The following is a 114,453-nucleotide window of genomic DNA, read 5'->3' as shown; positions in this document are numbered from 1 at the left end:
CCTCAGCACTCGCTGTAGCTCAGGAGCTCGAAACGAGTCGCATGCGACATAACTTTGCTCGAGCATTCGCTGTAGGTAACTCGACAATACCCCAGCTTAACCCGATTCTTCGCCAAAATCAGCATAGCACACACAATTTTCAAAATATCAACAGTAGACCAACACCAATGGAAATCGATCACAATACCTCCAATTACCACAGACGCCCCTCTCCACAAATGCAATACAACCCCCACTGCCACCTAAATAAGCTTAGATTTTAACCACACAACTAAGCTATTTAGGCGGTCATAATTGGATTTCAGAAAGGTGTCACAACTACAAAAAAAAGCACACCCACAACTTGAAAATAGACCGAGGAACAATAATTCAACCTCCTCCGGTCAATCCCATACTTTGCATTAGCTGTCAGTTAATCAAAACATATTTCAGTATTTCTGAGCAAAGATTGAAGACTTATTTGGCCAGCTTAAGAGCTAAAACGCCAACTCCAAGTGTAAGTTTTCTTTTGTTTCCAGTTAAAGTTTGACTTGTGTCATCTGTTTTATAGGTTTACTTGAATGTCTTTAAGGAAGTTAGTGATGGTATTGTAGTGGGTTATGTTGGTGTTTCGATAGAATTCGATTATTGATGAGTTATTATTGATAGGTGGGTACTTGTTAGTAGCAGTAGGAGAAGGGCAGCAGCGCAGTTCTTGTGTATGGTGCGTTGACAGTGGCGCGACGTCGCATATGTGTATTGACAAAAGTTTATTCTTCAGAATAAAAGCGCATAGTGAAAAAATTGAGTTAGCGGGAAAATATTACGTAGAAGCGAAAGGTATTGGCGACGTTGTGATCAAATCAGCGAAAATGAATTTCAAATTAACGGATTGCTTGTACGTACCAGATTTGCATATGAATTTTATTTCAATTCCGAAAATTGATGAAAAAGGTTTTCTGACAACATTTGATAATGGTTGTGTAGAAGTGAAAGACAAGGTGGATAAATCTATTGTTTTTAAAGCTTTTAAAGAAAACAATTTATATGTAATAAAAGAAGATGTACAATGGTGTAATTTATCGCGAGCTCAAAACACAATAAATTGGCATAACAAATTTGGGCGTATTAATTTTCAGAGCCTAAGTGAACTTTCAAATAAAAACCTTGTGAGTGGAATAGATTCAATACTAAATTTTAATGATATCGTTTATACATACGGGTAGCTAGTTCTTACGCAGAAACTGACTTGCAAAGCCTTATCGATAAGACAATTATGCCCTTATCAATGTATTTAGAGGAGGTGCTCCTCACTCTAAGCGAGGACGAAATACATTCTCTTACAATAATATGCAAGTGGGGATGCGATGGTTCCCAGCAAGCAAAATATAAACAAAAAATTGAGGATACTTATGGTTCGGATGCCAACATTTTTCTTAGCTCTTTTGTGCCACTACAAATCACCTGTGGAAACGAAAACAGAAAAATTGTTTGGCAAAACCCTTCTCCGTCATCTCCTAGATTCTGTAGACCGATAAGATTTAGGTTTATCAAAGAAAGTATAGACGTCACGAAAGAAGAAATAAATTTTGTTTAATTCTCAGTAAACAACTTAGTTGCTTCTGAAATAGAGCTGAAAGGAAATAAATTTGTTAAAAATAAAAATTGTGAAAAAAATTAACTTTGGTGTTTTAATTTAAGTCCAAAGACTTAAAACTCATTAGTCGTGCGATCCTAAATTCATCAAAACAAAAACATCAAGTTTCCTTATTGTGTCAAACTCGTTAAGTCAATCGAAGATGCAACAGTGGGGCGTGTATCAAATATCAACACTAATATTATTATTCAAATTTCTTTGTTATCACGGACAAGAAGTCTTATATACTATATATTGAAATAAACTAAGTTTGTTAAAGCGTTTCGCTTGCTTAATACAGTATAAAATAATCCAGTTTTATTGGTATAGAGCAGCAGTGCTCTTAAAATTAGTCTAGTTGTAACACTTAAGGGGTTAGGGGAAGTCAGAATTAAAAAAAAAAAAAATGGACTTTTTTTTGTTTTTTTCTTAAAGTATAATATCTTAAAAATATTTTGTGAAAATTTACTTAACAAAGGGCGCTCCGGAGCGTTCGCAAAACTTTAAATGCGTTTTTATCAAAACTACAATATGTTTTTTTGAACTGGTGATCACTGTAACTTAAAAACCGCTTGGTGGATTTCGATAAAATGTATACTGCTTTTGAAAAACATAAAAGACTCGTGCCTAACGAAGGATTTTTTTTTTGGAAAAAATTTCGATTTTTTTTTTTTAACAATTAACAATATATGTATTGTTAATTTTAAAAAACAAAAAGCTTCGATCAGGCACAAGATTAACTTTTAATAAAACTAATTTCTCTTGTCCGACTGATTTTAGATGAATCTCCAAGGACTTGTGATGATGACCCCTAACCCCTTCACTTAATTTAAATGTATTTTGTTCTAAATATGAGAATACTGCACTTATGAAATATTCAAATGCTTGGTAAAACCATAAGCAAATATAATACAACAAATATGGCTTGTAAAAATATTCATAATATAAAGTAGTATAAGTACGCAAGAGCTCAAACTTATATGGAAGAACAAAATTTCGTTTTATAATTTTACTTCGAAAGCTTTTAGCTACTTCGTATTCTCCATTATTATTCTTCTGCCATTTCTAACTGTTAATGCACCTACCTTGTGGTGTTTATGTTACCATATATATATACATTTTTTTAATTTTTAACTTGCTGCCTTAACTGCTTCCTCGTTACTGCGCACACCCATCAGCTCCTGCACAATTTTGTACTCGTGGCATTGTGCACACACCAAACGCCCATTGGATTTGTTCGCCCGTTGCGTTTTATCATGACAAACGATATGCACTAATTTCAAATTTTTCAATGAAAATATTTCTAAAAAGTATTCCAATACTGAGATGTCAATGACGCACTTATTATGCAATGTGCACTTTCGTTGTGGTTGCTCTACCAGCACCCGTACATTCTCAATTAACGCCGGCAGTATAGAACGTGACAACTCAATTTGATGATCCAAATTCCACACTTGGAAGAGTATCAAATTCTCACGTGACGCATAAGGATTGATCGTATGCTTTAGCGCACAACAGTTACCATTATCCGAATAGCTACCCTGGCAATAAAAATCTCCCAGCTCGGTGCAGAGTGACACTGACCATTCGTCTAATATCTTGTGCCGTGCTGTGTACTCTTTGATGACCTGACGCAGACGTTTATTTGGCAACATTGCACTGGCGTCCGTTTCATCATCGAGATGCTGCTGCAAGATTTCATGCTTTTTCGGACATTTACGATCGAATAACATCGAGAAGTAATCGCAACCAATGAGAAGGTAACGAAATTGTTCTAGTACAGCATCGATTACGTGACGTGCTTTAAGATTTTGCCGATATAGTTTATTGCGTGTAAGTTCCTCTTTTGTTTTATAGTAGTAACTGCGCATGCGGTCTTGTGCACGACGCGCCATTGCCTCTTCTTTGGAATGGCAGCGTTCTTCTTGACCCTCGAACCATTCACTATGTTGAGTGCGCAGACTAAGCTGAGTTTTGCTGTGGTACGCTTGTTTATTGTCGAGCGCTTCTTGGCGACAAATCTTACGATTTTCATAGTCTGTAATCATTTTACGGAATTGCTCCGGGTTTTGTTCGATAAATTCATAAATAATATCGGCAACACGAAGCAAAGGCGATGTTTTGCGTAGCTTCTCGAATTCAAAGTCGGCATCTGGAAATCAGTGGGAATTTTCTTTTTCAAATTGAACTTAAAATGTGCAGTAAAATTGAGAAATCAAGTTGCCGATAATATAAATAGAATTAAAACGCTGAGCGAACTTCATTATTATCAGTTGCTATCCAAGGTTAATTGAGTATGGCATCCCATTCGCCATTGGTTGCTAGCGCGCCGGCTTTGGCCGCAAAGTGGCGAAACAAATATTTGCCAATATTGTCTACTTCTCGCTTTCGTCTTAATTTGAGTCCATAAGAGAAATTCGTCATTTTCTTAAAATTTAGCGGCTGATTTTCGTGGCAGCATTTCGATCAGTTGAACAACACCAAAACGAAATTTGTATCGAAAGCGAAAAGATAGCAAAGTTCGTTTGACGAGCTGGTTGTGTGCAATCTCATATACAACAGAGGGTTTTAATTTGGACAGCGAACTGTTTTCCGACGAAGTTCGCTCAACAAATTCATTCTGTGTATGCTTTGAAGTGCTTAAAATGTTTTTTTTTCTTGACTGTCTCTGTTCAAAATTAAAACGAATATTTCCATGTACCTGTTGTTATGATTTCATCCGGTCCAGCGATAATGAAAAGAGTTTGTGGCGCTAAGGTCTGAAAGTAATCATCATCAGATACTTCAAAGCCATCAGTGGACAGATACATCCTTAAATCTTTAATCTGTAAAGTAAGAATTTTGCATCAAGTTCAATACCGTCAAGGTTATTTAAACATTACAACAAAATTTAGAAGTGTCAAGCGCGCAACTGAAGGACATGACCTACACTTTGTTTGCATTGCGGCCCTGACCGAGATAAATATGCTGCATTGCAATTGTTACAACACTAAACAAGATCGTAGCAGAAGGGGATGCGCATCGAGTGTGTGAATCAAAATAATAAAGTTTATTGGCCTTGAACAAGGGGGGGGGTGCAGAGTTGCCTATTATATTTACAAAGCTATCAAGGACTCGAAAATGTTCGAAGGAAAATAGTGTTGTAGTTTAAGAGTTTTACAAACGGAGGAGCCAGACCATATGACTGGCATCACTAAGCGCATACGCACAAGGGCAACATCGTATCAGCTATGAATGAATGTGTGCTTGCAGAATGCGTCCTTCATAGTATTCCCACACTACGCGACTCAATTCAGCAATTGTGGCAGCAACAGGTTGTCATAGGTTTGCCGTCGTGTTGTTGGTTTTTTGTGCGCCCGGTATCAGGTCATGCGCACAACGCCTTGACATTGAATTCGACAATCGAAAATGGAATGTAGCATACATCGTACTTATGAAGGCACCCGATTATGGCGTTTTGGTTCTCGTTTGGTGCAAAAATAAAAATAATAAATATTTCTATCATTTTGCATGCTTGCAATATCTAGATAAAATGAAGGCCCAGCTTTCTAGCTTTGCTGACGCTGCATATACGAACGCCCTCAATGAACCTGCATTAGCCTACGAAAAGCAGTGGCCATGACAATGAAAATTTATTGGTTGTTGTTGGGATGGGTAGTCGATTGTTTGCGACGCAATTACAACTTATTAAAGATAGCCATTTTGACACTTTTCACATTTTCAATATATCGAATACTCACAGGAAACTTCAATTTCGCCTTGTCCTTGAGCATTTGGCACGAATTTGCACCAATGCCGTATTTTTTAGAGCGTTCGTTGTCTGTGACTTTGTAGCCCTTCATTTGTGGAGGAGGCTTAGATTCATTCACACTATTTGCAGTAGTTTTTATTTTGGTACAAATGCCGCCATCTTTATTGTCTTCGGACTTTGTGCTGCGCGTTGTTGGAGCCATTACGTCTTTGATGAAATTTAACATACTGAAAATTTCAATTAAAACCCAGTATATCAGCAAAATTTTAAAACATTTACTAAACTAGCTTACCTTGCAGCTTCCTTTGTTGGCTTCTGCCAAACCCGATTGCTTTGTGCTCTATGAAGTCCACTGACACATTCAATGCAACATTCCTTCTTGGCTTTTATCAAGCTTTTACTGAATGCACGCACGCCAGAGAACAAACTGTACACTTTTGGCAATTCGCAGTGGTGAACAGTTATGTTCTTGGCAGTATTGCCAGCTTTTGAATTTGAAGAGGCACCAACTACAAGCACAACATTTTTTTACCGCCAAGAATAACGCTAAGAATTTCTGCATAAGAGCTTGTCATTAACAGAAGCTATTGAATAACATTAGCTTTATAACGATTCTTAAACAATTCTTACGAAATATACAAGGTATACCGCAAATTTCTCGAAATATATTACCTCATAATATGAAACTTCTGGCCCAAAAATTGACCCTTGGTAGTTTTTAGGAATTTTGATAAATCTGTTCACTATTGTTTTTTAATTGCTTTTTCAAGTGAGGTAGCGCAATTAATGAAAGAAAGAACAAATGCTTGGAGTATTTCTTTAAAAGGTGTTGATTCCGCTGAAAATGCTATTAACTTCTGAATTTTCTTTTTACGTTTTAATTTTCAAAGTGCACTAAATCTGTAGTTAAGCACGTTCCCTTTGTTGCTGTTAATGAGGAAGTGCCATTTCTAGGCAGCGCTGTCATGCTAAGAAGAAGAGAAGTGTACCGTTTTGGTACACGGTAGCCACCAAGGCGAATTTATTATTAAATTCACCTTGGTAGCCACCTTATTATTAGTTTTATAAGAACCTATTTTGTTATTGTTCTTGAAGGAATATATTATATAATATTTTCATAATTAGTTGTAGTAGTAGTAATTCTTTATTTATAAATATTTCATCTTACATTTCAATAATTTTTACAATAATTCGTTTAAATATATAAATACATAAAGACAGAAATAATAAATTTGTGGCAATAACAATGTTGTCTGTCCCAGCTTAAAAATAAATCAAAAATTAAACTCTGCAATAAGAAAATGTCTATAGCGTAAAGCTGAGTATATAAAGCAAGTAAGCCTTTTCCAATTATGGCCATTAAGTATATCTATTACTTCTGCTTTATTTAGCTTCGCTGCGTTTAGATATTTTGTTCAAATCTTTTCAGTACTGGAAATCTTCCTATGAAGTGCTGCATATCTTCTTCCTCGTTTAAATTACAGAGGGTGCATATTTTCTGAGCATTTCCATACATACGTAGTTGCATTTAGCTTCAGTAAACCACTTCTTGCTTTGAAAATTGTCGTAATATCTGAGTAATCTAAATGTTTATAAATTCGCGTCGCGCTTGACTGTGCTTTTTGCGTTGGTTTCGTTAATCTATTTTGCTTTCTGACATGGTAGGTGATTAGCCTGCCGCTACCAGTCCTAAGTAGTGGGAATGCCCATCTGTCATTGCTTAGGAACAACGCCTTCTTACTGCTTTGGAGCGTCATCTTTGTGCGTCGGCGCTATTACCGCGGTTGCACGCTTCCTCTTGCTGGCGCCGCTGATGCAATGTGTAACTGTGTGCTTTCTTTGTTTTTTGCTTGTTTTAGCAGCCACAATGCAAATAATGCGCTGACTATTATGCGGGAGTAAGGATAGAAAGGATACGTTTTTAGGGGTGAGGAATGATATTTTTTTTGCGTTTTTTTTTAGAAACGGGGAAAGTAGGTAGGTTTGGAAAAGTGCGAGGGCCGTGCTTTACGTGGCATTCGAATCCACAACCTCTTGGATGGCAGGCTACTGCACTGACGCTAGACCACCGAGGCCGCACACATCATTACGTCACGTGAAACAATGCTAACACATACCAAGTTTTAAACGGAAACCTTCAAAATTTATGAATTCAGCTCGGCGTACAAATAATAATGATCACAAAAAACGTTAACAGGAACATGCCAAAACACCAAGGTGGCAACTATAGCACATGAGCGCGAACGATTTGTGCGCTCTACTATGAGCAGGCATATCTATACGCCTTGGATATGAGAGAAAAACGGTTGTTTGTTTACATTGTTATTGTTGCAAAATGTTTAAATCGAAATTTTGTGAGATACGAGAGCAAAGCTCCGGCGTTGCAGAGTTGTATCTAAAATACATTTCATGTCTTGAGCAAAACGTAAATTATTAATGTGTATGATAATACGAGACAAATAGTTCCGCACTATACACAACAAAAATAATGGATTGGCATAAATATTTTAACCAAAACTTTCTGTAAATTTTTTATTCTATCAGTGAATACATAATTCTCTTACTTTTTTTCAGTATTCTTGCTATTGTTTTACAACACTACAGACGAAAAAGGTGTACAGAGTGTACAGTGAAAAGGTGTAAAAATCAGCTGTTTATTAATTTGACATTCGCGAATTGGGTAAATGCTAACACGACCAATTAAACGAAAGCAAAAGAAATGCGTCCGTATAAATAGTAAGCTTGCATTAAATTAGAGAAAACTCTTTAAAAATGACAAAACTACCACTGAAATGATATTAACGCGATTAAGTCAAATAATGAAAACTCCGTGGCAACTGATAAGTTTGTAGGAACTGTATGTAAAATGTAAGAAAATTGAGTATGAATAAAGGTTTCGCTACATATTCGCGACGATTGAAGTAATTGCGTGCGTAAATGAAATTTCTTAAATCACGAATGTGGATTGCAAATGGCACATTAAAATAACTACTCAAAGTAATGATATTTGGAAGATAATATTATCGCGAGCAAAAGCAAAAATTGGAAAAATATAACTTATGTGGAATTCTCAGTTAATCAGTAGATCATCTAACGCTGTAATAATTGAACGGAATCATAACTAAGACTAGAATAATTTCATACAGTTACTTCCCAACTTGCTTTTAACCGTGATAAATGAAAAGAAATGAAATAATTGCAAGTTAAACCCAATGCTTGCTTGGCTTGTGTATCTGCTGTGAGTAATTTATGGTTGGGTGCCTTTGAAATGGTAAAAAGTGTTACGTTGCAAATTTTGATTTTAAGAGCTAAGCTTTGAGTAGTTACTAAAAATGCAAAAACAAATAATGCACTGAGCAAATATTAATATATTCAAAACCAAAACCGGGTATATTCTCTGGATGACACACAAGTTTGTGCCAATAACGCAAATAATTTAAGGTAATTATCTACTTCGTGGTTTATATGGAAATATTGCGCGATTTTTTATTCCATATTTGTGCTATATTCAATTATTCTATGCACCATCGCATCGACCATTACCCCTTTTTGACTGCTACAACAACAAACATACAATACTGCTACAACAACAACCATTTTTGTCCATTTTTTTTATATGCACTTCGAAGTAAATAATTACCTAATTTAATATGCATAGAAACAAAACTCATTTAAATGAAAAAATAGTTCTTCGACAAAGTGCAAAATATATTGCTTAATATATAAAGAAAGTTTTTGACTTAAAAATGTGTGCAAATATATTCAAATGTTAGTTAAAATATTTGACGTTTTCAAAAATAAAACGAATTTTCCCGGTATATAGAATTAATTGGTTTGGTTTTTGCCATTTGAATTCGGAAGCCGAATTGAATCTTCGATAAATAAAAATGACGTAAACTGAAAGTCGTTTAAGTTATGCAGAAGTAGTTAATTGTTCCCGCAATTGTATGCATGAAGGCATTCCTATGTTTTTGTGTTGTTGTAACAGCACAAACATTCTCCATAAATGTTTGGGAAATGCAGCTGTTGCGGCAGTCCTTGGCCAAATAGAAATCCGGGTTGTATGAGTAGAGTAGAAACAACTGACGTGGGAATGTTGAGCGAATATCCTAAATTCAAGCAAGAATTTTTTTAAATTAAAATTTTCACTGCTGCTCCGTTAATTCGTATGTGAGCCTATAACTGTATATTCGAACATGCAGTGCCTAGAAAAAAAATTTAGTTATTTAATTTTAAAAACTTGCATCATTTAGATAGAAACGGAAATAAGATCGCTTGAAGTGAAAAATAAAAGAGTACTGCTTTTGGTAAGATGCATAGCAATAAACGAAATTCGTTGTTTTATACTCGTTTTTCACATTCATAAGTATATATAGTATGCACCCTGCAAGAACGTTGACACTCATTTGAGCGATCATATCATCGACACTGTTGAGATGTGATATTCAGCAATGCTCGGAACAAAATTTCCAGCCAATTCTTTATGCCAATGTGAAAAAGTTGATAAACAAGAAAATATTACGTGTATTGTATACATGTGATTTTGCAACAACTTTGAAGGGGTTAGGGGTAGTCAGAATTTTCAAAAAATTGGATTTTTTTGTTTTTGCATTTTCTTAAAAATATTGTGTGAAAATTCGAAGTGAATCCGACAAATACTTTTCGAGTTATTCAACAATTAACAAAGCGCGCTCGGGCGCTCCAGAGCGTTTGCAAAACTTTAAATGCGTTTTTCTCAAAACTATGTTTTTTTTGAACTGGCTGGTGATCACTGTAACTTAAAAACCGCTTGGTAGATTTCTTATTTTACAAATAATTATTTTATATTTGTAGTATTAATCACTTGGTTTATTTTGGTTGCGCAATCTTGCAACACAGATTTGAAAAATTCATTAAATTTTCTTGTGAATAGACAAGCATAAAGGTACCCAATACTTACATAAATTTCCAATGCTGCGGGCACCGGCGCGCTCTTAGCTTACAAAAAAAATATCAAATTTGAGAAGTGCAACTCTGACGAATGCATAACTAAACAAAAACGAGCTCCATTGTGCAGATCCATGAGTAAAAATACTGTCAGCTGTTTGTCAAAAAATGCCCACAGCTGAGATCACCCGATTCCACCCGTAACATGGTTGCTTAAAAAATAATTAAATTTCATAGAAAATCCTATCAAAAAGTCTTCAAAATCACGTAAAAATTCAGATATTTCTCAATGAAAATTATTATTATTGCTAAGAAATATAATATGTATATTAAAAATATTTGTTATTATAAATTTTCCAAGTCAAAGATATTATTTTGTATTTTTTTTTGTGTGCGTCGATTCGTCTATCGTTTTTAAGGTTACCATAAAAATTTTTATTTGGCATGGCAATCCCGCCAATAGGTTCTAACAAAAAGAACAAACATTCACAGCATGACACACTTGACTGCCTGTCAAACTCACACCAAGGGTGCCTGTCAAAAAATAGGAAGAAGAAGAGTGTGTTTACTTGTATCTTGTTCGATGGTAAAGTCCGAGCGGCCGTCGTAACGAAATGAGTTGGTCCGTGACTACCATTCGGGAGTGCGTAGGTTCGAATCTCCGTGCATGAAAGTGTAAAATGACAGAACAGGTTTTTCTGATAGCAATCGCCACTTGGCAGGCAATGGCAAATCTCTGCGTGTATTTCTGCCTTGAAAAAGCTCCGCATAGAAACCATTTGCCGTTCCGAGTCGGTTTAAATCTTTAGGTCCCTCCATTTGTGGAACAGTATCAAGACGCACACCACAAATAGGAAAAGGAGCTAGGCAAAACACCCAAAACATGGTGTAAGCGCCAATTATATGTACATATATAACAGGTCGCGCTAAAGTAATCCTCCTATCAGAAAATGCTATAAATTTTGCGATTGGCCCCTAATGTCAGTTCTGTTTTGACATTTGTGTAGTAAACACATGCAAAATACACGTAATAAACAATGTTACGCTACACTGCTCCAGAACGCGGAATATTGCTGACTATTTATTTGACCAATAATTGGTTGGTGACTTTGGCACAACGCGAATTTCGTCGCAGCTTTCCTCGCCGTCCAACGCCTACTGGTGAAAAACTGCGACGTTTAGCCGCTCGCCTCGAAGAGACTGGCACAACACGAGATGCTGCCAGGCGTGGCAGACCCCGGAGTAGCCGTTCTGCAGAGAATATTGCTGCTGTAGCTAAGGATGTCATGGAAGCGCCGTCGACATCGACAAGACGACGTGCCACGCAAATGGGTATCAGTCGACGGTCTTTACAGCGAGTTTTGGTGCAAGATTTAAATATGTTTCCGTACAAAGTCCAGACGGTGCATCAGCTGTTAGCTGCTGACCGCCAATTGCGTCTAATATACGCTCAAGCCATCCTTAATCACCACCAAGAAGATGATTTTAATCAAAAATAATCATGAGTGATGAGGCCCATTTCCATCTTAGCGGGTATGTAAATAAGCAAAATTTACGCTTCTGGGGCACTGAAAATCCGCGTGTAACCCACGAAGAGCCATTACACCCGCTCAAAGTCACTGTATGGTGTGCTGTTTTCGCTGGAGGAGTCATCGGACCTTTTTTCTTCGAAGACGTCGCGGGCCAAACGGTTACTGTGAATGGTGAGCGCTATAGAGCAATGAGCAACGAGTTCTTTTTGCCACAACTTGATGAATTGGGAATGGAAAACATGTGGTTCCAACAGGACGGTGCAACGGCATACACTGCACAAGCCACAACCGATATGCTGATGGACGCATTTCCCGGGCGTCTAATCTCCCGTTTTGGCAATTTGCACTGGCCAGCAAGATCGCCTGATTTGACCGCTCCAGACTTCTTTTTGTGAGGCTTTTTGAAGTCGCGGGCTTATGTCAACAAGCCTCAGACTCGTGCAGCTCTTAAAGACAATATCCGTCAATAATGTGAGGACCTATCGCCGGAAGTTTTGGCAAAAGTGATGGAAAATGCCATAAAAAGGGCTCAGATGGCAATCAACTGTGGCGGCGGCCATTTACATGACATCATATTCTCGACTTGATGTAAAAAAAATTAAAAGACCAAATAAAAATAATCCACAAGAAGAATCCAAGTTTTTAATTTTTTTTTTAATTACAGCCAAAAAACATCGCAAGGTTACTTTTGCGCCACCTTGTATAAAGATGGAATCCATGAGGCTATCCTGGACATAGGGCAGCCACTTTGCAATTCGGTTATGGTGGTGGTCATTTGCCTCATGTTTTTTCTCACTATTAACGGCATACCTTACTCTTTATAATGAAATAAACATCCGATCATTTGTATTAAAAAATAGCATTTTTTCTTTGAATATCAAAATGACACGTCTTATTGGAAAACCCTTTACTTATATATTAGTAAGAAAATTTTATATATTGTATATTAGTTTCCATCTTCCAATTCTTGCAGGGTAGTGTCTGCTCTGGCGCAGCATAAGTTTGTAGGTTTTAAAAACCAATTTCTAATATAATTCTTAAATGAATAAATAAATTAAATTAAATATCAAAATTTATTTATGTAAAATTATTTATTAATTACGTAAGTGTTTTTTTTTTGCAGATAACAAAGTTAAAACGCAAACTTGGCAAATAATTTCGCTATTCAACGAGGTCCATAGTGCTAATACATACATAGTATGGGACATTTTTCCGGCATTTTTGTGCAATGAAATTTTTCATCAGTTACCTGTATTTTAAAATGCTCAATAAAAGCTTTGAAAGCTGCGCATAGTAAAAACCAACGTTAAGGCAACTTACGCATTTACGAATGCAAAATTTAAAGGTTCACATACAAACCGAAAAGCAATAAACACAAATATAAAACAACATAAAATAAAAATAATAATAAAAAAAAAAATAATAATAAAATAAAAAAATAATAAAATAAAAAAAAAATAATAAAAAAATAAATAATAAAAAAAAAAAAAAAAATTAAAAAAAATTAAATGTATGGAAACGAAACCCCTTCAACAACACTCATAAATAAATCAATCAACTCAAATTCTTTTATACACCGTCTTCCGTACAAGCGAGTGCAAATTTCAAAGAGGAGTGAGAAAAGAAAAGCACATCATCAGCGCTGACATCAGCAGCTTCCAACTCATCAATGCCACTAGCAGTGAGGACTCAAAGCAAAGCAACAACAATCGTCTGCTAGCAATTGGCATAAATTACTTAAGCAAATAAAATGTGTTGTGTGTAGCAAAGCAATAACCGAAACGGCGACGTCGTTAAAACGCGGAACATTGGCTGGTGCACATTTGAATTGCTTGGCAAAGTTAAAAGACACCACTTGAAATTAAATGCATACAGCTCTTGAGCGTCACAGCAGCGGTAGCAGGCAGTCAACAGCCGTGCGCCAACGGCAAATAGCAAAAAGTGAAGGAGTAAAGAAGAACAGCAGGCAACAGCAATAGTGAAATGTCAAGTGTTGGCAACACGGCTAATTCGTGGTGTTGTCATTAGAAATATATATAACACTTTAGCAAAAGAAAAAGAAAAAAACTCATTTAAAAGTAAAAGTAACTAAAATAGCAGTAAACAACAAAAACAACCACTTGCATGCACAGATATCGAATAAACACAAATCAAATCGCATTAGCATTGTAACGCGCTCTCTAGGTAACCAAACAAGTGGAATTCTCGTCGCGCGTGCTCAAAAACCAGAAGAAAAACGCGCTTTGACGCCAACGTTGCGCTGCTCTCTATCTTCTTAGCCACTATTCAAATTGTATTGACGCTCTTTGCCTCCAGTTTGCTCTCTATTTTCGGTGGTTTCGCATTTTTTTTGTTTTTCGTATTTTGTTGTATTAATTTTTCTTTATTTTTTTGTTTGTTTGCGTTTCGTGCGTTCTTCTTTGAATGCTCAACCACACTGCCATGGTGGCCGATAGTGAATTACAGTTACGCGATTTCGATGGCGAAACCGAAGACTCTGACTCTGAGACTGAATTACTCATACGCCACAGTGGACGCGGCCAACAAGCGAAACGCGGGAGCATTGCCACCTCGCGCTACTATCTCCATGATTACTCAACATCTCAGCCGACGTCAGCGGCGACATCATCGTCTACCAGCAGCAAAACGACGACGGGCTTCCTCAGCCATTTGTTTGGCAACACAACGAACAGTCTTGGCCGCGCTGCCGGGCAAGTACGTCTCAGAAATGAACGTAGTCGCGAGCGCGATAAATACGCAAGAACGAAACAGCAACAACAACAGCAAGCAAGAACAACGGGACATAGTTTTGGCGGTTTCGATACGGGATTGGGTACGTCTGCGAAACTGGCGAAATTGGCGCAGACAACGCAAACGTCGTATCGCGGTAGCGGCGGTGCGACAAGTGGGGTGGACGGTGTGTCCGGACACGGTGTCACAGAGTCTGTAGCACTTGGTGTGCGTAGCCAAAGTGGTGGTGGTGGTACTCATAAACGTTTTGAGGCGACAGGCGCCACTGTCGCTGCAAGTGAAAGTGCTAGCGGGGGTGGCGGTATTGGTGGTGGGGCGGGTGTTGTGCTACAGCAAACAGTATTGGATGCTGAAAACGGTTCTACAACCGTCTATTACCAGAAGAATCGACGACGCAGTAAACGCAGATCTTTGGCGAATCTCTGCAAAATGTGCCTGTGCGGGTGAGTACTACGAAATAAGAAATATGTACATACATACATACATACATATGTGCATATGTCTGTAAATAAATACTTTGTGGAAAAATACAAACAAAGGAAAATCTATTATTTTACTTTCCCCCGAAATTATTTATGCGTACGTCAGCTGGATGCTGCTACTACTCGTAGAACTGTGTGATATAAATGATACGATATTATAATTTTTTATAGCCCATAAAGCAAGCATTAGTGAGTGAGCAGAAAGAGCTATAAAAATCGTAGTAACAAAAAAGGGGACGCTGTTCATTAACGTCTGCAGCAACAGTGTGAGAATTTGTAGTTAAAAAGTTATGCAAATAAAAATAAGATAATTTGTGTGCTACTTTCGAGTGGGTCAACAAAAAAGAAAAATGTGCGTTCAACAGCAACAACACGTTAAGACTGAAATATCTTATTCACACGCAAAATGTGCTACAAATGAAAAATATACAAAAATTATGAGCAGCAAAAATGCTGAAAATACGAAAACAAATAAAAAAAGGATGTTTATCAATGCTGAAGAAAATGAGAAAAAATGTTTAGTGTTGTGCGAAAAAGTCACTTTGTATAAGAAATTAGTAAAGCAGAAATTTTTTAACACTTTAATGGTGGGAATTACACAGTTTTTTATGCAGTAACTGCTATGCAAGCGGAAATTATTATGTGACGAAAATTTGGATGTCAAAAAATCTCAAAGCATGCATATTCAGGTCAACAAAGTTAATTAAATATTGCACCTGAATGCATGCATACATACATATATTTAATACAATAGCTAGAGCAACGTTGACAATGCGCAAAAGTTTTAGAATATTAATAAAGATTTGAGACAAACAAATTTTTATTAAGAAAAAAACGAAAATTGGCAAAAAGGAATCATTTTCCAATTTATGTAATATTTGAAAGTCTAGCGTTAATTTCACAAATATGTGTGTGTATGTGTACATAAGTCATAAAAAGCTTCCAGGTGTTAGATGTGGAAGAAAATTGAAAATTTCTTTTTGAGTTTTCACAAATAAAAAAACTCGAATGGCTAATTTTTTTGCCGCATTTGTGTGGTATTTAGAAACAAGCGTGCCCTTTTGTGTGTTCTCGAAATTAAGTGATAAGAAAATTTACTAGAACAGCTAAAAAAAATAAATAGTCAATAAAAAGTCTCAAGATTTGAGTCAAAAAGTGTGAAAAAGCCATAAAATGGCTGTGATTCTTCGAAAATGTGATTTGAAGTGACTAAATAAATTTGCTATAAAATTATAGCAGAAAAAAATGTGCATGAATTTGCTAAAAAGTGCCGAATAATGATCATGCATTTCTCCAAAAAGTGCGAACTTATTAGTATTTTTATCATTTCGAATGAGTTAAAAGTTTGCTATAAATTTATAGCAAATAAAAAATGCTTAACATATCTTGCTGCATCCAAAGGTGCTCCAAAATTTATTTATAACCGTAAATAACATATAATTTATAAAAAAAAAATTAAATTTATTAGAAATGAGTGCTTGAAGTACCTGCTATAATTTACAAATATCGCATAAAAAGCTGGAAGCATTTTTAACAAACTTCTTAAGTGCTTAAAATTATTGAGTGATATGTATACTATGAATTGAAATGTTTTAAAAATTTGCTAATATATAATTTTATAGCAACTGAGAAATACTCGAAAAAGTGCTTGAGATGTGCACTGTTATATTTTATGTTGTCTATACAATGAATTTAAATGTTCTAAAAATTAACTATAATTTTATAGCAACTGAGAAATACTCGAAATAGTGTTTGCAATGTGCACTGTTATAATTTATGTTGTGTATACTATGAATTGAAATATTTTAAAAATTTGCTATAATTTTATAGCTACTGAGAAACACTTGAAAAAGTGCTTGAGATGTGCACTGTTATATTTTATTTTGTGTATACTATGATATGAAATGTTTTAAAAATAATTATAATTTTATAGCAACTGAGAAATACGCGAAATACTGTTTGAGATGTTTACTATTATGTTTTATGTTGTGCATACTATGAATTTAAATGTTCTACAAATTTACTATAATTTTATAGTAACTGAGAAATACGCGAAATACTGTTTGAGATGTTTACTATTATGTTTTATGTTGTGCATACTATGAATTTAAATGTTCTACAAATTTACTATAATTTTATAGTAACTGAGAAGTACTCGAAATAGTGTTTGAAATGTGTAGTGTTAAACTTTTTTTTATAAAAAAATGCTTGTAGCACTTGGTAGCTGTGTTGACACTTCTGTTCGCGAGGTTCATAGACCATTGGCGGCATCATTTTGCCAGATTATAAAAAAAAATCATTCCAACAATATTTCTGTTTTGTATTACAATTTCAAGTTCTCCAGCTCTTACAAAAACACCCGAAATAATTGTATAGCAAATGTGTATAATTGTTTTTAATGCAGTTCCAGACGGCCAGGCTTGCTAGTATTACTAAATTTGCACAGCTCAAGCGCATGCTCCGTTCATTAACAATTATTTAAGATTTTTTCTTAAAAAGTAAAAAAAAAGACTTAGCAAACAAGTTTTCGTAATAATTCTTTCGAAAAAATAATACAATCTTTGTGTAAATTTTGTTTACGAGTGCTTATGGCGATTCAACATTGAATGCGGGAATATTGAAATAGTTTTCAGCGTTAAGCCAATGTTTATTGCATTCAGCGCCGAAATTTCGATAGCAATAAAATTAAATATAAAAATAAATGTGACCTGGTGATTAAATTGCCCTAAAATATATATGTATATATATATATATATTTTTTTTTTTTGGTGTTTATGCTGTCTCGATTCTCATTGTGTTTTATTTTTAAATACTGTTTCCAACGCGCCTCTGAATCTGAATTTGTTGATTGCGAGCCGCGCATGCTGGAAATCCAGTTTGGCCTGTTTAGCGTGGCAATGAATTTTTTATTATGCTTACGTTTTCGGTGTTCCTTCTAATGAATTGAAATTGTTTTTTTTTTCATTTTGTTAAATGTTATTTTATTTGAAATCTCGAATTTATTTCCATTTTCAAGGTCAACCCAATACTTTGTTATGTGGCTCGAGCGCAGCCGACCTGTGTTGTGTATACGGCAATAAGCTTATCATAATTTTATGCTTTCTGCTGCTTATTTGTGAATTTGTATTTCACTGCATTTATAAAAAAAATTAAACACAACTAACAGTGGTGCTACCGCTACTATCGGCCTCCATTTCCTTCCAGTGATGAGCTAAATTTGAAAGCACTTTGAAATTATTTCAAGTTACGAGGCATTGCAAATAAACTGTAAAAATGTTCACTAATAAAAAATGAAGAAAACAGAAAATAACGAAATTAGCATTCGCTAATGTTTTATGATTTATAATCTTCGCTTTAGTTTCTGCATTTGTGCCGCAGCCTAAAGTTTTGCCCATTTTCTGCCTACCTTCGGCTTGGTACATTCTAATCATTGGCGCGAATCGTCAAGTTTCGTTTGGTTGTTGTTACGGTGTGTTTCGGTGCGTTTCGGTGCTTAAACATGGCCTAATAATAAAAAATAAAAAAAAGCTACGTAACAAAAAAACTATGCGCCACGAAGCGTACAAATAACATTAGCTACAAAAACAACCACAACGCAAACTTTACAATAGTCGCATTTTGTGTTAAGCAACATTTTTTTTCAGTCCACCGTTCAGCTGCAGAAATTGTAGAAATCGAAATGTGAAGATAAAGAATGCTGTGAATGACAAAAAAGACTAAAAACTACAAAAAAAAAAGTCCAAATGTTTCGCTGACGTCGGCGCGTCTGAAGCGCGACTTGAGTAAGACGACTATTGGCGTCGTTGCGTGTCACAGTGTTTCGTATGTCGCTAAATATTGTACTTACTTAGTCCACCCCATTAGTTCGTTATAGATATGCAAGTACAGGGTGGGCCCAATAAGACCTACTAATGACTAGCAGTATGCGCAGTTGCTCCGTCTTGTTGAAACCACAAATTAGAATACTGCTCCGCCATTACCCGCAAAAAGCTTTCAATCAATGTTCTTTAAGAAGCTCCTGAAATCGATTCCGGCGTTTCATCCTCATTTTCGTAGAAATATGGACCGATAACTCTAACCAAACAGTACATTTAGATGGGTGCAACTGATGTTGGTATGTTGCCTTTGGATTTTCAGAGCCACACAATCTACAGTTTTGTTTGTTGACATAACCATTTAAATGGAAATGCGCTTCATCCGACATCAAAACATTATTTAAAAAATCAATTTGTGTGGCTAATTGTGTAAGAATAGAAAAACACTATAATTTTAAAGCGTTGTGTTCCATAATAAATTTCCAACAATTCAATTATAACCTACAAAAAGAGAAAAATAAATATGTATGTCAAAAAATAAAAATGTTAATATATCGCACCCTAAATACAAAAGGGTCACAAATCAAAATGTACTTCAGCTCAAATATGAACGAGACGTTATCAATAAAACGGTCCGCGGATGACATATGGCAAAAATAAATTTTTTGTTTTTTGGTAGGACTGTTATAAGCTTACATGGCAAATTTCATCGTGATATGTCACATAGTTTGTTTTCTGTGCTACTGTAAACAAGTCAAGCTCGAGTGTGGAAAATTTTGAGTTGTGACCCTTTTGTATTTAGGGTGCGATATGTATAATACTTTTTTTTATGAAGTTACTTTTATTTATTCATGAAAATATTAAAAAAAAATTTTTTTTTTAATTTTCGTTCGAAGTGGCCACCATTTGCTTTTACACAACCGATATCCATGGATACAGACGTCGTTGCTCGCACCAAAAATTGTTTGAGACTTTCCAACTTTTTGTGAGGTCTTCGATGGGCCATGTTCTCCAATTCTGACCACAAACTGTAATCCAATGGTTTCAGATCTGGGCTTCCAGGCGGCCAATCTTTTGCGGCTATGAACCCAGGAATATTGATTTTTAGCCACAGCTGGGTGGTTTTTGCCTTATGAGCCGGATCGGAAATTTACTGGAAGATCCACTAAGACATCCTCTTGGTACACTTTTACCACGGCCTTAGCCCTTTTTCGCAGAAATGAAGAGATGTAACGCCATTACAAAACATTGCTCACCAAACCATTACGGAGGCTGGAAGGTGGCCACGCCGAACCCTTGGAACAACATTTTATGCATCTTTAGAAGTTTCAGCATAGATTTTGTCGATTTGATTATTAAAAACTTCTCCAACAGTGAAGATTTGCTCATCTGGGAAAAGAATATTTCCATGGCCGTTGATCGCGTGCCACCGAAGAAGCTGTTTGCATCTTTCGAGTCTAATTTTCTTCAAGTGCGTTATCAAAGGATGACCATTTGAGCGAAGGAAGGCTTGCATATTTCACTCAGATTAACCAAAATATTAAATATGTGATCAAGATGAGGGATTTTGTCGCATTGAAAGGAAATTATTATTATTATTTTATAATAATAAAATAGTATAAATAATATATTATAAAATAATAATAATTTCCTCTCAATGCGACAAAATCCCGCCTCTTGGCCATCGAAGACAACGGCTAAAGATGCTGGTCCGCTATGGGGTGCAAGTTTGGCTTATCTCCTCTAGTATGTTGCGCCAAATGATATCCCCGATGGATTTCATCAAGCCAACGGCTACTACCTAATTTCGAGTATCTAAGAAAGTTGTTTTCACATATTGAGGTCTGCTCTCACACATTGCGGGACAGTAAGAGAGAGAGAGATGAAAAGTTGTTTCTTCCTCCACGTAATTCTTGCAGTGCTCCTTCTCTACATTTTTACGCTGCCTCCGTACGACAAATGCTTTTAATGAGGTACTTTTTCATGAAATACTCTCGAATGCTTGCCATTGCCTGTCGCGCAGTGCCCGCTATTAGAAAGAACTTTTTCTATCACTTAGTGTTCCTTGACCGTAGTTGCTAGCCCGGGCACCAATCCATGCTCAAAGGTACTCCATTTTTCATCTAAGAATATATTCTTGAATTTTGTATTAATCATTCCTAAGATGTTTTAAGATTTTGAGTGATATTTTAACTGCAACGCAACACTGTGCACCACCTCGCGTCAATGCTAACCAGTGAATGAAATTATGCAACAAAAAAGCAAAAATAAATACTAATAGAAAGAGAATTAAACCCTGAATAACAAAAAAGGTTATTGCATAGCAACTACATACACGCATACAAACACACATATATGCAAACACACAGACATACATATATATGTATGTATAAGCCACAAAAGTTCATGAGTTCTTGGGCTGGCTCATTTCAAAATCATCAAATGGGTGACTTAGAATTAGACTCGTTTTACGTAAATATTTTTTAAATTGAAATCCATTACTAAGGTGAATTCGAAAAGCATTGACCATATTTATATGCATAAAAAATCCATGTAATAGGAAAAAAGAACTCGGCATGCGTTCGTGTTTATTACTAAAAACGGATTATCCGGCAAAAGTTTTGACAGCATGCGGCTGGAGCCGTGATAAGAGTAGCATATTTTCTTAATCAGAGTTGGGTGTATAAAGCTTTAACAAATTATAGCAAACCTATACTTTACTTGGAACATTTAACTTAAAAACTTGGCATATCAATTGAAAACGACCGTTTCGCAAGTCACAGAAATACTATTTTTATATAAATTATTCCATAATATTTATAGAACACACATAATTTATATTTAAACTTGCTATAATTTTATAGCAAGTCTAAAGTTCATTGTTTTTTCTTGCTCATTGCTATTTCTTGTACAATAAACCATTTTCAGTACAAAACATTATATTTTAATTTGCTATAATTTTATAGCAAGTTTGAAGCTCATGCTTACAGCTCCAATAAGACATTTTCTTTATACACATCTATCAATTCGTTTGCTATAATTTTATAGGAAGCTCAAAATTTGACTGCAAATGCTTATAAAGCAATGGTGAACATTTTTTCTATCATTCAGTTTGCTATAATTTTATAGGAAGTTTAAAATTTCTCTTGAAATGATTATAAAACATCGTGAATATTTTTTATTGTAAGATTTTAATGGAATCTGTCCTTACTCTTCGAATTTCGCGAAACCAACTCTGACAATCATTTATCAAAGCTTCAAGTACATATTATTTATTCCATAATGTTTTTAGCAAGCAACATTTTGCATTTTCTTTCGAAGTCATTTTCATTACAAAAATTTGTATTGTAATGTGCAATAATTTTATAGCAAGTCTAAAGCTTACTGCTATTTCTTGCTTACAGCTCCAATAAGTCATTTTCAGTACAAAAATTTATATTTTTATGCGCTATAATTTTATAGGAAGTTATAAATTTTACTGAAAATGTCTAAAGCTCACTGCTGTTTCTTGCTTACAGCTCCAATAAGTCATTTTCTGTATACGCAGCTATCATTTAGTTTGCTATAATTTTATAGGAAGTTCAAAATTTGACTGCAAATGATTATAAAATAATGGTGAATATTTTTTATGTCATTCAGTTTGTTAAAATTTTATAGGAAGCTCAAAATTTGTCTTCAAATGATCGTAACATAATGGTAAACATTTTTTATTGTAAGATTTTCATGGAATCTGTCCTTACTCTTCGAATTTCGCAGAACCAACGCTGAGAATCATTTATCAAAGCTTCTTCAATTACATATTATTTTATCCATAATTTTTTCAGCAAGCAACATTTTGCATTTTCTTTCGAAACCATTTTCAGTAAAAAATTTAAAGTTAAAAATGTAAAATTAAAAAAAAATTTTTAATAAAAATTTAAAAAAGTTTAAAAATAAAAATTTTAAAATATATGTCTAAAATTCCTATAATTTTATGGCAAGCCACAAATTTGATTACAAAAGACTATGGAAAGCGTTTTTCATTAAAATCGAAAATACACTACCATATTTTCTTTGCTTTCTTTCCAACCTCTAATTTCTATTTCAAGATTTTCCACTTGTCCCAAATACTTTTGTTGTCTTCTATTTTTGTAAAAGTTTCGTCATTGACGCCTCCGCTTCTTGCAACCATCGCTTTCAAAAATATTTTTAAGTTGTTTCAGTATCTTTTACAACAAAAAAGCATTTTTTTCATTACATTAAAAAATCAGCATCAGCATCCGTTACAGTTCACAGTTGCCACAAAAACTACAGTAACTAACAAAAGCCATGGTGCAAAACACACAAAAAAAAAATATATAATGCTGCAATAAGTTTCGTGGAACCTTGACGTACATAAATATTATCAGACCACTTATGTACATACATATGTATGTATGTACATATGTACACCTCTTTGTGTGTTGAGCGCATAATGATTCAAGTATAAAAGCTTTGCCTGAAAAAACTTCTTCACTCCAACACCAAATTTAGACAAAAAATACAGATACTTTAAAGAGTTTGATGGCAATAACGCGGTGTGGGCCTGGGAGTGTTCGAGTGCACATAATGTGTGAGTGATTGTGTATGTTTGTACAATAGATAAACAACATACATACCTAATATGTAAGTATGTACTTGTACAAGCTGTTACAATGCCGGTCGAAATCAGAAGTAAAAAGTCAGCAGTGAAAAACATGACTTTGAAGGTTCCCCGGACTTTATTGCTTTGCGGTAATATTGCAAAAATATGACTCACTAAAACTTGTTGGAACGAGGTATTTTCTTACTAAACATTTGCTGAGCTGAATTGTTGTGTATAAATGTGTATCTGTGTGCATATGTGAAAAGGTGGCCAAGGCACGAAAAATGCCAAAAATGTTGGAGCAGAAATATGCGCTCGAACTAGGTTGGCTGCGAATATTGGTGGTGAGAAAACCAAAATTAGGGAATACGACTTTTTTAAGTAGGCAAATTTGATTTGAGTTCACAAAAAAAAATATACGAAAAAAGCGAATTTGAAGCATTCGAGCTAAATTCATAGTAGTGAGAAACCGCCTAGCTCTTCAATGAGCTTTTTTTATTAGCATTTTTTATATATAAGTTGGTATACATTTTCCTATAATTTTATAGCAAGTCTAAATTTTCCGCCTGGTACACCGGTGAGCCATTTTCATTATAAAAATTTATATTTCGGTTGGTTTAAGTTTTCCTATAATATTATGGCAACTCCAAAATTTCATGTAAACCACCCTGCTCTTCAATGAGCTCTTTTTTTATGAAAAAACTTCATATTTTTGTTGGTTTAAGTTTTCCTATAATTTTATGGCAGTTCCAAAATTTTATGTAAACCACCCTGCTCTTCAATGAGCTTTTTTTATGTTTTCCTATAATTTTATGGCAACTCTAAAATTTTAATTAAATCGCCGCACTCTCCAATGAGCTTTTTTATAAAAGAGTTTATATACATACATATATGGCGGTTTAATTTTTTCTACAATTTCATGGCAAGTCTAAATTTTCATGTAAACCTCCCTACGCTCCAATGACCAATTTTCGTTGCAAAAGTTTGTATTTGGTTGGCTTAAAGTTTCCTATAATTTTTATGGCAACTCCAAAATGTAATGTAAATCGCCCTGCTCCTCTATGAGCCATTTTCAAAACAATAGTTTATATTTATGTTGGTTTCAGTTTTCCTATAATTTTATAGCATGCCCAAAATTTCATATAAATCTCAAGTGGCCCATTTTCATTACAAATGTTTATATTTATGTTGGTCTAAATTGTCAAATAATATTACGGCCAGTCCAAATTTTCATGTGAACCTCCCAAACCTCCAATGACCAATTTTCATTGCAAAAGTTTATATTTGGTTGGCTTAAAATTTCCTATAATTTTATAGCAAGTCCGAAATTTCATATAAAATCCTCAGCTCTCCGATAAGCTTTCTTTTATTTAAACAGTTTATTTTTATGTTGTTTCAAGTTTTCCTATAATTTTATGGCAAGTCCAAAATTTCATGTGAACTGTATATTTAAAACCCTCAGGTAGGGATGTCGGAATGTGGCAAAAAAGATCCCATTTATCACAATATCTGTGGCCACAAGCAATTACTGCCTAGTCGACTTACGAAGCTATTGAGTCTACACACAATAACAAAAGTATGAGCACATAGCATATTTACGTGAGACCTCTACTTTTCTACAATAATTTATAAAAAAAATTGATTCGGACATTATTTTCGATGTAGGCGGTTATTGCCTGCGTTCATAGGTATTTAAGATGCTCGAATAATAAATAGAAAGCAATTTGCGGAATTATGTTTATAATTTTCCTTTCCTGCCTTTCCACTTCATATAAATTTGCAGCAGCAAATTATTGCTTGCTTGAAACATTTGTGAAGTCAAAAATTAATGTCTACATTAACTTTTCATTGAAGTACTCATTCAATAATCATTAACAAATTTATTAAATTATTAAGCGAAGTTGTTGGCTTTCGAAAATTCGATTGCTTATTTGTAATAATTAATAAGTTGTATGAAATATTCTTGCTTTTTGTTTCCATTATAACAGCAAATGTGTGCATGTGTGATTAGGCTAAAAGTTATTTACTTACAAAACAAATACAGCCAAAGGGCAAATAAAGGAGAAATAACATTTAAATGCCATTTGGCTAATTTAAATCAACTGGGAAGTCGACAGTTTGCCATGACGACACTGCCTGCCCGCATATATTGACTATGACTTTGACTGAAATGAGTAAAATAAACAGACATCCGCAATGCAAAATACAGCGATCAATAGTTGCGAGTTTTATTTTAGGCTTTACAATTCTAGAATATACCACATTGCTTGTGGTGATACAGGAAAAGAAAAGTTTACAGAAAAATATAACCAAAAAAATGAATGCAGCCGACAATAGAAATTCATTAGTTGTGAGGAGCGCACATGCCGGCCGGTGTGTTGTATTGATGAAACGAACATATGGTGGTAGCTTAGTGATGGATTTACATACACAGATGCATATTTACATACATACTTATATTATACAATATATGTATGTACTACTTTATTTCTGTATTTTTTGCCAGCTGCTTTGACCTTTCATTCTGAAGTATTTTCTTATGCCCCTTCCAATTGGCCGCTTATTACCGCGTTCGAACTAAAAGTGACGCTGTAAATATTTTTACAATACACCACTCTTTTAAGTACGTATGAGTGCCTGTGTATATGTATGTAGATAATATTTACAACCAGACACAATCCATAAAACTTATTTTCTAAATCCTCATAACTTTTACTGCCCGAAAATAATTTAATAGCTCACTGCGACTATAAACAAATGTGCATGTGCAATTGTGTATAATGTATGTATGTATGAACAAGGTGAAGTCCAAAATAAACAAGATTTAGCTCAGTCAGTTGGGTAGTCGAAAAAGTCTTTTCGTATTTCTAACCAAACTTCAACTCATTTTTTTATATTTATAATGAACTTTATTAAACCAAATATGTACCATTTTGGTCGACCACCTTTTGCCATTTTTCTTCTAGAGACATTATTCCATCAGTGTAAAACTTTTGTGGTTTCTCGGCGAAAAACTGCGACAAGTAATTTTCACAGGCTTCTCTTGAAGCCAACTTTACTCCATTAAGGGAGTTCTGCATTGACCGAAACAAATGGTAGTCCGATGGTGCAAGGTCAAGGCTATACGGTGGATGCATCAAAACTTCACAACCAAGCTCTCCCAGTTTTTGCCGAGTCATCAAAGATGTGTGTGGCCCCTTTCTGCTGATCAGTTCTGGCCGTTTTTTTTTCAATTGCTTGCTTCAATCTCATCAGTTGTTGACAGTAAAGTGTAGAATCAATCGTTCGAGCAGGCTGGAGCAGCTCATAGTGGATGATTCCTTTCCAATCCCACCAAACACACAGCCTAACCTTTCGAGGCGTCAATCCTGGCTTTGCGACCATTTGTTGAGCTTCACCACCCTTGCACCATGATCTTTTTCGCACATTATTGTCGTATTTGATCCACTTTTCGTCTCCTGTTACCATTCGCATCAGAAATGGTTCGATTTCATTTCGTTTCAGCAAAGAATCGCAGATGTTAATTCGGTCCATTAAATTTTTCACAGACAATTCATTTGGTACCCAAACATCGAGCTTCTTTTTGTAACCAGCCTTTTTTAAATGATTCAAAACCGTTTGATGATGAATGTTTAGTGCCTTGGCGATGTCATGGCAGCTTATGTGAAGGTCCTGGTCAATCTTTTCCATAATTTCATCGACTTTTCAACGATAGGTCGACCGGAGAGAGGTGCATCTTTCACATCGAAGTTTCCAGAACGGAAGCGAGCGAACCATTGTTGTGCTACACGAACTGATACAGCATCGTCTCCGTAAACTTCACAAATTTCATTGGTGGCTTGCGTGGCATTCTTCCCTTTTTTATACAAAAATTTCAAAATATAGCGAATTTCTTCATTATTTTCACTCATTTTTGAACTCCAACGACATCTATTGACAAAATACGAAAAGACTTTTTCGACTACCCAATACTCGTACAAACGACAAGAGCTTTGTTCTGAGTTGTTCTTCGAATTTATTTATTCAAAATGATCCACTCTGGCCTCGATACACTGTTTTGCGCGTTCTAAAAGCTTTTCGAAAGAGTGTTTCAGGTCATTGACCGGAATGATCTTCAGAATGTCGGTACAAGCCTTTTGGATGGTCTCTACGGACGCAAAACGTTTTCCTTACATGGCCAAATGCAATTTTCCGTATAGGTAGAAATCACAGGGTGCCATATCAGGCGAATGCGGTGAGTGATTGATGGTTAAAATGCGATTTCTAGTCAAAAAATCAGTCACAAGAGTGGATCGATTGGACGGTGCATTATCATACAATAAGCGCCAGCTTCCTGCTTTGCGGTATTCAGGGCGAATTCGACGAATGCGATGCAACAAACGCTTCAAAACGCCAAGATAGAAAATTGCATTGACGGTTTGGCCCGTTGGCACGAACTCCCTTGGAATCGTAAAACCAAATGAGCATCGACTTGATTTTTGACTTCTCTAAACGTGATGTTGTGGGTGGTGGCTCGTCTGGTGCCTTTCATTCGACACTTTGGCGCTTAGATTCATGTTGGAAACACCTCTTTTCATCACCAGTTACAATTTTGTAAAGGAAGTTCTCGTTTCTCGCCTCTTTGATGAGGTCTTTCGAATGTTGAATTCAGAGCAATTTTTGATCCTCAGTTAAGAACAAATGATCAGTTAAAATGCAAAAAGCGATGTTGAACTACCGATTCCATGAACTACAACGATGATTTCGGTTCATTTTTGATTAATTTACGAACAATTTCGATGGAGTTTTCGGTGATTACTGATTTTGGGCGGCCCGTATGTTAATTTTCATCCATCTCTGAAGCGTGTAAACCATCCATGAACTCCGGCACGAGATAGACAATCATCGCTATAAACTATTTTCATCAATTCAAATGTTTGAAATAAACGTTTTACGGATTTTAAAGCAAAATTTGATATTAGCTCTTTGTTCGAAACTCAGTTTCGTACCACTGACACAACCATACTGACACTTTAGACGCAATAACTTCACTTGCACTGAATCGAATGCCAAGTCAGCTGGGAATGTAACTTTAAACGCACTCACACATTAAAAAGATGGCGCCAAGGAAAACATTTTTATCACCCCAGTCTTGTTTATTTTGGAATTCACCTTTTAATGTACAGTCGGGTTCGTATTAAAATCAGTGCTATACTGATAAAGAAAAATATCGGCCCTTTATATTATATATACTATATATGTAATTGGAGCGTACACCCTTTTTAGGAGTTTGGCCGAGCTCCTCCTCCTATTTGTGGCGTGCGTCTTGATGTTGTTCCGTACAGTTTCAAGCCGACTCCGACGGCAGATATTTTTTATGAGAAGCTTTTTCATGGCAGAAATACATTCGGAGGTTTGCCATTGCCTGCCGAGGGGCGACCGCTATAAGAAAAATGTTTTTCTTAATTTTGGTGTTTCACCGAGATTCGAACCTACGTTCTCTCTTTGAATCCCGAATGTCACGCACCAACCCACTCAGCTACGGCGGCCGCCAATTTGACCTTTATATAAGTTTGGAGAAAAATAATAATTCATTGCTTTTGGTCGGCTGCGGCTTCTGCTTCCGCGAGGACTCCAATTTAGAGCCATTCTTGTGATGTTGTGGGGCGGTTTTCTAAGAGGCCTATCCAACTTCATTTCCGCGTGTTATTTTTTATGTTGGGCGAGAATATTCTGTATTCATATCTTCAAGCATTTGTTGATGAAGCATTGACAACCTAACCTAATTGACACTTTTTGTTATGCACTAAAATTAATAACTTTCGAGCAATGGGTCGAGTTTAATGCGATGCTATTATTATGAACAGCACTGTATATCTAATAGTATCTCCGAAATTTTCGCTATCGATCCTTTCATTCGTTAAATGCATATTCCACCCTTTTAGTGAACTTCGTTGACTATTTATCAAATTGTTGCATGACAAGTTTAGCATTTTTTAAGCTAAGAATAATAAAATTCAACCAAAAGCGACATTTCGCGTGTAGAAAAATATATTTTTTTTTATAATTTTTTTATTATTTATTTTATTGCCAGCAGCGCCAGTTGCCGGAAGTGCCCAGGCGAGAAAACAAAGCGAGTGAAAAGATTCAGGCTTCGAATTTTTAACACCCAATGCAAATGTCTTATAAATTAATGCTAAAAGCGTGTTTACATGGAGTCACTGGTTGAACATTTTTGAATTTTTGTTTCATTTAATGGAAAGCGTTATGATTTATGGTACAAATAATTGAGAAATGGTTTTATGGGAGCATTGAAATTTTAGTTTCTGCCCTCATAAAAATCAGCTTGTGCTTACCTTGGTTATGACTATAATGAAGTGCCTATGCGGATCCTTAGCTCTGTTGAGAGATAAATTCATAGAAAAGTCCTTTATAAAAACCAGAACTCAATCAGTTGACGTAAAGCGTCACTTGGCGGTTATTCCGGGAACTTACTGATCAAAGTATTGAAGTTAACAGAATAATGAGATGATTTACATTTTATATTCCTTTTGGGTTCAAAGCACTTTCTGGTTTGCGGTTGCACATTTTGCTATATAATTTTGCGAATCTTTCGATTCGAGCATTCTATGCAGTCTGTGTGTGGTTCCACAGCGAATGATACGGAGTTTTTACTTCACGGCTCGCCATGTAGCTTTGTAGAGCCTTTCAAAAGGAGTGCCGAGCTACCTTAACTCACATGCGCGATAATTCATATATTTTCATCCTCCACTAAATATTTCTGTCCTGCCAGCTTTTACAATCCAAACAAAGTTGATTAAACAATTTAGAATTCGGTTGACTTAATTTTAATACCTACATATGTATGTATGTCATCGGTATCCCCAGAGATGAGGTCAATTTTAGGTGAGTAATGGATCCAAATGCCAATCTTGGTATAGGTTAGGTTAGGTTGAAGCGGTTGTCCTGTGGGACACACTCAGGCTCATAGCCCATTGTGATGCCGCGTGGGGAGCTTTCACTATTTCTCCTGAAACTATTGTGTCCGGAACTGAGATCTTCCAATTCGTTAAAAAATTATCTGCCTAGAATAGCAAATCTCCGTCTGGATAGAGCAGGACAATAGCAAATCTCCATCTGGATAGAGCAGGACAATGGCACAGAAGGTGTAAGATTGTCTCTTCCTCTTCGACTTCTACAGAAGTCGTGTGCTTGCACACCCATCCTTTGGGCGTGCCTACCTATTAGGCAATGTCCCGTTATGACTGAAATCAGTGTGCTAAGACTGTGTTTATTTTGGCTTAGCAGAGACTCTGTGCGTTTAGCACTAAGAGTCGGCCACAGTTGATGGGCGATTTTGCAGGTGGCTTCATGACACCATCTTTCGTTTGCTTTCCTTACGATTTCTTTAAGGATAAGTAGCTTACATATTTGTTTGTCAGTCCAAGCAGATTTTTACCATGGAACAGTACACGCCAGGCGAGCGCTCCCAAATTGTTGAAATTTACATTCAACAGAAGAAGCCAATTGTGAAGACTCAACGTGCGTATAAAAAATTAAATAATGTGAAAAGTGCGCCTTCTAAGAACACCATTAAACGTTTGTACGAAAGGTTTTCGACTGGTGATACTCTTTCTAATCCAAAGAGGCTAAATTAAAACCGACCAAGGCGATCGGATGAGAATATTGCTCTTGTACGGGCCAGTGTTGAGACGACGCCAAGGACATCCCAAAATCGCTGTTCTCAGCAGTTAGGCATTGCTCGGACAACTTTACAACGAATTATCCGCATTGATTTGCATTGATTCCCGTATAAGATTAAATTAACGCAAAGATTGTTGCCTGCGGACAAGCCTCGTCGATTGGAATGGGCCTAAAGAGTCATCGAAATCCGTCGGGTCCATCGAATATGGACAACCCAGTATATCGAATTTTATTGCACTCACTCTGATATTGTATTTTGAAGCACATATAAAAGTTGGTTGATTGGTTGATGTGGCAAGTGTTTGCAGCCAAAAACGCGTCCAATACGTGCATTATAACCTAAAAGAAGAAAGCTTCGAAAGCGTGAAATCTGAAGTGGGAAACGTCTATTTCCATTATATCTAACCCTCGGAGTTTTCAACCCGATTTACATCCTGAGCAGTCACATTTGACTCATAGTTCCCATGACTAACCACCACAACAACAACAACAACAACAACATACTCCGGTGCTACAAACCTTAAATAAAATCAGTTCAAAACCTCGGCGCACAAAAAATAACCCTATAAGAATTATTTATAGTTCTTTTACTAGTAAATAAATAAAAATAGCCACAAGTCTAAACAAATGCAAAAAATTGTATGCAAATCAATACCCATCTTTCATATTAACTTCTCCTTACATTTGGCCCCCTTGACATTAAGTTATGCTAAGCTGCTTCGTGATGGAAGTGCGAAACGGCAGTGAGTTTTTTTCAAACCAGTCGCTTAGAAAGTAATGGGCTTGGTGGTTCCATTGAGTCTATCTCAACGCTGTGTGTGTTCTTCTTTTTATTTTGCTCTTTTTAAGGAACTTCTCTCTTAACTTATTGGGCTCGCATGCTTAGCATTCATAAAACCATATCGATTTTGTCACTTCTAGTATGAAATAATTCCACACGCTCGTATTGCAAGAAAATACAGACTGCCATAAGTATTAAATTTTATTGCAACATTGAATGGTAATGATCCGCCTGATCTAAGCGCATATGAATGTATGCATGCACGAGTATGACTACTTCTATGTGTCACATACCGCTCCTACTTTAGTAGAGCTCATTTGAAAATTACAGCTGTACATACGAGGGGTCGTAAAAAAGTTCGGTAAGTCGATGGTATTTTTTATATTTTTGAAAAATTCTAAAGTGCCATTAGCTTTGCTAATGTCTTAGGATGTTTCATTAAAAATTACAGAAAAATTGGTTGGAATAGAGACGAGAAAACGTAAAATAAGTGATGCAATGCCAGTAGAAATTCCGCCACCGACGCAACAGGAAATTTGTTACTCAATGCTTTACGGCTTTCGACGTCAACTCAGGCCTGTAGAAATTGTCAATGAGTTCGAAACTGCATATAAAACGAACACTCGATCTTCTAAGACTATTTTTCAGTGGTACCAAAGCTTCCGCACTGGACATTTTTCTGTGGAGGATGAGCCTCAAGAAGGACGGCCGAAATCGTCGACCGACGAGATCAATGTGGCCCTGCTGAAGCGAAAAATTGGCGGATATCCACTAATGGCGCAGGAAATGATATGTAGTGAATTGTGCTTGAATGAATTGAATATTGCATACTGATTTGCAATGCACAAAGAAATGGGGTTCCACGAATTTTGGATCAGAGCCAAAAAGAAGTTAGAGTAGATTTTGCTCAATATTTTGTAAGAAAATTCTAAAGCAGAGAGTCTTGCAGCTCTAATATGATTCTAATAGGTGTCCCAGCTTGGGTTTTTAAGTATGACCTTAAGAAACCAAATAACAGTCCATGGTATGGAGACCTAGAGGAGCACATCCTTCTATGGAAGTCAGCAACAAAAATAATGAAGTAATTTCTAGATCTGGCAGCTCGTATCTTCAGGCGAGTTCTGTTGTTTTAGCAGCTAATTTAACCGCGTCTGTGCGATGTGGTAACCTGTCGTCCTTGTCTAAATCTGGTTTTCGTTTTGCCATTTTTTTCGCCATTGTTGTCAGTCGGTTCGTGAAACTTTGCCATTGCCAACACTGCCCTCCATTTAAGTCTGATCGTCCCGATTTGACACCAAATCTTTTGATCCAAATGGAACTTGGTTAATTTGGTTTACTTCACCACATCAAAAATACAGAGTCCGGCACTCGAAGTGTTACCAAGTTCAGACCGCTCGCGCAGCTGATGCCACGGGTTTCAGCTGTCTGTTACTTGGCTAAATAACAGTCCAGACCATTGTTGACAAGCGCGCGGAAGCATTTCGCCGAAAGTAAAAAAGAAAATCAGTAATGGATTTCAAACGTAATAGTGTGATTGCATTATATTTGGCTGGAAAATCACAGTCAGCGATTGTTCGTGAGCTCGAGCAGCTTAAAGTAAATAAAGTTTTTGTTTATCGCAGCATTAATCGTTACCATGATACAGGTAGCATCGCGAAACGTCATGGAGTTGGTCATCAAAAGAGTGAAGAAGCGACTTGAGCGAAATCCCCGACGAAGTGCCAATCAAATGGCGAAAGAACTGAAAATATCTGACCGTAGCATCCGCCTCATACTGAAAAATGATCTCAAAGTCAAGCCTTACAAGATCCAAAAGGCGCAAGATCTCACTCCACAGCAGCAACAAGTTAGACTTGATAGAACGAAGGAGTTGCTTCGCTTGGCTGTAAGCGGTCAATTTCCGAATATTGAGTTCTCTGGCGAGAATATTTTTCAAATTGAGCAATTCGTAAACTCCCAAAACGATAGGGTTTATTTGATCGACCGTTCATACGAGTATTTGAGTCGTCGATTGACCACCAATAGACAGCACCCGCCACAGGTGATGGTTGGGCCGCTGTGTAACCGCATATGGGCGCTCTCCAATCGTTTTCATCGAGCCTAGCGTCAAGGTAAATGCGAAATATTATCGAGAAAGTATTCTGGAGGTTGATTTGAAGTCGACAAACATTTCGGTGGCAGACCATGAACGTTTCAACAGGACTCGGCACCGTCTCACAAAGCTCGAGTGAACCAAGATTGGCTAAAAAAAACACGTTCCGAACTTCTAAACGTCCACACAATGGCACTCAAATTCACCAGACGCGAATCCGATGGATTATTCTCTTTAGGCCATTCTGGAGATCAAGGTCCGAACTAATAGATTCACCAGTCTCGAGACACTGAAAAAAGCCATTGTTCGCGAGTGGGCCAAAATACCCGCAAGTCACATTCGGGCAGCTTGCGATTCATTTCTGAACCGTAGCAAGGCCATAGTCAAGGCAAAAGGTGGTCATATCGAGCAAAAGTAAATTGATTCTTAATTTTGTATTATTTTGACACATTTTTGCTTTGAATTGAATCAAAGTAATTTTCCAATTTTTTTTTGTGGCTTTTTTAATTGGTTACACTACAGGGTTCGACACTCTGGTTAGATTCTTCTCAGACAGTAACTGCCAAATGATATACTGAAAACTGCTTACCAAAAGTCTTAAAAAATTTACTTGAAAATAGCAAAAACGAGGAACTGCGTTGCTACTTCTTACACCACGATAATGCGCCAGCTCATACTGCTGAAATCATAAGTAACTTCACTGCGCTTTTTGGCACTGAAGAAATTCCTCCATCGGCATATTCTCCAGATCTGGTGTAGCTTCTGGTTATTGCCAAAAATTAAAAAAAATGTGAGAAGAATGATCTTTGGTAGCAGTGAAGAGATAATAAATGCGGTTAATGCTGAACTTAAGAAGCTGCAAAAACGCGATTTTGGGGACTGTTTTCAACAGTGGATTTACGGATTATAAAAAAGTATTGAACTTAAGCGTGATTATGTGGAGAAGATAAAAAATAACGAAGGTTAAAAATAAAGAAAAATATATCCTTTTTTTCAATTCAGTGTACCGAACTTTTGCCAGTCCCCTCGTATATGCAGATTTATTAATTTTTGCTCATTGTGTCCAACCTTAAAATCGAAAAAAAAAAATAAAATGATATATAATTTTTTCAATTTTTTTTTATTATTTTGGTATTTTAGTTTAATGCGCTTCATTTTAGTCACCGTCTCGTTTGAAGCCAGCTCTTTGCATTATTTTTACCAAATCCCCATTGTAAGCAGCTTTGTGAGCCATCTTCGCATGTTCCATGGTAACTAAAAAGTATTTATTGCCGACTTTTCTCGATACACACTTGTCTGTTGGTGGCGTCACGACGCTGTCAGTTGGGCGCCTAATTGAATTTTCCACTTGCTTTATGCCTCACTTAACTGAGAATTTCCATGCAAAGTCGCGATTTTTCTTGTCACTTTCTTTTGTTTGGTTTTTTTTTCTTACATTTTTTTTTTTGCCATTTATTTTATTAGTATTCATTTATGCGACTGGTTTTGTTTTCCACAAACAATCGATGTTTTTGCTCCTGTGCTCTTGTTGCTTTTCAATGGCTGCTGCAAAAAAGAGGAGGTTATGTAACGTCGAAGTGCAAACCTCAACTTTATTCTATTCTCTTCTAATCTAAATACATACTCACGAGTCACCGGACCGTTGTTGACCAGGCACGAATGGTCGCATAATAATTTCGAAAGGAGTTCTAGTGGTGAGGAATAGACACAGTCTCGTGGGCGCACTCGATTCACCCAATATATTCCGAATAAGCCGGCAAAATATGGCATGAAAGTGTGGTGGATTTGTGACTCTGTTTCAAACTACCCTTTGAAAGGTATACTTTATACCGGAAAACCACCAGGTGGCCAGCGAGAAACGAATCAAGGTGAGCGTGTCTTCATGAAATTGATGGAAAATTATATGGACAGCGGTAATTATATGGCAGAAATGTTGATGGATCGTAGAGTGGCTTTCGTCGGTACCGTAAGAAAAAATAAGACCTTCATTCCTCATGAATTGCTTAACCCGAAGAGTGATGTTAAAAGCAATTTATTTTGTTATCACAATAATAATATCGCTCTGTGCTCGTATATGGCAAAGCCGAAAAGCCAGTAATTATGTTATCCACTGCCCATTACCGTCAAAGCACCGATCCATTGAAAGGATTCAAGCCAGGTCAAATTTTGGACTACAATAAATTTAAAGCGGGGGTAGATACAATGGATCAAATGTTGACTGGCTATTCGTGCAAACGCTCGACAAACCGTTGGCCACTGGCAATGTTTTATAATAGTACTTTTTGCGGCGAATGGACTGATAGGATTCGCCAAACGATCGAAATGGTTCAAGAGTTCGTAGGGATAGACAGATTTAGTAAAATGCTGATGAGGAATGTAGCTCATTCGACTGAATCGTATACTTTTGGCGTGAAATCTGAATGCCTACTAGAGTATGAGATACGCACGATGTATAAAATTGTGGCCAACATCAAATCGTAAATTGGCTCTCATCGAATTTAAAGGCATCAGCTGCTTTGCTGACGTAGTAAGAGATATGGCAGCGGATTGTTTACAACAGAGGTCGTCGAAAAGTGAGATTGTGTCGCTGAAATACGAAAAAATCAACACAGCCACTGCTTATGTTAATTCTCTGTTGGACACCTTTTTAAAAAACCTTCCGTTGGGCATCCGGGTCTGCCCTTTGGCCCTGTTCGAGGATGCTTTTTAAAAGGTTATATCCATAAATCGATAGAAAATTAAATTTTAGGAAGTTACCTGGAAGCGTCGAAGACGTTGAGCTTTTCTTTGTCGGTGAGCTGAATTTTTCTCTCTAAATGACATAAGTCTAATTCGTCTAATCCTCGCCGAAAAGTGAGGGATGCTTGGCTAATTATTTCGTTGTCGAACGTTAGTATTTTGGTGAGATCGATGAGTTCTCCCAAGCTGATGTATGCTTTTCGACACCCTTACTTGGAGGCATACTTTTGACTATGTGGCTAAGTGAGGGTTTAAGGTTTATATATCCTTAGTTCGGTGAAAAGTTTTTTCCCTGCTTACAGAGACAGAGAGGGCGAGAGAGAGAGAGAGAGAGAGATCAGACGTTTTATCCTCCCTTGATTGACGGTTTTTCAGATATTTCAGTAGAGAGCCCACAATTTTCGACTTCCGAGAGCTGGGACTCCGAGATGACTTAATTTTAAGTTGAAAATTTGAAAACTTTGTCTCGACGTTGGCCTGTCCGATTTGGCTTCCAAAATCTCATCTATGTTCACTGTTTTCCGATTGGACAGCCTTGAGAAGACAACGCCACCACTCTCCCGAGTGTAATGGATGATCCACGTTCAGAAGAAACTGTCTGCACTTCGGTGATGCTATTCTAAAATGGAAATTACTTTATTCTGATATTATGAAGTAATAAAATCCTCTCTCGAGGCTCCCATCATGCCCTTCCCAACGTATGGCGCAGAAGCTTGGACGATGACAACATCTGATGAGGCGGCCCTTTGAGTGTTTGAGCGAAAGATTCTGCGGAAGATTTTTGGACCTTTGCACCTTGGTGACGGCAAGTATCTCCGGCGATGGAACAATGAGCTGTATGAGCTTTACGATAACATACGCATAGGGCAGCAAATAAAGAGCCAGTAGCTTCGTTGGCTGGGTCATGTCATCCGAAGACATCCTCTGAGTTAGAAATATCAGGTGGAGAAGGACTTGGCATCACTTGGTGTGTCCAATTGGCGCCGGTTAGCTTTGTTAAACTCGGCAAAAATCGCATAAGCGGTTATCGCGCCAATCAAGAAGAAGAAGAAGATATTAGGTACACAGTGATTTTGCCATTTACCAGAGTCAAATGTTTAACTGAATTTATATTGGAGTTTTATCGTTCTTGAAGGCGATTGATTTATTTGGGTTAAAAGGTTTTTGCTTCTGTTGCAATTTTAATACTTTCCAGCTTTTGTGTGTTGTTGGTAATTTTTCTTGATACATCTGTATGTGTGCATATCGGTAAGAAAACACAAAATGTCAAGGCAGGAGTGCACAAGCACTTAAACGCCAACCACTCTCCCACACATAACGCACACGCACACACACACACACACATTCTCATAGCTATGCACATTCTCTCGTCCGTAGACTTGTTTGTATGCATGGATGTTATTTTCGTCAACATTAACAACCTCCACCCACCCGCGTAGGTGCATATTTTGTGTGCTAATGAGCGACGCCATGACTAAATACAAATTTTATTTTATTTTTCTCTCAGTTTTAATTGCAACAATAACAACGGCTACTAAGTGACTAGCTTGTCAGTTAGTAAGGGCAAACACAATGTGGTTTACTTTAGTCGTATCTCACACCATTCCCCTTTGTCAGTCGCTGCCATTGTTGCGCTGATGGCCTCTTGTATGTTGCACCATTCACAGCTGCCACTCGGCCAATGTGTCTGTAGGTCTCCATACCAACTAACTGTTTACCTATGCAGATATCTCACTTAGTTGAGTGCATTATACGCTCACCGCACGCCGAACTACTACCTTCAACCGCAGATATTTTTACTATACGTGTAGGAACGCATGTGTGTGCATGTGCTGGCTATGTAAGTGTGTATGTGTGTAAGTACTTGCATCACTCGCAATGAATAGTCGGTGCGCTGACAAGTGGCCACCTTATTTAATATTTTTTTTATCAACACGTAACTAAAAGTACTTCTCGCAGGTTGCCCTTTGGCCTTTTAAGTTAGTATCCCTTTTAGTGCATTGCTCCATACATACATATGTATGTATGCACATACAAATATTGCCCAAAGAGTTTTATGCGGAAAAGGTAATTAAAATTAATTGTGCATATCTTTTCTGACATTCTGATGCGGATTTTTGAAGCTGATCCGCTAAAAAAAAATTCAAAAATCTGAAATCAAAACTTCGATCTGGGAACACTAATCGAAAAAAGTATTCATATAAAATATTAGTAATTTAATGCTAGAAAAATAAAATATTAAGTGCATATGTATGTTAAAATTATTATGAGTGCATTCTCGCAATTTACAATTAAATATTATGAATTAGAATTTTGTCTATTCACAAATTTGTTTTACATAAAGCTTCTATTCGTCTCTGTTTTTTGCTAGCTATTTTAATTGACTCATTGATTTATTAGTTTCGCTTATCATAAAGGGTTTACCCAATAAGAGGTGTTATTTTGATATTCAAAGAATGGTTTCGTTGCTTGTGTGGCACGTTGCGCCGTCTTGTTGAAAATAAACGTTGTCCAGATCAATGCCATCCAATTCCGGCCATAAAAAATCGTTAATCATTTCTCGATAGCGCAGTCCATTCACCGCAACTGTTGCTCCAGCTTCATTTTCGAAAAAGTAAGGCCCAATGAACCATGAGTGCATTTAGGTTAAACGAAGCGGGTCGCTGGAAAGAAAAAACTTATGGTCATGCCAGTCTACTATTGCGACAAACTCAGTTAACCTCGGTGAGGACTGACTACATCGTCTCGACGGTAACATTCAATAGAAATTTCCCCACTCTCTTTCCATCTAAGGAGGAATGGAATAAGGGATTCTCACTAAATAACTTCGACACTACAGCCTACACAGATGGTTCTAAAATGGATTGTGGTGTTGGAGCTGGAATATATTCTCATAGACTTAAAATTGAAAAATCTGTGCGTCTCCCCAATGCCTGCAGTGTCTGCCAGGCGGAAGTACTGGCAATTGGGGAAGCTTGTAGGTTACTAATCGCAGATTTCTCTTTTAAGGGCAATATCGCTATTCTTTCGGATAGCCAAGCTGCAATCCAGGCACTGGACGAGGCTATAACAACCTCTAAAGTGGTGGAGCAAAATAGAAATAGGCTCACCAACTTGAGTGAAAACCATAAAGTAACCTTAATTTAGGTCCCGGGACACCGGAACATAGAAGGTAACGAAAAAGCTGATGATCTGCCAAGAAGGGGATCTGCCCTGAATAGCGTTCTTGCAGTACCAGTATTCACACCATTAGGTGCGGTCAAGAATGCGATTTCCCTAAAATACCTTCGAATCGCAGATTGTAGATGGAGAGACCAGACGAAATGCAAAATCAGCAGGGCGTTATGGCCCACCTACAACCTCAAGCAATCGTCGACATTGATAAACATGAAACGAAGGGACGCCTGTTGACTAACGGCAGTCATAACTGGCTTTTGGTCTATCGGAAAACAAGTAGCCAAAATGGGCATCCCGTACAACACATACTGCCACTGTTGTAAACAACCGGAGGAAAAGGAAACAATGTTCCACTTCCTCTGTGAATGTCCTGCCCTATGGAAGGACAGCTCAGATGTTAACAACGTAATAAGGTTCTTAAACCGCACAGACTGGATATAGTCATGCCTTAAGTAATTGGTAAACAAGTTGGTAACTAGGATGTGGCAAAAAAATGGTGCGGAAGCGCTAGTTGGATTCTGAAAGATTCACCACTCAAACCAACCAACCAAGGTCCAATGACTCCACCGGACCATAAACCGCATCAAACAGTCACTCGTTGAGGATAGAGAGGTTTTTCAACAATAACTCTTGGATTTTCTGAGCCTGTTGACGAAGCCACCGAGGTGGAAATGGGCCTCATCACTCAAGATGATTTTTCCATGGAATTTCGGATCATTTTCATGCATTTCATGGACCCAATCAGCAAAGACACGACGTTGTTGATGATCGGCCGGCTTGAGTTCTTGTGTTAACTGAACTTTATAAGCCTTAAGATCCAAGTCTTTATGCAAAATAAGGTGTAATGATGTTTGTGGAATGCTTAAATCCAAGGAACGACGAGGAATGGACAAGCCTGGGGTTTCTTCAACACTTTCGGCTACAACACCAATATTTTCGGCTGTTCCTGAGCGACGAGCACGGGTTTTATACTTCACATCACTAACTTGTCCCAACAGCTCGAATTGGTTCACCAATTTCTGTATTGCGGTCCGATAAGGTGCTTGACGATGACCCAAAAATGCTCGAGTTTCACGAACCGTCTCTGCCAAATTTTCACCCTTTTTATTGAGAATTTTAATAATTTCAATGCGTTGCTTAAGGGTGTATCGTTCCATTTTTATTAAAGGCGAAGTTTCTACTTGTCAAATATCAAAAAATGACAGTTTCAAAAGTGACATCTACCGAAATAGCTGGCTATTCAAAATAACACCTGTTATTGGAAAACCCTGTAGTTCTTCGCCAGGTTGTATTGGTCGCTGTCTGTGACACCACATCAGTCCTTTTTTTTAATGTATGACCCAGCCACCCATACTTTCCCTATTTGATTTCTGTCTCCACCGGCATTTCCTGAGTGCGCTCCCATAGGTGTTCATTTGAGATCCTCGTGGGCCATCATATTCGCAGAATATTCCTGAGGCATCTATTAACAAAAGTTTGTAGCTTCCTGCAGTTTTCCTTTGTGATTGATCAGGTCGCGCACCCGCACAACAAAATTGATTTAACGCAAGCATTTAAAACCTGGATTTTTGTGGGCAAGAGTACTGAGTTTGATCTACACAGTTTACATAGTTGCGCATATATTCACGTTTCCGAAATTGTAACATTCATCTTTGATGCTACTTCAAGAACAGACTTTATTTCTTAACATAATAAACATACGAACAACAACTACATATTTATTATTTACTATGTTCTAGTATTTATACTTTAACCTTACATTTAACTATTTATGTACACTTAACAGTTTAACTTCTCTTACCATTATGTACGAGTATTTAGATAACATATTGTGAGCACGAGGTTTACAATTAGCAGAGGCTCTCACTAAATATGTACATCTCTATATACGTTTTTGGCCTTTCTGAGATGGAGTTCAATATCGACGGTGCTTCCTCGATAATCAAAGTTCTCTTTCTCTTCTAGAACATTGTCCCCTATTCACAGGCTGGTTTCATTGCTTGCATTTACTCTAATTGTTTTTGTCTTCGCTCTGTTAATGTTTAGGTTACTTAGGTGAGTAGACTTTTCTTGCTTCTGCACTAAGTTTGTCTGCACCAAATTATGTATAACAGATAAAAGCTTGCCAATATACATATATGCATATTTTGAGAATTTTTTGAAGGCATCTGTTTTCAAAAACTTGTAATGAACTTGTGTCAGCTGACGTCGCATTCCACGTTTCACAACAATAAAGTAAAGTCGCTTTTACATTGGAGTTAAAAATTCGTACAAAAAATGTACGATTTTTTTTATATGGAAGAAAATGCGTTTGGTAAATATATTTAATGATTTATACGAAAATCAACTCCGTGTTTTTTAATATAAATTAATTTATATTACTAATTTTTTCCACAGCATGACCACTTCTCACAGAGCGTCAATTTTGGTAATACCATTTTACAATTTGTGAACGTTGTAGAGGCGTAAGTATTTCAATGATGAAATATCAATGAATACTGAAAAAATTATGTTTTTAATTTGACAGTAGTCACGCGTGATCTATCAAAAAAAACTCCTACTGGAAAAAGTATCTCCAATCTGATCACCCTTTATGACCACTGCTACTTTAATGTTAATCCTGAATTTCTATCTTTTGTTACAAAAAGTTTTGCATTTCGGTATAGAATTGATTTAAATAGATATTTGTTCAGTTAAATAATAGAAATTTATTTCAAAATAATAATAAAAACTTTCTAATCACGTTATATATTAAAATTTTTTTGAAAAAATCGAATAATTTTTTGGTACTGCTATTTTCGTGCTCGCAACTGTACATACATATGCGCAATAATAAAAATTTTTTTGGGAAAATGGCTTTTACTTAATTCTAATAAAAAAATGTTTTCGTTTGTTTTTGTAATTTTTCCTCTTTTCTTTGCTTCTTTTCTTGTTTATTTTTCTTATTTTGTTTTCACTTTTGTATTTGGATACTTTTTTTTATTTTTATGTTAAAAATAAACAAACTGGTGCATACACACAAATATATATGTAATATAATGAAGCCTGTGAGTAGATATCTTCATATGTACATTAGGGTGACCAGAAACAAAGACAGAGACAAACTAAAGTGTCTCTTGAATTACTTTAATCGTTCAAAGTACTTTAAATCGTTGTTGTTGTAGCAGCATAAACATTCCCATACATGTACGGGGAATGCTGCTGGAGTGGCAGTCCTTGGCCGGGTATAAATCCGGGTCGTTCCGGTAACGTAGAACCGACTGTCGGGGGAACGCACTTCAAATCGTATTTCTGTCAGATGAAATGAATCCCCTCTGGATTGGCTATGTGAGTTAATTTTTTTAGGCGCATCCAAACCTAGGATGTGACTTCAAAGTTGAAGTTTTTTTGCTAATTTCACGGCATTATGCCCTTGGAATACCCTTTGTGGATTTTTATTCTCAAATTAGCGACGATGTCTTTAAACTTTAGTTGTGCTCTCAAACCAATTTTCTAACTGGGCAAATGTTTTATGTTTTCAAAATTATGACTAACTGAAAATTCTACATCTATGGTCGTAGCAACGCCTCCTTCGATAACCCGTCTCTTAGGTAGGTGAAATAGTTGAAGTACCGCTAAAGTAGCACTAAAGCGCTATTTTGATACCCTTATGAGAGCTCCAATAGGCAGAGCCACAGCCAGCCAGAGCTGTTGTTGTAATGGAGATGGTTGATGAAATTTTGGTTGGCGAACTGCCCCAGGCTGTCGAAGAAAAGAACTCCCAGTGACCTTATTCGTCTAGCTGCCAAAGCCGGACTTTTACAGAAAAACTGCTCAACAGTGTCCTTCTCTGAAAGGTTCCAACATCTACTGCAATGGGAGTTAAATGGTAAACCTAGCTTTTTCGCGTGTGTGCCGATCGTCCAATGACCGGTACGAGTTTCGAAATTGAATGGTGTGGAGTCCCCAGAATTTTCTGAGTCTTGCATCAATTGTACTGGGATCACAGGGTTTTCGAAATAGCACATGAAGAAATGGAGTTCCGTCTTTTCTGCGCTTTCCTGAGAAATAAGTTGTGCAATTCCCATTTAACAACAGTCAGGGGAATGCCGATGACCGGGTAGGAGGTCTCTGAGACCAATTGAGTCCCCTTCCTGAGAAGCTCATCGGCATTTCATTTCCCTCTATGTTCCTATGTCCTGGAACCTCGATCAGAGAAATGTTACCTGCACACCCAAGAGATTTGATTTCCTCCTTACAGGAGTTGCTTAGTTTAGATCTGCACCATGGCGTCAGAGCCTTGATTGCGGCTTGATTATCGGAGAAAATGTGAATATCTCCTTTACTCCTACATTCCCTAAGCATTTTGCATGCAAGAACGCAAAGACTTCTGTATTCGGCGATATTAAGGAAATAGATAAATTGGCTAATTTAGAGAAAACCCCTGCTCCGACTCTCGATTCCATCTTGGAGCCGTCAGTGAAGACAGAGGTGCCAGCTTCGGTGCTGATTTTCTCCTCGTTCCAATCCTGGCTACTTGGAAAGGTTGCCCTAGCACAACCCTCAAACTTCAGTTTGCGGATAGCGAAATCTGTTCGGAATTCAGAGAAATACGGTGTTAGCTGCCCAAAAATGCCACCAATGTCGCTTGAGAGATTGCCTCCAGAGGCCAACCTCCTTTAACGAGATTGCACTTTGAGCTGCGATGGATATAACGTAAAAGTCGATGGGAAATAAGCACCCCTTATGTACCCTGTAACATAAATGAACCCTCAGTGGCTTTTTTTCCTAAGATTTCATATGGAAGGAAAAGGCAGTCATTATGTGAGCCCGTAGAATATGTAATCCTTAACTGAATTTCAATTCTGGTCTTTCTGATCGATATTTCAACGTTTCGGAAGATATGTAACTGTTTCGTGTTTTCACCGGGTCACCTTAGTGTACTCACTTATTTCCATACAAATGGGTGTACTCAGGCAAGTAAATTGTTTTCATTGCCTTTTGTTTTGCTATTGGCACGTTGGCGCACAGAGCTGTTTGCATTTATAAACTCACATTTGTATGTATGTATATGTGTATAAGAAAGCAGCTACCCACGTAAAAAAATTGACAACACTTCGCAGAATGTCTCCACTGAGGCGGTGGTGGATGCTTTCCACATATGCGCTGAAACAGCAGGCCACATAAGTACGGGAGAAATTTTCTGGGGAGATTCTCATTGCTTTACAGCTTTCTTAAAGGCTGCTTTGTTAACTCGTTAATTAAAATCTGGGCATTCTGTACAAAAATTTCGCTCCTTTACTTTCAACACACACTGTATGCGCATCTATATAGTTACATGATCACCCTATATACGTATATACCTATTCCTCATGATGCAAAGAATAATGAGATGGCGCCCATCGTGGTCCCGTTACTTTGCGCTCAGCGAATTTGACAACTAGTTACGTGATTTTAGCTCCAGTATGGCCAGATTACCATTCTCGTAACAAGATTTAGCATTTTTTTTTGTTATTTTTATTATTTTTTGTCTCGGAGTTTTAGTTCTTTCTTCATGACATTTTTCTAGCTGTTCTAATTAAAATGTCATGTTTATAATTTTGTAAAATATACATTTTTTAATAATTATTTAAATAATTCACTCAGTTTTATTTAGCTTTACTTTTTTTTAACATCTGGTGGCATTGCCCGCGATTGCCGGTGTTGTTGGTGTTCTTCTGCTTTCGGCAGTCAAATCTCTCTCTCGCTACTGCAGAGTTGCCTAGCTTTGGATATAAAAACGCACTAAATGCCCATTTAAAGAAAATAAAACACGAAATTTTTATTGTGTTAAGTAAGAACTTTGTATGCGTGACAAATTGTCTGTAGAATGTGCGTTTTTTTTAAATAAATGTGTTATGCTTATGTACAATTTAATTTATGAGTTTTTTTGTTAAGCGAGACTCTTTTGTTAAGGAAACGACTTTTTTTCTATATTTGAAGTTATGTAACTACATAAGGTACTCTTTTTTTAAAAATGTCAGTATGGTTTCTTTAGTATTTTCTGGTATTTTGTTGGTTATTTTTACTATGAATACACCTTTTGATGCTCTATGTCTCACTAAGGATTGATGACCGGAAGAAACGATTACACCTCTATGGTTTAAATTCGCATTCAATAAATTCAAAGGCTTTTTAAAATGTGTAAAAAGGTTTTCAATCTTAAGAAGAGTTGAGAGAGGGGCATTTAATATTTTTGCATAGCCTTAAATGGAGCCAAAAATTAAATTTGCACTTTCAAATTATCAAATTTTATAAGAGTAAAAAACTTTTCATTAGCACTAAAATCTTCTCAGAGTGGCCTTTTTTAAACTTCTTTTGTATAATAATACAGTTTTTTTTTCAACTTAAGTCTCGGTAGCCTTAAATTAAAAACAAAAAGAAACAAACATCAAACTTAAAAATTGTCGCATTTTCGGTATAAAAAAGCACTAAATATATTGCGAAGAGCAAATGGTTGGCAATACTGCACAACTCAGCAAACGTGACGTCACGTACGCTCTGATGGGCGCAATCTTCTTTCTATAATTCTTGCCTATTCCTATATTATACTTACTCTTAATTCTAACTCAATCGTACTCTTATATTTAATTACTTATGCTAACTCTTATTTAAACCAACAACTGCTTTACATACTTTCTCACACTCTATCACACGCCTACTCACGCACTCAACATACACACAACATGCATTCCTACATTCCCACACAACATGCATTCCTACATTCCCCCCATACATTTGCTAGTTTTACTTTCTCCCATTCTCATTAAATGTTAAATATTAGTTAAGCTTTAAGTTAAGAAGAGTTTTGTAAAAATCAGAGTGAAATAAAGTTCTTTGACAGAAGAAGACGTGTTTTACTTCATTATTATATACCAACACACATATACACATATGGTCATTAAAATACGGATTTTTATAATAAAATTCAATGATTTGCAAGCGTTGTTCGTTTGTAAGACGATTCATGGATAAATTATAGACCAAACTGAAGATGTTTGACAGTGAAACAAAACACGAAACGTGCGTCAGCTGTTTAAACCAACTGTTTAAAAAGATAATAGCTAAAAAATCGGGTCTTTTAAATTCACAGTTGCGAACAGTGATGCCATTTGTAAAAAAAGTTAAATTTCAATAAAATCTTTAAATTTTTCTGAGCGACAGAAAGAAATCGATAGATAAAGGCAGCGTGCCTATTTTAATGGCCATGTGTGTATGTATGTATTTTGTACTCAAATACATATTTCTCATGTCATCACGACAGGTGGGGAAGTTTGTTGTCCGACTGGGCTTTTCTGCTGTTCTGCTCTAATAATAGTGCAAAACGTGTGAATGGACTTTTGTTTGTATGCGTCTGTACGTATGCATTTGTGTGTAATATAGACATTACTTAATTACAGAGAAATTAGTATCGTTGCTCTCAATGTATGTGCATACAGCATAAATGCCAAAAACAATTGTATTAACCCTCCGATGTTCATATGGGTCTGGCCAGACCCATTCGATCTTTAAATGTATGTAGATCTTTTATTTTTAATATCTGAGGCTTCTTAGTCCATGACTTCCTAAAATGTAGTGTGCTAAACACAATGAAGTAGCAAAATTAAGATTTTTGCTATATTTGTTGTAAAAATAATAATTTTAAACTAATTTCGTTAATTAAGCTCACATGGGTCTGTGCAGACCCATATAAGTTTCTCATGTAAATTGGTTAACCGTTAGGTGTAAACAACTAAACTGTTAGCGGAGGCAGCGGCAGAGATAATTTTTTAGTTGACATTTGAAAATTAAAGTGAACACGTGTTTTTTAATTAGTGGGAAGTGTTTTTTTAAATAAAATGGAACAAGTAAATATGGATGAAGTTGATGTGATGACGCGTTTGCTTCGTAAGCTAAGTGCAGCAAATGTGAGTCCGGAAGAACGTCAGCGACTTCAGGCACAAATTGAAGACGTAGAATATGGCGACGTAGAAGATGATGAATATTTTCCAGATGAAGATAACTTCGATGAAGCATCAGATATAGAACAGGAAATCGAGTTAGAGGCTGTTCTGGATGAAAACCATGATGATATTGAGGATTTGTATTGAGAAGCTATCGCCCTTCAGGCTTCAACCATAATGGAATCATGCAGCACATCTATTACCCAGGGCCTTATAGACAGGTCGAAAGATGGTAAGATGTGGAATTCAAATCCTCCACCACCTGGAAGGCCTCGTTGTCACAATGTTACAACTTTTACTCGTAAAGGGCAACTACGAGGAGCGTCACCGAGTCATAAAGCTCTTTTCAAGCTATTGCTGTGTCCTGAAATCGTAAGTATCATTGTGCGGGAAACCAACAGAAAAGCCGTTGAAGCGTTTCGTCTACGGAATGAAAAGCATCCTAGCAATAAACAGCGTTCTTGGGTAATGACTAACGAAGACGAAATGTATGCTTTTTTTGGGAGGCTACTTATTGCTGGTGTATTCCACTCGAATTCTCAGCCAGCGAAAGAATTGTGGGCCAGTTACAATATGCCAATTTATAAGGCCACTATGTCATTGAATCGGTTCAAGAGCTTAACTACTTTCATCCGTTTCGATAACAGTGGCACTCGTGCTGAGAGGTTGAAGCAAAGCAAATCTACTGCCCTGGACGATGTATGGCTCATGCTGATGGCCAATTTAGAGAAAGCATACACTCCGGATTGTCATGTAACCGTCGATGAACAGTTATTTCCATATCGTTGGCGCACTCGATTCACCCAATATATTCCGAGTAAGCCGGCAAAATATGGCATGAAAATGTGGTGGATTTGTGACTCTGTTTCAAACTACCCTTTGAAAGGTATAATTTATACCGGAAAACCACCAGGTGGCCAGCGAGAAACGAATCAAGGAGAACGGGTCGTCATAAAATTGATGGAAAATTATATGAACAGCGGTAGGACTGTTTATGCTGACAATTTTTTTTCAACATACAACTTGGCAGAAATGTTAATGGATTGTAGAGTGGCTTTCGTCGGTACCGTAAGAAAAAATAAGACCTTCTTTCCGCATGAATTGCTTAACCCGAAGCGTGACGTTAAAAGCACTTTATTTTGTTATCACAATAATGGCAAAGCCGAAAAAGCCAGTAATTATGTTATCCTCTGCCCATTACCGTCAAAGCACCGATCCATTGAAAGGATTCAAGCCAGATCAAATTTTGGACTACAATAAATTTCATGCGGGGGTAGATACAATGGATCAAATGTTGACTGGCTATTCGTGCAGACGCTCGACAAACCGTTGGCCACTGGCAATGTTTTATAATATGCTTGATATTGCCGGTTTGGCCTCATTCATCATCTATGACGAGCTGAATCCGGTAAAGCAGAGAGATAAGAGGCGCTCATTTATCATTGAATTGGCACGGCAGCTAGTTATCCCACATATGACGAAACGGGCGACTAACCCATTAGTATGGAGGTTTGCTCATACAAGACAAGCAATGAATCTTTTCAATATCGAGGTGAGTATGAATTATATACACACCTACATATATCTCCACGTATAAAGATATGTGTATGCATGTATTCATATTTACTAATTTAAAATAAATTATTTCGCTACTTTTAGGTACCGGAATTTTGTCCATCGACATCAGATGCAGCACAGCAACAATCATATGCTCAAGTTGCTTCAACACGGTCATCGTGCTACCATTGTGCTGCTTCTTCTTCGAAAAAGCGACGTAAAACTCGTTATAACTGCAGCAAATGTAATCGTCCCATATGTCTTAATGAAGATTCCTTGCAACTATATAGTTGTAAACCCAATTGCTCTTCGTAATTAATACTAATCCGTTCAAATAAATAAATAAAATTATTTTTAAAATCGTATTTCTTACATTATTTGTATGGGTCTGGGCAGACCCTTATGATGCACTTACCGCATCATAAGACACCGAACATCGGAGGGTTAACTGCTGCCGCAGCAGCAGCAGAATCTGTCAACAGCCTCCACGAAAGTGAGAGAAACCGCACCAACAACAGCAACAATCATACGATGCTCGTACTGCTGCTACTTAAGGTACAAATACACGATACAAGTGGCTTGCCAAACTTATGTTGTTGTTGTATGTAAATTCAAATAATTACAATGGCATAATAATAAGTAACAGAACGTACGACTATAACATAAGTTGTCGGTCGGAGTAATAATAAATAAAAGGATTATTTTGGCACATAGTTTATTATATTTTTTTTTTCTTCAACATAACTTTTTCAAAAGCTAATCCTAAAATAAAAAAAATAAAAAAATTAATTAATTAATCAGTACACAACAAATAACAAGCAGAATACGAGAATTCAATAAGCATAAGCTACCTATATTTGAGGCAGCTAGAAGATAAGAATTTTCGTCACTACCGTTCAAAATCATGTTTATATTTACGAGATACAATGTCTTTTCACCAAAATGTTCACAACGAAATTTTCTTTAGACAGGACAGTTACCAATGACGTGCTGAATATTTTCTAGGACAACCAAGTTACAAACTGGACGAGCGGTGGAAGTTGCTTTTTTAAAAGGCCTTGCATTTAGATAAAAGAGCGGAGCCCTCCCCTTGCACGAAAAAATCAAACTTTTAGCACAAGCAGACAAGTCGTCACTGAAATAGTTGAATTTTGTAAGTGATAGGCCAGAATACAAATCATAAGATGTAGATTTTTTGGCTGAGTTTAAAAATACCGAGAATTCTTTGACATTTAGTTTTTCTAAAAACTGCTGAATGTATGCCCTCAAGAAAACAGAAGAAAATACATTTAGATACTCCATATTTAAAGTTTGTGCATATCGAACTTATGTTTGTTTTTTCATTTTACCCTTATACGGTATAAATATAATCCGGTTAAAAAAAGATAATTGTGAGCAGACAGCGTTCGTGACACGGTATTTTACTAGTTATTGCTATGAAGCGGGTGCCAAGCTTTTTGTGCACCCAGATCTATAACTGGCAAATCGTACCATAATAATGGTGAATACTGTATTCTTTGTTCGCGTCGGCATCCGATTTTAAACTGGCACTTTTTTCGTGCTGGTAGCCAAAACGACAGCAAACTAGCCCAACAGCTGATATTGTCAGATTTACTGAGAGTCGAGTAGCAGTGTACTCTCAAACGTTCTCATCAAGAATGATATAAACAAGATTGCGCCCATCAGAGCGTACGTGTCGTCACGTTTGCTGAGTTGTGCAGTATTGCCAACCATTTGCTCTTCGCAATAAATTTAGTGCTTTTTTATACCGAAAATGCGAAAATTTTGAAGTTTCGTGTTTGTTTCTTTTTGCGTTTAATTTAAAGCTACCGAATGCTTCAATGCTATCACTAGTAAAGTGCTTCATACATATAAAGCTCGTTTTTCGATTGAAGGCATTTCCTCGCCGGCAGAAATGCATCCACTGTTTGCAGAGCGCCTCATCCTTTGGAAATATAATATAAAAAAGCTTATATCACACGCTTTATTGAGGTTCTTACTAGCACAATTTTTCACTGCACATTTCATGTTTTCTTATTTTTCACTTATACGAGTACACTTTCACGAAATATCTTATTTTTGCGTAAATATTCACTAAAACGTTTGTTACCGTTTGTTCTTATTAACGCACATTTCAAATAAGAAACGAATATTCATAAACATCAACAATAACCGCAATCATGGGCAATGTGACCAGATCTCTGAGAAGATTTTAGTGCTAATGAAAATTTTTTTACTCTTATAAAATTTGATAATTTGAAAGTGCAAATTTAATTTTTGGCTCCATTTAAGGTTATGCAAAAATATTATTTGCCCCGCTCCCAACTCTTCTTAAGATTGAAAACCTTTTAACACATTTTAAAAAGCCTTTGAATTTATTGAATGCGAATTAAAACCTTAGAGGTGTAATTGTTTCTTCCGGTCATAAATCTTTAGTGAGACATAGGACATTAAGAGTTGTATTCATTGTAAAAATAAGCCACAAACTACCAGAAAATACTAAAGAAACCATACTGACATTTTTACAAAAAGAGTACCTTATCTAGTTACATAACTTCAAATATAGCAAAAAAGTCGTTCCCTTAACAAAAGAGTCTCGTTTAAGAAAAACCTCATAAATTAAATTGTACATAAGCATGACATATTTATTTAAAAAAACGCACATTTTAAAGACAATTTGTCACGCATACAAAGTTCTTTAAGTGATTCAATAAAAATTTGTTGGGTTATTTTCTTTGAATGGGCATTTTAATGCGTTTTTATATCCAAAGCTAGGCAACACTGCAGTAGCGAGAGAGAGATTTGACTGCCGAAAGCAGAAGAACACCAACAACACCTGCACTCGCGGGCAATGCCACCAGATGTTAAAAAAAAGTAAAGCTAAATAAAACTGAGTGAATTATTTAAATAATTATTAAAAAATGCATATTTTACAAAATTATAAACATGACATTTTAATTAGAACAACTAGAAAAATGTCATGAAGAAAGAACTAAAACTCCGAGACACAAAATAATAAAAATAACAAAAAAAAAATCATAAATCAAGTTACGAAAATGGTAATCTGGCCATACTGGAGCTAAAATCACGTAACTAGTTGTCAAATTCGCTGAGCGCAAAGTAACGGGACCACGATGGGCGCCATCTCATTATTCTTTGCATCATGCGTTCTCATGTATAGATAATTCAAGAAATGTGACAATGTGCATACTTAATCGACGTTTACATCAAGTTTCGACTCATGTTCTCAACATGCCGACGGGCAGGGTGTGATTTGAAATATAAATAAAATGAAATTTTATTTTAATTGAGTTTTTGAATTTTTCAGTTTTAAGTTTTGAATTTTGGGGTTTCAACCTTGAGCTTAGTTCTGGAGATCTGAGCTTTGATATTTGGGGCTTTCGAACTTTCAGCTTAGAGGTCTGAGCTCTTGGGTTCTGAGTTTTCAATTTTTGGGTTTTCGAACTTTCAGTTTATGGGTTTGAGCCCTTGGGATATGAGTTTTGAACTTTGAGTGCTGCATTTTGGGGTTTTCGAACTTTTAGTTTAAAGGTTTGAGCTCTTAAGTTCTGAATTTAGAACTTTAGGTGTTGAATTTTGGGGTTTTCGAACTTCCAGCTTAGAGGTTTGAGCTCTTGGGTTCTGAATTTGGAACTTTAGGTGTTGAATTTTGGGGGTTTCAAACTTCTAGTTTAGAGGTTTGAGTTGTTGGGTTCTGAATTTAGAACCTCGAGTTTTGCATTTTGGGGTGTCCGAACTTTTAGCTTTGAGCTTAGTTCTTGAGCTCTGAGTTTAGAATTCTTGGGTATTGATTTTTGGGGGTTTTCAGCTTAGAGATCTGAGCTGAGTTCTTGAATTTTGAGTTTAGAACTTTTAGTACAACGGTGTCTTCCATCTCGTATCGTTAGCCCGCTCTCAGTGAATTTGACAGAATCGCTGTGTGAGTGACGTCATACTTGTGCAATTTATTCCTTTTTTCTTCTTGCAGTGTTGCTCGCATTTTCACATCTCTCTCACCCACTGCAATAGGAGTACGAGATGCTCCTCTGATGGGCGCAATCTTGTATGTTATTGTCATTCTTGACTTCACAGTACCAGTTGGGTACCTGTTGATTCACCTGCAGGGTTATTCTGTTATTTATGGTTGTGTGGCATGCAGCCAACGCGCAATATTTTCTTTCCTGTGTGAATTTTACCGCACTTTGTAAACAATGCGCTCATTGATACACATATATGTACATACATACATATGTTCATATGTATATTTCCCACTTGTTTAGTTAGATTAACTTTTGTTTTCCTATTTTCAATGGAAAGACAAATTTAGATGTGAGTTTACCTCATTTACTGATTTATTTTTAACATTTTTATGTTTTAATCATAATCTCAGTTGTAAAAAAGTCCATACATGAGAAAAAGACTACACAGAAATCTATTTTTTCTGAACTGTTGTTTTTCTATCGAACCTGATTAAAAAGTTTGAAATGTTGATAAAAAGTTGTCGAATTTTTATAAATAATATATTAAACAAAGTTTTCGACTTGTAGCAAACAGCAAATGGTTAGATTTAGATTATATTTGTGGGGGGTTGGACAAGTCCAAGCACTCAGTCAGAAGACCATTGTAAGAAACTACCAGCAAATGGTTATGCACTACTCAGAATTGACCGTTTCAAGTTTCTCTAGTGGCACAGGTGCGGCATGACCAGATTTTCCGAAAAAAACAGGCGACCATTTTCTTTGAGCTGCTTCTTCCGCGAGCAACTCTTGCTAGATTAAGCTCGTTTTGGAACATCCATACTATCCGTTCCTGTTTTGTTTCTAGCTCATATGCATAGACCCAAGATACGCCACCTGTTACGATGTCGTAGACATGCTTTGAACCCTCGAGGCTAAATTTCTTCAACAGTGCCTCATACCAATCGACAAGAGTCCCTTTTTTGAAAATAGTCAAATCATGTGATATTCAATGAGAACAAATTTTCGTGCAATATTCACTGTATGCGGGTCCCACTAATGCCCGAGAATGCCTCTATCTCGCAATATGTCTGCATTGATGGTTTGTCGCACAACAACCGTTTTTGAACGGCCTTCACAAAAATCATCGTGCAAGGATCGACGGGCACGTGGGAACTCGTTGTACCAGCGTTTCACAATGGTCAAGTGTGGTGCTTCAACGCGAAAAGTTGAAGAAACTTAATTTACGTCAAAAATCGAAATAAATCATCGCACGAAAATTCTCACATTTTCACTGAAAAAAGAACAAATAACCATTTCTCATTTCTCGTGACGATTCGGAACAAAAAGCGCTGTTTATGACCGCGTGTTGTTCCAGGGGCGAGATGCTGAGAAGCAATTTGTAATCGGCTTTCTTTATTTTTTTCGTTGAGCTCGTGAGGCTCCCAATTTTTCGGTAAATCGCATTGAATGAAGGTGATTGAGAATCGCTTTATGATCGCAATTTATTTCTTCCACCAATTTACGACTTTTTTGGCGCCCGCTCTCCTTCAAAAGTGATTTGAGACGTTCTTCATCGAATTCAGAAGACTTTCACGACCCGCAGCTCGTGTCATTGACGTCAAAGTCGCAAGTTTTGAACCGTTTGAAACAATTTTCGCGCTGTAGACTCGCCTGTGACATCTTCTCCATTCACGACGCAAATGTTCCGGGCTGCTTCGGCAGCTTTTTGACTTCGATGAAAAGCAGGAGTCGAGAATGTTGATTTTTACCTCCTGGGTATTCCATTTCTAAGCCACAAAACTGATAAAAAATTAAATAACTCAAAAATACAATTAACACAGTTTTGTAGAGCAGAAAGAGTTCTATCGAATGAATCGAATACTTCAACTTTAAAATTAAAAATGTTTACAATACGACGTACAATTTTACGTACAAATTGGAATACGGAAATATTTTAATCGCAGCTTCAACATTTCTGTAATTATTCTTAATTACTTGAATACAAGTTTACGAATTACGAGAACACTTATTATCATTTTCTAGGTGTAATCAATGCACCTTTTTATTTTACTATTCACATTTTCGATGCATACCTATTCACTTTATAAAACACCTGCCCTGCAATGTTACAATTAGCTTTTTAAAAAATTAAAAAAAATTCTACAAAGTAAATACATTTTGCTTGGAACAAATGACTTTACAAGCTTGCCAAAGTGACTAATAACACTGTGCAACACGAAAAAAAAAATAAAGTGTTTAAAGGTTTGATTTGATTTGAGCATCGTCCTAGAAACAATTGGCAATTTTTGTTAAGAAAAGTTTTAAACAAATTAACAAAAAATATAAAGAAGTTTTACTTCTATTCTTTGCAAAGACGTTTCGCCTAAAAATGCCATATCCTCGGAGCATTTGAACTCAGACTCATCGCTCGCAAACGAACTGTCAGTCTTTGTTCAATTTTAAATGACTTGCACATTTTAAATTTGTGTGAAAAAATGTTGCTGGCATTTTCACGGCGTGAATCAAGTACTACCTTGCCGTGAGATGCATACGAAATTTCATGCATATTTCACGGCAGAGCAATTTGTATGGATCTTAATAGCCATTTCACGTGAAACGCGAACTTAGCCCTATGCTCAAGAGTGTGCAAAATGGTGAAAACTATAACTCCCCTAAAATAACATTCACACAAAAACTTTCAAGTATCCCATACACCGAGGTATATTTTTCTGGTTCCCTCTGCCAGAAATCATTATTTTTGACAAATATTTGTTTTGTCGCACAGTTAAATTATTGTAAGCTGAAATCGGCGGCTGCTACATAAAAACTTCGCTTATCAGTTGCTACTTTGTTTGTTTTTTGTGGTGACATTTCCATAGAACCTAAGTGATTCAGAGCTTATAAGAAAAGCGCAGCGTAACGCAGCACGCAAACTTCAAAGCAATGAATTTAAATATGACAAGTAAAACAATGTAACTTTGCATACCCGAGGCTAATATTTGTTTAGTTGCAAATCGGTTTTTTACACTTCTTTCATTTTCTAGGTTGGGAATTTAAGTTGACCATCCTATATAGCTCTCATAACTTCTCGTTTTCATGTGAAGTGGAAGTGTCAGCCCGAAGTCCACGTGCCTTTCGGTAAGTTTGCAGCAGAGATTTGTATCTGCGAAGGCGAAGCATTTGCTCAGCGTCAAGGTGTTAGTGTTATCCCGCTCTTCAGCTCTATCAGCCCGAAGTCCACGTGCCTTTCGGTAAGTTTGCAGCAGAGATTTGTATCTGCGAAGGCGAAGCATTTGCTCAGCGTCAAGGTGTTAGTGTTATCCCGCTCTTACTTGGTCAATATAGCCTCGTTGGCGATAACAGGGGCATCTGTTAGGCTGCATACTTCGCATCACTTTTCAATTATCACCCAGTGGAACATTTTAAATATCTGGGAGTTATGTTCATATGTAGCGAGGATTCAACTCCTGCAGTCAGGGAGCGCATCAACGTTAGTTTGCTCAAGTCTCGGTTCTTGACTAAAGGTACGAAGTTAACTAAAAGGTTTTTTAATAAGAGGTGATATTCAAAGAAAAATGCTATTTTTTAATATCCTTTTCATGAAATTTTCCATAACCGAATTGCAAAGTGGCTGCCCTATGTCCTCACGAATTCCATTTTTGAGGTCTTGAATCGACCCTGGGCTGTTGGCGTAGACCTTCTCTTTCACGTGGCCCCAGAGAAAAAAGTCACAAGGTGTTAAATCACAAGATCTCGGTGACCAATTGTGATCACCTCTTCGAGAGATAACACGGTCCGGAAACTTTTCCCGTGAAAGATCAATGGTTTCGTTGCTTGTGTGGCACGTAGCGCTGTCTTGTTGAAAATAAATGTTGTCCAGATCAATACCCATCAATTCCGGCCATAAAAATCGTTAATCATCTCTCGATAGCGCAATCCATTCACCTGTAACACCTGTTATTGGAAAACCCTTTATTTACAAAAGCCTTATCCGACTAAGTGTAACGTATGGATGTGAGGAATAGACTATTTAAGTTAGCTGACTTTGCACAGATTGCAGGCATGCAGAGAAAAAGTATGAGAACAATTTTTGGCCCACTAAGCGGTAGGCTTATCACCTACGCTGCCAAAATGCAAAACAGATTAACGAAACCAACGCAAAACTGAGTCTTGTCGAGGCCCTATGCTCCCGAGTGGAGTGAACAAGGAAAAAAAAGAATAAATGATGGTACGCATAGAAGCTGGTATAACCCGGAACTAAACGATTTTACTCAGAACGAGGCAGCTGTGCGATTTGTGCGGTAACATGGCTAGTCATGTTACCCGTGTGCCTGTTGACTGTACCGTGAAGAAAGCCTTGACAGGGTAGCTAATGACGTGAAGGCCAACGTTCCCACGACAGTCGGTTCTACGTAACCGGAACGACCAGGATTTATATCCGGCCAAGGACTGTCACTGCATCAGCATTCTCCGAATATGTATGGGGAAAGTTTATGCTGCTACAACAACAACACAAACGTAAAGGCCAAAAACAGACCGAAGAACCGATGGAAAGACGCAATTCAAAATGATCTGAGAGATTTGGGAATTCGCAACTACGAAGAAAAAGTTTAAGATCGACCGATTGTGAAGGAAACTTTAGCGCACCCCGCGTTGTAACACTATGCGGAATGATGATCCTATACACGTATGATCTGCATGATTCGCCTTCGTGAGTTGAGATAAATATTCCGCTGTAGATGACACTTCTTACGCAACCTAATCAGTTTTACAAACTATTGTAAGCCTTCGTAAGTGTGGCAAGGAATTGTATTATTTCTCTGTCCGTTATTTTTAGAAAGGTTTGGTTGGATGTATCTGGCTGATCTGAATAGATCTCACATAGACCACAAGAGTCCCTAGTGTTATCAGTGTTGTTGGAGTCGTGTTAAACGTAGTTCGTGATGCATGACTTGGCGAGTTTTACTAAACAGTTTAAACTTTTGTCAGCAATCTCCTTCAGAGATGAAAATTATACCATATTCCAGACAGTTGTAACGAATTCTGCCTAGAGCAGGACAGTAGCAAATGAGGTGTTCTAACGTACCTCTTTCTTCTTCGCATAAGTTACACGCGTCGCTCTGGACCAATCCCAATTTAGCTTCCTGATATGGAGTGAGACAATGCCCCGTCAGTACTCCAACCAATATTTTACATTCCTTCCTTAGGAGTGATAAAATAAAGTTGGTTGTGTTCGTGTTGCATGCTCATAGCATTATTTTGGCAGCCTTGTGGGAGGACGAGGCTTCCCATGTAGACTGTGCTTCTAGAGTTAGTTCCTCGTCTACTTCCGTCTTCAGAACTGAGAGTGAGGGATTATGTATGTTCGATGTACTCATCCTGGGCAAGCGGCTACCTGCCTTAGCAAGCTCATCAACTCTCGCAATTCCCTTATACCCTGGTATCCAGTACATTGTGACCTGTCTACTCTCACAGAATTCGTCCATTTATGGATCTTCAGTTTTGTACACATTCCGAGCTAGTCATTACAGCCATTATTGCTTTAATAGCAGCTTGACTATCGATGAAGATGTTTGTGCAGGTGTAGTGGGGAGTAAATTCCCTTAAGAAATTATTTTTAGAAAGCACTGATCTGATTTGTAGCTCACTAAAGAGCACAGATGATTCTTCTGAGTTTGACTCACAACGGCTTTGATTTATCTGATAGGGCCAGTGAATTTGAAGCGAACAGCAACGAAAAATCAAATCAAAAATCATTAAGAAAACTCAAAATATTTGCCTTGTAGGATGAGAAATATGGCTTAAGATTTTGGAGAATTTTGAAAAAAAAAAATTGGTTGAAATCTGAAAACTGTTGTGAGGTGAAGAAATCTGTCAGAATTGTATTTAAGTAGCGCAGTAGCAGCGTTTAGTGGCAGCGTTTTAAAACTGAAACAGTTGCATTTTCCATGACAAATGAATTATCACACGAACAATTCGTTTGCTGTCGAAATCATCTGCATCCGAATTCTGTACACTACCCATTCTTGCCAGCCTACATTCACATACGTGACTTAATGCTTGTCTCCACATGTACATGTCTACGTCCTCTAGTGCGTATCTATTTTGGTCGTAAAAAATTAGCACAATAACAAAATCGTGGTAGCTGCTCTTGTTGTTAGCTCTCACTGAAGAATACCAAAATACTCGATTAAAGTGGAAAAATGAGCGTAGTTGAGAGACGTAATTCTAGTGAGATATGCGAGGTAAAAAAGAAGAGTTGTTAAAAGTTGAAGAGAAGTTAAAAGCGTGAAGTTTTGTAAATAAAAATGAAGAGTTTGGTTAGGACAATATAAACAAGGAAGTGAACGAAAATAGAATAGAAAGTTGTTTGTAAAAAAAATTAGACTCAAAAATGTAAACTAAAAATGTAAGGCTCAGCAGTTAATTTTGCCAAATTCATTGAGAGCCGAGTAGCGGTAACGCAACAAGCGCAACCTTCTGTGTTCTCTCAACGTGGTTAGCACCCATGCAGATGTTACACATTTTGTTATGTAGAATAAGGCTGCTACAAGAATAATAGATTACAAGATTGGGGAATCTATGAGAGTATTTCGGCTGTGACATAACAGTTTTAATTGTAAACAAGAAAGGAACGGCGGTAAATTCGCTCGTGAATAAAAATAAAAGTGAAAAGGCAAACAAATATCCATTATTATTTCGTCAGCAAATCAGCTGATTATGTCCAATTCACTGAGAGCGGGATATCTTCTGTATTCTCTCTACCGTGAAACTGTAAATTTACCAAGCATGATTGACTACCAGGTTTGGCCTTCGGATATCGTGAAACTAAGCGAGTATTTTTCGCTGCCTCGTCACTGGGAACTGGGCAGCAGATTTCTACCCGCTCATTTCACACGTATTCACACACTCCACCAATCAGGCGTTGTTCAGAGGACAACGAAGCAACAAAACGTAGGCTGTGTTGATTTTTTTCGCATATCACCAACACAATCTCAGTTTTTTTTTGAGCTATCACGACTCCACTTACGTCAACCGTCAGCCAATCAGCTGGTTCTTTCGAATTCACTGAGAGCCGGTTAACGGTCTGCTATTGGCCACACCTTATACATTTTTTCATCATGTAAATTTTCTTACGATCGAGTATATTTTGTGTGGTTTACTGGCTGTTCGGCTGAAGACCGTGCGGTCGGTTCGAACTTATAAGTGATTAGGACAAAGTCAGAGCACGACAATAACAACTTTCTCATACACACCAACTGCTGTCGAATACGGGTACTTTTTGTATACATATATACATATGTAATTGTAACTGCATATGTAGGTGGGTGGACACCCTGTGATTAGGCAGTTTAACTTCTGTTACGTGGTATTAGGCGTTCTGTTTCTTCCAACAACTCAAAGTTGTTTTAACTTCCATTGAAAATACCAAATGACGCATCTGATATGGTAGACGTGAAAGAACTATGTTGTTTTGACATTTTCACAACGAGCGTTAATTGTTTTACTTTTCTGTGAAACTCAAAAGATATTAGTCATTTTAGGCATGACCTAAATTAGATAAATAAATATGTATTTTTACGACTACTTGTGTATGTATTTATGTACAGCCACGTTTTACCTAACTACATCAAAGCAGTTCGTTACCGATTCACCGAGTCTTTGCATTTATTTTATTTTCATGAACTGCTTTAGTATTTCAGCAGGCGCAACCAAGGCGCTGAACCGATTTATGCTGTTGTGGCAACCACTTTTTTCATTCCCTTGTCAAGCCTTTGAGTGGAAAATTTTTTAGCCAGATTTGTTTAGTGAGGCTAAACAATCTAGCTAGGACTTAATAAAATAAGTTCATTTGTACTAAATCCTTACACATTCATAAGATTTAATGAGATACAATATAAAAACTTAATTACGTGGGTGAGCCGATAGACAATGCTTTTTGCCACCTACACAAAAACAAAAAAAAAACTGTAACGAAATTCACCCTTACACATTTTTCGTTTAGACATATTTCAGAAACTTACGTTGAATGCGGTTATTTGGTATTTGGGGTTTGGTATTGGTTTGGCCAGCGAAGTCAAGTATCTTGACCTTGTCCTGGATGCTAAATTTAGACAACCTCGTCCAAAATAACAAAGGCTCTCATGATTTGCAAACGTCTAGCAGGAAAATCCTGTAGCCCAATAATTCTGAGATGGATGTACATTATGATAATAAGACCAATGGAGACGTATGGAGCGATCGCTTGGGTATCGAGAGCCAGTCTCTCGACAGTGCGGGCAGCGCTAACTAAGCTTCAGCGCTTAGCATGCGTGTGCATCACTGGGGCGATGCTGACCTGCCCTACAGCTGCGTTGGGGGTAATGCTTGAGCTGATACCGACTCATATAGTTATGCAGCAATCAGCCATGCGTACAACGTTGGGAAAAGAACTGCTCAGGCTGCAGAGATGATATCACTAAAGTTAACAAATTCGAAAAGAAGTTCAGAATTTAACTGAACGATAAGTTAAACTGGAGTAGGCTTGCATTTGAAAAGAAACTTCAGGAGTGTACCCTGCGCTGGACCCCAGAAGGCATAGGCGCTGGAATTTACGGGCCCAGAACCAAGCGTTCTGTGCCGATGGGTAGTTTTCCAAGCATCTTCCAACCGGAGATATATGCCATCTGTCTATGTGCAGAGATAAAAATAAACAGAAATTTCCGGAATGAGCGAATTGCCATTCTGAGTGACAATCAGGCGGCACTTATGGCGCTAATCTACTAGGAATGCACAATCGCATCCGCCTAATTTAGGTCCCAGGATAAATGGGTATAACTGCGAACGAAATAGTGGGCGCATTGGCGAGAGAGGCTGCGGCCTGGCCTTTAATTGGACCCGAGCCCTTTCTTGCTATGCGACAACACACCATCAAGGAGAAGCTCAGAAGTGAAGAGTTGGGCTAAGGGATGTTTACTGACATCAAACTATGGGGCTACGTTAGGCGAAATCCTTACTGGGAGGGTACCACCAAAAGAGGGTTAAAAGACTATAATCCTCCCCAAGAATAAACTGAGAATGCTCACTGGCCGGGGGGCAGAGGTAGAGGGCACAAAAGATCATGAGGACGCTAGGGATATTATATTTTTGCTTAGAAGGTTGACTTCTGCAAGCACTGCTTCTGGGTGATGTTAGCCTTTATGGTTCCTCTTCAATACTAAGTAATTTTAGGCCTCTTTTTTTAAACATGTAAAACAACGAACAGTTGTAATTTCGAGGTTGTAAAAGACTTCGTCTATTTATGAACCAGCATTAACACCGATAACAATGTCAGCCTTGAAATCCAACGTAGAATCTCTCTTGCCAACAAGTGCTACTTTGGACTAAGTAGGTATCCTAACGTATGGCGCAGAAACTTGGACGATGACAACATCCGATGAAGCGTCGCTTGGAGTGTTTGAGAGAAAGATTCTGCGTAAGATTTTTGGACCTTTGCACGTGGGCAACGGCGAATATCGCAGGCGATGGAACGATGAGCTGTATGAGCTTTACGATGACATAGGCATAGCACAGCGAATAAAGATTCACCAGCGGCTACGTTGGCTGGGTCATGTCGTCCGAATGGATACAAACGCTCTGGCTCTGAAAGTATTCGATGCGGTACCAGCTGGTGGTAGCAGAGGAAGAGGAAGACCTCCTCTGCGTTGGAAAGATCAGGTGGAGAAGGACTTGGCTTCACTTGGTGTGTCTAATTTGCGCCGGTTAGCACGAGAAAGAAACGACTGGCGCGCTTTGTTACACTCGGCCAAAATCGCGTAAGCGGTTATCGCGCCAATTAAGAAGAAGAAGAAGAAAACAAATTATAAATCAAATGAGCCCTTTTGATGTTTATGCCAATATTTAACTCACATTCCCATGGTGAAAAGATTTTTACAGCTGTACTACCTAGCAGACCGTTATTCGGCCCTGAGCAAATTTGACAGATATGCCGACGTCATTCGTTTTGTATTTCACAAAATTTAGCTTTAGCTTAGTGAAATGCAAAACGAATGACGTAGAATTCAAAGTTTTCCCCTCAAAAAAAATTTTTTTTCACCATACCTAACGAGCAAATCTGGTATCTATCATCCTTGTCTCATTCCAGTACTTCTGATATTGTAGACTTGTTTTTCAACGTTAAGAAAACGATACTATTCTCTTTCATTGAATGATTGACGTCGTTATACTGTTTTAATTGAGCTGTTGGATTAATTTGGTAGCTAAACTGTTTTAGATCTCATCGCTTAAAAAACGTTGCTTTTCCTGACTTAACGCCACAAAAAAGGATCCGTACACGATGTGAACTGTGATACTCGTGTGATATTGGGCGGGAGGAGGGTAACCCTTTGTTTTGCTGTTATTTTTATAATAAAATATAAATTACTTTCTCAGCGTAATTTTTTTTTGTTCGCTACAGGAGGTCAAAAAATAGTACCTTTGTGGAATTTTAGAATTTTCCCATTTTTCCCGCCGTCGCTCGCAGCAGAACTCACGCGTAGCATTGCTGCGCTTACCAATTTTCACAAACCTGCATAAAATACTTAAATACATTTGAGCTGAGCGACGACCATAAAGTCAAGTCTTTTGTGATCTGCTCAAACCACTCGCAAGATGTCAAAAAAATAAGCGAAAACGTGCCTATCAAATATTTATAAGACAAATACAAAAAAAAAGGAAACAAAAATGTCAGCAAATGCCATTTACCTTTAGCGGCATTGTTTGGCATACCATTGCCTACCATAGCCAAGGTTCTTATATTTTTTGCTGCTGTATTTTATTGTTATTTTATCTCTTGTTTTTTTTTTCTGATTCTTTATGCCTTTTCTGCTTTTCACGGCTTTCATCGTAAAAAGGTTTCATTGACTCTTTGACTTTTCAAAACACTTCTGCCTGCCTTCCCGCGCTCCGCTTTTAAATTATCGACAAATCTGCTGACGTTGTCGGAAAGTTAATAGGCTGCCAACGTTGGTGCTCTCATTTCGTAAATGGAATATTTTTAGAATACATTTAATGCAAATGCAAGTACATCGACGCACACACATACACACCTACGTACATTCGTACTTCACCAGTTGTTAATGAATCGATGAGTTGGTCTATGAAATTCACGTGGCATCGTTAAAATACAACTTGTGACGTTATGAAAACGCAAAGGTGACGGACAAGTGGCAGTAATGATTTTTCATTTCTTTGATTCTCTTTGTGTGTGTGTGTGTATGTAATAATAACGATGAAGCAAAAGTGAAATTCTCTGAAGAATTGTAATTAAATTAAATCGCATTGGGCAATGTTTTGTTAATATTAGAGTTTAAGGGGGGGGTAGGGTTTAGCGCTAAAAAAAACACTTTTTTTTTGAATTTTTTACAGAAATATGGCTTAAGATACTTTAATAAAATCAGTTGCATGTTATTGTACATCTTTTCAATAAGTTTTTAAAAAATATTAATAATAAAATATTGACAAATAAGCCCATGACAGAGTTTTTTTGGAGATATGTTTTTCGAGAGGTGCTCTGCGGTGCCAATCGGCATTCGTCGTAGAATCATCTGAAACTAAAAAAGTCGAATTTTTCAGTTAAAGTATGACGTAATGCTACCCCCTACATTAATAAAAATTTTTTTTTTTCATTTTTGTAGTTTTGGTGGCAAAACAACGTAAAACGAGCATTTTTGGCGAAAAATTTCGCCATATTTGTAAGTGAAAAACAACCTTAAAAAAAAAAAAAATAAAAAAAAACAGTGTAGGGGGGAGGTATTTTTGATTTAGAAAACGTGTGCCAAATTTGAAAAGAATCGGTTGAATAGTTTCGGAGTTGTGATTGGCACCGACTTTTAAGAAGTCGTTTCGGGAAAAACGCGTTTGAAAAAATGACTCTGAGAAATTATCGATGCTCCGCATTCGAGGTAGAGTGCCTACAAAGGCTATAACTTTGAGAGTTCTGCTCCGATCCACTTAAAATTTTGACACAACATTCTTGAAATGATTTACTATAAGATGAGTGAAGAAAAAAAATTTCGATTTTGTGACCCTACCCCCCCCTTAAGAACCTCTTTTTTCAAAACTGCAACTATGTTGAAAAAATTCGGCGATCGTAAATTAGAATTTGGTACACCTGGCTACGACACAGACAGACGGTGGTTCACTGCAAGGAGTCATATTCTACAACCACTTCGGAGTTGTTATATCCATCTAACTGCGGAAGGCACTTTTAGCTTTTCTAGGGCTTGAGGCGCGCACTGGGTTGCTGACGCTTTTACGCAGATGTGAGTTTCCTTTGTGCTGAAATTCATAGGGTGGCATGGAAATGTTTCTGTTTGCGTCTTACGAATCGGCGACGAAATTGATGTTACTTTCTCCGCTTCGGAGTTGTTTTTGTTGTAGCAGTACAGCTTCGGAGTGTTTCGGGTGACTGCATCGACAAGCGCACGCATCGACAGACTTCGTGTTCACCTGCGCTTCTGCTTATAGGTCAGTAGTAAGTGATGTGGGACCAGTTACTTTTCTATAAGCCGTTATTCCCATGTGTTTCTAAGAAAAGTTTCACGCCTTTAGCGATAAAATTTTTTGATTTTTCATTAAAAGAGAAAGCAATCGTTTCGATGTATTCCATGTCTTTAGATTATAAAAGAGACGTTCTGCTCAATCAATTGCTTCATGAGGAGATCCGCGGGAAACGCATTGTCTGCGGAAAAATATCTTTTCTTTCGATTTGGTTTTTTCGTTGGAATAAGTAGCAAGCGCAGCACTCAGACAACATTAAGTCCATTGTCCTCGGGTTCGCTTTTCGATGTTCTTTAAATCTACCCGACCTCCGAAGAATTCTGAGTCGATCTTGTAGTGCCAAGTAGCCAAGATGTTCGCTTCTTAACACATCAGTGCCAAAGATCTCAAGCCTGATTCGAGCGAAGGCCGGGCACATGCATAGAAAGTGGTCCGCCGTCTCATCCTCCTCTCCATATGCTGGGCAGAGTGTACTGCCTGAGATGCCTACCTTTTCCATGTGCTTCGCCCATTGGAAGTGGTCCGTCATCAGGACAATCAGCTGCCTACAGTCCCTTCTGCTTAATAACAGGAGAATCTGTGACAGTCGGTCGGACATGAAAGGTAACAGCAGTTTTGTCCATCCATATCTAGAAAATATTATTGTTCTGTAAGCTTTAATCTGCCTCAGGTAAGCGCTTACTTTCACTTACAATGCCAAAAAGCAGAGAATTTACTTTTCCCATTGTCATCTGTCACGTATCAAACTCGTGGCGAATTCAAGATTTGAGTTGCGATTCGTGTCTCTTCCACTTCTGTCATTCAGTTGGATGTCAAGGTATTTAAAGTGGTATTTGTAAGGATTTGACAAATGTTTGCGCTTAAAATACACCAGCGGCACCAAACCCAAAAGTAAGCTTCAGTGGAAACGTTATATCAGGATAACATTTTCCATCCCCCCGCGCAACATCGATCTTTTTTGGTCGACCGCGGCCTCTGCTCCCTTGCGGGTTCCAGTCCAGTGTCATTCTCGTGATGCTATCTGGTGTTTTTCTCAATGTGTGACTACGGATGGGTTCCTCGTTCGTTAATCTCCACAGTGCGTCGTTACTGATGGTGTTCTCAGATGATGCGAAGGCATTTGTTGATGAAGGATTGTAGCCTCTGTGTGATGATGTTAGATACCAGCCATGTACGAGTATCAGTACAACAATACGGACTTCACGCATGAGCCGAATATTCGTAGTTTAGTGCGCATGGAGGAAGGCATAACTTGAAAACCTTTAAGCAGTTTTTCTCGAATTTTAATTCTTTTGGGGACTATCTTCTTCAAATTCCTATTATGTAAATACAGTTTCACACTAATAATCATTGTTAGAAAAAAAATCACACCCTGTGGCATCACCAGAAGTGACACCATTTTATGTGCCATAAATAAACATAAATCAAAGCAGCTCAGTTTTATAAGTTGCTTATCAAGCAGAAACACAACTTTCGACCAATGCAGCAAACTTAACAATGCTTCCTTTTGTTGTTGTATCGCGCAAAATCCCCAATTAAATTCTATGAACAAATGCTTCCAAGTTAATGAATTCTAGCAAATTACGATAAGCTGGCAATAAAGGTAGGAGAGAGGGGTTTACATTGAAAGGAAATATGCACAATATTTACGGAAGGCAAACAGATTGAACATTAAAAAGCGATTGATGCGAGAATTTCGCAGTTAAGTATTAAATGGATACACAAACAAATTAGAAGCGTCATTTGGCGACACAATAAAAAGGAGAAGTGTAATGGGGAAAATGTGGAATGTATAGTAAGCATAACTGTAATGAAAAATATGCATATTCCTCTTGGATTATTTTTACAAATAAACAAATACATGCAAAGTTTCATGCATTTTGGGTTGCATTTTTTACAACTATCAATATAATGTCGGACGAGTATTGATGTGGGTAGGAATGAAATGGCATATAATTAGAGCTATTCATAGGCAGAGGGTGTTTCGCAAATTAAAATTGTGTACTGTCTGAAATAATACCTTGAAGTGTGGTATTGTAATGGTAATTTTTCTCACTAAAGCATGAAATATTTACCATATACCATAAGTTTCAATTCATTCAAAAAATAGATCTGAGAAAATAAATTTTTCTATATCATAATAATATATAATATAAGCTTTTCATTTGAATCCATGCGAATCAATGAAAGTTGTGAAGTGATCTCAACGGTACTCAAATCATTAATATTTTCTGGAAAATATGTCCACATTATTTATGGGGGGAAGTACCTTTAGAGAGCCGAAAAAAACCAGTTTTTCGTGATTTATTTTTGGGAAAATGAAAACAGTGCACATGAAATTAATATGATATATATTTAGGGCAATGCTCCAAGAAGAAAAAAGCGTATTTAACATTATTATAAATAAGCAATTAATTGAGTTATGGCGGTTCACGTAAATCGTGTCGCCGCTGACATCGAATTCGGCGAAAGCGATCCTGACCGCAACTTTCATCTGAAATCATAAAATCAAACATTATTTTACTCAGGAGGGTTTTTTATCCTAGATAGACTACAATCTCTAGCAAATTCGAAGATTAACCATTAAAATGAGGATTCAAAAAAAACTTTTGGTTTTTTTTGCAAAAATTTTCAAACATTTTTGTGTTAAAAAGTATCTAAAAATTATTTTTCCTTTTCGTCCGTAGTCTACCTAGAGTAGCTTTTTATGCCCTTTAAAATGAAACCTTGATGAAGAAAATTGGTTCAATACTTTTTCCGTAATCACTTACGCCAATTTGAAAAACATGGTTTCGAGAAAACGCCGTTTAAAGTTCGCGGTCAAGGAAAAAGAAACATACCGAAGTTGGACGCTAATCAGCACCACCAGGCTCATAGAGCAAACCCTCAGCTTCCTCAAAATATTCGTTTTCGGCGAGTTCTGCCTCCCTACGAGCACTGCGGGCCTCCTTCGTGCAGTCGCTGTGACGTCGGTCTGCGCGCGCCAGTCTAACGTCGTCCATCTGATCGGCGAACATCTTGCACTGATGCCCAAGTATTTAGAGTTGGCCCCGAATTTATTTCTCTCCGACCACATGAACATGAAACAACAATCTTAAAACCCAAACATCTTTGTCCACATTCCGCGAATTTCACTTCTTTTTTACAATTTGCGCAGATAAGAATGTCCGAGAGCGCGCCAAAAACTGTCAAAAATTCGATTATTCTGTACGTGTGAAGCACATTCACAATCACAGATTCTGCACTTGAACTTGTAATTTTTTTTCGAGCAGAACTTGCATTCGGATCGTCCTTAACGTTTTTCGTAAATCGATTTCCATAAAATTTACGTTTTCTCGAAATCGAACTACGCGTCGCGGAGTCTTTTTTGCCTTTGGGATACATCTTTACTCCCCAAGAGTCGAGGCAACACTGAAACTAGCCCGAGAAACTGACGAAAAAGATGCGTGAAGAAGAAAGGGAAGGGAGAAGAGTATTTTAAGAATGTAAGTTTAGTGTAAAGAAATGCGACTTGGAAAATAAAACAACACGGTATTCCGGATTACGCGCGCAACGGGGATCCTTGACGCCAGGCGCGCTCGGTCGGCTCGGCGCGCGCCACTTTCAAGTGGCATATCTTCCATAATTTTCAAGATCGGCTTTTGAAATTTTGCAATAATATTCTTAGAGCATATACCTATCGGTTAAGACAATAAAAAAAAAATCGATTTTTTGAAACGTCTAAAGGTACTTCCCCCCTTATGTGCGCGCATTTTATCGCATTTGCTTAAAATAATATACCTTGAAGTGTGGTATTGTAATGGTAATTTTTCTCACTAAAGCATGAAATATTTACCATATACCATAAGTTTCAATTCATTCAAAAAATAGATCTGAGAAAATAAATTTTTCTATATCATAATAATATATAATATAAGCTTTTCATTTGAATCCATGCGAATCAATGAAAGTTGTGAAGTGATCTCAACGGTACTCAAATCATTAATATTTTCTGGAAAATATGTCCACATTATTTATGGGGGGAAGTACCTTTAGAGAGCCGAAAAAAACCAGTTTTTCGTGATTTATTTTTGGGAAAATGAAAACAGTGCACATGAAATTAATATGATATATATTTAGGGCAATGCTCCAAGAAGAAAAAAGCGTATTTAACATTATTATAAATAAGCAATTAATTGAGTTATGGCGGTTCACGTAAATCGTGTCGCCGCTGACATCGAATTCGGCGAAAGCGATCCTGACCGCAACTTTCATCTGAAATCATAAAATCAAACATTATTTTACTCAGGAGGGTTTTTTATCCTAGATAGACTACAATCTCTAGCAAATTCGAAGATTAACCATTAAAATGAGGCTTCAAAAAAAACTTTTGGTTTTTTTTGCAAAAATTTTCAAACATTTTTGTGTTAAAAAGTATCTAAAAATTATTTTTCCTTTTCGTCCGTAGTCTACCTAGAGTAGCTTTTTATGCCCTTTAAAATGAAACCTTGATGAAGAAAATTGGTTCAATACTTTTTCCGTAATCACTTACGCCAATTTGAAAAACATGGTTTCGAGAAAACGCCGTTTAAAGTTCGCGGTCAAGGAAAAAGAAACATACCGAAGTTGGACGCTAATCAGCACCACCAGGCTCATAGAGCAAACCCTCAGCTTCCTCAAAATATTCGTTTTCGGCGAGTTCTGCCTCCCTACGAGCACTGCGGGCCTCCTTCGTGCAGTCGCTGTGACGTCGGTCTGCGCGCGCCAGTCTAACGTCGTCCATCTGATCGGCGAACATCTTGCACTGATGCCCAAGTATTTAGAGTTGGCCCCGAATTTATTTCTCTCCGACCACATGAACATGAAACAACAATCTTAAAACCCAAACATCTTTGTCCACATTCCGCGAATTTCACTTCTTTTTTACAATTTGCGCAGATAAGAATGTCCGAGAGCGCGCCAAAAACTGTCAAAAATTCGATTATTCTGTACGTGTGAAGCACATTCACAATCACAGATTCTGCACTTGAACTTGTAATTTTTTTTCGAGCAGAACTTGCATTCGGATCGTCCTTAACGTTTTTCGTAAATCGATTTCCATAAAATTTACGTTTTCTCGAAATCGAACTACGCGTCGCGGAGTCTTTTTTGCCTTTGGGATACATCTTTACTCCCCAAGAGTCGAGGCAACACTGAAACTAGCCCGAGAAACTGACGAAAAAGATGCGTGAAGAAGAAAGGGAAGGGAGAAGAGTATTTTAAGAATGTAAGTTTAGTGTAAAGAAATGCGACTTGGAAAATAAAACAACACGGTATTCCGGATTACGCGCGCAACGGGGATCCTTGACGCCAGGCGCGCTCGGTCGGCTCGGCGCGCGCCACTTTCAAGTGGCATATCTTCCATAATTTTCAAGATCGGCTTTTGAAATTTTGCAATAATATTCTTAGAGCATATACCTATCGGTTAAGACAATAAAAAAAAAAATCGATTTTTTGAAACGTCTAAAGGTACTTCCCCCCTTATGTGCGCGCATTTTATCGCATTTGCTTAAAATAATATACCACTTACAAAAAAAAACCTCTAACTCAATGTTCTTTTTCTGAAATAAGTAAAGTCCCGAAAAATCTATGATTTCAAGGGAACAAAAAATACTAGTTTTTTTTAGTTATTTAAGAAAATGTATTTATTTTTTCGCTATTTGAGCGCACGCCGATCTATTGGCTACTACTATTTTATCAATAACATCTCCTGCCACAAATATAGTTACAAAATATTTTGAGAGTTTTTAATGTATAATAAAAAAGGACACGAAAAATATTGGTCGGGCGAAAATCGTTATAACATCAAATTTATACATATAAGATATCAAGACAATTTTTTTTCTTTATTAAGCGTACTATGTTACGGTTATATACAGTTAGAAGGCCGAAAAAAAGCGAATTTTCCAGAATTTTTTTGTGATAAAACTTTTAAATTTTTTGATCTATTAATCATTTATTACTAAAAAATCTATTAAGTACTGAAAAATATATTATATTTAAGAAGCTCGTGATTTGAGACTAATCGGTTTAACCGTTTTCGAGTAATGTTGGTCACCGACTTTGAAAACACCATTTTGAGAAAAACGCGCTGCCGCTCGGCCTTTGCGTATAACTTCGAAAATATTCACCGGAACGATATTAAATTTTCTGTTTGTATTCTTAAATATATGTACATTAAGAAAAATAAAATCGACTTTTTGAAAATTCTAACTGTATATAACCCCTTAAACAAAAAATTCCTATCAGCTCTCTTTGTTATAAACAAAATGGCGCAATTTAGATATGACTCCTCTTATTAGACGATGGTCATCAGTTTTTGTTACGGTATCTGCTGCTCTCTGCCAATTCACTTTAAACTGCTACTCTTAATTTTTTTTTTTTTTTAATTTTTAGCAATTTTCTTTCAACAATTGCTTGATATTTTCCAATGCAATTTTGGACAGTGTTTTCCTGTTTTCCTGTGCACAATATTTACCCCGTGATTTTCATACCAGTTCATAGCATGACGGCTATAATAATATGAAGCTCGATCGGACCTGAACAGAACTGAGCCTTTACGTTCTTTTATGAATGACAGCAAACACTTTTGCAAACACTCCTTCTTATAAATTTCTTGATTTATAATGCCCCTGGCATTACCAACATTTTGCTTTTCATACGCACTGGCAGATGGCTGGGTAAGCCAAGCATTTTTTACTGCACTTGTCCAATACTTTTAGCTTAAAGGCTCCTGTGACTCCTCCTCTCTTCGTTACAGTATTACGATGTCTTACTAATGACCTCAGCATCACACAACTAAAACACAACTAATATGGCTTCCAAAGAGTTTGCTTTGAGGTTAATAATTCTGATTTATCATAGACAAATTTCGAATTTTATTGGATTTTTTATTAAGGTAGTAGTCTGGTCAAATACTCATTTTTTATAGATATTTGTAAGGATTTTTTTTTTTAAGAAAATAAAATGCGATCGTTTTGATTTTATAGTATATTTTATTTTGAGAGAAGTTTTTTTAGAATATATAATAAATAAAATTCTTTATACATCTTTATTTTTTTGCGTTTAATATTAAAAGAAAGATAGTATCTTATTATTGGCATCAAATAGTATACAAAAACAAGTATTTTTTTTACATATTTTTTGTAGTAAGGTGCCAACAAAGCGTCTTAAAAAAAGATTGGAGACAAAATGGCGGACTTTTTCAAAAGTCTGCCATTTTGTTATTTTTCAAAAAAAATGTTGAAAATTTTGTCACATCTGCCAGAATGACAAGCCTATAGAATAATAATCAGTTTAACTTCTCTGTTTCAAATGTCCTAAAAAGCCAAAATCCTGTTGACAAGCCACCTATCTTTTTTTAAGACGCTTACTTTGGTGCCACACTACTATATTACAAAAAAATATGTCGAAAACAAAAATTTTTGTTGTTGTTTTTGTTTTACTATTTAATGTCAGTAATAACATATTATACTAAAACATCAAAACGATCGCATTGTATGTTCTTTAAACAAAAATTCCTAAAAATATCTATAAAAAATGAGTATTCGACCAGACAACCAACTACACGCGAAACGCAGGTTTTATGATATGGACTTTTGCTAACAACATCCAGATGGAAGCTTCACAAATTTCTCACAAAAAACACTTTTTTGTGTGTGTATTTATGCATTCACCACAGTCACCATTAGCTTTTGTAGTTTTGGTATCGCATATAAGATAAGTGAAACTATTGCAAAAATCGCTGCCGATAGTAATTAAGCGAATTGAATCGTTATTTAATTCAAGAATCTCTAGAATATTAAAACAGGCAATGCAAACGGATTCTCCGCCCTGGCAATTTTTGGTATAGTATATTTTCTGTAGCATATTGTATAGGCGTTAAGGATGTGGGAGGAGAGGCTGAGAAGCATTGCCCATACCATTACCACTTATTTTTATCGACGAAAAACGCTCAGTTTCCTCTTTGGGTCAGATGAAGAATATTCTTTTTGATGCCGCAGTTGAGATTACTTTGAATAACACATTTTCTACCGTTTAAGAATATCCGTACATTTTTTATGTAAAAAAAAATCCAGTTTGATGGGTTAACGCCCCCTTATTCGTTTTCACTTAAGGCTTAAAAATAAGAAAATAGGAAGAAATCAAATATTTCCTTTATTTCTAAGCTAAATTGCATCAATATCTTTTTTGAAAAATGTTACCTTTCATTCATCTATTGCTATTTTTAACTTGTATTTGATTTGTATTCAATTTGATTTTCACACATCACTGGACCCATGAAATTCGTTTATCTTCACGCTGATGTGAATATTAACAGGTTTCCTTACATACATACATTCTTGATTATTATACAGGGTGTTTTGTTCTCAATTAGAAAAACTTTAAGTTTACATTCTGATCGCCCCAGAAATGGCAGCCATATTTATTTGAATCTTGGCTCATTACGGAGGAATGTCTAAACGAATTCTATAGAGCTAGAAGTCTTATTATACGTTCACATATAAGTAGATGATCTACTTTTTCGTGCTTAACTCCTAATCGGTAATTAAAAAGCGAGATTTCTCATACAAAATTTCTCTCCCAAAATCTGAGATTATAAAACAATCCTAGATAATAACCATACTTTTTGACATACAACCCTGTGTTTTCTAAATATTAAATATTACAAATATTTAAATTACAGTGCTTGATACAAAAGCAAAAAGCTTCATCGTCTCGAATTAGCATCTCACAATTTATTGTTTACCGCACCCTATCGCCCATACTCTCTCTTATGTTTGTTGCTAGCCGTACTGCGTTCTCTTGAAACAGCTGATTTCAGCGGAAAGTAATTTGCTTACGAAACACGTAAGCAAAGCAAAAGTCAAATAAAAATAAGAAACCAAAGGGAAGGAAGCAAAACAAAATGCGCGAACTAGGCAACAGAAAAAGAGGACTACAAGATAAACAACAAAAACACAAAAAACAGATGACTAACAAAAGCAACGACGTAAAAGCAGTGCTGCCACCACATCCCAGATGCCAATAGAAGCAGTTAGCAGTGTTCTCCCTCACACTTTACTGACAGACGCTGCTAACGAACGCAATAAAGCAAATCGTTTCAACACACTCACTCTCATCGGCTACTCCATTGGGCTTATCGATTTTCATTGTATTTTTTCGTATGTGCGATAGTGTGCATTGAAATTTTTGTATTCTGACGGCAGCCAGTTCACAGGAAAAGTTTCAATTCATTCAAATACGAAATTTAATGTAATTGCCTAAATACCGAGCTATAAATGGTGTAAAATTAGTTTTAATAAAATACGATAAAAAAATATTGTGTGAATTTGAAAACTCAGCAAATTGCTGTGCGTAGAAGTAAGCGATGTAACTACATAAAGTGAGATCTTGTTTTTCACATTCAAATTGTGCTACATAAGTGAAAACCACGCTGAAGCGAATAACAAAGAACACAACAGACAAGTTTTAAGTTGGAATTGCAAAAGTGTATTCGTTTAAATTAACTAATTTCATAATGGATGACGCCTCGCAAAGTTCTGCAACTACGCCGATGGCGGCTCGAGAGAACATTCCGTTAATAAATCGTCCCAGACGCCGTTGGTATTCATTCAGGTGAATCATTCATACAGATAATCAAATGTGGCTATTTTATTTAATGGACGGTGGGTGTTTTTTGTTTGTTTGCGATTTAGCACTGAAATTGTCCAAAGATGGGTCAGATTAACTATGATATTTGGCATGGGGAAAACGATATAAATTCGCTTATTTAAAATTGTCACCAGGTTTTTGCAACAATGCAAGCGATGAATGCATATATTGACGTGTGTATGTGTGTGCGTGTGGTGCTCCACTGGTGTTGGCTACAGCTCCACATTTGCGCTGAATACAGTGAAAAGTGGTTAAAATTGTAGTTTTCGTTAATGAAGAGCTTGCCGTTTTTGGAGAAAGCTACTGTCAGCATATACTAGCAAAAATGATTAATTAACCTATTAACATACATATTTATGTATGTATATGTATTATATTAGACAAAAGTGATGTATCTGCGTCGCTTTGCTTGACAATCCGATATCCTGTGTCTATCAAAATTGAAGATCAGATACGCCATCTGGGAATATGCGTTTGTAAATAGTTTCAGTTCAATGTAATGAGAAATACCTTTTATGGCATGTACCCATCTTAACCAAACGTTTTCCACTTGTGTCCGCAAATCATTCTTAACACATCACAGTGAATTCTGTCAGCCCTAACGCGCACGAATTGGTTACGTGTAGCTGCTATTCACCAATACAAAAAAGGTAGCACAACAATAACAACGAAGTTATTTTGTTATTCTTAATAAATCTCGTTTTTTCTGAGGTTTGTGTAAAAGTACGTTCACATATGCATTAATTACCAATAAATCCACAAAATTAATCTACGCGTTCACATATGGCAGATTGACAATCAGCTGTCAAGACTGTTTTGAAAAGCGTTTCCACGACAGTCGGTTCTACGTTACCGAAACGACCCGGATTTATATGTGGCCAAGGACTGTCACCCCAGCAGCATTCTCCGTATGTAAGTACTGCTACAACAACAACAACAACAACAACAACTGTTTTGAAAGGTTCTTCTTCATAGAAATTGCTTTGGTGGAATATTTTGGAGTTAACAATATGAAGAAAAGACAAGAAGAAAGGGGTAGCTAATTTAATTGCGCAAATGATTACTAGTAATAAACAGTTGGAGGAAATCCGTAAACGACGTTTATTGAGTTTTCAAAAAATTATGGCAGCAATAAGCATTCGAAATTCGGTATTGCATTTTATAATAAGTAATATGAGGACACACGCTTTTGTTGTTATATGAATGCATAGTTAATAATACCAGACAAACATTTTACTAGAATTATGTCTACAAACCTATTTTCTTTGCCTGCATAAATTTTATTTAGTTTTTACTTTGACGTTTTTCTTTCTTTTTTTCGTATGTCAAAAAGTATGGTTACAATCTAGGATTATTTTATAATCCCAGATTTCGAGAGAGAAATCGCTTTTTAACTACGGATTAGGAGTTAAACACGAAAAAGTGGATCATCTATGGTACTAACATGTGAACGTATTATACGTTTATTTTGATTTACTGTCGTGTAAATTTGAAAGCAATTGGTTTAGGCGAGAATAAATGGATGAGTAAACAGGCAGATTTATTAAAAGTATGTATGTATGTATCTACATAAATGAAAGTCATAGTTTCTTTACACTAATTTATGCGTGTGATGATTCGCTATCTCGGCAGATTTTTATTATATTTGTATCTGTCTTGATTTCGCTAGGAACTTTTATAAAGTGTTTTAGATAACAGACGCGAGCTTATTGTTTACATTCTTAATTAACTGAATCTTTGTATGAAATATAAATATATTAAATTTGCCTGAGTACGACAGCCATTTTTATAGTTGACGCTATTTCATATTTACAACCTACGTATTCTTGGTGTTGCTAAACGAGTCGTTTGATGTGGAAAGTAATCTATCAAACTAAAGAAATAAGAAAAGTAACGAAGATCAATCACTAATGAAATTACCTACTACATATATTAGGTCTGTTCATGAAGCAAATAATTTGTAATAATTCAAGTTTTGATGCTCATGAAGCAAATAATTTGCAAAGTAGGGGAAAGTGAGAGAGCGAAATGTCATTTCCTTTTGAGCGGAAGTTGCAAGTTTTTACTGGATAAATTTTTGCTCGTAAGAATTTGCAAGTGACAAAAACCGCTGATCGCAAAGTAAAAATACAAAATAGTTCAAAAAAACTAAAAAACACGCATTTATTGCTAATTGAACTAAAAAGTAGAAAAAAAATTTTAATGACAAAGGGACCTATAATGAAGTAATATCAAATTGAACGATCAGTCATAGTCAACTACCTCAGAACAGAATTATAACAAAAATTAAGATACAAATAGAGTAATTCAAATTAGAGTTAAAAGCGTGGGATGCTTGATATACTAAATATTACAATCATTCTATTGGCAACTACCTATGTACAGAGGGTTATGAAAGTGAAGCAAAATGCATCCCACGCTTTTAACTCTAATTTGAATTACTCTATTTGTATCTTAATTTTTGTTATAATTCTGTTCTGAGGTAGTTGACTATGACTGATCGTTCGATTTGCTATTACTTCATTATAGGTCCCTTTGTCATTAAAATTTATTTTCTACTTTTTAGTTCAATTAGCAATAAAAGCGTGTTTTTTAGTTTTTTTTTAACTATTTTTTATTTTTAGTATATAATATAATATGTAGGTGTTTACGAGTAATGTACTATTACACAACCGCACACTAAATACTAACCTAAATGGTGATGTGGAAACTAAAAATTCCCAATTTTTGTTTAAAAAAAATACCCAATTCATGTTTCTACCGGTATGGCAATATTAGCAAATGTTATAAAAAATGCACATTTTTCAGCGCTGTCACGAGAAAAAGAGTTTCCCCATCTAGTCATCTATGTTGTGTGTTCCGAGTCGATCAGATTTTTAGAAGCCAGTGAAAATTAAGCTCAAAGATTCCGTTACAGTCATTCATACATACATACATACATACATACATACATACATACATACATACATACAACCCGACCTAATAAAAGTGTGTTAAGGCCGGGGGGCCAATTAGATGTCCTAAATTCAGTAGTTTTCGCGAAGCGTTGTAGGATGAGAAAAAAAACAATTAGCCAAATGAAGTTTTGGGGATAGTTTAATATATATTTGAACTAAAAAAAAAATTTGTACAATCTCCAACAATATATTGTAAGCCGAGTTATCAATAGATTCCCAGAGCGCCTTGCCACTGAAGTATCCAACTTCTGTACAAGATACAACTTGCAATTTTCATCTGAAAACAAAAAAAAAAGATTATTAATTTTGATGTAATTATCTTCGATGTGAACTAAGAAAATTGGGAGAAACACGTAAAATTCGAATTTTTGGGGAAGGTAGAAAAAAAAAGTGATTTTTCAAGGAAAAAAAAAACTCTTCAACTGGGTAAAAAAGGCGCTTACAAAAAGTTTTTGGATGCTTTTTTTAGTTCACATAGAAGAGAAAACAATACTGAAGATAACGCATTTTGAATGAAATGGATAGCTCGTTTAGTTTTTTTGCAATCGTGTACATAAATTAGGTAAAATCGTGAAAATGAAAAGCCGAGAAAACGCGCTTCAAACTACAACAATAAGCGCACGGTTGCTCGACGCCGTACTACGCTCGGCTCTGTAGCTCTGCAAATACTTGGAATTTAACTCTGAAAATTTGTGTCTCATGTTCTTGAATATCTAAGCTATTGATTTCAGGAAAAAAAAAAATCGATTTTTTTGACCTTTTAATTGGCCCGCCGGCCTTAATAAAAACATTAAAATTTGCAAATTGAGTCAAAGTTCAAAATTAAAATAAAAATGGGGAATTTAATTTATACTTTAGATAACATTTTTCAAGGGGGAACGCCACTGTGAAAATTCAAAAAAATAGACTTTGTTTTGCATAAATTGTTGGTATAACTACGCAAGAAAATGTGGTAAAAATTTTAAAGCGAAATTCACTTTATTCCCGCTTCTATGTGCACTTAAGTGAGCGCCCGTCGGTTCGGCCCCGTAGCGCTTACGACTCGATGCTTTATTTCAAACGCGTTTTTCTCGAAACGACTTTTTTAGATACGGAGGCAACGATTTCTCGAAGACTAATGAACCGATTTTGATTTACTTTTTTTTTCAAAAGTTTTGTTATCGCATTGGCTATCGTTGTACGTAGCTGATTTTCAAAATTTTGAAAATAACTATTTTTTTGGGCCTGTTGAAAATCCATCTTTTGCGCAGTTTTCCCCTTTTTCTCGGCTTTTTCTTTACTTTCCCTTGTTACTTGCTTTCCATTCTTATGACGCGTCCTATGACGTGTGTTATCCTCTGTGATTAACTCAACTTGACTATATTTTCTCCGCTCATTAGACTGAGCAGTTCTGAGTTGCTTCGCATCATGTACTCGCCTCCCCTATTTCGCTACGGGTCGGAATTAGGCCGACAATTTTGGGCAGTATTCGCCTTTTGACTACTTTTAGTAACTTTTCTACTAAATTCGTCATGCACCATATTTAAGATATACACGTTTATAATTACGATTTTCGTTTCTACTGCGATTTAATATTGAAGGTACTAAGTAATTTAATGCTGTAGCATTTTTATGGTCTCCCATTTCCAAATTTTTTGGTTAAAATTTTTATTTTAAATTCTTATTAGGGAGTAATATATTGTATGCGATTTAACAAAAATTGATTTCTAGCCTTTCTAAATTAAGGTAAATGAATGTTTTATGCTATTGCAGCAACCGTGTGTTCTAAATTGATTTAATTCCCTACAATTCTTCCAAATATTTGTGTTACTTTGTTAACCAATCGCTCTTAGTTTGTCGTTTATTTGTATATTCCGCTATAGTATGACATCATTTATCGCAAGTTTAAAATTTCAATGGCTGCTGTTGAGCTCAACAAAGACAATTACACTAAACGACCTGAATTTTCATCCCGAGTGCAAAAGATTCAAAACGGAGTCAAATATAAAGAAATCGAAAGTGAACCCTCCGTTCGACACCTTTTGTAAAACCTTCGGTTGGGCATACGGGCCTAACTTTTTTTCGTCCTGATCGAGGATTTTTTTAAAAAGTTTTATCCATAAATCGATAGAAAATTAGATTTTAGGAAGCTGCAGTTGTTAGCTATAATGGAAATATGAAAAATTCACGTCCAAAGTCGAAAAAGTCTGGCCAGAATCGATTGACATGCTAGTCATCTTAAGGGGGAGGCTTAAAAAAATCGATTTTTTCGTGGTTTTTTTTGGGAAGGAAAGAAATATTCGATTGAAACAAAACTTTCAGGTTTTATTGTTATATATTTCAACAGTCTTATCAAATTTTTCATTAAAATATATGTTATGTTATGCCTGGTACAAGCAGCCCGAAGCGCCTCGAGTGTGCATGTGTCATGCGGCGGGCAAAATGAAGGTCGCAATTTTCATCTGAAACCAAAAACCCAAAAAAATGTTTATTTTAGTATAGTATAGCTTCTAGTTAAACCAAGAAAATTAAACAAAAAGTGAGAAATTCAACAATTCTTCGCTAATTAAAAAAAAAAAAAATTTTTTTTGGAAAAACAAATTCAATTGAGATTGTGTAAAAAGTGGGTTAATCATAACTTTCTTAACGTTTTTTAGGTTCAACTAGAAGAGAATTTAATTCCGAATACAATCAATGTAATCTCGTTTCGATAGGACGTTTAACTTTTTCCCTATCTTTTCCGCCAATTAGGAAAAATCGTAAAAATAAAAAACCGAGAAATCGCACTTCGAGCGATCCGGCCGCTCGTATACCTGCTCGACGCTTGCTCACAATTTCTTCTTTAACTCCGAAAATATATTGAATTTGCTTCTGAAATTTTGAGGACACATTCTTGGATAGTTTGGGAAGACATTTATGCAAAAAAAAAAAAAAAAATTTTTTTGAAGCTTCTAAAGCAGGCTCCCCCATTAATAACAGAAAAAATTTTTATGGTTCGGATATCGAATTGGTTAACAAAAGTAGCGGTGGTTAGGAATCGGGTTTTTTGTTGCCTAGTGTTGCTTGCTATTTATTGCCTCAGCAAGTATTGTTATTTGTTATTGTTTATTCATATTCCTAAATGCTGATTTTATGATTGTTCACTCGTTCAGTAGTAACTTCGTAGCGGGCGTTTAGTACACACACCTACATATGTGTGTGTACATTTGTATTTGTTTATGTATGTACATACGTATAGTTTTTAATTACATTACATAATGAGTAATTTTTTTCTACTCTGAATGGCTTCACAATCTCGCTCTTGCAACAGTTCATCGTAACAATATTTACTTTTCCTTGCAATTTGCTGATGTATTTTTACCCGCTTTATTGTGCTTTTGTTTTTCTCTTTTTTTGAATTTTGTTTTCTAGTCGTGTTGTTGTTGCTTTTGAGTCCGTATGCAATATTGTTAATAGAAGTACTTGGCAAATGACGTTTCAACTCATTTAATTACCTAACTGAAACCATTAGTAACTAAATATTACTCTCTGCTTGTGGATTTGTAATTTTAATTTTATGCAAATTTCTTTGCATTTTATTATACTTTGTGAAATTCTTTTCTATGTGAAACATCTTTTTGATAGTGGAAAAATTTAGTTTAAGTAGGTGGAATGATGTGATGCCGTTACGCTGTGACTTTATAGTCTTACACAAACAAAAACTAAAACAAAGTTGAACGCAGGAAGAGAGAGAGAGAGAGCGATGTTCGTTTTTTCGTGGGATGATTTGTTTTTATAGCCAATACAAAGACGACTTCAAACGAATAAAATGAAAATATCAGTACGAATGCGTATGAACATGAGTGCGATTGCGAATAAGAATTCGAATATGCAAATTGAGATACACATACGAATGCGATACCAATTACGAAAGCTAGTTTTAACACGAAGATGAACTCAAACGAATACGAACGAGGATATTTTTTATATAATATATTATGCCATTCCCTCCTACGTTACCGGAACGACCCGAATTTATATCCGGCCAAGGACTGTCACTCCGATAGCATTCCCAAAACAATTATGGGGAATGTTTATGCTATTACAACAGAATATTGGCTGTTGTTGTTGTTGTTGTTGTTGTGGTTGAGTATTCCTGCTGAAATATTCGTAATTAGCGACTAGCGCCGTTTTACTACCACTGTTCTCGTGTGATGATGTCTTTTTTTTAAGCCAGATCCATTTCGTTGGATCTATTGTAGGTATAACAGCAAATTTTTTATCTCTATGTCTGAGATTTCATAGATTTGCTGTAAGAAGGGCTTGCTGATAGAGCGAAGTCTTGCTCTAGCTAGACCTGGACATTCGCATAGATATTTCAGCCCTTCCCCTTCACAGCTTCTGGAGATGGGATTCAAAGAGAGGTTAAGTCTGGCTGCGTGATCACCTACTTTCCAGTGACCTGTAAGGGTTGCTGTTATACGTGAAATGTTTGGCCGAGAGCATCCTAACAGATAATTCGTCAGGATATTGGTACAAAGATGAATACGAATGATAATGAATTAAGAATACGATTGTGAATATGAATAAAAAATAAATAAATAATTGGCGCTTACACTTCTGTTAGGTGTTTGGCCGAGCTCCTCCTCCTATTTGTGGTGTGCGTCTGGATGTTGTTCCACAAATTGAGGGACCTACAGTTTCAAGTCGACTCCGAACGGCAGATATTTTTTGAGGAGCTTTTTCATGGCAGAAATACACTCGGAGGTTTGCCATTGCCTGCAGAGGGCGACCGCTATTAGAAAAATGTTTTTATTAATTTTGCTTTCACCGAGATTCGAACCAACGACCTCTCTGTGAATTCCGAATGGTAATCACGCACCAACCCATCTGGCTACGGCGGCCGCCGTATGAGTATGAATACGAATACAAATAATACAATCCGAGTACGAATACGTACGCACCCATGATAACATCAATATGCACAATTATTTGTTTGCAATTAATAATCTTTTATTAATTTTCCGGTGTAAAAGTTGGGGCTTGCGTCAGATGTAACAAATCAAGGAAACTGCTTTTTTTATTTTTTTTTATATTAAATCTGAAAAAAAATCCAAATCCAAGTAAATACGGCTGTAAAAGACAGGAAATTTAAAATTTAATAAATCTGTGTATATTTGCTATAAAATCTTTTCTTTTAATTGTTCAATCTTTGTCAATCCAAATTCACTTAGTCAACATGGTTCACAAGAAATTCTCTTGGCAGTGATTCTTGACTTTAGACTTCCAGATATTCCGTTTACATGAATTTATGTACAGTAGGTTCTGTTTTTATGCGGTAGATACGTTCCGCAAGAAACAGCATAAAAAAAGCTACTAGTTCTATAGTAAAATTATAGATACGTTTCAAAGTGCTAAAACCGCATAAATCTGAAATAATGTAATAAAATCGCATAAAAAAGGGCACTAGTCCCATATTATAACTATAGATACGTTCCATAGACCGCATGAATCTGAAATAATTAATATAAATAAAATCGCATAAACAAAATATTGTATTTTTGAAAATTATATCTTTATTTAAGAAACGTCAGAATCGCAAAATAAATTTACATCGTCAGAAATAGAATCAGACAATACCCGCATGTTGCGCATTCGTTTAGGATTTGGCGTAAAATCACTTCCGTCCCTTGAGGAAATGTACTCGTCTGATCTGGATGGTGGTTGTAGGGTTAGCATTTCTGATGTAATCTGTGATGAGTTTTTGCTTAGCTGGTTTAGAATCTTGTTTATATGTACAATTCCCGATAGGTCGACATGCATTTTGTAATTAAAAAAAAAACCGCACTATTTCAAAACCGCATAAAAAAAGCCGCATAAAAACAGAACCTACTGTATATTTTTTACATATTCTCAAGGGTGTGGTTGCATGTTGTAAACTTTAAATAGCTAAAAATATATTTAGGTACCGTACAAAAAAAAATAGTAGGTTGGAGTTTGAAGTCCTTTAAATATTTTTTAACACTTAAAAAATGTATGACTTAACACAATACGTGACAAAAGACAGTTATGAATCGTTTAATACTATTTTGATTTTTTTCTGTTTTTATATATTTCTTTATATTTTTTATATATTGGCCAAAAATTTCATTGAACTTTACTTATATTTTTTATTTATGTTTTCCTCTATTTTTTAACTAAATTCATGCTCTTATCTTTTATTTATGTTTATTTATCTTTAATTTATTTTCTGTTTTATTTTTCTAAATTTTGTATTTATGTTTTCTTCTATTTTTAAATAATTTTTTTTATTTGTGCTTTCTTCTATTTTTCAACTTACTTAACTTAATTAATTTTCTTTTTTATATTTCTTATTTTTGATTTATGTTTTATTCTATTTTTGATTAAATTTTCTTATTTACATATTTTATATATATTTTTGCTATTTATTTAAATGCTTCCTTATGTTATCGCATTGTCCTTGATCTCTTGCATTCTTTTCCTTTTCAAACTCCACTACGAAACGTTTTGCGCGCTAGCGACATCCTCTCTTGCTTCCGATAACCTTAAGTTATTCCACGCCACTCCACACTCAGAATTTGTTTACCTTGTTTTGTTGTTGTGGGTGTATATGCACATATGCTTAACATTTATGAATAATAATTAACTCTTGCTTGTAATTTTTCCAGTTGTACACTGTGTTGTTGTTATTTGCCATACACAGCCATGCCTTGCTAATTAAGCAATAGCCCGTAAGCCCAAATGTGTCGTCTGAAAATCGATATTTTTTATTCAGTTGTTTTGCCTTTAGTGTATAACTTTAAAATCACATATTTTTCGAATTGTGCTTGACCGCACTTGAGTTTTTAGCCATCCAGTCAGTGATTGGTGCGGCTTGGTCGATGACGAATTTGTGAAAGTAATGCAAAAATGTCGGAAGTTGTTGACGATCAAAAATCTGGCAAAGAGTTGGAAAAGTTGAAGCTAAGTGCTAAATTTTTCCTGCTGCTCTACTTGTAGGTTTTTATGCTTGTGATGAAATAATTTATCTAAATCTAAAACCGTTTTGTTGTGCCTTTAAAAGAATAAAGTGATTGTTGAAAATTTGGCCAAAAATGGATCGTTATAGAAAGTTGGACGAAGAGGCTTACTAAGAGTGCAATAAATGTTTGCCAAGCTGCATTGCAACGCTCTTTATGTTGCTCAAGATGTTAATGAATTAGAAAGAAAGTGTTCTAAAGCGTGAAATATTGTTAATGTTGTTTTTGCATGTGTACGAAAACCTTAACATATTTTTTTGGGCAACTGACAGTCCATCGTTGGATATATGAATGTATTTGTAAATCCGGGTTGTTAACCGGAAGCAACTTAGAATTCTCATAGGCTTTATAATCGAAATGAATCGAAGGCAAAATTATAATTTTGAATGAGATCGTTAATTGAAATGGATTATTGTGTGGAAAATGAATTTTAAGCTGAGGCAAATTGAACAGTTATTTTAAGTAGAGCAGCTGATTTGATTTGGTATCTAAATTGTCAAATTTTTTTAATTTCTTCCAAATTGTCTATCGTTGTTTATAGATTTTAATATTTGAGAGACCAAAATAAAAACAAAATACATTGCTTTTGTTGTTTTTGCTCTACTGCTACTACTTATTCAATATACCTTGCTCTAAGCTCATTTAGCATAAAAAGTCGTAACGTTTTTTTTGGTATGTAGTACTGAATGTGAATATGCGCATATAAAGGGTTTTCCAATAACATGTGTTATAAATGAATGGATTGCGCTATCGAGAGATGATTAAGGATTTTTTATGGCCGGAATTGGATGGTATTGATCTGGGCAACGTTTATTTTCAACAAGACGGCGCTACGTACCACACAAGAAACGAAACCATTGATCTTTTACGGGAAAAGTTTCCGGACCGTGTTATCTCTCGAAGAGGTGATCACAATTAGCCACCGTGATCTTGTGATTTAACATCTTGTGACTTTTCTCTCTGAAGCTACGTGAAAGAAAAGGTCTACGCCAACAGCCCAGGGTCGATTCAAGACCTCAAGAAGAGAATTCATGAGGCTATCGAGCACAAGGGCAGCCACTTTGCAATTCGAGTATGGAAAGTTTCATGAACAGGATATTGTCCTGTAAGCGTGGTCGTGGTGGTCATTTGCCTGATGTTATTTTCCACTATTAACGGCATATCTTCCTCTTTATAATGAAATAAACATCCGATCATTTATATAAAAAAATATCTTTTTTCTTTGAATATCAAAATAACACCTCTTATTTGAAAACCTTTTACTTGTATACATACGTTTTAGGGTGACCAGAATACTTTTTTTCAATAATTATTTTTTCTTTAAATTATTATTATTTTTTAATTGTGATGAAACACATCGGCCTTCACGATTTTGGGCATTAAATTTAATCATTAATTTTTAAGTACAAAAATTACTTAATCCAGAATCACTTTATTTTTAACCTAGAAAAAATAATATAAAAAATTTAGTAGATCCCACAGCTAATTTTTGTTATTTTAAAAATTTTGTTTCTCTAAATTATTATTATTTTTTTATTGTTGTGAAACATTTCTGCTCTCAAGATTTTTGCTAATAAAAGTAATCATTAATTTTTATATACAAAAATTACTTAATCCACTCCAAAGGCTCGCTTTATTTTCAACATAAAAAAGTATGTAAAAATTTTAACAGATCCCATAGCTAATTTGTAATTTTTTTTCTTTAAATTATTGTTTGTTAATTGTGTTGAAATACATCTCCTCTTTCATTATTTTTTAATTTTGAAAAGAGTACAAAAACTATTTAATCCAGAGCCTTTCTATTTCTTTTATTAAAGTTTTTTTTTTCAAGAATTTTGATGAAACACATCGGCTTTCGATATTCGCCAATTATTCATTACTTTTTTTTAATGTTAAAAATGTATTTAGTCCAGTCACTTAACTTTTAACCTAAAAAAATGTAAAATATTTACTAGACCTCATGTTAATTTTTTTTTATTCAATATTTTTTTCCCCCCGAAAATTTTTTTCTTTAAATTATTATTATTTTTTAATTCTGATGAAACCACTCGGTTCTCAAGATATTCGTCAATTATTCATAACTTTTTTTTTAATGTTAAAAAAAGTACAAAAATTCTTTAATCCAGAGTCACCTTGTTTTCAACATAAAAAAAATTTTCTAAACTTGTTTTTTATTCAATATTTTCCTTTTTCATCCATTTTTTTCTCTTAATTATTATTAATATTTTTTAATTGTGATGAAACACATCGGCTTCCAAGATATTCGCATATTATTCATTACTTTTTTGAATGTTAAAAAAACTACTTAATCCAGAGTCACTTTATTTTCAATCTAAAACAAAAATAATATACAAAATGCACCAGATCCCATAGCTAATTTTCGTTTGTTTTATTTATAGTTTTTTTTCGATGTTTTTATTATTTTTTAATTGTGATGAACCGCATGGCTCTCATCCAGAGTCACTCAATTTTCACAAGGTATAACAAATTTACCAGAAGCCATAGCAAATTTTTGTTATTTTTTTATTCAATAATTTTTTTTAATAATTGTTTTTCCTCTAAATTATTATCAGAGTCGCTTTATTTTCGACCTAAACAAATAATAAGAATTTACCAAATATCATAGCTAATTTTTGCTAATGTGAATTAAAAAGGTGTAATAATTATTAAGAATATAAATTTGTATATAAAAAATTATAAAAAAGTTAAGTTAAAATGAGCTTTTAAGTATATCGACTTGCCACCTAAATTTTTTTACATATGTACATACATCCAATTTTGTTTTGAATAACTTTTTTCTAAACACAAAAAAAAAAAAATGAATGATTTTTAGTGATGGGAATCTGTATTTTTCTTTTACGCTCTTGCTTATCTGTTTGTATACTGCGGCTGTCAACTTCACAAGTGTTCAAATACGAATGACGTACGATGCCATTATAAATCTTCCTATAGGATGATTAATTTTGCGCCACCTTCTACCATCATAACAACCCATAACCTAACTTTTACTAATATTTGAAACTCAAATTTAAATTATTTTGGAGAAACTTTATGTACGATTCGAGAGAAAATTAAGAGGACACCAAATTTGCAAAGCTTTGAAACAAAAAAAGTAGTTCAAAGTTTAAAAATAATTTCAATTTTTATATCCGTAAATGTAAATATTGTTTATAAAAAATGTTTATTGTTCAATAAAAAATTAAAAAAAAAACAACCTAAAAATCGAAAAATGTCAAAATTTTAAAAATAATTAAAATTTTTACATTCGTAAATTTAAAATTTCTTTATAAAAAATGTTTATTGTTTAATAAAAAATATTTTAAATACTATTAAAAACATAACCTAAAAATCGAAAAATGTCAAAATTTTCAAAATAATTAACATTTTTGCATTCGTAAATGTAAATATTCTTTATAAAAAATGTTTATTATTAAATATTTTAAATAATATTAAAAAACATAACCTAAAAATCGAAAAATTTCAAACTCAAAAAAATGTAATTTAAAAACTCACAATTTTATATAAGAACTAATCTTCGCAGCATCCATCTTCGAAAAATTATATGCATACAAATAATTGGCGCTCACACCCTTTTTGGGTGCTTGGCCGAGCTCCTTCTATTGTGGGGCGCGTCTTGATGTTGTTCCGCAAATTAAAAATTGTTGTTCCAAGAATTGAAATTGAAAAATTGAATAACCTAAATTTAGCTTAACTTGAAGAAATTTCTATTTTCTATTTGAATTCTGTAATATTAATTTTCTCTCTCTCTCTCTCTCTCTCTCTCTCTTTCATCCACAGCTGCTGGCGTAAATGGTTTTCGCCACGCGAGTTGCGCGCGCGCACCGTCCATTTGGGCCGTGCGACTACAGAAAAATTCCCACCGAACGAGATACGCAATCAAAAATACAATGTGATCACGTTCCTGCCGCTCGTGCTCTTCGAGCAGTTCCGTTTCTTTTTAAATCTCTATTTTCTGTTGATGGCATTGTCACAATTCATACCCGACATACGCATTGGCTATCCATACACCTATTGGGGTCCACTCAGTTTCGTGCTAATGGTGACGATCGGTCGTGAAGCGGTCGACGATTTGCGGCGACATCAACGTGATCACGAGGTGAATTCACAGAAATACAAGAGGCTAACGGTAAACGAGACGCCAGGGTACGAGATGGTGCCCTCCTCGAAGCTGAAAGTAGGCGATATGATAATTGTGGAGAAAAACGAGCGGGTGCCTGCCGATTTAGTGCTCTTGCGCACCAGTGACAAGAGTGGTTCTGTCTTTGTGCGCACCGATCAACTGGATGGTGAGTTTGTCGAAGGCGCAATTTTTGACTAGTTGCGATGTACACTAACAAATTTTGCTTATTTTCAGGTGAAACTGATTGGAAACTACGCTTGGCAGTGCCGCTCACTCAGAAGCTGAACAAGGACTCGGATTTGTTTCATATTGACGCGAGCGTTTACATTGAGAAGCCACAAAACGATATACACTCATTCATAGGGACCTTCTCGATGGTGGGTTGAAAATTTGCGCGCTATTCATTACTGGAAGTTTACACTTAAATATATTTCTTTATTTGTTTTTAGCAGGATGGCGGTGAGGAAACCGGCCTCAATGTCGAGAATACGCTCTGGGCAAACACAGTTGTTGCTGCAGGCACAGCCACTGGCATTGTGATCTATACTGGCTGTGAAACGCGTAGCGTAATGAATAACTCGCAGCCGCGGTCAAAAGTTGGACTGCTCGATATGGAGATTAATGGTCTAACGAAGGTAAATTTTTTATTTGATTTCAAAGTGGAGGAAAGGATGAACTTGATTTCTTTGTCCAAGTGAGCTTACGCTCTGGGCAACCATTACAAGCTAATCTAACCAAAATGTTTTTAAATGACAAATTATTTGTATTTAAACACTTATTTCCTTTTCCCCCCGTCAGGTGCTCTTCTGTGCCGTGCTCGGCCTCTCGCTCGTCATGATGATGCTCAAAGGTTTCAGTGGCCCCTGGTATCGTTACATGTTCCGCTTTGTGTTACTCTTCTCTTATATTATACCTATAAGTTTGCGTGTTAATTTGGACATGGGCAAAGCCTTCTATTCGTGGCAAATGCAAAATGATCCTGAAATTCAAGGCACTGTGGTGCGTTCGACAACCATACCCGAGGAGCTGGGACGTATATCGTATGTGCTGACGGACAAGACCGGCACGCTGACACAAAATGAAATGGTCTTCAAGAAGATACATTTAGGCATAGTTTCACATGACAATGATACATTTCATCACATCGGTCAGATAATACAAACGCTAGCGCCCACAATACTGGCACAAAGTGCACCAGGTGGTAGTGGTGGCGGTGTGGGTGCTAGTGGCGGAGCCGGTGAACAGCAGCAGCCAACTCTAATTATTTCAACCAAACCGATGTATTCGGGTAATCGTATGCGTCATCCGGAGGGCTGGCGTGAGTGGGAGGCGGTAAAAGCGTTGGCGCTTTGCCACAATGTCACACCGATCACCGATGAGGATGATAACAAATCGGTGTCCACATCATCGACTTACACATCGTCAGCAGGTGGGTGCAGCGGTTTTAAAATAAGAAATAGCAAATACAATGAAATGTTATGTAACTTTCGGGGTTTTATTGCATTTCGCAGGTGGTTCCACTTCGCCTACAAAATCTGTGATAAACGTCGAATCGAGCGCCACGGAGCACCAGTATCAGGCCTCGTCACCAGATGAGATTGCGCTGGTTAAGTGGACCGCAGAGGTTGGCTTGACGTTGATTGCACGCGACATTAACTCCATGACTTTGCAAATGAAAACTCGGAAAAGTAAGTTTTAGTATTTAAATAACATTTTTCCACAAAGCTGCGATTTTATCTGGCTGTGAAGAGTCTGAAAAGGTTCAAAGCTATAATTTTAAAATTTAATTGTTAGTGACATCTTTTAGGTTTTGCCAACCCTTTTGGATAGATTCTTTTCTTCATCGCAGAAAAATATTTCTTAAAGAATGACTGCTTCAGTCTTATTTTCGCTCGTAAAAAGCTTGGAAGATTTTTGAATTAACTTCTACATCTTACCGAGATCACAAGCAGGGTAGCGAGCCATAAAAAAGTTTCAATTCGCTAGCCGATGGCACTTACGGGCGAAGTTTTTCCTAGTGATTCCAGAAAGCGCCTCTTTGAGCTCCCGAGTGAGCTCCTGAGTTCTAGAAATAAGTAGAAAAATTACGATTAAAATCCAAAGATTACGCGATGCAGCTGGCGACGAAGAAAGTGCCACAGTTAGCTACCTCGTAATTGTGTCACGACAGCAGGTCCTACATACATTAGCTGACAAAGGTTCGTTCTGGTTACTACGCCAAACTAAATGCTTAGTCTTCTAGAATACGCCCATACATAGCTAATGTACACTTATATAAAGGGAGACGTTACGGTATCAACTTTCCCCCCACGGCGGATCTCTTTACCACCTGGACGAACGAGGTCAAACTACAGCTAAAGATGAAAGTCGATTACACACCAATACCGACCCCAAAAGCCTTGGGCGTCACCTACGATACTTGGCTCGCCTTTTCAGCGCACAGAATCGCACATGCCGCTAAGGTCGAAAATCGCAACGAGGTCCGGAAATCGCTCGTATGTAAAACTTGGGGCAAAGACAATGAAAATTTTGTTGACCACATTTAAAGCTATTGAACGGCCGGTTCTGAAATATGGCTTGCCCGTCTGGTCGCCTGGCATCAGTGAATAACAGTGGACAAAGCTTCAGACCTGTCAGAATACTGCAATCCGGACCACTATGGGATGCCTCCTGAGGCCACCCCGGCAACACTTTCACAACGAGGCTTCAATGCTCCCGGTTAAGGAGCATAGCAAAATGCTCACCAAGCAACTTCTACTTGGGTGTTACCGGAAGAATCAGCCCTGCAAGCATTTGTAGAGTCTGCGCCACCTCCCAGACGAGATCCAGACAAAACGCAATTACAACTGATGGACCAGACAGAATATAGACACGTTAAAGTTATTCATCGGGAGACTCTTACCACCTTCCTGAACTCCCCACCTCCAAATGCCGTTATTGGAGACCAACCACCACTTATTGCAGTCGAAGAACTGCAGCTGCCTCGCGAGACCCCTTTTTGGGTGTTTCCTCCTCCCATTTATATCGTGCGCCTTGATGTTGTTCTACAAATGTAGGAACCTACAGTTTTAAGCCGACTCTGAAGAACTTTTTCATGGCAGAAATACACTCAGAGGTTTGTCAGTGCCTGTCGAGGGGTGACCGCTGTTAGAAAAACTTTTTCTATAATTTTGGCGTTTCATGCACGGAAATTCGAACCTACATTCTCTCTGTATTCCGAATGGTAGTCCAACCTATTCGGCTAAGCCGACTGCCACTTTGGCTCAATTTCGTTCTGGATGCTGAAGTAGATTAAAATCCAACTTTTCCGGAATCGACACCGACATACTCAATATATGTCCGGCATTTGAGGGCACGCCGGACGACAGTAATCACCTATTCATGCCCTCTCAAACCTACTTACCTAACACCCCTCTCCCTCTGGACCTAACCCGCCAAGACAGCACGTTTCCTGGACCTGCCGTTAGATGAGTTGGACTATGACGATCGGGGACTATACCGCATCGGCAGGGCTTAGTAAACTGCTACAACAACAACATCTCTGTTTTTACCTTTTTTTTATATAATTTTTTGCCTTTTCGTCTGCCGGTAGGCGGTCTCAATGGCACCAGCTTAGTACCGCTGGTATTTTCGACTATGACTATCGGAAACACCTTCAGGCTGCTTCTCGTAATCCAAACCATTTGATAAAAATTGTATATACAATTTTTAAATAGTACTCCCACTTAACAACAAAATGGTGCGGAAACGCTAGTTGGATTCTGGATGAATGACCACTTCAACCAACTCCCATTGAAATTTTGAAACTCCAAAGGAAGATAAACTTATCACGTAGCTACTTATCGGCCACTGAAGCAAGGATGGGTACTTCGAGGTAGCAAACTCGAGATTATTCAAATGTGGAATTGTGCGCATGCGCATGTGGGCGACATTCATCGAAAAAAAGGTTTATTTTTATCGAAAGAGTAGAAAATGTGTGTTAGGTCTCATCCTGAAATGTACTCAAATTTATTTATTTATTTATTAGTAAATTCATTCTATAATCAATGAAAATTTTCTCTCACTCCTTTCAGCCAAAGGTGAATCTCAAGATGGTCTACTGCAATTCCAAATTCTCCAGCTCTTCCCCTTCACCAGCGAGAGCAAACGCATGGGCATCATTGTGCGCGATTCAGGCTCCGGCGAAATCACCTTCTATCTCAAGGGCGCCGATGTCGTCATGTCCTCCATTGTGCAGTACAACGACTGGCTGAGCGAAGAGTCGGGCAATATGGCGCGTGAAGGCCTGCGCACCTTGGTTGTGGCCAAAAAAGTGCTCTCGGAGGAGCAGTACAATGATTTTGAGACACGTATTAGTGCGGCACGTCTCAGCGTCTCTGACCGCGTAGCCAAAGTGGCTGCTGTGATTGAGTCGTTGGAGCGCGAAATGGAGCTACTCTGCTTGACAGGTGAGTAAAGCATCAAACTAAATTGAAAACTTCATTTATTTTATTTATCATATTTTCACTTTATTCCGCCAAACAGGTGTTGAGGACCGCCTGCAGGAAGGCGTACGTCCTACACTCGAATTGCTGCGCAATGCCGGCGTGCGTGTATGGATGTTGACGGGTGACAAGCTCGAAACCGCTTGCTGTATCGCGAAGTCATCACAGCTAATTGGCCGCAATCAGGGTCTGCATGTGCTGCGCTCGGTGACGACACGCACAGAGGCACATGTCGAGTTGAATAACTTCCGTCGCAAACAAGGGCACGCATTGGTTATTTCGGGTGAATCGCTCGAAGTTTGTCTACAATACTATAGACCAGAATTTCTTGAGCTCGCCACCGCCAGTCCGGCGGTCGTATGCTGTCGCTGCAGTCCCACACAGAAAGCACAAGTCGTACAGCTCATTCAGCATCATACGGGCAAACGCACCTGTGCGGTGGGCGATGGTGGTAACGACGTCAGCATGATACAACAGGCCGATGCTGGTGTGGGTATTGAGGGGCGTGAGGGACGACAAGCTTCGCTCGCTGGTGATTTTAGCATACCACAATTCTCACATATTGCCAAACTGTTGTTGGTGCACGGACGGCGCTCGTACAAACGTTCAGCAGCGCTCTCACAATTCGTCATACATCGCGGTCTGATTATAACAACGCTACAAGCGGTCTTCTCCGCTGTATTCTATCTCAGCTCGGTGGCGCTGTATCAAGGTTTCCTCATGGTTGGCTACTCGACGCTGTACACAATGTTTCCCGTATTCTCTTTGGTGCTAGACCAGGATATCACATCGACTACTGCTGTCACCTATCCGGAGTTGTATAAGGACCTGTCGAAGGGGCGCAGTTTGAGCTACAAGACATTCTTCATCTGGGTGCTAATTAGTATATATCAGGGCGGTGTGATTATGTATGGCGCGCTTATACTGTTCGAGGATGAATTCATACATATTGTGGCGATTAGCTTCTCAGCGCTCATTATGACCGAACTGATAATGGTGGCGTTGACGGTGCGCACTTGGCATCGGTGAGTAGACACTGAACTTAGTAATAATCAATGTTTTAGCATAGCACCTAAACTCATCGATTGATTGGATCGAAAGTTCAGAATTGAACTGAACAATAAATTAAACTGAAAATAAATTTCCGGAATGAGCGAGAGTCAGGCGGCATTCAAGGCTCTATCTGTGAGAGGCTCTTGAGTGTATCGAGAAACTTAATCTACCAGGAACGCTAAATCGCATCCGACTAATTTGGGTCCCAGGACACAGGGGTATAACTGGGAACGAAATGCGAACGCATTGGCGAGAGAGGTTGTGGCCTCGCCTTTAATAGTAGGACCCGTACCCTTCCTTGCTATGGGTCAACACACCATCAAGGAGAAGCTTAGGAGTGAAGAGCTAGGGTTAAGGGAGTTTTGCTGGCACCAAACTATGGGGGCTACGCCAGGCCGTACCCTTACTGGAGGGGTACAACCAAAAGAGGCTAAACTTTATTTTTGTTTTTTTGTTCAAAGTTAAAAAATTAAGGTTTTGTATGCTTTTTTTTTTGTACGCCATTCTTATAAAATTTCAAAGCTTGTTAAATCGGTCACAGGGGACACTTAAAATAGAACATGTAAAACATTTAGATTCATTCAGGTTTCACTATTGACACCATTTTTTCAATAAAATTTTTATTGTATTTTTATTAGTCCCTTTTTAGAAAGATACACTTCTCCCAACGCTCCGGTCATTTTTTTTTAACCCCTTCAAAAAATAGGATTTCTCGAAATCTCCAAAATACGACTCTGTCTCGGCGATGACTTCCTTGTTTGAACTAATTTTTTTCCCCGTGAGACATTTCTTCATGTTAAGGAACAAGAAAAAGTCGCAGGGAGCCAGATCGGGTGAATACGAGGGGTGCGGTCGCAATTCATGCAGTTTGAGGGCGACAACTCCGGAAGAATGTGCTGGTGCGTTATCGTGGTGAACCTTCTTTTTCGCCAAATGCGGCCGTGATTCCTTCCATTTTTTGTGCAAGCGGTCCAATAACTCACTGTAGTATTGCCCCGTGATCTTTCTTCCTTTTTCTAATAAATCCATGAGGATGACGCCGTTCGCATCCCAAAAAATCGTCGTCATGACCTTTCAGATCGATGGGACTGTTTTCGCCTTCTTTGGAGCAGATTCGCCGGGAGGAATCCATTGTTTTGATTGTCGCCTAGTTTCTGGTGTGTAATGATGAATCCAGGTTTCATCAACGGTGACAACTCGACACAAAAATTCCTTTGGACCTCGTTTAAATTGCTCCAAACACCGCTTCGAAGTTAATTAACAGCCGCATTTGCGTGATGTCCATCGTGAGAAATCGCGGCACCCATCGCACCGACAATTTTTTCATCGTCAACTTATCACCTAAAATATTAATTGTCGTTCCGGTCGACACACCTATGGTATCTGTTACTTCGCGCACTTTCGTTCGTCGATCAGCGAGAATCAGGTCTTGGACTTTTTGAATGATTTCCTCGGTAACCACCTCTGCCGGTCGTCCTGGTCGTTCCTCATCAATAACGTTGGCGAAGCGACCCCATAGACATCATTCAACTTTGCGGTTCGGTAATTCGATACTGCTCTTTTTCTATCTTAGCGAAAAACACGACACACGCCTTACTCGAATAGCTGCCAAATCCAAACTAACCTATCAATCAGTCTGAAATTTGTTTTGCGGTCGTTTGGCAGCAACCGATGCTAACACCAACTTCTGTCAGGAACGCCCTCTGTCATCAAACACGGGTTGAAATTGAAGTTTGAAAAGGTCGAGCCAAGGAACACCAGGAGATTTGGTGGCTCCTAAAATACTCAAGCTAAAAAGCCTGAGATAGAGATAGTTAGTCCTGTGAGAATTTTCCAGATTCTTTGGCGAATCTGTAAATATCCTCCAGTTTTAAAGAACGAATATTACTCATTCTCAAGTCATCGGAACCTCATAGCCGTGCTCTAACAAAGGCAGGACACTCACAGGGAAAGTGCTCAGTGCTATCCGCCTCCTCCAAGCACGACAGGCACATTGGGTCCTCAATGATTCCAATGGTGGTCATATGCTGACCCCATGGGTTTTGTCTTTTAATAATACCGACCATCAACCGAACGTATTTTCTTCCAAGTTTTAAAATAGTTTTTCAATAGTTTTCTGTTCGAAACACCTTGCAATTCTGCAGAGTTCTAGGCCGGACCATCGCTCTTTATTTAGATTGCATACATAATCGCTGATCCAATTCATGAATCCTGTGGTACTGATTCCGATTATCAGCTCTGGTCCCTGTGGAGTACTGAAACTCATATAAGTACAAGCTTAATCCGTCCTCCAATAGAACTAAACTTCTTCTTACATTCTTGAAAAATCTTTGAGGTTTGCTGTGCGTTCTCCAGAGCCTTCAGTGCTGCCTGACTGTCACTGAAAACTCCAATCTGTTTTCCGCTCCATCTCCTCCCGATTATCCATTCGGCTACTTTCAGGATGGCAAAAACTTGCGTTTGGAAAACAGTTGCCATTTCCCCCATAGCATAGTGATACTTATTACTATCGATTAAGTACCATCCGGCTCCAGACCCTATTTCATTCTTGGACCCATCGGGTACTTATTGAATCGCTCTCGTATGTGAAAAATTTCAGGTAAAATCCGCCAAATATTAAAACCTAATTGTTGCGTTGTTGCGATGTTGAGTGTTGTTCAGCATCACTTTGCGCTACAACAATAATATTCACGAAATATTCTCAGCAACACGTCCAGCTTTTGATCTGCCACTCCTTTTTCTATACACGACAGAATAAGTTTCTTGGAATTTTTTTTACCAAGTTTTTAATTGTCCAATCAGCCGGATGATTATTCCCAGCAAAAAAAAATCCGAATTTTGCGATTTGTTGTACTTAAAAACCGACCATTTTCATAATAAGTTTCAATAATTTTAACGCTTTGTTCTATGACAACGCACATTCATTAAAGGACCAACAACAATGTTTTGTATGTTCGATTGTCAAACCAAAGTACAGTAGGTTCTGTTTTTATGCGGTTTTGAAATAGTGCGGTTTTTTTTTTAAATTACAAAATGCATGTCGACCTATCGGGAATTGTACATATAAACAAGATTCTAAACCAGCTAAGCAAAAACTCATCACAGATTACATCAGAAATGCTAACCCTACAAGTATGGAACCGCCGGCATAACTATCTAGATCAGACGTGTACATTTCCTCAAGTGATGAAAGTGATTTTACGCCAAATCCTAAACGAACGCGCAACATGTGGGTATTGTCTGATTCTATTTCTGACTTAAATTTATTTTTCGATTCTGACGTTTCTTAAATAAAGATATAATTTTCAAAAATACAATATTTTGTTTACGCGGTTTTATTTAATTATTTCTGATTCATGTGGTCTATGGAATGTATCTATAGTTATAATATGGGACTAGTGCCCTTTTTTATGCGATTTTATTACATTATTTCAGATTTATGCGGTTTTAGCACTTTTGAAACGTATCTATAGTTTTACTATAGAACTAGTAGCTTTTTTATGCTGTTTTTTTTATGCTGTTTCTTGCGGAACGTATCTACCCCATAAAAACAGAACCTACTGTATTGGCAAAGTAGAAATTGAAGAATGAATTCGCCTTGTTTCATTCTGGGCTGACAACCACATGGGCACGGTAAAAGAAAAAAAACAAATCAGCTGATTTGCCGATACCACCTTTAATAGATTCGCCTTGTTCTATGGTGTAAAATTGTACATCTCTCTATTTGTCGAATGCCCAAGATACGTAAAACTAACGTACCGTCACTTTTGAAATACCCTTTGTTTAGCTCCCATTTAAATATTTATTGAGATAAAAGTGATTTTGTGCGAAAGCTTTTTTCATTTTTAAGCTGAAGCCTTGATAATTCGGCGCGTGAACTTCTAGAAACATTTAAAAGCAAATATTTTTCGTATTCATCTTAAAATTGACATTCTTTCTTGCAGTCTCATGGTATTAGCTGAGCTCTTCAGCTTGGCGCTCTACTTGATTTCGTTGGCTGTACTGCATGAGTATTTCGGTAAGTTCTACTGCATTTTACAACTGTTAATGTGAATCTTAATCTCTCGCTCTCTCTTTCGCTCTCTACTCACAGATTGGGAGTTTATCTGGTCGTATGATTTCCTGTGGAAGGTCTCCATCATTACGCTTGTTTCCTGCTTACCGTTATATATTATAAAATTCTTGCGCAAGAAGTGCTCGCCGCCATCATATTTAAAGTTGTCGTAAAGAGACGCGAAGAAAAAAGAGATGATACGTTTTTACGCACTCAATATTCGTTAACAATTTCTTCCTCTTCTTTTTTTTTGTAATATACCACTAAGCAATTTTAGCTTTAAGTTGACCCATGTTGTTGTTAAGATCATTTAATTTGCCTTTTAAGTTTTATAGATATTTTATACAAAAAAAAAAAGAAGAAAAATATGCATTTGAAGAGTCAACTAATTTTGTAAGAAAATAATCAATAATGCTTGCTTGAAAAAGTGTATAGCAAAGAAAAAAAGCTCGTATTTTGTTTAACCAATCTCAGCAATTCTCTTATATTATTCTGCTGATAATAATTTTTATGTTTTATGGCGGAGACACCCTGGTCTTCGGCCGAAGTCCAATTGTAACTATTTTCATTGCTCCTTCGCCTTAAATGATGATTGTGTTATTGTTAAACAAATTTTGTGTTTATTTTAACAAAAACAGAAAAAATGAAAAGAAGCAAAAAATAAATATGTGAAAAACACTTCCTCCTGAGTCGCTCATACTTCGTAAACAATTCTGAAAAGCCAACAGGCATGAGTGAGCTCTTTCTATAGAGAAAAATAAAAGTTGAAGCAAAAATTTGAAGAATTTGTAAGATTATATAAATCAGACTGTGTTGTTAGTTGGTAATGTATGTACGTCGTAGGTGACTTTTAATAATAATTCATAATAAATGTATTAAATGTAATATTGGCAAAAATGTGTATTGACGACTGGCAAGCAAAAGTGTCAACTATTTTCAAATCAGTGTTAATATAAGAGAATATATTGTTAATTAATTACATAAATTAGGTTAGTTGCATTGCATGAGGCGGTAAGAAATCGAAAGAAGAAAAGGTTAAATAGTTACGAAGCAAATAAATAATAACGAGTAGTGACAGACGGCAAACAGTAGTTGCGAACAAAATTTAAATATTTTTTTTTTTTGTTTAAGTTAAACGAGTGGCTTATGCAGCAAATTACAGTTAAGTATTTATATTACAAAATGACATATACACAAGTAAATAAATCAAAGCATTTTAATTCACAAAACTGTATAGGTGAGAGTTGAGCGAGCGTCCCATGCACAACTTGCCGGAGTTGATTAAGTTGTTCAAGCAGTTGAAGAAAAATCAAAACTTAACTTAGTTTGTTTTGTACGTCGTTAGCGCGAAGTGGCTTGCAAAAAATGCCGCATTTGGCGTTAAAACAGATGGTGAAAAGATGTCAAAGGTGAGCTACTTAATCGGGTCTGTGCGAAACTGATAGACGGCTGACGTCACTTGCGGTCACAAAGCAGTTTGTTTACGAAAAAATGTGTGTTAGTGATATACGAACAAAATTAACCAATGACACTTCGTTGTTGTCTGAGCAACGAATAATTGGCCGAGTGTGTGAATATGTGTGAAATGATCGTGCAGCACTCGGCTGCCGAATGCACAAGTGACGTAGCAGTCAAAGTTCCCCTCACCATTTTTTTTCACGATAGCAAAATAGCAAACCTGCAAGAATGATAGAATACCAGGTTTGCTGTTGTTGTTGTTGTAGCAGCATAAAAATTTCCCCATACTTACATACGGTGAATGCTGCTGGAGTGACAGTCCTTGGCCGGATATAAATCCGGGTCGTTTCGGTAACGTAGAACCGACTGTCATGGAAACGACCATGGTGGACCAGGTTTGCTCGTTAGGTACGGTGAAAAAAATTTTTTTCAAGGGGAACTTTGGATTCTACGTCACTTGGCCTGTGTGTTGTTGATTTGTTGATCACTACCACAATGAATTGGCCATCCGTGGATCAGCGGCTCCCCGCACAAGGGCCAGAGCCAATAATCGGAATCAGTTCCGCAGGAATCATGAATTGGATCAGCGATTATGTACGCAATCTACATAAAGAGCGATGGTCCGGTCTACATAGAATGCTGCAGAACTGCAAAGTGTTTTGTGACAGAACTGCGTGTTTTGTGACAAGTCCGAACAGAAAACTTTCAACTAAAACTTGGAAGGAAAGACGTTCCGTTGATGGTCGGTATCATTATAGGACACAACCCATGGGGTCAGCATATGACCACCATTGGAATCATTGAGGACCCAATGTGCCTGTCGTGCTTAGAGGAGGCGGATAGCACTGAGCACTTTCTCTGTCAGCGTCCTGCCTTTGCTAGAGCACGGCTACGAGTTTTGGGTTCCGATGTCGTAAGAATGAGTAAAGTTCCTTCTCTAAAACTGGGGGATATTTACAGATTTGTCAAAGAATCTGGAAAATTCTCATAGGACTAACTATCTCTATCTCTGTCTCTATTCTTTCCTATCTCTTTCTCTGATACTTTTCTCCTTCCCTCCTTGACTATCTACCCTCTTTCTGCAGCTTTAAATACGATGGTCTTTTTAGCCTGAGTGTTTTAGGAGCCACCAAATCTCCTGGTGCTCCTTGGCTCGACCTTTTCCAATTTCAATTTTCATCACAATCTAAATTTTGTTAAAAACATCCCAAGTGACATTCAGTACATCTGTTAAATTCGCTCAGAGCCGAATAATGGTCTGCTACATTGTAAACCTTTAGAAATCTTTTCACCATGGCAAACCTGCTAATCTATCGTCCTTGGAAGAAACACTCGAGATTTTTTCACCATGACAATTCGTCGAGCCGCACTGCATTCGTGGCTCGTGAACATATGACTCTGTGCTATCGCAGGCTATTTGACTAAAGTGAAAAAACAGCCCTGGCGTGTTCGGGCCATAGAAAAGATTCAATCTAATTCGCTGCGTTATCTGCGGGTCGTTTCCGAAATAGAGGTTAACAATTGTTTCGGGAGCAGGGAGTAAATGTTGTTATAAGTGAAAAAGGCACAGTGCTCTAGACATTGCTGCGCACCTAACACCCCTCTCCCTCTGGACTCAACCTGCCGAAACAGCACGTTTTCTGGGTCTATCGTTAGATGAGTTGGCCGAAGACGATCGGTGACTACATCGCACTGACAGGGTTTAGTAAGCTGCTACAACCACAACAACAAGTGAAAAAGAGATTACTTTGCAACAAGGCGAATTCATGTGAAGGCAAAGACGAATTCATTAAAGGTGCTGGCACTAGACCAACAACAATGTTTTGTGCGCTTGATTGTCAAAGTAAAGTATTGGCAAAGTAGAACACAAATAATGAATTCGCCTTGTGTCATTCTGGGCTGACAGTCACATGACCGCGGCAAAATAAAACACAAATCAGCTGTTTTACCAATACCACCTTTAGTGGATTCCCCTTGTTGAAGATAAAGTTTAATAATTAATCAATCAAAAATCAATTTATTTGTCGTGTTCAAATTATTTAAAAACTTTCATAATAACTTTTGAATTTAAATTCATTACAAAATTGGACACCTTTTTTAAAACTTTTTGTGGGCTATACGTGTCTGGTCTTTTTTCGTCCTGTCCGAGTATCCTTTTTCAAAGGTTATGCCCATAAATCGAAAGAAAATTAAGTTTCAGAAAGCTACCTGGAAGCTCGGGTCGTTAGCTATAATAGAAATATGTTAAATTAACGCCCAAGCTCGAAAAACTCTTCTGGTCAGACCAGGGAGCCCAACGAAGAGTAAAATTCATTACAAAATTTCAATTTTCCAATTACAAATTTAATTGCAAGCCGGGTAAATCTATTTAAGGTGATAGCAGTAGTACAAAAACCAATTTTGTTTTTGCTCTTTGAGCTCAATTGTCAAAATGATTATTTTTAAGGCGAATTGGTTGACTAAAGAAAACCAATTATAAAGAAAAGTAAACGAAGTCTTTCGAGTGATTTGTTTACATTTTTCGAAATAATTTATTAGTACAACTTTATTATTAGTAAAACTTGTTCGCGGACTTATTATTTACTCTTGGGCGCTGAGCAAGAAGTAAAGCCGTTGTGATTTGCAACGGCGGAGGATATGGAATAGCGTCCGACAACAAATGCTTCCTTCCCCCATATTCTCTCCCTTTCTCTGTAAATTCCGTGCAACAAGCTCTGCTCCACATATTTTTTTTTGCTTGTTTGGATGGAATGTCGAATAAGAATTTTCACTTCATTTTGACACATTTTTTGACATAAGTGCCAAAGGCGAATTAATCAGCTGTTCTACTGATATGACCTTCTAAAGATACGCCGTGAACGTAAGTAATACGTTTCGTAATCCAATTTTGTGCTGATATCCGAATGCACACGGCGAAAAAAATCAGTTGGCCGACTGCTATAACCTTTAATGGTATTGTTGTTGTTGTATCAGTTTACTAATTTCTGCCAGTGCGTTCTAGTCGCCATTCCTCATGTCTATCTCATCTCAACGGTAGGCCCAAGCAGCCGGTTCTACATACCGCCATGACTCCCGACCAAGGGATGCCGCTCCAGTAAACTAATCCTGTCTAGCCCTGCTCTGAACCCATCACCTTGCTTTGAACCGGTGAAAAAATATTTGAAAAATAAATAAATATTGGAAAATTTATAAACAAAGTCACTTATTGTATTCCATTACAGTAAAATATATGAGCGGCAGGCTAATCACCTACCCTGTCAGAAATCAAAATAGATAAACGAAACCAATGAAACACTGAGTCTTGTCGAGGCACTATGGTCTCGAGAGGAGTGAGCAAGGAAACAAAAAAAAAAAAATATTGTATATGAGTAAAAAGGGTCCAAAAACAAAAAAATTATCACATCATTTGATGAAAAAATTCGCGCTGATATAAAATCACTCAACCAGTTGACACCTGTGAGGTTCGTTCAAAAAAAAGAAAATTTTCAACTGATTGATCGATAAATCACTTCGTGTGCGGGGCGCTTTAGGGATTAGTAAGGTTTTGCAAGTTTCAAAACAAAATAGACATGAGTATGTGTAAATTTACATTTTTCAAGCTTATTTAAGTGAGTAATTTAAAAAAAATAATTTTTTTAAATTTTTTTTAACTTTTTTTTTTACTTTTTTTGTTTTATAAAATGCGCCGTGAACATAAGTAAAATAAATATGATAAATATGATTATATTACATCGTTCAACGCTGAAAAATTTTATTCCTGACATTTAACCAACATTTCTGTGGACATTTGACAAATTTGACTTATTTGGCTTTAGCATTTTTCGCGCTTAGATCAACAAATTCTTATCTTTCATGGAAAAATTTAATATTTTAATCACCTGAATTCACAAACCAAAGCTGTGATTAGTGTTGAGCTGTTGATCAATCGTTAAAATATTGCGTTAAAACCGATCACTTTCATCTTTGACAGTTAGAAAGTACTGAGTCAATTTAATTTCTTTTGTCAGAGATACACAGATTAAATTATTGGGGGTACAACATATAATTAATTTCGTATTTTTTGTTAAAAAAAACAATTTATTTAAGTATAAAAGTGAAAAAAATATTTTATTCAAAATATTGTCCATCGGAAGTGGCAACTTTTTCCCATCTTTCAGGCAATTTATGGATTCCATCCCAAAAAAACTTCTAATCTTTTGCACCGAGAAAGTCATCAAGCCATTTTTTAATACCTTCAACATTGGTGTACCGTATTCCAGAAAGGTGATTCTGCATCGACCGAAACAAGTGGTAATCAGAAGGAGCTATGTCTGGGCTATAAGGCGGGTGAGGTAGAATTTCCCATCCGGCATTTTCCAGATAATTTTTGACCGGTACTGCAGCATGTGGCCGAGCATTGTTATGATGGAAAATCAATTTCTCGTGTCTGGTCGCCCATTCTGGCCGTTTTTCGGCTACTGCTTGGTTCAAACGTATCAATTGTTGCCTGTATAGCTCTCCCGTGATCGTCTGGCCCGATTTTCATAGTACAGCACGCCCTTCTGATTCCACCAAATACAGAGCATTACCTTCAAACCATGAATATTCGGCTTTGGTGTCGATTTGGCTGATTGGCCTGGCTTCACATATCATCTTTTACGCTTTGGGTTGTCGTAATGAATCCACTTTTCATTGCCAGTGACAATGCGATGCAAAAACGATTTCTTTTTGTGGCGATTAAGCAGCATTTCAGAAATGCGAAAGCGTCTCTCAACGTCTCTCGGCTTCAATTCGTGTGGCACCCAATTTCCTTGTTTGTGAATGTATCCGGCTGCTTTTAAACGTTTAGAAATGGCCTGTTGAGTGGCTTCCAGTGGTTTTCCAAGTTCTTCATGAGTTTGACATGGATCTTGATCGAGTAATGCCACCAATTCTTCGTCTTCAAACTTTTTCGATGGACCTGATCGCTCTTTGTCTTCTGTGTCAAAATCACCACTTTTAAATCGTGCAAACCACTGCTGACATACTCTAACCTCTGGAGCATATTCAGGATAAGCTTCCGAGAGTAAACGATGTTCTTCTGTTGCACTTTTCTCTAAATTGAAGAACAAAAGCAAACCTCCCCGCAAATGCTGTTTTGTTGGAACGTAATTTGACATTTTTACTGTAATAAAAAAATGTTGTGTGTTTACTAATATTCACTGTGACATATCAAATTTACTTGATTTTTTGGCGTGCTTTAACATAAAATAGCTGTCACTGTCAAAATATTGACTACATAAATAGATATGAGGTTAGTAACAAATACGAAATTAATTATATGTACCCCCAATACAAAATAACCTAAATATTTTTGTTGACGTAAAACTTTGCATTTTATATTATTTTTAATAATTCCCATCTAATTTATCGTAAAAATAATCATACATATTTTAAGTAATTCGCTTTTCTATTTCTCTTAAAAATATTCGTACATATTTTAAGTAATTCGCTTTTCTATTTCTCTTAAAAAATATTCGTACATTTTTAACAATTCCTTTTTTCATTTACTTTAAAAGCAAAAAAAAAAAATCGTGTATAAACTAACAACAACTAAAACACTCGCTAAGAAAAAGACCAAAAACAAAAAAAAATAATTAAAGCTTTACTATTTCAAAATGTTTTTTTTTTTTATTTTTTTTTCTTCATTTTTTTGTCATTTCAAATACAAATAATTTAAATCCAATTTCATTCCTTTCATAGCTACGCTGCATGTTTTTGCTCCTTTTCGCTATTATTTTCTTTAATCAACGGCAGTTATTGTTAATTTTTGCGTTAGTTGAATAGAAAAAATACAAAAAGAAAAATATTAAAAAAAGAATTTTATGAACTGCAAGTCATGGCATACATACATACATACATACGTATGTATATAGCTACAAATATGTATGGAATATTTTAATTATACAAAACGCATTTTCATGCATAAAATTATTCAAATCTAATGAAAATTTATTAAAGTGCGAAAATAATTCATTGACATGAAACTAAAAAAAAGCATTAGATTTTGTAAAATAGTTAATAAACTACTCTTAGTTGCTAAAATAAACAAATAACGGGAAAATGAGTCAGAAACTATTTTCAATAATAAACTAAAATATGAAAAACTAATCAATAAAATAATTAAAAAAAAAATAATGATCTTGTTTTATTTATTGCGGAAGCATAAAAGTGACCAAACAGTTGTAATAGCGAAAGAAAATCTTCACAATTTTATCAAAAATGTTACTATAGGGTGGGCCATGTAAAATTTGCTTTTTGAATCGGCTATAAAAAAAAGTAATTAATATTTTTTCAAACTTTTTTTTTATGTCATTGTCATTTATGAATGAAAAATAATATCGTTCAAATGACTGCCACGACTGGCTTTACGGTAGGCCATTCGATCAACCCAATTTTTAAGCACATTTTCGATTGTTTGGGCTCCAATTTCATGAATGGCAACTTCGATTTCGTGTTTTGAAGCATTAATCGTCTCTGGATGGTTCGCATAGCATTTGTCCTTAACGGCTTCCCACAAAAAATAGTCCAACGAGCTTAAATCACAGCTCCGAGGCGGCCAATTGATATCGGAATTTCGGCTGATTATTCGGTTTTCAAAAACGGTAGCCAAAAGTTCGAGTGTAACTTTGGCAGTGTGACAGGTTGCACCGTCCTGTTGAAACCAAATGTCGTCCATGTCATCCTCTTCAATTTTTGGAAACAAAAACTCGTTGAGCATGTCACGGTAACGCTCGCCATTTACTGTAACCGCGGCTCCTCACTCATTTTCGAAAAAAAATGGCCCGATGATGCTGCCAGACCAAAAACCGCACCAAACAGTTACTCGATGTGGATGCATTTGCTTCTCTACAGTAACGTGTGGATTTTCTGAGCCCCAAATCCGACAATTTTGCTTATTGACGTAGCCACCGATGTGAAAATCAGAAAAGAAGAAGAAGACTCACCACTTTGGAAATAGGTTTTCAATATTTCCCAATTTTGTTCAAGCGTATAGCGTCCCATTTCGTAAATGTCAAACCTTTAAGTAAATTATGAAAACATTTGACATGTCATTTGTGTTACCATTCTCAAAAAAATAGGTGCTTTAAAAAGCAAACGCTATATGGCCCACCCTGTATAACAACATACAAATATACTCCAAAGCTTGCTATGGAATAACAGTAATGAATGGCAGCATCCATAAGCAATTTTTAATAAATAAAATCCAATTCAATTTTTTTTTGTATGAAAAAATTTCCCACTGGAGGTAATTTAATACTAAAAATCGCACTTATGGACAGATTTTGCTTTTATTCGAAATATGTATTGGTAATAGCCGTAGCCGAATGGGTTGGTGAGTGAATACCATTCAGAATTCAGAGAGAACGTAGGTTCGAATCTCGGTGAATCTCCAAAATGAAGAAAAAGTTTTTCTAATAGCGGTCGCCCCTCGGCAGGCAATGGCAAACCTCCGAGTGTATTTCTGCCATGAAAAAGCTCCTCATAAAAATATCTGCCGTTCGGAGTCGGCTTGAAATTGTAGGTCCCTCCATTTGTAGAACAACATCAAGACGCTCACCACAAATAGGAGGAGGAGCTCGGCCAAACACCCAAGAAGGGTGTACGCGCCAATTATATATATATAATAGAAGAGATATATATGCACAAGGTGAAGTCAAACAATTCTGGGCTAAAATAGCTCCCTCCGTTGGCCTCGCAAAACAGGGTGCGTGATCTAAAAGCTTTTCGAAAGAGTGTTTCAGGACATTTACAAGCCTTTTGGATGACCTCTACGGACGCAAAACGTTTTACTTCCATGACCAAATGCAATTTTCCGAATAGGTAGAACTCACAGGGCGCCATATCAGGCAAATACGGTGAGTGATTGATGGTTAAAATGCGATTTCTAGTCAAAAAATCAGTCACAAAAGTGGATCGATGAGATATTGCATTATCATGCAATAAGCGCCAGCTTCCTGCTTCGCGATATTCAGGCGAATGTTGGCAACACCACAAATCATCACCAGTTACAATGTTGTAAAGGAAGTTCTCGTCTTTTCTCGCCTCTTTAATGAGGTCTTTCGAATGTTGAATTCAGAGCAATTTGGTGCTCGTTAACTTGTGTGGAATGAAACGTGCATAGACCTTTCGTAAGAACAAATGATCAGTTAAAATGCGATAAATCGTTGTTTTGGAGATATTCAACTACGATTCCATGAATTTCCGAATTTACGAACAATTTCGATGGAGTTTTCGGTGATTACTGATTTTGGGCGGCCCGCATGTTCATTTTCATCCATCTCTGAAGCGTGTAAACTACCCATGAAACCCGGTACGAGATAGACAATCATCGCTATAAACTTTTTTCATCAGTTCAAATGTTTCGGTATACGTTTTACCGATTTTAAAACAAAACTTGATATTGGCTCTTTGTTCGAAACTCATTTTTGTACCGATGACACAAACATACTGACACTTTAGACGCAATAACTTCGCTTCCACTGAATCGAATGCTACCAAGCTTTCACGGGAAGTCAGCTAGGGTTATAAGTTCCAACTCACTAACTCATTAAAAATCCCAGAGGCATCAAGTAAATTAAAAAACAACAAATCTCCTGGGCCGGACGATCTACCAGCCGAACTGCTCAAGTATGGTGCCAACATTATCGCCTGAGCGCTACATCCCATCATGCAATCAGTGTGGACAGACGACACCATCCCTGGTGACTGGAAAGGGCGTAATTATCACCATCCGTAAAAAGAGCAACCTGAGCCAATGCTAAGATTGGCGCGGTATCACACTACTTAATACAGTACGAAACGTTTCAGCGCAAAATTACGCAAAATTGCGTAAAGAACAAAACGGCTTCAGGCCAAGTCGTTCATGCGTGGATTATTATCAATACTTATAGAGCAATCAAATGAGTGGAGATCATCACTTTATCTACTCTTCGTTGAGTTCGAGCGTGTATTTGATACTATCTCTCGGAACGCTTTATGGAGTTCGTGGCAAAGCAGCGGCGTTCATGACAGCGAAGCCTTGTATAGTAATCAAACGTTTTAAACGCAAACTCAGCGGCAAATTTACAATAAACAGAGGTGTTCGAGAGGATGCCTCTTATTGCCGCTTTTGTTTGGCGTCTTAAAACGCACAGATGCCGACGTTCCAGAAGGACTGCAATGGACTAGAAAAGAGTGCATGCGCAGTCGGTCTTAAAAGAAACTTCACAAAAATGAAGCTTATGAGAATACAAACAACGAACTCTTCTTCTCTTCTTAATTGGCGCGATAACCGCTTACGCGATTTTGGCCGAGCTTAACAAAGCGCGCCAGTCGTTTCTCTCTCGTGCTAACCGGCGCCAATTGGACACACCAAGTGAAGCCAAGTCCTTCTCCACCTGATCTTTCCAACGCAGAGGAGGCCTTCCTCTTCCTCTGCTACCACCAGCTGGTACCGCATCGAATACTTTCAAAGCCGGAGCGTTTGAATCCATTCGGACGACATGACCCAGCCAAAGAAGCCGCTGGATCTTTATTCGCTGCGCTATGTCTATGTCGTCGTAAAGCTCATACAGCTCATCGTTCCATCGCCTGCGATATTCGCCGTTGCCAACGTGCAAAGGTCCAAAAACCTTACGCAGAATCTTTCTCTCGAACACTCCAAGCGTCGCTTCATCGGATGTTGTTGTTGTCATCGTCCAAGCTTCTCCGCCATAAGTTAGGACGGGCATGATGAGAGTCTTGTAGAGTGTTAGTTTTGTTCGTCGAGAGAGGACTTTACTGCTCAGTTGCCTACTTAGTCCAAAGTAGCACTTGTTGGCAAGAGAGATTCTACGTTGGATTTCAAGGCTGACATTGTTATCGGTGTTAATGCTGGTTCCTAAATAAACGAAGTCTTTTACAACCTCGAAATTATAACTGTCTACAGTGACGTGGGTGCCGATACGCGAGTGCGCCGACTGTTTGTTTGAAGACAGGAGGTACTTCGTTTTGTCCTCGTTCACCACCAAACCCATTCGCTTTGCCTCTTTATCCAGTTTGGAGAAGGCAGAACTAACAGCGCGGTTGTTAAGGCCGATGATATCAATATCATCTCCTTTCATGGGTCTTTTCCAAGATTTGGCGTATTGTGAATATTTGGTCGATGGTAGACTTTCCAGGTCTGAAGCCACACTGATAAGGTCCAATCAGCTGGTTGACGGTGGGCTTCAGCCTTTCACACAATACGCTCGCTAGAACCTTATAGGCGATATTTAGAAGACTAATCCCGCGGTAATTGGCACAAATTGCAGGATCGCCCTTCTTATGGATTGGGCAGAGCACACTTAAATTCCAATCGGCAGGCATGCTTTCATCCGACCATATTTTGCATAGGAGCTGATGCATGCACCTTACCAGCTCCTCGCCGCCATGTTTGAATAGCTCAGCCGGCAGTCCGTCGGCGCCCGCGGCTTTGTTGTTCTTTAGCCGCGTTATCGCTATTCTCACCTTGTCATGGTCGGGTAACGGAACGACAATTCCGTCGTCAACGATTGGGGTATCGGGATCTTCACATTCTCTATGACATGCGCAGCTGTCACCGTTTAACAGGTTCGAGAAGTGTTCCCTCCATAATTTAAGATTGCTCTGTACGTCAGTCACCAGATCGCCGTCTTTGTTCTTACAGGACAACGCCCCGGTCTTAAAACCTTCTGTAAGCCGCCGAACTTTCTTGTAGAATTTTCGGGCGTTGTTCCTATTGGCCAGCATCTCAAGCTCCTCGCACTCACGTATTTCGGCCTCTCGTTTCTTCTGTCGGATAATACGTCTCTCTTCCTTTTTCAGCTCTCTGTAGCGATCCCACATGGCTCGCGTTGCGCCCGATCGCAGCGTGGCTCTATAGGCGGCATCTTTTCTTTCGGCGGCAGCATGACATTCCTCGTCGTACCAATTGTTTTTTCGGGCTCGCCGGAATCCAATTTCTTCTTCGGCAGCGGTACGTAGGGAACGAGAAATATTGCTCCATTGCTCGCGCATGCCGGTGTGTTGGGCAGTGCTCTCCGAGAGCAGGATTGAGAGTCGAGTGGCGAATCTTCTGGCTGTCTGTTGTGATTGCAGCTTTTCGATGTCGAACATTCTTTGCGTAGGTAGATGTACGTTTTTTGCTGCACAGAGGCGTGTGCGCAGTTTGGCTGCAACAAGGTAATGATCCGAGTCGATGTTGGCTCCTCGGATCGTACGTACATCTAATACACTAGAAGCGTGTCTTCCATCTATCACAACATGATCGATCTGGTTTCGCGTTTTTCGATCAGGAGACAGCCAGGTAGCTTGGTGTATCTTTTTATGCTGGAATCTGGTGCTGCAGACTACCATGTTTCGGGCCCCGGCGAAGTCGATCAGCCTCTGTCCGTTACCGGATGTTTCGTTGTGCAGGCTGAATTTTCCGACTGTGGGACCAAAAATTCCCTCCTTGCCCACCCTGGCGTTGAAGTCGCCAAGCACGATTTTAATGTCGTGGCGGGGGCAGCGCTCATAGGAACCTTCCAAGCGCTCATAGAAAGAATCCTTGGTCGCATCGTCCTTCTCTTCCGTCGGGGCGTGGGCGCAAATTACCGAGATGTTAAAAAATCGCGCTTTGATGCGGATTATTGCGAGACGCTCGTCCACCGGAGTGAACGACAGTACTTGGCGACGAAGTCTCTCTCCCACAACAAATCCGACACCGAATTTGCGCTCCTTTACATGGCAGCTGTAGTAGACGTCGCAAGGTCCCATGTTTTTCTTACCTTGCCCCGTCCATCGCATCTCTTGGATGGCAGTGATGTCAGCCTTTACTCTCACGAGGACATCAACCAGCCGGGCAGAGGCACCTTCCCCATTAAGGGACCGGACATTCCAGGTGCATGCCCTCAAATCGTATTCCTTATTTCGTTTGCATGGGTCGTCATCAGTGTTGGAAGTTCTCATCCGAGGCTTTGTTGCTGTTTTCATTGGGGGGCTTTTTAAGTGGCGGGTCCCAAACCCAGCGCACAACCAGCTATGCTGGGATGCTTCGCCTTCTCACTTTAGCTCACTCCCGGACGGGTGTTCGGAAGCTACCCAGAGGATACGTGGGCTAATCCCGGCCGTTGTGAGCTGCTTGAACCATATGTAGAAGAATCGTCCTGGCCACTCCCAAGTGAATGGCGATCAGTAACTTTCCCCACTTGCGTGGACTTCTACAGGTCGGAACGACATTGAGGTGGCTTATAACAATGGATGGCAACAAAAGGACGAAGCTGGATAGGGTCAGTGTGGCGCTTCGGACCACTCCTACTCTAGCGCTTAACGCTATGCTGAATGTGGCACTCGTGGACAGTGCAGGAAAAACTGCCGCTGCACGCGTCGCAAACAGATTGAGGTGTTCGGGCCATAAGCTACACTGAAGTTACGGGGACTCTAGTATTTTTAAACACTTTGAGTTCATACCCATTGTGCTGAATCATTGTACACCCTCGCTAGGTGAGAGCGGAGCTTTTCCTTTTCATATTCCTTGAAGGAAGAAGTGGGCATGGCTAACATGTTTATGGATGGCTCGAAGTTGGACGGACGAGTTGGTGGGGAATATTCTGCGAGTAGCTCCCCATCAAGCTAAAATTTTGGCTTCTGGACCGCTGTAGTGCTTTCTAAGTGGAAGTAGCCGCAATTCAGGAAGCAGTGGATTAGTTGCTTACTTCTGTAATTATTGTAAAGGATGTAAATATTCGATAGCCAAGCGGAAATTACAGCCTTGAGAGGTCGTTGTTTGTGCGTTCGAAATTAGTCGGGGAATGCGTGACTTCTCTCTCGATTGCATCCGAATATTTCGATATTAGGCTCATGGCTCATTTGGGTTTCGAGCTACACTGCTCGGCTGATGAGCTGGCTAGACGGGCGACCCTGCAACGGTTTCATCGCAAAATGAGAGGTTTGGGGCTCCCTTGAGAACTTGTGGTCTGCTGCTGGAAATATGGGCCTCGCGTCAACTTAGCGAGCGCTGGGTTAATGCGTAAACGTGTAAAGTTGCAGGATCCTTCTGGCCACGTGTAGAAGGGGGGCGCTCGCGGGAACTTCTAAGGCTAAAAAAGACGCAGCAATATCTTTCTTTTTCAATCTGAGTCTTTTTGCAGGCATTTTTTTTCCTTCAGCTGGTCTAAAAGGTGGCAATAATATTCAGAGTTTATGGGTTTACCAGTTTGCAAGTAAACCACAAACAAAACTTCTCTCGCATCCCAAAAAACAGTGATGGGCTTTGGCATAATACATTTTCGCAGAAAATACCAAGTTGGTAATGCCTTGGCTAACAAAATTTTTTAAGTTTTTCCGACCTTTAAAAAAAAATCGATTAATGAAAAGACGCATGAATATTTTTTGTTTAATATATTTCACTTTCACTTTTTATTTCAATTTTATTTTACTACTAAACTAGTTGTATTTGTTTCTTGTCTGTTGTTCGTTTCTGGTAATCTGAGTTTAGGTATTCAGTTGCTCCTTTTGCTCGCCCCCTTACATTTATTGTTTATTTGATTTATCAACTTATGCATCAACGCATACATACATAATAATCAATCGTAAATAATTACTTTTTATATTTAATTTTAATTTTATTTTTGTTTTTGCTTTTACTTTCAAATACTATGCGCTTTAACTTGCTTCATTTGGTTTTTGTATTTGTTATTAATTCTTTTTACGA

At 37.2% G+C, this 114,453-nt stretch overlaps 2 protein-coding genes across 9 annotated transcripts; one reads left to right on the top strand and one right to left on the bottom strand.

Moving 5' to 3' along the window:
- Positions 1 to 1,785: 1,785 nt before the first annotated feature.
- Positions 1,786 to 6,318, bottom strand: LOC128863148 (DNA fragmentation factor subunit beta). Of its 2 annotated transcripts, none has more exons than XM_054102120.1 (5): positions 6,039 to 6,318; positions 5,659 to 5,950; positions 5,356 to 5,593; positions 4,317 to 4,440; positions 1,786 to 3,767 (listed from the first exon to the last, which is right to left on the bottom strand). In XM_054102120.1, the coding sequence occupies exons 3-5, from the start codon at positions 5,590 to 5,592 to the stop codon at positions 2,746 to 2,748; spliced, it is 1,383 nt and encodes a 460-aa protein (XP_053958095.1). In that variant the 5' UTR covers position 5,593; positions 5,659 to 5,950; positions 6,039 to 6,318; the 3' UTR covers positions 1,786 to 2,745. The 2 variants fall into 2 exon arrangements, with proteins under 2 accessions (XP_053958095.1, XP_053958096.1); XM_054102121.1 differs by having other exon boundaries at positions 5,659 to 5,922.
- A 1,718-nt stretch (positions 6,319 to 8,036) lies between these two features.
- Positions 8,037 to 104,154, top strand: LOC128864477 (probable phospholipid-transporting ATPase IIB). 7 transcript variants are annotated; one of them, XM_054104152.1, is made up of 11 exons: positions 8,037 to 8,234; positions 12,948 to 15,018; positions 89,369 to 89,877; positions 89,946 to 90,088; positions 90,161 to 90,346; positions 90,510 to 91,140; positions 91,223 to 91,399; positions 93,785 to 94,159; positions 94,236 to 95,220; positions 99,193 to 99,266; positions 99,342 to 104,154. In XM_054104152.1, the coding sequence occupies exons 2-11, from the start codon at positions 14,249 to 14,251 to the stop codon at positions 99,473 to 99,475; spliced, it is 3,984 nt and encodes a 1,327-aa protein (XP_053960127.1). In that variant the 5' UTR covers positions 8,037 to 8,234; positions 12,948 to 14,248; the 3' UTR covers positions 99,476 to 104,154. The 7 variants fall into 7 exon arrangements, with proteins under 7 accessions (XP_053960127.1, XP_053960126.1, XP_053960130.1 ...); XM_054104151.1 differs by having other exon boundaries at positions 8,037 to 8,604; XM_054104155.1 differs by having other exon boundaries at positions 8,037 to 8,807; positions 90,164 to 90,346.
- Positions 104,155 to 114,453: the final 10,299 nt, after the last annotated feature.

This window comes from Anastrepha ludens, chromosome 5, assembly GCF_028408465.1.
Source record: "Anastrepha ludens isolate Willacy chromosome 5, idAnaLude1.1, whole genome shotgun sequence".
Classification (NCBI taxonomy): domain Eukaryota; kingdom Metazoa; phylum Arthropoda; class Insecta; order Diptera; family Tephritidae; genus Anastrepha; species Anastrepha ludens.
The sequence above is the reverse complement of the archived record's forward strand: the minus strand, read 5'-3'. Positions and strand labels throughout refer to the sequence as shown.

Coding starts and splice junctions, on each gene's coding strand:
- LOC128863148 (XM_054102120.1), bottom strand. CDS start 5,592: ATGTTAAATTTCATCAAAGACGTAATGGCTCCAACAACGCGCAGCACA. Junction 4,441..5,355: donor AGGCGAAATTGAAGTTTCCT/GTGAGTATTCGA, acceptor CTTACTTTACAG/ATTAAAGATTTAAGGATGTA. Junction 3,768..4,316: donor GGATGAAATCATAACAACAG/GTACATGGAAAT, acceptor ACTGATTTCCAG/ATGCCGACTTTGAATTCGAG.
- LOC128864477 (XM_054104152.1), top strand. CDS start 14,249: ATGCTCAACCACACTGCCATGGTGGCCGATAGTGAATTACAGTTACGC. Junction 90,089..90,160: donor TCATAGGGACCTTCTCGATG/GTGGGTTGAAAA, acceptor ATTTGTTTTTAG/CAGGATGGCGGTGAGGAAAC. Junction 99,267..99,341: donor TGTACTGCATGAGTATTTCG/GTAAGTTCTACT, acceptor CTCTACTCACAG/ATTGGGAGTTTATCTGGTCG.